The 121,896-nt window shown below is 40.1% G+C and overlaps 1 protein-coding gene and 1 pseudogene across 1 annotated transcript; one reads left to right on the top strand and one right to left on the bottom strand.

Annotated features, from left to right (window-relative positions):
• Window positions 1-1,421: 1,421 nt before the first annotated feature.
• Window positions 1,422-4,767, bottom strand: LOC117416589 (transcription factor Jun-like). The gene has a single exon (XM_034027811.3). It carries the CDS (start codon window positions 4,232-4,234, stop codon window positions 3,269-3,271), a length of 966 nt encoding a protein of 321 aa, XP_033883702.3. The 5' UTR covers window positions 4,235-4,767; the 3' UTR covers window positions 1,422-3,268.
• A 55,255-nt stretch (window positions 4,768-60,022) lies between these two features.
• Window positions 60,023-121,449, top strand: LOC117417191 (FGGY carbohydrate kinase domain-containing protein-like; annotated as a pseudogene).
• The last annotated feature ends 447 nt before the right edge of the window (window positions 121,450-121,896 follow it).

Genomic DNA, 121,896 nt, shown 5'->3' on the forward strand with positions numbered 1-121,896 from the left:
TCAGCGCTTGGGTCACTGAGAGTGCAAAAACAGGATTTAACTTATTTTTTAATTAAATTAAGTGGGTAACAGGAAGGTCGGATTATCGGTATTACACATACAGTTTGAGTGCCACACAAAGAAAAATAACACATTGCAATATTGTGTTGCATTTCTTTTTATTTGACTACTCTACACGCGCGTCAGCTCAGCTGCAATGTCAGGTTTATTTGGGTTAACTATACAACCCGGCGTCATTCCAATTATTTAACTTCAAAAGGCGTTTCTGTGGTTACCTATTTATCTGTACACTGCATTTTCTAGTTTTCTGAGCCATTAGTATTTGTTCAATGCACACACGCATAAAAAAAAAAAAAAAAAAACCTCTAAACCATTTCCTGACCCGGCTGACTGCCTTCTCTGTATAGCAGAGATGTTTTGCGAGGCTCGATTCTCGTAATACACGCCCACTTTCTCTCCTGATGACGTTTCTCTTCCGACTGTGCTGTTACCCGTATATGGTCAAGAAGGTGTTTACTTTCCGGCATTATGTCACCGCCTCTCTTTATATACACATACACACGTGTGTGTGTGTGTGTGTGTATTACCAAAAACCGAAGAATCAGAATTCTAATTTAAAAAAAAAAAAAAATGTATTTTTCATATTGATTTTGTTATACAATCCCTGATATGAAGCATACCTGTGAATGAAATATACTGTGAATGCATGGAATTATAATGCAGTTGAGACATAGCCTTCTAGAACTATTTTATTGATACATAGAATGGAAAACACTGTGTAAAGATATTTTTCACAAGGATGTACAGAATACAGTGGAAAACAGGACAGTATTGTATAGTACTCACAGTGTCCCTAGTAAGTTTATAACAGGACAGTATTGTATAGTACTCACAGTGTCCCTAGTAAGTTTATAACAGGACAGTATTGTATAGTACTCACTGTGTCCCTAGTAAGTTTATAACAGGACAGTATTGTATAGTACTCACTGTGTCCCTAGTAAGTTTATAACAGGACAGTATTGTATGGTACTCACTGTGTCCCTAGTAAGTTTATAACAGGACAGTATTGTATGGTACTCACTGTGTCCCTAGTAAGTTTATAACAGGACAGTATTGTATAGTACTCACTGTGTCCCTAGTAAGTTTATAACAGGACAGTATTGTATAGTACTCACTGTGTCCCTAGTAAGTTTATAACAGGACAGTATTGTATGGTACTCACTGTGTCCCTAGTAAGTTTATAACAGGACAGTATTGTATGGTACTCACTGTGTCCCTAGTAAGTTTATAACAGGACAGTGTTGTATAGTACTCACTGTGTCCCTAGTAAGTTTATAAGCAGGAGAGTATATAAATAGTGTGTTGTTTTAAGAGGAAGCACTTCTTTTTACTGTTTGTACAGGACAAAAGAACAATACTAGTTAAATTTATTCAGTTTATTCAGTGTGTGCCCGCAGGCAGGGCCAGCACAGGCACATCTCAATAGTGCAGCACTAACACAAAGAGAGACCTACATAGACCGTACTCAATACAATAACAATACAGCGCTAACAATACAAACAATTACTATACAGCCACAATAATACATGTACTGTACAAATGGTACATCCTGTATACACATACATACACAAACACAAACACATACATTGGGGCAACCTATATCACCTTAAATATCTAATAAGCTACCCAGTGATAGTTAGCCGAGATTAAATAGTTGCTATGCAGCATTATCTTCATAAGGGACCATGGAGAGAAGAAACTGCAAGGCACAGCTTTGATCAAGAGCAGTGGTTTAGTAGTTAGTAATGACTCCCCCTTGTGGTGGAAATGCGTCACTGCCACTAGCTGCTCTTGTGTGAGAAATGTTTTGTTGTCGTTTACAAACCCTTGAGAGTATACACATGGTCATTAGAAACAACCTGAAACAAATGCGGTGTTGTGTTTGTGTTATTAGGCGTGAAGAGAAATGTCACCATCATTATGGTATGCTTCCATTTAAGTTTGAAAAGTAAAAAACAAACAAACAAACAAAACGTGTTTTGATGTTTATGCTAGACTCAACACTGGTGTTAAGTTTTCAAGGGCTGTTTACCTGCACCTTGCAGTGAAAGGAAAATACTTCAGCAATGTTACAAAACTCGTGAGAGATAACTACAGGGTGGACTTGGTTTTGAGCACAGCTAAGGTACACTAAGCAGTTTGGAAGACACGTGGCTTCTGGAATCCTAAATAGAACAGCAATCTCAGGGTATTCCTTACAGAGCTCCTAAACCGTTAATGTCGTTAATGTACATGTGATACTGTTGACAACAAATTAACCTTAAGATACATGTTTATAAACCTCTATTTTTGAAATCCCAAAACGGAATGTACTGTACTCCAGTGTGATTTTTAATGAAATGTGATCGGTTTACAGGTGTGTCAGTGTGCCTTCAATATGTCTTTAATATACCAATAAAGGCACCAGAATTGTGAAGTCGCCCAGATAATGGTTCATCTATTAAAACACACCAGAACACCAGAGCATTCGTTTTAGGTGCTTTATTTATACATGTCTTAAATAGAATCTTCAGAAAACGAACATAAAAAATTATATATTTTATTACAAATGGCAAACTTATGAGTCGTCCAAATTCCTCTTATTTACAAATAATATTGGGCTTAATCGCCAAAGAGCAACATACAATAACATAACTTTCAAAGGCTTGCTGCATTGACATGACATCAGCTTATATATATATATATATAAAATGAACAGTATTTACACATACAATCAAGCCAGGCAGCTTTTTCAACCTGCCTTTTTTTATTTTCTACGCCTTCCCATGACGTCGCTACAACAGAAGCAAACTAAAGTATCTATAGCAGTTTTTAATAAACAAAACAAAACTGTGTTTGAATACTGAATGATCTTCGAATGTCACAGGGTCCATGCACAACTTGGTCAACGTTAACGCAATGATAGTGCCTCTCTCTAAAAAAAAAAAAAACAGCAGAAAACAGCACTTGATTAAGAAAGTGCTTGTGTCTTTTTGCTTTCATTGTTATTGTCAATAACCCAGCTTGAGACAGCTCTCTCATCATTCTCAAGACAAGTCTCTCTCTCGCTCTCTCTATACTCCTGCGTGTAGCCAAGGAGCTCGCCTCTGTAGTCTCACAGCTGTGACACTTAGTTTCATTGTCTTCATTCATTCGTTACTTTGTAAACTTCGTCCCGTTTTCGGACAGTCTCTTTTTTCGGAGGAGCAGCGGTCGCGGGGTTGTGCTCTCAGAACGTTTGCAGCTGCTGGGTCAGCATGAGTTGGCAGCCGCTGTTGACGTGGTTCATGACTTTCTGCTTCAGCTGCGCCACCTGCTCCCGCAGTAAGTTGGCGGAGGATGCCAGCTCGGAGTTCTGCGACTTCAGGATTTTCACTTTGTCTTCCAGCCTGGAGATCCTCTCCAGTTTCCTCTTCCGGCACTTGGAAGCTGCGACTCTGTTTCTCATGCGCTTCCTCTCGGCTTTGATCCTCTCCTGGTTCTCCATGTCGATCGGGGAGAGCGGCGGGGTCTCGCCGGACATCTCGGGCACCGTCTGGGGCTCCTCTTTCAACGCCTGCAGCCGCGGGTGCTGAATCTGCACCTGGGTGTTCATGTGATGCTGAGGCTGGTAGTTCATGTTGTTTGCATTGCTGAAGCTGGGTGCTGGCGCCGTCGCCGATGAGGTGCTGATATTAGTTGGATTGAATGTGTTCAGGCTGGTATACACCGGTGGTTCCGGCTGCATGTTTGCGCTGAAAACACTGTTGACAATCATAGAAGAGATGGGTGTCATGCCGGTGGACGAAGAAGTCTCCGTCGCAGAAGTTACGCTGGTGGAGCCGTTGTGCTGGTAGTGCAGCTCCGCCAGTGCCCGCACGAACCCATCAGCAAAACCCTCCTGCTCGTCGGTAACGTTTCTCGGGCAGAGGAACTGGGTCGGGGTCGGTGTCGTCGTGATCATGCCGTTGCTGGACTGGATGATAAGCCGCTCCAGTTCGGGGGAGGCCAGTTTGAGAAGCCCGACATCGGGGGATGTGAGGAGGTCGCTTGCCCTGGCCCGCAGGTGCGGTTTCAAGTTCAGCGAGGGGTCCAACAGGTTTAAAGTCAAGTTCTGCTTCAGGGCTTTGGGGTTGTATCCATAGCCGGAGGACTCTGGCTGTGAGAAGGCATTGAGTGTATCGTCGTAGAAAGTAGTTTCCATCTTGGTAGACATAGAACAGAACTCCTGTCTGTGTGTGTGTGTGTGTGAGAGAGAGAGAGTTTTTAATTCAGCAGTTATAACGAAAGAGAAGTTATACTTGTAAGAAGTGCAGTTCCGAGAAGTGCGATAAACACAGATTAGTTTAACTGTGCAGACAGACCGGCTTACGACTGAAACAAAGTGTCCGATATAGATATGTAAAAGGAAAATACAAATCCTTTACAAACTCTTACTTGACGAGACGTCAGACAGTTTCTGTACAAGTTGCCTCTGCAACTCCTCAGTCCCTCCCGAGTCGAAAGACTTTGTATTCTTCTACAGCACTTGTTTCAAATGACTGTGACAGCTCTGAAGTGAGGTCCTTTTAGGCTTTTTCAAATGTAAACGCGTAGTCTTTTTCTTCTTCTTTTTTCAGGAAACGTGCGAGTTTCACGTTTCAATGAGTAGTGAGCAACTTTCAAAGAGTAGTGAGCGCCTTTCAATCTAAGGTATTCCTCACTCTACCATAAGCAGTTATACTCTGAGCTTCCACAGCGTGCAGGCAAAGCTTATCTGCTGGTGCTGCCACACTAAACATAGCAATGATGTCATGCCTGGGCTCTCCCATTGGCTGGAGGCGATTCGATGGGCGTTTCATTATTTTCAGATAAGGTGCGTTGCCTAGACGACCACCCAGAAGATTTTTGCTCGCGCTCTGGCTGATGGGATGAGGTAATGCAGTTAGCTGGATGAGCAGTGCATTGTGGGATTACGTATTGTTTTTGAATATCTGGTTACGCGCTTAGCGAGGCAGACTGTGGCAGTTTATTTCAATTACAAAAAAAAGGGCCAACACAACTATAGAGAATATATATATATATATATATATATATATATATATATATATATATATATATATATATATAATTTAGTATACATGTATGCGCTAAATAATCTAATTTTCTAAACGTTTTGCTATATCATATTCACTTATTCTTTAGTTTTATTAACTAAGCATCCACGTTTTCAATGTTTGAGCTGTTTATTATTTGCAGTGTCTGTATTGCTAGTGTGTCTGCAGAGTTATGAAGTGGTATTACTGTAGGTACCTAAATGTTTTTAAAGTTACAGGCACCACCAAGTTGAATTACTTTTGATTTTTTTTTTTAAGGAATAAAATGTTGTATTTCTTGTCTTAACTTAAACTCGTTATGTTATGAATACAGGGTGATTTTAAATAACACACAAAACGGTCACAATTAATTATATGTTCTTAACATGTAGGGGCTTCAGTCTTTGGTTAACTCTCTGCACTTCTCAAACGGGGCGAATCGATGCATCTCGCGGTCTGCAGTTCCGAGATTGATATGGCAAACTCCCAGTTACCAGAAAGCTACAATTGGTCTTTACGTTTTTCAACCAATCAGAGGTGGAAGTGGAGGGATTCTCATAATGTTACAGCCACCCTGAGAACCGACTGTGTGATGGAGCAGTATGTAAGGGATCGTCACAAAAGTGTACAATCTGTTCTTTCAAGAAAAACAACCGATAATCAGCAATGGTTAGGGCTTCTAGTTGGATCCATGATTTAAAACGAAATCTTAAAAGAAACTTTGTTAACACGGTCTTTTTGTTATGACATGTCTGTTTATCTTACTGTTAGAATTAGAAATGATAAATGCATAATAATAATAATAATAATAATAATAATAATAATAATAATAATAATACTGTTGGTTTATCAATCCTAAAATGAAGAATATTTTGGTTATCTTCTGTTAGCTTACACTCAGTTAAGGGAAACTTTGTCTACGTTGTACTAATTGTCTTTCTTCTTGTATATCATGTGTTAACTGTCAGTTAATACATGGAAAACCTCTGCACAATATCACCGATTCCGAGGGAACAGACACACCCTGGTGATTGTACAAACCTTTTAGGAGCTTTTAAAAGACGCTGTTTTACTATGTTTTTCTATTCAGTAAGCCCGGTAAGTAGAAACAGCAATACAGAATGAAAAGTATGAAATTCAATTATAATACTGTTCAGAAGATTATATAAGTATGCCTTTTATTAATGTTCTAGAAAGTTTTTCAATACATGGATGAAATAAAGCGAAAGTGAAACTGCCGTCCCCCTGTGTCCATACACTTATACAACTGCTGCCCATTCGACAGCAGGAATAACCAGACCGTTAACAGCGGTGGGATCCGGATGGGCATTGAGTTGGTTCAGTTAAACAGTTAGGAACACGACTGGAGCAGATAGCTGGTCAGGAAAGCTAAAGAATTGCCCGTCCCTGCTCCAGATCAGAGGTCCTCACTTGTGACTCTTTCAACCAATTACAAACCAGGATCTGGTTCCCAGCAGGTCTTTAATTAGTTACTCTACTGAACATCTTGGCTCAATGAAATACTGAACTGATCAGGACAAGGGATTTCAACCCTGTTCCTGAAGGACCCCCATTATTATTATTATTATTATTATTATTATTATTATTATTATTATTATTATTATTATTTGTTTATTTTGCAGACGTCTTTATCCAAGGCGGCTTATAGAGACTACTACTGAAAATGTAATTAAAACGTCCACTCTTTTCCAGTGCACATGAAACGGCTCTTACTGACAGACAATCTCTAAGACTTTGAACAGTGAGCAGCAGTAGTGCTTGCTGTAAGAGTGACATTAATCAACAAACTGGAATCGTTTAAAAAAAGGAGGAACTTTAAAATGCTTCGGCACTTTTCTACAAATTGAACGTTTTCATCAGTTAATGGACTTTTCAGTAAACCCCTTATAAGTTGCAAATTGTTGCACCAGCCCCCTGGTCCGATAAAATGACATTGCATTTGGTCTGAAGCGGAGGTCTGTTTTCTGGGAATGGTAATGGCATCTATTTACTGCTGTATACATAATTGAGTAATTGCAAAAGTAATTCAATACTTTAAAAAAAAAAAAAAAACTTCAATAGAGATGTCATTGGATTTAAACTGATGCATTCTTTTCGAAAACGTATTCTATTTATTTATTTTTCATACCGGTAGCAATAAGCTATATTAAAACAGTAAAGATATATATATATATATATATATATATATATATATATTACAAAACCGAAAGAGTATAAGCCTGAGCACAGTATGTCTGTAGGTATCTTTCTGTGTGTGCACGGAGTACTGTTCCAGTAACTAGAAGACGCACACGGGTTGAAAACGATAGTGGTTATTTAGTATAATCATCATCGGAGAATAATACTAACCGGTACAAGAAAACTGAAAAAGTGCTTTGAAGAGGAACACAACCCCAAACACACAGTGTGATCATGAACGAAAGAACCCCCCCCCCCCCAATAGTGATACAAAAAAGTATATATATATATACAGGTGTAAAAAGCACCATTTATTAGGTAGATTTATTGCTTATAATTCTTTCCATTAAAAATAAAATATCAGGAATTATTTACTGTGTGCTCATCAAGGCTCTGTGCCTGGTCCATGCGCTATTCTTTATTTACCATTTCCATGAACGCTTCCGGTAACGACCCTTGTTTTAAATTTCCATGGACGCTTCCGGTAACGACCCTTGTTTTAAATTTCCATGGACGCTTCCGGTAACGACCCTTGTTTTAAATTTCCATGGACGCTTCCGGTAACGACCCTTGTTTTAAATTTCCATGGACGCTTCCGGTAACGACCCTTGTTTTAAGTTTCCTCCCCCTTTCAAAATACCATCAGTTTCAGTTTTTTATGAAAAAGAACAAAAAAAAAAACATTTGAAAAAGTATTAGTTTCTTTTAATGAAATATTTTACACTATTTACAAATAATAAACTCACACATTTATTTACATTAATTGAATACAATTTGATATTGGTGAAATTAGTTTTTAAATACCTCTTGTGTTACAGGGATGAACATAAGTCTCCTATTGCATAGCAGTTTCCCCCATTCCATTTTTTAATATGAGCCTGATTAGCCACAATGTGTAGGTAACAAGCTCAGGTGTGTCTTATTACATGCACAGTAAAATGAGGAATGGAACAAATTGCTATGCAATTGGAGTCTTATTTTCAACCTTGAGTAAAATCTTCATTGTAAAAATGAGTCTGTTTTCTTGCAGACATGACAGTAAAATGTTTTATAGCTTGCATGTAGAATGGCCTCATGTTTTCCTTTGACAAGCTTTATCATAAACAGTAAAACATAAGAACTCCTTGAATAGGAGATTCTGTAGCTTCTCTTTATACTTTATCCTAATCCAGAACTCCACGGATCTCAAGGCTATAAATCCTTCTTTGTAAAGCGAATTACCGCAAGTGCATTCCCTGTCCATTCACTGGTGAAATTTATCAAACTAAGAGCCAGACTAAGTAAGCTATTACATGAATAATATATAAGCTATTTCACGCACCTTTTAGCCTACCAGACAACATAACAAATAACATTCACTTAGCTGGATGCAGAAGAGGAATGCAGTAAATGTGCACTTGTTTTTCATGGGATCGTTTTTTTTTTTTTTTTTTTTTACTTTTTATGATTGTATTTTGTTTTATGTGTCAGGTCTTCTATTAGGTTAATGCAGAAATCCGCTTACAACAGCCCCTTTACTGTATAAACACATTCGATTAAAGGCTTTAACCTGTAAAAACAATTCAGCCTGAACACGCATTGTTACTTTGAAATGTCCACATGCTGTGAGAACAGTTAAGCTCGGGGAGGGGAGCTGTTCGGTGTCACCTTGAGAAAGCTGGACAGACAGCAAGACGTATGCATTCTGAGAGTGACAAGGGGCTTTCTGAGAGACTGCAGACTCCCCTCCCTGTCTGAAACACACACTGACACTGAATAGCCCGAGGCACACCTGTGAGATATCAAGCTCTCGGTTCAGTGTAAGGTCATAGCACCAGGGCGGGGGTCATTCACTTCAGCTGCTGTGGGGTAAAATCAGGGGCACACAACTCCATTCCATTCCACATCAGTTTTTTTTTTTTTTTTTTTTTTTAACAATTTGACAAAGGATTAATACCTGAATACAGGTTTAATTGGTTTGTAAGTATCTGAGCTAGAATGGTCCTTGCTGTGTATCCACCAGGTTAACTACACTGCTTGTAGACTCCATGTCAGGGAAGCATGGAACTCCACTCCGTGTTTTAGGACAGCCTCATTCTAGGTGTGGCTAACAAGCTCTATTTAGACTGTAATTATTTTCATCAGCTACACCTGGTATGTGACTGTTTAAAAACCCGAAGTGAAGAGCTCTGCTTCCCTGACATGGAGTTGACAGAAGTGGCAGTTTTAAAAAATAGCCTGTGTGAGATATTTTTCTGTTGGACATTGTGTAAAGGCTTATCAAAACAAGTTCTTTCAAAGCACTCTAGCACTAGAGTACCTCATATAGTGCCAGTAACATTCAATTCTGGTGCCAGTAGACACGCCTTGAAGTCTGCTTTCTCAGTAAGACAAGGGCAAGGAGACTCATTGACTTTAGCCATGGGCCCAGTTTATTACTGCCATTCCTACAGAGAGAAGGCTGATGTTCTTTATTTAGATGGCAGTTAACCTTTGCTCAGCTGTTTTGACTGCATTTAATTATAGATCATCAGTTAATTATATATTTCTAAAGCTGCGGACCTGCAAACTCTTTCAAAATAGCAAGTAATAGGCATCTTGTTCTGTGTAATGATACATACCCTTTGTTCTTAGAGGGAAAACAGCCCGTATTTTTCTTGTGGGCATCTATACGAGATCACCCACGGTATACCTTTATGTTTGTTTGTGACTATTTTAGTAGATAAGCACATTGAGTATCAGGCATTTGTTGACCTCAACCATCCCCTCCTTGTGCAGAAATTGTGCTGTTACTGGAGAGCTCCTGGTTTGCCATGGTTATTAATATGCTTTGCCTATACCTCTCTGTGCTTCAACTCCATTGCATGTGCTTTGATATGCCGTTGAGGTGGTTTACTTCAATTTGTTATACTTTTACATGGGTAATCAAAAGAGTGCCTCCATACACTTATTATACAATAGGATGTGTAAAATTCCTCCCCAGTGCCAGTTGTTCATACACCATTGTACCCTTACACTGGCTGACAACAGCTTGATTAATTCACTGACTATTACAAATGCACTGTCAACCAGCTGTCATTTTAATTTATTTTGCTAATGTGCACAGTATACCATACCAGGAATCTAACTGAATTGTGCATGCATGTTTGTTAAGAGAACAGTCAAAATAAAATCAGCAATACAGAACTTATATAACCTCTGTGTGTGTGTGTAAACTCTGCAGAAAAATATGAACAATGAATTGATCATCGGTGAACGAGGAGGGATCGGTCATCAATGTTGATTTCACCCAACGGGTCCCGTTACAGAGCAACACAATGAAGTCTTAGCGTAATAAATGATTCCTTATTTGCTTGCGGTTCTTGGCAGGTGAACAGCACCAATCTGTACCTGAAATTCATGGAAAATTACCCTACATACATACATACATAAATACATACATGCACGCACGCACGCACGCACGCACGCACGCACGCACACACACACATACACACACACACACACACACATACATACACAAAGGTGATTCTTAGAACTGGATTCACATTAAGTGAAAGTTTTGTGTAAAATATGCTTGTGTTTTAATGTATTCAACTAAATGAATTCCAATTTAGTTTTAATTCATTCATTTAAACATAGATGAATTATGCATTCATGCATTCAATACATGTTGAATATTTGCTCTATGACTCATAAAGAACACTGCTTCTCATCATTGTACTGTATCCTTAGGTAAACAAACATTTTGACACAAAGTTTTCGTCATGCATTTACCTACAGTATAAAACTTACTGTGTGCCTGATCCAATAGACTAGAATACATTTTGCATTGTCCAGAACCTCACTGATACCAAACTGTTTCTTTAATTTAGAGCAGTCCTCTCTTCCTTGTTTGGTTTAGAGCAGTCCTCTCTTCCATGTCTAGTTTAGAGCAGTCCTCTCTTCCTTGTTTGGTTTAGAGCAGCTCTCTCTTCCATGTCTAGTTTAGAGCAGTCCTCTCTTCCATGTCTAGTTTAGAGCAGTCCTCTCTTCCATGTCTAGTTTAGAGCAGTCCTCTCTTCCATGTCTAGTTTAGAGCAGTCCTCTCTTCCTTGTTTGGTTTAGAGCAGTCCTCTCTTCCATGTCTAGTTTAGAGCAGTCCTCTCTTCCTTGTTTGGTTTAGAGCAGCTCTCTCTTCCATGTCTAGTTTAGAGCAGTCCTCTCTTCCATGTCTAGTTTAGAGCAGTCCTCTCTTCCTTGTTTGGTTTAGAGCAGCTCTCTCTTCCATGTCTAGTTTAGAGCAGTCCTGTCTTCCATGTCTAGTTTAGAGCAGTCCTCTCTTCTATGTCTAGTTTAGAGCAGTCCTCTCTTCCTTGTTTGGTTTAGAGCAGCTCTCTCTTCCATGTCTAGTTTAGAGCAGTCCTCTCTTCCATGTCTAGTTTAGAGCAGTCCTCTCTTCCTTGTTTGGTTTAGAGCAGTCCTCTCTTCCATGTCTAGTTTAGAGCAGTCCTCTCTTCCTTGTTTGGTTTAGAGCAGCTCTCTCTTCCATGTCTAGTTTAGAGCAGTCCTGTCTTCCATGTCTAGTTTAGAACAGTCCTCTCTTCTATGTTTAGTTTAGAGCAGCCCTCTCTTCCATGTCTAGTTTGTTTAGACTCCCCAGGGCTTTTATTCCAAAATGTGACATTTTTATTAGGCACATTTTGTACTGGAACAAAATGTTTTATATATATAAACCACACCTTGATCGGTACTTGTAATTGATATTTTGATACATATACAATTGTTTAACTATATTTGGTCTTGTCTTGGATATGAAGTGGAAGTGAATGGGGTACAGTTCATTTGACAGAACTTGCTGAATTTCTCAGGTGTGTCTAATAAGGCAGAGACACCCCATTGAGGGATCAGGGTCCGGTATCCCCTGCCTGGGTTTGGTTACCGAAGGAAACCTTATTATTTGCTTGTTGTTTTCCTGTTTACTAGGACCAGTAGATGACTCACCTTGCTACCTTGCTTCTAAGTGTTTCGATGTCTCCATCGCTGTCAGGAAGATCGAGCAGTGGGATACACTGACATTCTCCTCCCTTGCAAAGCTTTGATGTATACATGTCTCAGAATATAATCAGGCTAATGAAGTGGGATCATTGCTGCCTCTGGAATAGAACCTGAGCTTTAAGTTTAAAGCCTGGGGCTTGTTCTGGAGGCTGTATAGAGAGAGAGAGAGAAAGGAAAACTGCTGTGTACCAAAATGATCAATAAGAAAAAAGAGAAAAGGATATTTCAGGTACTTAAAAAGGTAGAATAATTGATTACAAATCAATTATCAGGACGTTTCGGACTACAAGTCCTTCATCGGCTGAATACAAAAAAAGTTATATATATATATTTCTACAACCATCATTGGCATGATTCAGGATTGTTTACATTACTGTTGTCCATGGTAGCCAATACTCATATGCATGGTATCTTCAATTGCGTCACGCATGCCCCCCCGCAAACAGCAGCCTCTGTATGCCATTGTTTAATTTTTCACAACTCATTTTCCACATATTATGCCTTTGAAATGCAAAGCATGTGCGTGAAGTTGAAGATGCCTAGGCTGGAATGAGCCTGGTATCTGTGAAGCAGGTAAAACAACAGCATTAAGAAACTGCTCAGTAATATCTTTCAGGGATTTGAAACTAGACTTCAATATTTATTGCTTTCAAGTCGAACAACATATATGGTAGCCAACACTGAGAAAAATGTTCGCTTGCGGTCTGTATGAATTTCTTTTATGGAATTTTTAGATTCCAAGAGATTATATTTAGGGAACCTCCAGCAGGACATGCATCCTGGTTTTAATCTAAGCTCATTTTAGGGTTTTATCCTAAAATCTAATAAGCAGAGCACACATTTATTAACACATTTAGTCATTTTTAAGTTTACTTGTTATACTTATTATAACCAGTACTACTGTAGCTACTGGCATGTTAACAAATGCTTTTCATTTTGGGTTAATAGTTAGTTAATATATGAATTCATTTATTTATACCTATTTATAAACTAATAAAAAGAAGGTATAATAAAATAAATCCTGAGCTAATTTGCTAAAAAGAACTAAAGTCGCATCTTTAAAAGGGCCTTGTCTATTTACCAGTCTGTTTGGTGAACATGTTACATTATACATACATTATCCTCACATTATCAGCATTTAATCTTGAGAAAGCAATGATGCTATGACAACAAACCTACAATGTTGAATGCACATGAGTATTCCTGTGCCTTCTTTTCGTGCCCCTCTTTATAGAGCTCATTAAACGCACAATATCATCCAGTATGTGTTCCCATTATCTGAATGAAGGCACTGTACAGGTGGGGGTTCCCAGTACTGCTTCAGAACTCAAAGGAAACACTCTGGACAGAGTTTTCATAAACAATGGAAATGTGAAGTCATAAAGGGTCAACTTTAGGACAAAAAACAAAAGAAAGGCAACAGCTGTAATTGTTTTTTTTCAGGTTGACTGAAGTTTCTTATCATGTCTACCTTTTAACCTCTTTCTGTACAGGAAACATTATCGCAGCTGCCTGTATCACTGTTCTGGAGTCCAGCATGTTCTCCATATGTTTTTTTTTTTAATTTTATAATATGATTGGGATTATGCAGATTATTAAAGGACAGTGATACCTAGACCTAATTTTAATGCCATGGTTTTCAGATTCCTGTATTTTAAGTGCTTGTTTTTCCCCCTTGCTATCAGGGTTTTAGTTGATAATCAGTAACACCATACCCCAATCCCAAATGCCTCTCTGTGCTGTAGGGGTGCTGCAGTGTGGGTTGTGCACTTCAGGCATGACTCACAGTCGCTGGGCTCTCTGAAATGCCAGTTGGTGATGCACAGGCTCATTCAAGTTCAAGTACCAGAGAGATGTTTTTCTCAGCAGATTCTTAGTCATGAGGAACGGTGCTTTCAAGTTACTTATATGGAGCTGTATAGAGAAGGCTGTGTGGTCCAGCAGTTAAAGAAACAGGCTTGTAACCAGGGGGACCCCGGTTCAAATTCCGGCTCACTCACTGACTCACTGTGTGACTCTGAGCAAGTCACTTAACCTCCTTGTGCTCTGTTTTTCAGGTGAGATGTTGTTGTTAGTGACTCTGCAGCTGATGCATAGTTCACACACCCTAGTCTCTGTAAGCCACCTCGGATAAATGTGTCTGCTAAATAAACAAATAATAATAGACTCCTGCAAAATTGCATTTCTTAAAAATAAATATTAAATTTTTGTGAAATTTTCGGGAATCAGGAAATAACAATACAGTACAAACATCTATTTTTTTTTTTCTGATAGGACATTTGCTAATTTAACCCAAACAAGTGATACTGTGAAAGGACTAGTGCTGAAGTCCAATTCTCAAAATTGTCTCCAAATTGTCATTAGCAAATTTTCTTTTTCAGATGGTAAAATCACACCTAATAAAGTTACCAAACCAGATATAAAAATGAATGACGATTTGCAGTAAACAGCTTTTAGAATCCAGCCCAATGTCTTCATAGCGGTTCTGTTTCAAAACAACTTAACAACAATATTGCACAGCAAATGAGTAATATAAATTCTGTAATTTACAAGAGGTTCGTATTATAAAAGAGTTATTATTATTTATCAGACACCTTTATCCAAGGTGCTTTACAGACTAGGGTGTGTGAACTATGCATCAGCTACAGAGTCACTTACAACTACGTCTCACCCGAAAGACAGAGCACAAGGAGGTGAAGTGACTTGCTCAGGGTCACACAGAGAGTCAATAACTGAGCAGGGATTTGAGCCGGGGACCTCCTGATTACAAGCTGTTTTCTTTAACCACTGGACCACACAGCATCCTTGCAGTTGCTCGTTATATAAGGGGAGAACACTATTTGAATGTATTATTTACCTCAGACTGCACTCAGTTCTTAACTCTGCCTATGCTCAGTAATGCCATAATACAGCATTGGACATCAGTCCTTATTCATGTAATAATAAACTAGCACCCATTACAGCTGTAAAATAACAGTAAAATCTAAATCATATTTTAACATCATTCTGTGTAAAGCAGCTTTACATTATCAACAGCAGCAGTAAAACACATTGAAGTCTGATAGGATTTAGAAAGCATAGCCTGAAGTGAATGGATAGAACTATCCCTCTATCGTTAACTGTTTTTTTGGTTTTGCTTTGTTTTGTTTTGTTCATAGCTTTGCCGTATGGTGGGGTAAGCTCTGTGTATGCGTAATACTTGCCATATTGTCCCTTCCGCCCTATTGTTTAGCACAACACAGGAACACTGGACTCCTGAGTGCGGGACCTAACTTTCTCCTGTTCCCTTCCTGTGATAATTTTGTTTTGGTCCTTTATTTGGTGTCAGCTGTTTTCCTGTTCAGATGTAACATCTCACATATCCTGCACGCATACACGACTCCCCCTGATCTGCTGGAACAATCCACAGCAGCCAGCCACACACAATGTGATGTCAAACCTATCACCGCCACCACAACAGACAGGAAATCTTCTTCTAGAAAAACAGCTCTCTGCAGCTTTCTATTGTTTTCATTTTTTATTCCAGAAATCCTCGGCACATGTGAGTGGCACTTCCTCCTCAAGGTAATCTCTGGTTTGACCCGTGAGTCCATTTATTTCATAGGTCAGTTTGACAAAACAGACCCATGCTCACTTAAAGGACAACACAGACCCATGCTCACTTAAAGGACAAAACAGACCCATGCTCACTTAAAGGACAAAACAGACCCATGCTCACTTGTAACAGCTTGAGTACTTCTGTAACCCAGGCTTCATGCCGTGCTGAATTTATACATTTGTTTTTGTGTGTTCGGTGCTGGAAGCCTGATTGAATTGTACTATGGAACAAAGAACAGAAAGCTGTTGATAAAGTGGAACTGTATATGTTGTTTCAGTGGTAACACTTTAAATGAAGTGTCTCTAAATACTGTGTATTTACATAGTAGTTACTTAGTAAATACATGTGTACTTACAATGTTATTATGCACAGTTACAATGTAGTTAATGTGTCAATCTTTTTGCATGATGTAAGCCTATCTCTAAACCCTAAACCTAACCCCAACCCCCTAACCCAAACTCTATCCCTTTTCTGATGCAATTGTGTACTTACATATATCGTGCAAAAAGATTGACACATTAAGTACATTGTAACTATGCATAATAACATTGCAATTATGTGTTAGTACATCTTTATTTACAAGTATCTACTATTTAAATACACAGTGATGAGAGACACTTAATGAACCATTTGAATTAACCCCTTAGTATAGTTAGCAATGACCATGCATACAGTTGTGATTTTTACATGGTAAGCATGGGTTCATTTAAAAAATGATATACAAAAAATACAATCTTAATAAAAAAAACAAATGAATAGAATCTATTAAAAAAAACAACTGCATTAAAAAATGCATTTTTTTATCTGGAGTTCATTAAATGTAGTCATGTTTAATTTGGAGTTAACTAATTGTTCCTCTTCCCAATGATAGGACCCTCCATTAAGTGAACAATGATTTGAAAAGTAAATCTGATTGTGTGCTTGGAAGAGGCTGTCAGCTGAGCGCAGAGTTTCTTTATGTTGGCTGAATGTCAAATGTAATAGTGATTCAATTATACAAAGGCCTTCCCCCACGTACAGATGTTGCTTCAGCTGTTGGGAGGGGAAAAAGAGGATCTTTTGTAAACTGTTTGTTGAAATGGCTTTGTTTCGTTAGATGTTGTTTTGCGATGCCATATCCCTGTTTGCCAGCTCCTCAGTATTGATAAAAATCATCAGCCATGCGCATTAGGACAGAGTACATCTTTATAGCGTGTCAGTTCCTTTGCATTGAGTACAGAAGTATCAGAAGAGATGTGCAATCCTCTAATGTGTTTCCCACAAAGCCAGGGGTCTTGACCCTTGTTGATCTAGTTAATTACCCGTCTTGTGTCTCTTTTTTTACTTTGTGTGTGAACACATTAAAGATACCTAATGGATTCATATACATGTAACAATAATATATTAGAAACTACTGTGCCTTTTACTGTGGGGGCCCTGAGTCCCATAACCCCCCACTTAAAGTGCCCCTCTTTATTAAAACTGGCCAGGAGGCCATTATACAAGTTTCACTGCTGCATGCAAACCCCAGATAAAACAAAGAAGGATGAACATAGTTGCCATCGCCTTCAACTTTATTTGTGCAGCTGTGTAACTATGAAACCTGAGACCATCGACCCAGTGACTGTCCTTTGGAACAGGAACGAGAGAGGAGTGTTGCTGTGCCCAAATACTGCAGGATTGCTGAATGTTTCATCTCATTATTAAGCCGGGGTTATCTCTCTCCTACTATCAGGGAGGATAAATAGATCTCTCTTTGTTTCTGGCTGTGTGTACAGAATGCATATTCCTCTATTCATTAATTGACCAAGGTGTGCCAAGTGATTCACAAACTGTTTTACATAAGTTGTGTTCAGATGCTATCCCATGTGTCATGGGCAGTGCTGTGTGATGCCCTGTTGTCACAGATTATGTCCCCTGTCGGTAAGATGAGGTTAAAAGCTCTAAAACCACGAATGCAGACGAGCCCGGCTCTTTTGCATAGTGGTTTAGATGCTCGCTCGTGGTGCGTGGGGTCGCCGGTTCTTGCCCAGCCTCTGCCCTGTTACACAAGCATTGTCTGGACTGTGGCACAAAGATGTATAATTATACATGGTAGGAGCATGGTAAAGGATGATAAATCTCACAAAAGTGCAGTCAAGCCCCTTTAATGTCACTGTTAATATCAACCTCCGCTTACTATCATCACACTGAAAGGTCCAAGCTAGAACTGAATAGCAGCATTCTACTGATAATATCACTTTGATTATTGTCATACTTGATTAACATGAATCACCTTCATTTATCAATCAGATTTCTCTCCCTCTTATTACATGGGATTCGTATTTTTTATTTTCAAGAATTCACTTAAAATACTGCTGGTGGACAGAGTTCCTTTGCAATTCTGAGAAAATAAGACTTCTTGTTTGTGGAATGTGTAACAGAGTGAACGCTAGGTTCAAACCGGCGACCCCACAGTCTGCAAGCGAGTGTCTTAAATACTGTACAAAAGAGCTGTCTGCATTTGTGGTTACAGAGTTTTCAACCCCATCTCATCTCACCGACAGGGGACAGACTCCAGTGCATCACATAACTGCCTGGATTAACTGTGTCTTCAACACCCAAGTGTCTAGATGACAACAAGAAGACGCACTGCTTCATGAACATGCTTCCGGAAACTGGCGGAGGACATTCTGCTATCTTTGATGCAACCCTATCTTTTTTTTTTGGAGTGTTTTCATGATGATTGATGAACAGTTACATAAAAATAAAAATGAAAAAAAAAAAAAAAACCCTGGGGTTGGAAAATGTGGTCATCTGTACCTAGCAACACAAAATACAACTTGGAAAATGTGGCATGTGGTTTTCACAGTACCGGTAGGTGTAAAAAGTGGAACATTTGTACCCACAGACAAACACGCACGGATTTGTGAAGCCCTCCATCAGATAACAACGGAACATTTTAATACATCCTCTGTATGCTGAGGTAGGTTTGGTAAGCTGGTTTAGAGATGGTAAGCACTTCTTCCAACAGGCATAGCAGTGCCAAGTTCATAGACACTTTCAGTTCTGAATACAGCAGAGAACTGTTATTCCAACCTTCCTGGCTTCATCTGTGTTGGCACTGCACATTCTCAGCAGCACTGTGGCATGAATCACTGTGTCTGACGATTTGTTCCACTTCGTGTAGCTGGAAAACAAGATCACTTCATGACAAGATTGAGAAGAAATGGTAGAAACAGAACTGATAGAGAAGAACCAGAGAAAGTATGACCCTGACAGAGAAGTGGGATCGGAGTGATAGTGTAATACCAGAGTATGACCTTGTAGAACCTTAAACAGAGCAGACCACAACCATGGCAGTACAGCAGACTTGTAACATCTAATGACAGTGGTCCTGATACGGTAGCACACTGTCTGGTATTGATGTGGTACCATGGCACTGCAATGGGTTCATACCATTGTGATTGGTATGTCATTCATACTGCAATTACCACAATGCCTTTACTTCCTCCAGACCCAGAAAGGAGACAGCCCTTTAGACTTGACTGTGCTCCAACATCTGACACACATGTACAATGTCTTCAAATATATAAAATACTGTACACTGTTTGAATGTATTTTAGCTGACTGCCAAGGTGAGTTTACCTATCCCGCAGTCATTCTGCACTTGCTATTTTGTTACAGTTGGTTGTTAATAAATGTGGCTAGCATTGCAAGTGCTCCTTTATTGTCGCTAACTGAGTCACGAGTATCGAGGATAGTGAATTATACAGTGGGTTAGTGAAAGGCAGACAAGAGCACATGTACAATAGCAATGGCAATGCATTTGTGAAAGATTAAATCGGGAAGCATTGAGGCTAATTGATCATACATTAGCAGTGTAACTAAGAAACGAAACAGAGCTACAACAGTAACTTCAGTTTTGAATATTATTATTTATTTATTTAGCAGAAGTCTTTATCCAAGGCGACTTACAGAGACTAGACAAGGTCACACAGTGAGTGACTACACTACAAGGTCACACAGTGAGTGAGCTGGGATTTGAACTGGAGACCTCCTGGTTACAAGCCCTTTTCTTTGACCACCAGACCACACAGCCATAAACCAGAAAGGTTTATATTGCAGGATAACATGAAGATATCACCAAAGAAATTGTGTTAGGCTATTCAAAGAGCATTGGAGTATCTAGAACAGGGGTGCACAATTCCGGTCCTGGAGGGCCGGTGTCCCTCCTGGCTTTTGTTCCAACCTTGCCCTAAATTACTTAATTGGACCAATTATTACCAATTATTGGTCTAATTAAGTAATTTAGAACACAGTTGGAACAAAAGCCAGGAGGGACACCGGCCCTCCAGGACCAGAATTGTGCACCCCTGATCTAGAACCTTGAAATGTAACAGTAACCAGTTCCTAATACATAGCCAGCATTGTATTTAACTATAATTAAAATGTCTTTGGAAGGGGGAAAGAACGCCTGCCACTCTAAATGTATCTCGTAAACAAAGTCTTTATTGGCTCTTGAAATAAGGTGGCATGATGTCATAGTGTAATGTGACAGGGCTCCACCAAAGCTGTTTCTTTCAAATCCACAACAACGAGTCAAGTGTGCCTTGGAAAATGATCGATAGCTATTTACTGTGGTTTGCCACTGGGCACAGATGTGGCTCTTGTTTGCACAGGTGCACAATAATTCTGCGAGCCGTGTGAACTTGTTCCAGTTCAGCTACCACTTCCCCTGATCCCTTCAGAAAGCGCCTCTCTGCGGTTAGTTTCAGTGGTTACGACCAGGGAGTTTTTCAGAGGCAATTAAAACAACAACAACAATAATAATAATAATAATAATAATAATAATAATAATAATAATAATAATAATAATAATCATGCCATTTTTTAAAAATGAAACAAAAAGCAAACAAAACAAGCTGCATTTTCACTTTGGTTTCCAGTGTTTGGAGGAACGCAACAGGATGTGAATGCCCTGGAAAGGCCTCCTCGTTGCAGTGTGACAGATTAACACATCACACTTGTCAGGAAAATATGACTGGCAGTGTGAGGCTCGAAACAAGTGGGAATTTCACCTCTTATAAAGTTTAAACAGATACAAGTCGAACGTTTCATAATCTATGTATTTATCCACAGTCTGCCCCTAGCAGCTCAGAGGAACTCGACAATAATGAGTCTGGCTTTTTTGATTTATATTAGAAATGCTGGGGACGAGTAGATCTGCATTGGACTTTACAAGCTCATCATTGTTTCAATGGAATATAAATTAATAGAGCAGTTACTGGACTTTGTTAGCTGTATGCTCTGTCGTGCCCCAGAAATATAAGAAACTAATTCAATTAGATTGTGTGATTTGCACTGACCAGGGCTTTACATTTCTGAATGCAGATTCCACATATCTGGGCTCTCAAGTGCTATAAAGAGGTCCCTGCAGCCTACACATTTCAGGCATTTCGGTTCTGATCCAAGGGCTTCCATTGGATTTGTGTTTCTCAAGTGGGGGTTAGTCTCCTGAATCAAATCACGTGAAAGACCGAAAGATTAAAGGGCCATCAAACTCAGCCAGTGCCATTGCCATGGCCATTTCTGTAACCCCACATTGAAACCCTTTATTCAAATTGTCCGGCAGCGTTTCACGCTGAAGCATACGGTTGTTTTCTCCTAGTTTTGTAACATCGCAGTTTCACATTTTCAGAACAGTTGAACAAAAGCAGCTGTGCACTTCCAGATACATTGCAGACTTGCTTTGCTGTTGTGCAGTTGTAAATAACCATTGTTTTGGAGAGGCAGTTTAGCTCATGAGTTACCACGGCCACACCCAGATAACTGTTTAATCCTGTTTTGAATTGACAATGTAGTATAAACATTACCATGATCCAGCCAGTCACAATGGGCCTTTTTGTCACAGGAGACATTATTTTATATAGATTTATACAGATTCCTTCAGAATCTTCTATACACTTCTATAATCTGTACCTTTACGGTTCCTTTATTTTACATAACACATCACTGATATAGCACATCATTGATTAAGTGAAGTTGAAAGCTGACCAGGTTTTATTTTCACAGTCCATTTCCAAACAAAAGGACAGAACAATGCACATAAACCCGGAGTCCAGCCAATCCTATTGCAGAGAGTTATCCAGCTTTTAGTATCGACGTTGGCTTTCATTATTGAACTGTTTGGCTGAGGTTACCTAGGTAACAAAACAACAAATATTTGGAGCTATGTAACACCTTCCACCAAAATTCCAGACAAGAATGTTTTGGAAAGTTCCCCTCCTCCTTGTTCAATGCTGGCTTTGTCTCATGTGAGTGCAACCACAGCAGAGTCTAGGAGGGAAACGACTGCCTCTCTCTCTCTGGCTTGATATATGGCGCCCTGTGCATGATTTTTGACTCCTTATTTAAAGACTTTTTTTAAGAGGGTTAATAAACTTTCCGTAAGTGTCTTGTAACACACAAATAAATGCCAGAGCCTCTTTAGAAAAGTTGCAGGGATAACAAATTCATTAGTTGAAGCAGACGTTACCGTGAGAAAGAAACTTGCAGGTCGTTAAAGCCTGTTTTGGTGGATTAAAAAAAGTCTGATATTCACATACATTTTCCAAACTTTACTTACCTGTGATGCATACAGGTGCAGCCATTTACTGTAGTTCATAAACCACAAGCACTAAAAACATGAGAAATAAAAGTACTCCAGTTTGTGTTTTCATTGTCAATCTATCTGTCAAGTCCTGAATATTTCTTTACACTTTAGTCTAACTTTCAACATGTCAGACACTCCATATTTCTGTCTGTCTCTTTGCCTGCATGTCTGTCTATGTTTATTTTTTTATTTTATTTTTAATCACTGCACTCATTGAATAGAAGCACAATACAAATATATACTGTAGCTGGGTGCATATTAGCAGATTGTCCAATGCTGCATGCTGTGTATTGTAATATTGTATCCCAGTTCTGTGTTCTCTGTGCAATTCTATTATGCAGACAATGCACAATCACTGAATAGAATCTGATGGAATTTTGTCATTTTACATCCTCTTAAGTGTTCCTTCCTCTTAGCTACCCAAATGAAGTTCCCCTTACTGAACAGTATGTTTGTATCTATACTAAGATCTCCAGGAGCCGGCTGGCACAGTGCTTAACATCAACCTGTACCAAGGTTGTCAGGCACAGCTCTCACACACAGCCCACTGGTATGTGGTGGGTGTGAATGGATGTGTTGCTTTTCAATAAACAGCAGTGGGGACTTTCCATGTGTGTGTGTGTGTGTGTGTGTGTGTGTGTGTGTGTGTTTGAGAGGAGGGTGCTTATGTTCACTTACAATGTCTGTTTCATGATTGGACTCATTATTCCTTTGCTCTGTTTTCAGTTCTCTTTGCTGTGCTGTTCTGTCTCCTTTGTGATGTACGAAGACGCGGTATGACTAGTAGACAGTCCCTGAGGAATATCATTGTTAACCTATACAGTCACTCCCATGATCAGAGAATTGTCAAGGGGGCGTCTGCAATTCTCAAGAACTACTAACAGGTGTAAGGGAGTGTCTTCAAACAACCATTTATGGGCCATATGTAATAACATTGTACAATAGCAATATTATCCATTTACATTACAACACTAAAAGGAAAAAAATGGAAAATAAGGTTGCAAACATTGGAAATTACAGTAGGAATCAGAATGGTCAGCGGACTGCAAGCTGCGAGAGGTGGAATGTAACGTTACTGCTCGAAAGATTACCAATAAATCTGCATTCTGTTGTTGGCTGGGACAATAACTAAATTCCACAGATTCAGTGCTGCATTCTTTTCTTTACCTTCTAAATGTACACAACTGTGGTTTACATAAAGTGCTCTTTAGTGTTGGGGATACTCTTTGAAATATTTCAGCTTATCTAATAATAACTATGAGACGTATATATTTAGTTCCATCTGGTGCACACAAAGCTCCAGGCCTGTGTGTACGGTACTAGCTGTAGTCAGGATATCTGTTTCAGGCTGGTCCAGTTCCAGCAGGGAATAATATGCCCATTAACAGGCCTTGTGCTGGCCATCACTCAATCTCCCTCTCCTGCTACATAAACACAGGTTCAGGGGAAGAATAGGGATTGGAAGAGGAGAGAGAGAGAGAGAGAGAGAGAGAGAGAGAGAGAGAGAGAGAGAGAGAGAGAGAGAGAGAGAGAGAGAGAGAGAGAACAATCCTTTACATTTCCATAAATTTGCAGAGCTAGCTGACACCTGGGACAAGCCTTCACTTTCAGTCTTTTTTATTTTTTTATTTTTTTCAAACAGAATGGCAGAGCTTGTTATGTTACAGAAAGAAAGAAAGAAAGAAAATTGGGTAACACTACATTGTGTCTCTAAATATTGTGCATTTACATAGTAGTTACTTAGTAAATACATGTGTACTTACACATAATTACAATGTTATTATGCATAGTAACAATATACTTAATTTATACATTATTTTACATGATATAACCGTATTGCTAAACCTAACTCTAAACTTAACCCTAACTCTAAACCTAACCCTTTTTGTGTACTTACATACAGTATATCATGCAAAAAAGATGTACACGTTAACATTTCATAATAACACTGCATAATAACTATGCATAATAGCATTCTAATTATGTGTAAGTACACATGCATTTACTCAGTAACTACGATGTAATTAGAGACAAGTAATGTAAAATTGCAGTCTTCTGTGGTCCTCAGTGTCTCCCTTATTGGAAAGTGCTGCCGTTTGGAGTGCAGGGGGAGTCAAGTGTACACGGTTCAAATCCTGGTCACACCAAGTTGCCAATCTTGACTGGGAAACCGCAATGGGATATCACACAAAAGTTAAATATATTCTGTGTAAGCTTATATCTTTATACTACACTTTGCAATGGCAAAAGCACAGAAAACTGTGGTAAAGAATAGTGAAAGCACGGTGAAGACTGGAGAATTATAGTAAAGTCTGGTAAAGCATATATAGAACAATGAACTGTAAAGTAGAAGAGAAGTGTTGAAAGTGTAAAATGACTGTGAAAATGTACCAAGTTTAACTTTTATAAGGGCAGTGGAACATTGTGTTTACTGTTCAAAGGTTTGCTCAATATTTGTGTGACTAGACCTTCCTAGGCAGTAAACCATCACTGTGATTTTTTTTCCCCATCCTGTCAATCCCCTTTGGGTGGAGCAACACAGCTGTTTTTCAAAAGAACAGATCCTGAAGGAAAATGTTAGGCAGGCGCATCCCAGTGGAAGAGGAACACAGAAATCACAGCATGGCTGAATTCAGAGTATATCAGTGAAACTTCATTCTCTAACCATGAGGTCCCTGGTTCAAATCCTACCTCAGCTACTGACTCATTGTGTGACCCCGAGCAAGTCATTTAACCTCCTTGTGCTCCGTCTTTCAGGTGAGACATAGTTGTAAGTGACTCTGCAGCTGATGCATAGTTCACACACCCTAGTCTCTGTAAGTCACCTTGGATAAAGGCATCTGCTAAATAAACAAATAAATCATGGTTGTTGTTTTAGACAATGTTGTGTCTATCCAGTCTGATGCTGTCATGTCAAACCACGCTGATATATCTTTCTCTGTGAAGAGTGTCAGTTTTTGGATAGGAAAAGTTTTTTTTTCTTGTTTCCTGTGGTTTCCGTGATTATTAATACTGCTTCTCACAGCATGCAGTCCGCTGACCCTGAGAAAGAGCATGCAATTGGCAAAAAAATTAGGAACATGTTTCATAGGTCCAGTACTAGATGTACTAGGAGAATTAACTTTGAATAAATTGTATCCAAATTTGAATGATACTGCACATACAATGGAACCAAAAAAATACTGTCCTAACTGCCGAGTCGTCAGTGCGTTAAAAATAGAGGTAAAAGTCACATGGAGCTCTACTGGCTGAAATTAGGAATCAGAAAGCAAATGCAGAAAAAGAGACAAATGACAATTGTCCCGTGACTTTTTCCTGACCCTGTATATATATATATATATATATATATATATATATATATATATATATATATATATATATATATATATATAAACAAAAGTTATAATAAAAAGGGTTTGAGACTCCTTTCTGTTATGTTAACGATTCTAATCTGTCAAGATTTGTGATAAATGACAGAAATGTGTGTGTGGTCTTGGAAGAGAAGTGAAATGATAGTTCATTCAGGAGCTCCATTCATCACAAATATGCAGAGACGGCCTGAGGGAGTCAACGTTCCCTGTTTCATGACAGAAAACATATAGAAATACCGTAGCCAATACATAGAAATCCAGGCAGGTTCACAAGCCACTTTGCCTTTCTCTGAGGGCTTGTTCTGGTGTATATATAGTAACTAATGTGGGATCCACCCACTGGGGTCTATTTAAATGGTCTAAAAGGTGGCAAATCTAAATAAACAGCATCCAAACCTGATTTTAACACAGACCTCATTTCACTGGGTTTTAATTGGAGGCAGTAATACAGTAACCAGAGGGATTCATTTGGTGGAGTGGAGATAGTAAGATCTGTTGCTGTTTAGATCATTAAAATAGACCCCGCTGTATCACTCACAACACTGATGATGGCTTAAGTTGATATGCTTACCTACGTGACTTGATCACATTTGTCTTCTTGAAGTTATGGGTTATATAAGATACACAAAGGCTTGCCACATGCAGAATTGCTGTTTTAGCATTCCTGAAAACGGTTTAACTTGCCTATCAGCGTCATTTTACATTCATCCCTAGCCCTCAACAGCTAAACAGCTATGTCCTTCTTTCCAGCATCTCCTTGTCTGATTTTCATACAGCAAATCCTGGCCGACCTAAATTTGAGATTCACCTGTCACCCATGGTCTTGAATCTTGGGTCCAGTAAAGCATTAAAAAAATTCAGCAGTCTCTAAACTCTCGAAATCCAATATAATTACCATTTTGGGACCCACAGTGCAGTAGGATGGGAGACCCTTAACATGCATTTGATTCAGGGAGGTTTGGGAATGTGAGAGGCTCCTAGTGCAGGAGAGAGCAGCCGGTGGAGGAGATGAAGATGGTTGATTGAGTGTGCGGTTTCTGTAGCCTGAGGCACAGTTAGTTTGGTGTTATGGGTGCATTCCATTTTTCTCCCAGTCTTCAGAAAGTCTTTATTACCTTTCATGTCCCTATGTACATTCCAGCTTTGATCAGCGAGGCCTGAGCACTTAACTTCATTACTGATTGACCAAATGACCAGATGTTTGTGGGTGTTGCTCACACCCAGTATTTAGAGGGTGGCAAAGCCACCACCCCATAGCTCAGTGATGTGCCTCATTATCAAATTATTAAACGAGAAGCAGAGTAAGAGTGGATGTTTTTTGTGGGGAAGAGAGGGTCAGCCAATGGCAAAGGCCAGGGCCACAAAGGTAGAAGACTTGTAAAAGATTCCCGCATTTAGCCTTTATGACAGCCTTACATACTCTGTTCTACCATTTTCCCAGGCAACTTTTTGGCAATGGAATGAAAAATGTAATGGTTTCATCATAGCATTTGCCTGAATATACTACACTTCTTTTTAAAGTTTTCACTAACATTTATTAAAAAAAAATATTTCCTAAAGAACAGCTGTTTAACAAAGCTTGACGTGAAGGGATCAAAACACCATTCAAGGTTTATATATAAAAAACCTGACATACATCATAGACTACTGAATGGCTGATAATATCTGATCTGAAGTAAGAAATGAAATATACTGTATAAAGGCAGGGTTTTTATTTGAACCTCTGCTGTATACAATGTGTTGCGCTGCTGTGGAACTCTAAGCATGATTAAGGTCAATGTGGAGGGAATGAATTCCACACTGACGTCAATGACTTCCCACCCTCTTTTCCACCCCCCACATGCATGCTTAATAAAATGATATCTTTCCTTGTGTGTGCGTTTCAGAAAGACACACAATTATAGAAGTCTATGGAAGACTTCTTTTTAAACGTCCTATTCTATTATCCTGGTTCGTTGAGTCTTTTCCAGCAGCGTCTCGTTGCTTGCCATTAAAAAAAGTATCGCGCTTTATACGCTATCCGTACTAAATTGACATCAACAGCATGCAGCTTTGAGTTAATCAGAACTGTGTAGCAGATGCATTAGAGTTCATCATGGGTTCACACAGAGAAGTGTGTTAGAATAAAATGGAAAATTGAAAACCACATATTTAGCATACAAATGTATCAACAACAAAGAGGCTTAGTCAACTAATCAACTTAGCAGATTCAGCTGCTGTTATAATGCGATGCAGTATTTATATATACTGTATATTTATATATTTTATGTTTTCGTGAAGGGGTTTCAATACTGACACCCAAACACCTTCTGGTAATTGAGCATGTTAGAAAAGTCCATGAAGGAACAGAAACTTACTGTAAATCAAAGGTAAGGGAAGCCCCTTCTCTCTTCTTTACAGTATGTCCCCAGTCTGTGTGAAAGTACTGGGGTTCCTGCACCTAAACTCTGTGTCACAGCTGTTGCAGGAGCAGCATGTTGAACACAGCTGGACTCTAGTTTTGTAACTTGCCTATATGGCTGCATAGACTTGCATTAATATGGCTTGAACAGCTGACCAATTAAAAAAACTCAGATCTCTTCAGTTGATTGAAACAGTGCTGGCTCTAAATGTAGCCATTGTTAACTTTGAAAACTTTGATCTATTACAGTGTTTGTGAGCCTGTACTTAAAGTTCTAAGTAAGTATTCTTTATTTAATATTTAAACACGGGTGTTATTTAGATCCATTAGAGATAAATAGTTTTGACTTTTGTGAGTGCTGGTTTGACACTATTGTGACTTCATAATGTCCAATGGATCCTCAGTTTTATGGATGCAGCTATATGTTGGAAGATATCTGCAAAGATCACTTCATACTCTGCTCAGTGTTTAGAACTGTTTAGAAATAAAATGGCAGCTGATTTCTGAGAAAATCAAACTTCCTCTAATGTGTTTATGTTGTTATGAATGCAAACTAAAAGCACTTCCCTGTTTGTTCCAGGTATGATGATAGTGAAATAATAAAAAGCACTCCTTCGTCAGTTTGCCTCATCTTCCCTCAATCAAGTATTACACAGAAAGGCTGTAGTGACTCCTTGCCACTTCCATTGAATGGACGCTTTATAAAAATCACTCTTCAGTAAAAGAGGTTTTGTAAATCTAAGCTTAAACTCATTTTATTATGCAAATATTAAAAAAAAGAATACAAAATATTTATTGAAATGAAAAAAGAATAAAGTGCCACAAAAGATTGACATTGGAAGTTAAGGTCGAAGGACTGGACTGTCGTGGGTTTCGTAAGTGTGGAGGCTTACGAAGGAGAGTGAAAAGGCAAGCTAAATGTCAGTGAGCGAGGGCTGGAGTCTGGGGGGGCTTGCTATGCAGGTAGACCTATTAAATGAGATATCTGAGTTCACACCAGGGAAGCTGTGACATCAGCAGTGTAGGTTCCTCTCTGCCTCGCCTGTGATGTCAGAGCTCCTCCCACACTTTGATGTGGGAGTGCCTGTGTGGTTGAGTTTGCCAGATGTGACAGAAAATGTCTCAGTAATAAACAGAGGGCTCACTCCTCTTCATCCACCTTTGCAGATCGCAGTTCACGTCATTCTTATGGTACCATAGCATTGGAATGGATAACCAGAGAGTTCTGGCTCATACAGTTGTGAGACAATTGGTTTGTTGAAATGTGAAAATGTTACATACTGCTGTGGTACCATTCCATCAGTGACTCAAACCGAAGATTACCCTGCCTAGGGGTGTTTTAGTGACTGTAACAGGAGTGTTCCATTACAGTGTGGGTATCCGCTGAGAGAACGAGAGAGACACAGAGGGTTTGACGTTGAAACGCCGCTAGGGCGCCCAGGTTTTATTAATAATACAGGCAGTTGTAGTGTTTGGTTGCCGCCACTAGGGTACCAGCAATGGCAGCCCTAGTGCTGGAGAAACAGTACATGAATATCTACAAAAAGGCAAAAACAAACACTGTACAAAACAAAGTTAATAAGTAAAAGGTGACCAAACACGGACCGACACTACAAGGGAGGTCCCACTCCAGGAAGCTTCTCCCTGCATAAACTAAATAAACTAAATAATTCCCTACCCTAAAGTTGTAGGAATCCCAGTCTACACACGGTGATCACTCTTAGCTCACCCTGGTTATCCACACTGCCATGAGGGTTCTTTACCTCCACCTCCAGGCTTGTTGAACAAAGCACAGCACAAACAAAGAAGAACCAAGAACCAAGAACCAAGAACCAATAATCAAGAGCCAAGAACCAAGAACCAAGAACCAAGAACCAAGAACCAAGAACCAAGAACCAAGAACCAAGAACCAAGAACCATGGACCAAGGACCAAGAACCAAGAACCAAAAACCTAGATCCAAGATCCAAGATCCAAGATCCAAGATCCAAGATCCAAGAACCATGAACCATGAACCACGAAACATGAAACATGAACCAAGGGTGGGCTCTCCAGCCCACTTTTAAAGGCAGGTGACCAGTGTTAATGGATTATCAATTCTTCAATTGACACCTGGCCACCTGCTGCACATGCCTTTCAATTAGACAGGGAAGGAAGTCTCATCTCCCAGCCCTTTCATATCACCTTTAAATTATACAAACTAGACAATTTTTTTTTTGTTACAAACCCCACCAATGTTATTTCTAATCAAACAAAACACATATTTTGTGATTTTAATTTGACACAGGTTGCAATTGATATTGATATTGCAATTATTTTAGGTATAGAACAAGAAAGTATTTTTTAATGTACATAAAAGGTTTAAATGATTTATTTCAGGACATTTCAGACAAAATCATATTTATCTTAGGTACTTTTTTGCCAAAAAAATTCTGTAAAAAACAAAACAAAAAAAACCCACCAAAAACAAGTGTAGTGGATTTTATTTTTCTGGTTTGTTTTGCACTTGGTATTCAGCACTGTGAGTGGGTGGGAGAGTGTGAGTGAGAGGCAGGCAGCGGTAAATGTCAGGCAGGCTGTGTATCTTCACTATGTGAAGGCATCTCTGTCACATACCAGGGCCACAGGGACGCCCAGCTGCGTTTGTGACATCATCAGCTCAGGGATTCCCACTCTAAGTGTGATGTCAAAGCACTGCCCCCTCTCTCCAGTGGGAGGGACTGTGGCTAGCTCGATAGGTTAGACACTGTAGGCAGCAAAGAACTGATGAAGAGTAAAACCATGGTCTGTCGTCAAAGTGTGCTGAAATGTGTCGGTCGGGCTGATCCCTCAAGAATACTAAGTCACATCATCTAAGTCACCATACAAAACATGAAACTAGGAAATAGTAATAACTAGATCATACTTTTATTTACTGTCAAAACAGCTGTAATATATCCCAGGACCAGAGATATTTTTCAATGTGAAAATATTATTATTATTATTATTATTATTATTATTATTATTATTATTATTATTATTGCTTTGTAATTTAGATGGCTCATACACAAAGCAACAGTTAACCATTCTTTTATTTTGGCATATTTCCATCTGAAGTTCAGATTTTCCCACTAATAGTACAGCATGAAATGTGAATCCTACACTGGTTTGACTCATTCTTTGTTAGAGCCCTCCCTCGCTTAGCTTTAATCACTGGGATGGGGGGGATGTTTTTTGGAAAATTGTAATTGAATGTGCTTAACTACGTGAAGCCAACATTTCTCTGTGATTCACCTTCACAAGAGCCCTGAACCTCCGATTATTGCATCCTTCTTTACAAAAAGCCTTAAGCTTTTCAACACAGTTATCTGTTCAGAATCAAGCGACAAATAATGAAAGTATACCAATCTACAGCATTAAAGCACAAAGGATTAAAAAAAAAATGTCAAAAGGGATGAAAAACGCATCTTCTTTGGTTAAATAACCTTTAGGCAGGGGGTACCTGTAGGCAGGCAAAATAATAACCAGCATCAAACGCAAGTTTACAGCCCCCCACCCCGAATGTGGGCTGGCTTTTCAAAAGGCTCTTCTAACAAATGACGCACTCTGCATTCTGTGACTCATACTCTACAGACTGTGGAATTCTTTGTGCCCACAGGACTGTTAACCCCTACAGAGAAGCTCACCCACACCGCTAATTACCACAGCACAGACACCAGAGGGAGGGCTTAATGGGATCAAACCATACAAGCATACTATACGAATTAATCAGACAGGGGCTGTTCATCTTCAAGTTCTAAGCACTGCCTTACTCTGTCTGTTAAACTCCTCTGCAGTGGAGATGAAGCTTAATACTTTTTAGTTAATAAAGTCCCAATATATTGCTGACCTTCCCGATAACCCGATAAAATAACATTTCTTTTTTTTTTTTCTTGACCTTCCCATACATCACAGTACCCTCACCAAATTATCTTTAATGGCTGTACAATAAGATGGCAATTCAATGGTCCGATCCTAAAGGACAGTGGAAAGGCTTGACCCACATGTGAGGTGGGGCAGCAAGGCTGAGCTTGGGGGCATGTCCCTTTCTTTGAGCCAATGCAGATTTAGTCTCCTTAGCAACACACGCTCAACTGCAGCTAAACATGCAATTCTGCCTATTATATCCAAACCATCTGTCCAAATCAGCAGCAAGGCAGTTAAGTCATTGACCAGTCGAACATATGCACAAATAATATTGACACAGGAAGAAAGGCATACCAAATGATGGTTCATTCTTGCAGTGTACTACAGATACCAATGCAATTTCAATATCAGCTTCATCATCCTCCACAATGTACTTTTTCCTTAATGCATAGAAATAGGTGAATGGGATTTATCTTCAACAGATAATGGGATTTATTTTTTTAATGATTGCTGTTTCTAATACCACGTTCCCAAAAGTAATGACCCTGCTCTTTTTTAACCTTATTCCACTGTGGCCCAAGATGTTATTAGCAGGATGGAGACTCAGAGTCAAGAAGCTGCAGGTCAAGCGCTAAGCTAAAGCACACATTTATTAAACAAACAGAAACCAAATAAACAGGCATGAGGGCCAAAATAACAGGTTTAAACAAAACACTAATCAATAGGCTGGGCATTCACCTTTACAAAACCGTTCACAGAACCGTTCACAAAACCGTTCAAAGAATCCCTCTCAGAATCACTAAACTCTTCACCACACAAAGGATTTATCCTCCCTTATATACAGGTGGCCTTTCTCCAATTAGCACTCAATTGCCTAATTGGGGAATGGCCATGCCTGTGATTGCTGGCAGGGACAGATTTAACCCCATCCCTGCCAACCTTACACGCCCCCACACACTGTTTACACCAGCAAGGCTTCCATCCTGCCACAGTGATGTTAACAGGGGGGTCCCACAGGGTTAATACAGAGTTAACCAGTGTGCCACTGGCTCTAGTGTCACCACCATTCAAATGGGAAATGGTAGAAAAAAACAGCATTTCCTGATACAATCCTCTCCTCACTTCCTTTCCGGCAGCTATTGAGTTATCTTTAGACTCCCACCCCACCCCCTCCCCTCCCCCATCTGTTTCCTTTGACTTTTTTTCATCTGTATTAAACATTCAGCAACTTCTCTTCTTCTACTTAAATAGATGCTAAATGTGTGTATTTCTGTTTAAACGTCTCAGCACAAGTCTTGTACAATTACCATTTTTGGAGAAAAGTACAGTAAGGACATTCTTCCTCCGCAGGTGCCACTGTATAATTGTTTGATACTGCCCATTTAGTAAACACAACAATATAATACATATGCAAGTTGCTTTCATTCTTGCCATTGAGCAGAGTACACTGTGCTGCTGAGCTTGTGACCAGTAAGGTTGGGAACTGGCACACACATGTACTGGTTTCTTGCAGGACAAAGCCAGCTGGTACAGTGTATAACACCCCAGCAGTTGAATTAATTTGCAGACTGCAATTACTATAACTATCCATATACAGTGTGTTTATGAAATTGTTATTCCAGTAATAGTAATATGTTATCACACCATTAATGACATGTTTGTAGATGCTTTTGAATGGATCTTTAACTCACAGTGGGTCATAATGGCAGCAGAATGGCAGGAGCCATTGGCCGAATGAGATCAAAATTATATTTCTTTCCATATAATAATCAATTTGCGGTAACACTTTACGTGTCTCTGATTACTATGTATTTATATAGTAGAAAACACATGTGTACTTACACATAATTACAGTGTTATTATGCATAGTTACGACGTACTTAATGTGTAAATCGTTCAAAAAGATTTACACATTAAGTACATTGTAATGATGCATACTAACATTGTAATTATGTGCATTTACTAAGGAACTACTACTACTACTACAGACACTTAATGTAAAGTGTTCTCCAATTTGCTCCCATGGCAGCAGCACTGTGCTATATTAATGCCCTATCCATGGTGTTGCCTCTGCTGGTAATGTTCTGATCTAGTAATAGTTCCTCCCAGGTTTCTTGCAATCTTTTCTCTCCATCTAAATCATTTTCTTCTTTTTTTATTGTTTATTTTCTTACATTACTGACTGGCGTAAAACAGCTTTGATTCACCGGGAGCTTTGTGTTAATGGGAAATGCATATAGAGGGTACTTCGAAGGTACCGCTAGGGATACAGAAACACAGTTTGAGAATCCTCCTAGGGGTTCCTGCTAGAGAGGCTTACCTGCACTTCTCATTATGGCACAGCTGTGGAATCAAAGGGCTGTTGCAATGAATTGAACCCTGCGGTGACTCAGTGGTCTTCCTGGACTATATATTATACCGTGTTGGAATAAAATGTGTGTCTGCAATGTCTTTAGTTTCATTTTAGTAATCTATGGTAAATGCATAGTATAACCATGGGAAAAGCATGGGAAAATTGCAAAACTACCATGCAAAAATACAGTGGCAAACTTTTATAAGGGAAGTTACATCGAAATAGACACAAGAAAGCAACATCATTTTTTTTTCTTTTCTTTAAATTGAAGATTTTATTATTATTATTTTTATAACTCCTTGAGTAGAATGAGCACATTGATTTTCATGTGGTGTACATTGAACTTTGAACTGCGCAAAGGCAGTTTTTCAGACATAGGTTCTGGTTTTGGTTTGCAAACATTAAAATGGTGCACCATTTTATAAAGCAAACAAAAAAATAGTTAATTAATGAGTTAGAACGCTCCTCTTCTGCTTCTAAAGATTATAAACCACAGCTGAGGATGGAGTGTGGTCTGTAACTTCCTTCCTTATAATAGACAGCGACTGTGTCAACATCTCAGGGGCTATGCAATAACAGCCAATCAGATCTCTTGTTTCTAGCTTGCATATCAGTGTCCATGTTGAGTTAGTGGTGTCAAAATATTGGTGCTGTACCAAACTATATCAGAGATTAGGGATACAGTATCGATATCCATGAAGAGCTTTCTTTTCTTTATTCTCATTCAGTCCTTTCTGAAGCACCCATTTATTTGCAAAACACCTATTCTTTTACAAAGCACCCATGCATGCTGTCCTCTCTCATTGACATGTTTAAAAGTTAAACAAACTTATTAAAAAGTTCAGAATGTTGAATTCAAAATGAAGGAATTGGGAAGCTAATTCCCTGTAGGGGAAACATGGGCCCAACATTCCCAGCTTTGTTGAGAAACATAACCCTGCTGTACAGTACCCGGTATCTGCAGTTGTCTGCAGTTGCTTTCCTGCTTTCTTGGGAGCTGTGTATTTCCGTGTGTGTATCAGGAACATCTGCTGGTTATTGGAGCCCTGCTTCCACAAGTGTGTCTCCTGAGTGCAGCTGGATGAGAAACATGAGCTGGATGAGAGTTACAGTAACTCCACATGCTGCTTATTTCTGACTACATTTCTTAAAGGTGCAACAAGCACTTTTAAAAGGGTAGGTTAAGGACTCCATAGCTCAGTACAATGCTCTATACACATAGGTCCCAAGTTTCATCAACTGGAATGCCTGTCCTGATATGCTGATCATGACAAACTTCAGTTTTTTGCTTCACCCAAACAGTGCTCTTAAACATGCATTATGAGTGTTGTGGGTTTGCAAGTTTTAATGTCAATTTGTGGGTCTGACTCTTTTCTATGTTCTTATAGTTAAAGCAAAGCCAAGATCTTCGTCTTTCAGTAAATCTTAAAATTGAGTTTTCCCCAGACAGGGGCGGAACCCCACACACTTAAAACATAAAAAGGTTATTTCTACCAAATGAATTGTAGATATGCAAACACAGTAAATGCTCAGTTTACCAAAAACAGTCGCCCACAGTACCTGATAATGGAAGGTTTGACCAGAAATAAATGACAGCCAGTCTGAACAAATCAAGCATCGGTTCTCTTCCTAATTACAGAGACACAGTGAGTCGGAGGCGGAGCTCATGCTTCCAAAAATAGATTGATTTCCGTGTGGTGAAGCCTCAAAATTAGGGTTATATACCGTGAAATTCACTGATGGAAGACTGAAGATTTCTGGCATGGGGGAATTTCTCAAAAGCACTCCTATGCTTGTTACATCATTAATGGTTTTTAACTGCCCCCTTCCTCTTTTAAGATGTTTGCAATCAGCCTGCATGCAGTTACTGCACTTTTAATTTTTTTTTTTTATATTTTCTGTGTTTAGATGACCTAAATTCAAGAGCTGCCATAGAGATGTGTGACCCAGGCTAGATCAGCCATGGTGTCTATATAGCGGTAAGCTTCATCTTCTAATGCACAGCTGTGTATTGTCAGCAATACAAAGACACTAACATATGTCAGCAGCAGGCAACTACAACAAAAGTACTAAACAAAAAACTAAACAATATTTGAGTAATCGGAACGAGAGCCGCTCAGAATGATTCCAAAACCAAAAAGAGGCAAGGGGACACTAACAAAAACAAACCTTTGCCTTGTCTTCGATGTACAGACTGCAGGTGTTACTCATTTGTAAATCAGGAACACACAAAGAGAACAAAAAAAACCCTTTTCTTTAAAGGAATTTTTGGTGATTCAAATTTTTTTTTTTTGTATGTATTGTAAACAACACTTGTCTTTTGAGACTCGTAATTCAGTCTTAATCAAGAAATTTGCAAAAAGGCAGGGGTTCTGAGAATAAAGTCCCTTTGAAATCTGGAGGGGGCTGCATCGAAACTTTCTCTTTGGCCCTGACCCGGGTTTTACAAAGGGGAAGCTGCTAGATTAACTGCCTGGAAATGTATCGCTTCTAAACTGTTCCTGTTTAGACCACAGTGGATTGCCCGACATCTGTAAAACTCAACCAAACCTAACACTGAACATTGCATTTATAATGTGGGGTTAATCACAATACAAAGTTTTGTTGATTTCACTGATTGTGTCCGTCTGTCAAGGTAACTGCCTTGAACTCTCATGGAGCTTCTGCACACTTTGTTTCACAAACTCCTAGCCTCCTATGTACAGATGTAACTGTAGTTGTTGATTGATTTCATTCAAATTGTTAATCCATAACCTCCAAACACTCAACATGATAAGAAGGTATAATGATGGCTGCTTTGTACACATCCTAACTGATGGGATAATATCGACACCTACAGTTATTTCTCAATACTCTGAAGAAGTCCATTGCATTTGTCTCCTTGATTTACATTCACATTTTCAGCCTGAACCTATAGATCAGGAGGGGCCAAACGTTCTGACCCTACAAGCCACATACCAAAACTTTCATATGACCTAGAGCCGCAAGAGACGTACCGTAAAGCATGAAATGTTTGCAAGCAGGACATTTTAAATAGCATTGTTTTAAACATGTTTTAATTCTCTCAAACATGAAAACTGAATCTTGCACTTACTCTGTGCAGCACAGTAGTTGTCATCTCTTGATGGGAGCAAAATACACAAGAACAATGAGAACATTGCAGAGCCTTGCAGTTTCTGTGTCATTTTTATTGTACTGTAGATCTACAGTGTATTAAACTTTAAATGTAACTGTGATGTTTTTGCATTATTTCTGTTTCACTGTATATATTATGCACTTTAAATAAAATATATTCAATTATTATGAAGCAAAATAAGATAACTGCCCTGATTTCACCAAAAACACCACATAAAAAGACAAGGTCTTCCCTTGAAGATCTGAATTATTATTATTATTATTATTATTATTTGTATCTTAGCAGACGCCCTTATTCAGGGCGACTTACAATTGTTACAAGATAGCACATTATGTTTACATACAATTACATTATTTTTTACACACAATTACCCATTTATACAGTTGGGTTTTTACTGGAGCAATCTAGGTAAAGTACCTTGCTCAAGGGTACAGCAGCAGTGTTCCCCACTGGGGATTGAACCCACAACCCTCCTACTCCACACTGAATGCTCAGTATAAAAAAAAAGAAGCGTTTTTTTTTTTTGTATGACTGCTGCATGTTAAATACCTCAGCTTCTTTACTGAACGCCTCACTTGAATCGTTACCTCAGCTTTTTAATGAATGCTGAAAGTTTGTTTCTCCTCAAGTCGGATCCAGGAGGATATTCAGATGAAAATTTGTTGTGATTTGTTTCATAGAGACATTTGAGGTTGCTCGCCTTGTACAGACTAAAGTGTGTAAGGGATTTGTTGCAGATGAGACACAGAGGTTTACCACTGTTTTCAGTGAAAGCAAACTCTTCCTGCCATTCTGGCTTAAAGCCTCATACTTTTATTTATTACTCTTGGAGGGTTTGCTCAATGCCATTGTCTCCACGAAACAAACAAGCACTTCTTTCAAAATTATGAAATTCACTTTCAACTGCATAATCTGGCTTTCACTCGCCGAAATACGCATGCAGCAGTGAGCGGTATCAAAAGTCACCAAGTAACCATTTTAAAGCCATGAGAAGTAAGGTCAAGCATATTCAAAGCATGACAAACCATGGTAAACTATAGTAAGTGCCTGTCGTAACCATGATAAAAACATGGGAAAACTGTAAATGTACAGTTCCAAACTTTGAAAAGGGTTATCAGATCTCACTGTGTTTCTGCCATGGTTTACTACAATACATTCTTACTGTGTTCAGTGTCCTCAAGTTACATCCTAGATCTCAGGTGACGATACATCAACTTGTAGCTAAAAATCCATCCTGTGATTAATATTAAGCCCTGCAGCGACAGGTATCTTTATTGTACCCAACGTGACATTCTGGAACCTGTTTGTGTGTGAGATTACTATACAAAGACAACAGAGATATAATTGCCTGCTGGTATAATTTGCCTATATATCGAGAGAAAAACAAAAATAAATACTTAAGCCAGCAGTTAACATATGCCGTGTACAGCCAACCAGGAACGAGCTTGTGCTGAGTCTCTGTCTGGCTTGACTCTCTTACAGCAGGTTAGTGATTGGTTTCCTGGGGAGTCAGGTCACCTGTCAGACTGGTAAGGGCTTGGAACAACTACAAGAAAACACCTGCCATAACACTGTCAATAGAGGGTGTTTCATTTAGGGCCCATGGTTGTTCATCAATGATTAAAAGCCTCTACGAGCTTACAACAAACTTAGGTTTAGAGTTAGGGGTAGTGGGGTTAGAGATAGTGCTAGGGTTAGGGTTATAGGGTGCAAAAAGATGTACGCATTAAGTACATTGTAAATATGAGTAATAACCTTGTAATTATGTGTAAGTACACATATATTTACTATGTAACTACTATGTAAATACACAGTAATTGTAAGTTGGTACCATCAACTACTGCAATCTTTCTAACAGTATTCTTACCAGAACTTCCCATTCTTCTGATCTGTAATGAATTCGCACCCTCTGTTTCCAGTAAGCATAAACACCCCTTGCCATGAAATAAATTAAACCAACAATTCACTAATCTAGTGTACAGACTAATAATGGAAAAAAGCTATTGGAAAAAAGAACAAAATCTCTGTGCAGTAACTGTGTGTATCTGATAAAAGTGATTTGGCCATTGAGCTGTTTGATTGATTGCACAACATGATACTTTGCTGTCATTCCCGTAGGGGATAGTTGACTGAAATTAATTTACTGAAATGCACCGAAATGTATCAATAAAGAACGCATTGGGCACTTGCCTTCCAAACAATCTGGCCTTCAACTAATGCATTACAAAGGCCTAATGGCATTTTATTCCCGTTTGGTTTAGGGCAAATTAACAGCATGAATTCTGTCAGTTAAATGCCCATCTGAACAAGGCTTTGAACATCATTAGTGCATTAAATATTTAATTGTTTGTGTTTCTTCTTTTTTTACATTACATTTTTATTCAAAGAATGTTTAACCTAAAAAGTAATGGTTACACTTTACATTAAGTCTCTAATTACTGTGTATTTACATAGTAGTTGGTACTTGGTATTCTGCATAGTTACAATGTACTTACTGTGTAAATCCCTTTGCACAAGATAGGTAAGTACACAGTTGTATCAGAAAAGGGTTAGGAGGGTTAGGGTTAGGGTTAGGGTTAGCGTGCTTTCGCTGGTGCCATTGGAGACCTCGACAGCACATTTAAACAGTTTGCTAGTACTGTGTATTTAAATTTTCATTTTGAGGGCTCAATATGATGCAATCTCTACTCTGTAACTGCATGTGTTTTTAATATATTATATTGCAATTGCACAACTAAATGTGGAAATGATTACAAAAGACACTAGCAACTGACAGCATTTTTCATTTTTCATTTTGTAATTAAACATGTTGTTGCATTTTAACTACATGACCTGTGTAAGTGGATTCAACTGTTCAAAGGCAGGTCTCTTGGTGTACGCCCACACCAAGAGACCAGCTTGCTAATTACCCAGATCCTATCACAACATCACGTGCAGACACTCTCCAAAGAGTCTTATGCCACTGATAAGGTGGTTTTGGCTGTAGCAGCTTGGAGAAGGTCCTGGTTAAAATCTGCCCTTGAGTATGTATTTAAGTGTACTGTGAGTATACTATCAGTACTATACCTATTAATAGTATTATTTATTAAGTGTAATTCAGAGCACCACATTTCTATAAGGGAGGACACAGAACCTTATTTTGCATTTCATCAAGGAGGAGTGGCTCATGTTGGAATATTGAAGTACAGGTACAGTTTCTTGTGGTTCTAGGCTAGGGTACAATGAAAGCAGAATTTTAGTTTATTTACAGTAAATTGGTCTTAAAATCTCTTAACTTCATAAGACCACCTAGCAGCCAGGTCTGACCAACACTTTCTGTTCACGATTGGCCAGCATGGTGCCCCGCGGTCATGCACTGTACACGGGTGACATTTCACATGACAATCCATAAAGTAGCTTTCCCTTTAATATAGCTTTGGATTATATTCACCAAACTAGTCCAGTGGCTAGTCCAGTGGTACGTTGCGTGAACTTCATCTATGCATTTGGCATGTGCATTCACATTTGTTTCACAAATCTCTTCCAGCATTCAATGACTTGAATTCCTATGCTTTGGAAGTGACAATTCATATTTGTGATATTAAACAACTAATGCTGCTATAAATACATTCTGTGGTTTGAATGAATAACCACTACCCAAACTAGATCATCTTGCCGTAATTAGATAAATGCAATACCTATTATATGTGTTACTAGAAGTTCAGTTTACAAAATAAATTTGTATAATAATTTTTGTTTGAGAAAATCAATATTTTAGTGGCATTCCAAACATGTCTTGCCTGTGCTTACCTTACAATTAAGAGATCAACAGAACCAAAACACCATTTATCTCTTAGCATAGAGACCTGAATGAGATGACAGGTTTGAACACATTTAAACAGCTTATTACTGGTATAGACCTCATACAATGCTCAAGGGCATTGTACAATGTTTGGTGTGGGATATATATACTCTCTCTATATATATATAATCAATTATGCGACACAAATACATAGCGATCATGTTTTAGCAGTATCCTGATAGCTGCTGTGACTAAACAAGAATCCTTTGAAAGTGACAAAGTGTTCCCTGTTTGAAATGAATCGTATTTTATGGTCCCTAAAATCTGTCAAGATTGTGACTGCAGATTCACAGCAGTGTCATTTTTGCTAGCATGCTGGGTGAACCTGTAATTATGATTCGTGGGGAGTTAACTTAACAACTTAAGTTTTAAAATATTTTTTTTTTTTGGAGAGGTGGGGCTTGTATCCCGTCTGTCTGAGAGCCCAATCCTTGGGCTCTCAGACAGGAGACGTGCTTCAGGTTCCCTTTCTGATAAAAGGGGTGATGGGTATTGGGTGGTCTCATGACAAACTCATGTGACGAAGATAACATATCACCTTTGTGGAAACATGAGAGGGGCTGCAGTGCTTCCTTGGTTGCTTGTGCTTTGAGAACACGTTATCTGATTATCTGACTCATATATGGTTCAAATATAATTAAAGAGGTTGCTTTTTGTTCATGTTGACTTTTTAAATGTTTACACTGAGCCTTGGCCCAATTTTTGGTGCTTCACTATACAGTGTGAAAACTGAATCGCCCAAAACTGCTTTACAAAAAGTAATACGTCCTCTAGACTTTATGATTTATAATACTCTCTATTTGCCAAAAAATAATCAAAGCGTCCTTTACTAAATTAGAAGATCTGGGTAGGGTTAAGTGCAGGGTGTTGCTGTGCAGTCTGGGTTTATCATTGTCAGCCCGGTCCAGTGCTTTTCATACATCCAGGTGACCTTTTTAACAAGTTCTTCTTACTAAGCAGACCACAAAGGCAGTTTCTGGTGGCTCTTTACTGTCAAGTAAATGATTTGTATTTCTTAGAGGGGGCTCCTGCTGTATTTTACCAGTGTGTCTGACACATTTCACTCACGACAGCAAGGCTGCTGACAAAAGTTTCATGTATCTGGCTCTGGGTTCACTCAGAATAGAAGAATACTGAGTAATAAGCTAAAAAGCTGTCTGTCTGTCTGAAAGGGAAGATAAATACTGCTGGGTAAGACAACATTTTATATGCAGAGAGAGATATTTTTTCAAGAAACACACAAAAACATAAACCTAAAGTTCTATGAAGTTTTTGTCAAATGTATTGCTGTTTTTTTTTTTTCTAATGACATTTAACCAAAATAGTTGCAGGAAAAAAGCCAAATTTTTACTGAATTTTCTAATTGCCTGCACTGTAAACTGCACATGTCATTCATTCTGTAAAACAAGCACTGTAAACTGCACATGTCATTCATTCTGTAAAACAAGCACTGTAAACTGCACATGTCATTCATTCTGTAAAACAAGCACTGTAAACTGCACATGTCATTCATTCTGTAAAACAAGCACTGTAAACTGCACATGTCATTCATTCTGTAAAACAAGCACTGTAAACTGCACATGTCATTCATTCTGTAAAACAAGCACTGTAAACTGCACATGTCATTCATTCTGTGAAACAAGCACTGTAAACTGCACATGTCATTCATTCTGTAAAACAACCACTGTTAACTGCACGTCATTCATTCTGTAAAAAGCAGCTTAGTGCCAGCTGTTGGAAAACTGTGCCAAACAAACTCGTTGAACTCTGGAAGTGTATCCACCCCCCCCCCATCCCGCCCGCCAGTCCAAGAAAGATCTTCCAATCCAACAAACCAACCGGTCCTTTTGGCTCAGGGCCTCCAAGCAGCTGGGAAACTGGAAAACACAGAAATAATAATAATAATAATAATAATAATAATAATAATAATAATAATAATAATAATAATAATAATAATAATAATAATATAAAAAGATTGAACAGCTGCAATAAATTAAAAAAACCTAAATTAAACATTGCAGGGCTTTAAGAAGCAATACAAAGTATTCTATTACTGCTGCACGTGTCTTTTTTGTGAAATAGAATCTCGCAGCTTGTAATGCAGCTCTGGCTTTCAAAAATCTAAACCAGATGTGTCAAAAAGAGCAATCCATATTACAAAGCATTGTGAAATAACCATGGGGGGCGGGGATAAGCAAAAACAGCCCTGTTGCTTAGCAACCCACACAACACAACAAGTTCAGGCCTAATTGACATGTGACTGGACAGGTTTGTGCTTTATAGAGTGGAAAAGAGAAAAAGATGCCTTCAGACAGTTCGGAGAATTCCAAATTGGTATATATATATATATATATATATATATATATATATATATATATATATATATATATATATTAATTAAAGTCAAAAAAGAAAGGAAGCCAAGCACAATTTCCTCATGTTTTGAAAAGCTGCAGAGACTCGGCTACCAGAACAAACGATGGAATAGCCTTTCCCAAGAGTGCGCTCTGGGACACAACATTGTTACGACCTTCTGTGGTTGAGTTTGTGAAAACAGTACATAGAATAGTTTCACAAGTTCTGCTGCTATAAATAACTTAAAATGGGCTTTTAAAAAAAGCGGTCTGGTTTTTGTGTGTATTTTGTGCTGTTAAAAAAAAGTAAACATCTCCATTGCTGGTTTAAATGAATAATGTGCCCACCAACAACAACTTGATGCCCCCTCCCGTGCACACTGACACCGGGCCTGTTCAAATATCACATATAATCAGGTCTATTTTTTGGGGTGACATTAAAACAGTAATTTTACTCATTCTGCAAGTTTGTTATTTCTAAAAGTTGCAAATTTGTCAAAAAAATTTAAGACATGTTTTGACCTTTCTTGTTTAGGTCCTGGGAGTTTTTTATCCTGTTTCCTATCTGGCTTTTCAAAGTTCACGAGCGACTGTTTAAGTGACTGGGTTGTGATGTTTTTATCTTTTGTGATTGATTGCGCTTCAAATGTTTCAGGCAGATCAAAGCTCTCAATGCCTGCGTTGGTTCTTTGAATGGCTCTCTTGAACTGAGTAATTGATGATTGATTTACGTTCACCTATCATTATGGAGTTCTCAGAGGAGATTAACACTTGGTTTACCAGGCTTGTGATATTAATCCCTTTCTCTGTAAGGCTTGCCCTTTGAAATTGTCCCTAGCAAGCATTAAATTAGCTGTGCAATTGCTGTGGTCGTGATGATGCATGCTGTCTTGTGTTCTTTTCTCTGAAGGCATAAAGAAGAACAGTGAAAGCATTTGACACTTTTTCTATTGCCTTGCAAAAATGTATTGCACTACACTGTGGAAAAAGCATAGGAAAGTGTAGTAAAGCATGGTGAAATCATGTCACAGAACTGGCAAGTGTAGTAAAGAAGAGATTTATGGTTAATAAGCCAGATACATCATGATAAAGTGCAAAAATAAACAAACAACATGGCAAAATGTGAGATTGGACATTCGCATTTACCAAGTATTTATTATTGTGGCACTGGAACACAAGTGTTCCTGGCAATCACATGAATGTACTGCTAGTTAGCTTCACACTTTAATATTTAACCAAGAAATGTTAAGCATAACAAGAGCTTCCTGGAAGACAGTGGACGTTTGCACACCATCAAGTCATCTACACTTGCAGGATGAAACAAAAAGAAAAAGTACGACTCAGTCCTCAGTCATGATATATCTCAGGAGTGTAGTCGAGGGCAAATGACATTTACCTACTTCTCATATGGGGAATATGGAATTTACCCACTTCTCATTCAAGGAATAAAGAGTTTATTCACTCCTACTCTAAGCAAATCCTGGCTATACCAAGGGTTAAAGCCAAGGCATATTCCAATGTATTATATAAAGAAACTTGGGTGTATTTAATAATGGGCTGGGTCTCTTTTGATTAACCTTTAACCCCAAATTCTGCACGACCGTCACAACTGACATGCGCCTAATCTAAGGGCACCTCTGCACACATTTAGTGCCTACCACGAACATCAAAACGGTTAGTTTACCCACTTCTTTTTTTACTACAACACCACTGATGATATGGTTGCTTAAGCCAGCGAATGGAGCTTCTAATGCCCCTCTTTACTGTTTCTCCCACAGTGTACTTGCACTTTTTAGGTGCAGCTTATTCTCAGAAGAAATAGTTCATATGTACATACAAAATCATGCTCAAAAAGTTAGCACATCTAAAATGAGTGCTAGTTTAAATAGCACTTTGCGAAACATTGAGTTGTAATAAAGAAACGAAGAATCTGATGAGTTAGATCCTGAGTGCAGAAAGTTTCTTTGATGTTTTATTTAGAAAACTTTGTCTTTCACTGGGGAATCAGTGGGATGTGCTGAACATTGAGTTTTTACAAGCCTGTGATCCACACTCCCAATGGCCACAGGATTCAACCCATGCATGCAGAATACTTGGACATACTCCAGTAACACCCTGTGCACAATCTTGGAGGAGTACCACACTGCTGTGGGGCCCCCACGTTCATGTCCTAAGGCATGTGTTGAAGAAGATCAAGGAATGCCATTTTCAAAGCTAGTATGTCGTAAATAACAAATAAAGAAAAAGGTGGCCATTATCCTGCTTCAAAAAAAAACAAACTTTTACCAGAACCTATTCCAAACTTTCTGACATGCATGCCTGGGCACTTTGAAGTTAATAATTGCTCCCTCTAGCTCTCAGCTCTTCTGCGCTGATTGTGCCATTGCTCTTCAGAAGAAGAGGAGCGTGCTCATTGCAACACTGACTCATAATTATGTGGTTTAACCTTCCGATGGATGCAATCAGCACAAGGATGTCTCACTAATGAGGTCTATAACCTCTTCTTTTTTTCTCGCTCTGAAGCGGCTCATCTAAATTAAAATCCAAACACTGGGAGTTAATAACAAGTGCCGCAATAAAGCACTCGCCCATGCTAGCTCTGGCCTGTTCGTTACCTTGAGTGTGGGTCACAACCGCTTCACTCCCACAGAAAAGGCAGCTCTTAAATACCAGGCTGTCACTACCAGCTTCTTCTTGGAGTGATTGTTTCTGATAAAATGTGGGGGAGCCCCCCATGATGTGATGGCACTGATCATTATCCCGTCGTCTGTGACGAATGTGATGCCTGGTTTGTTCTTCTGCACCCAAACCACCTATAAATACGATTAGAAATGAGTGTCCCGCGCTCACCTTCTTTAGACAGCTTGTGCCAACAGTGACACCATGCAGCTTACGTTGGACACCTTCCTCTAGGAACTGCTAGAATGTAAAATGCTTGACCGTCCGTCGCCAGTCAGTTGATCTGCCCTCTCTTGCTATTTTCCACACGATGCAGTGGTGAGAGCACTAGCGTTTCTCCTCTGGGTTTTGATTTCCAACCTGTTCTGGTAATCAGATCCTACCTCCTGGCACAATATAGCCTACCATCTTCAACCCTGGGTGTCCCCCCTTCAGTGGTTTATCGTTAAGTTATTTGTAAAGCTTATTGGTATCCTGAATGTGTGTATTGTATTTGTGTGTGGATAAATACAGTAAGGCGAATCATAAACTAATTCAAATTCAATTTCTTCTGTGGTTGGGATTATAGCCCTGTCTATAGAAACTTCACAACGTCTTCCAGAAGCTGGTTTAAGGGATCAGGTCCCAATGCAAAGCAAAATTTGCCATCATTCATATTAGTTTCCAGTAACTGCAAAGCATCCTGGTATTCAACATGGCAACACTGCCCACCTGCTCTGTGTGAAGCTGTGACTCAGTGGCATGGTTAGAACATGATATTGTCGTGTCTGAATGCAGAAGACCGTTGAGTGTAATTCAAGTCGTCTGCTAAACCCAACCTTGTCACTTGTAACCATTCCCAGCTTTGCACCACCTGTCAGCTGTTTTCACCCAGTGTTTGGGAGATATACAGTACAGTATATCAGCTCTTTCTGCACTCAGGGACAACATAGATAGCAGTAGGGGGCTTATAAGCAGCATAACCCAAGACAACAATGTCGGAATAAACACCAGTAACTAGTCGGCTTCAGTTTCTGTGCAGATTATATCAGAGCTTTCTAGGTTTCTACTTCTTGATGGTTTTCCTTAAACAGTAACAGAGTCAGAAAAACTGATAAACAAGCAAACAAACGAATAAGCGCTTGACTCCAGCGATCAAGGAGGGCAGCATGCTTTATACTTTACAGTCAAGAGTGCAACTCAGATCCACAGTGCCACTTTCTCACTTTAAGAGCTTGTTGACTGATCATTTGAACCAGCCTTGTGATGAATACAGTAATACCTGGATTGTAAAACTGTGTGCTTCCTGTGTGCTCGCTGCATGCTTGGAAGTAACTGTAACATGCTCCTGCCTTCCTCCTGGGTGGCTTATGTAAACAAGCTGTTTGTAGCGCACATGGCTTGTCCAGCCAATCCAAATCTTAAATAAATAAATACAGTGAGATACACAGTCAGGAATATTTGACTTGATACTAATCTGGAAAAGCATTGAGCTTGGCCAAAGCCTTAGTCTTATCTACCTAAGCGATGTATCCCCACTGCTGGGAGCCTGCTGGTATAATTTAGCCCTGGCCTACCTCTTCTCTGCCAGCCTGTCAGACCCCTGGACTTCCCTTTGTGTCTGAGACTGCTCCGAAAGTGCTGACCAAGGCAATGTGAGTGCGAGGGAAAGGTCAGGAATGGAATTGCGTATGACAGGGACAGGGAAGTTCAAGCAATCTTCCTCAGCACCACTGAATGGCTCATTGTGAGGAAATGTTTTGCTCAGTTGAGCAACTGTCAAACATGCCCCCGGGGTCCCCAAGTACAAATAAGCCCTGCCAGTCTGACATCTCCTTCAGGACAAGAAACCAAAAAAATGACATTTCAGATCAATGAAAATACAAAAAAAAAACACAAAAAACAGCAACGAGTCCATGCATGTTGGTATGCCTGTTCAGCTTTGAAAACCCCAAACACCTCTCCACTCGCTTTGAGCCCCTTAATAGAAGCTGTAAGAAAATGCATGCTATGATAAAAGCACCCTTTTCTCACAGGTGCATCTAAGCTGTGTTTGCAGTTTACCGGTGTCATCGTAGGTTTGTGAGAGATATCATACTCCCATCTGACAATATCAAAGGGTTCATTTGTTAATTGCAAATGGGAAAAAAGCAGGAGAAATAGGAAGAGGGACTGGAATGGGAAAAGAATTTGCATCAGAACAGGGGTAGGCGTTGCATATAGACCTTTGATCAGGTTAGATACAATAGCATGAAAAAATTTAAAGATAAATAAAACATACATTTTACTAAGAAAATGTTGCTTTTCCGCTGCTTTTTTTTTTTTACCACACTTGACTGCGTATTTCCATACTTTCATTATTTTCTGCACTCTTCTGTGCTTTTACTATAGTAATACTGAAACAATTTTGTATGGGAGCCCTTCCATGCCATACTTATAGATTCTTAGTCTACATGCAATGTGTCTTCTGGTCCAGATAGAATGAACAATGCAGCCAGGCTCTCAGCTTCTGAACAGCACCAGCTCCTGTTACAGGAAGTGATTTACACAGCAACAATTCTGATGTGTCATGCCAGAGGAGTCGGACTGGGGTAATAAGACAGAAGGAATTATCTGCCTGTCTGTGGTTTCCGGACCTGGTTTAAATTGGGACTCCTGGCTGTCTGGGGCCTCACGGGAAAAAAAAAAAACCTTTCTATTTGAGAAAGGAAGGTCAGCTCTGATTATTGTTTCCCCTCCAGGCCTCTTCACTTTCAAAGAGCGAGCGTGTCTGTCTGGGATCTCCTTGTACTGTCTCTTTCTTAAGGGTTGGTAGTTGATCGCAAGGGCTTGTTCCTTGGCATGTTTCACGTGGCCCGTAACGTTATCTATAACATGTCATAATATATAGAAAAACAACATTCCTTTATATAGCATTTGCCTTGTCCCAAGGAAGGTTACGGACTGTAAGTATTCATTTCACTGTGCTAGCCCCTTGTGTATTGAGGGGAATTCCTGAACTGCAGTAGAGTGTGGCTGGTCCCAGTTACAGCAGGGTTACTGGGTGTAGGACATGACAAGCAAATAAGCAGAACAGCATGCTTTAAGCTCTATTTGAATTATAACAAACTTTGGATCTTAAAACCACTGTCTGATAACTCCTAGCCCTTCTCAATCCCAAACCTCTTTCCCCTGTATTGATGATATCAGTGATGTAAATAAGGGCGCACTCTAGAAAATAACTACAAAACACAAAGCATCCAGCTGCTGGTGAAAAACATATGCATTTAGTGTTACTAAAAAAAATTGGTAACCATTCAAATATTCATCTGCATTCGCCTCCTCTATTGATTTTGCAATGCACTGTGAATTATTGAAAGTATCCTACATTCCAAATCACCATGACTGACATTTCTGTATGACTATGGGCTCAGATGGCAATCCTAAATGAGGGTAAACAGACAGTAGAACAGGGTTATCCAACCAATCACGGCTCTGGAGGGCCATTCCACACTTTAACCTAAAAGTAATTGGCTATTCTAAATTGGGAGAAAATAAAAAAAAATAAAAAATAAAAATTGGCGACTACTAAATTAAAAAAAAAAAAAAGTAATAGTTATTACTGATTTTTAATTAAATATAACAAAAAAAAGACTAGACTATCAGTAATTAAATAGTGAGTTTAAATGTTGGGCCAGTAAATGCAGAATCAATAAGGGTTGACTTGATCTTATAGCAGAACAATAGCTCCCACACATATGCTGTTGTGCAGAAGTAGTAAAATCGAATTTGCTGCCCTACAGTCTGTAACAAGCTCTGAATTATTCACTTGACAAAAATTGAAACTTTTTTTTTTTTTTCAGGGGCGAGAGGTAAAGGAAGGAGGGAAACTTTTGTGAACATTTTGACAGGCATGGAGGGTTGCTGGTGGTCTGTGTCACTGCCCCCCCCCCCCCCTCCCCCCGCTACACCCCTGATCTGTGCAGCATGAATCAGCATGAAATTGTCACATGACTGCAGGAAGATCCCGGTGCTGCTGGCTGAGTCACCCAAGTAACTGGAAACACTCATTCCTTCAGAGAGCTGATTCCCAGAACCTCAGCTGTCGAGTATACCGGCAGCCACTTGCTTTAACACAAAGCCTTGCTCTGCACAGATCACTGGTTTAAAAAATGTGATCCAGCTCGGCTGAGCATGGGAAGTAGAAACAAAATAAAATGAATGGGTCTTTATCAAGTTTACTGTGGTATACCATAGTAAAGGTATAATCATTGTAAAGCACAGTATAAGCATATTAAAGGTCTTGTAAATAGGATTGGGATGACTACAGCATGCATTGTACAACTCATGACTGCACATGGTAAAGCACATTATGTGACTCAAAACTGTAAAAAGAAAAGCATGGTAAACCCCATATTTTAAGCTGTCACATCAAGTTACCACGTTAAGAAGTTTCATGTTAAATACACTGCTAGTATTTATGCAGTCACTGACTTTTAAGGTCTAGTAAAAAAAAATCATACCATTATTTTCAAAAGTCTCAAGATTACTCCAATTTTCTAAATATTCCGTTGCATTGTAATGCTTGATCTTAAAAGTTTTTTACACATTTGAAATCAAATCCAGACAAGGCAATAAGCAATATTGTAGTCACATTGAGAAATGTCTTCAGGGAAGCACCACCACCACAGGTCAGGGAAGACGCTTTGGAGCAGGGAGAGCCTGGTTTCCATTCGTACTTCCAATTTCATATTCCTGCAGTGGGCAAGAGCACTCATCCCTATGATTATTTATTTCTTAGCAGATGCCCTTATCCAGGGCGACTTACAATTGTTACAAGATATCACATTATTTTAAAATACAATTACCCATTTATACAGTTGGGTTTTTACTGGAGCAATCTAGGTAAAGTACCTTGCTCAAGGGTATAGCAGCAGTGTCCCTCACCTGGGATTGAACCCACGACCCTCCGGTCAAGAGTCCAGAGCCCTAGCCACTACTCCACACTGCTGCCCTACAGTGAGGCTTCCACGCTGGAGAGAGAGGGGCCTCACAGCTGGGTGAACGTGCCCCATTCATTACCTCTGGGTCAACTGGGTTTTGATTCACTCTCTGCTTACTGGAAGATCTACCAAAATGGATCCAAATGGAGCTTCTGAAGATTCCAGACCTGGCTGGGTTAACCCTTTCATGCACGTGTCCTCATATGATGCTGTAAAGAAAGTGAAAGGGTTAAATGCACACTATAAGCATGTAAAATACAGTGAATAAGTATAAGGTTGAGCAATTTGAGTCAGTGTTTGAGCTGGGATATAAACCCAGGCCCTGTTTTCCCCCACACATCTTGTTTAATATTAAGTTTACATTTGAATGATGACTCTGCTTGCCTTGTTGCAGCTTAAAAGTAACAAATAACAAAAACTACAGCGTGATAACTGTCTACAATTATTTAATGGTGCAGAAAACATATATCACAGTTGGTGTTGTTTTTTTTATGGTAGAATTCCCCTTTAAAGCACTACCTTATCTGTACATTTGCAGATTTAGAAAATGTTACACTCATAATTCCCTGTAAACTTTCTCTGTTCTCTGTAAATGCGAGTTTGTTGATTTACTTTGAATAAAGAGTTTCATTACGACACATGGAAGGGTCTGTATTACTGTATCGAGGTTTTGTTTCACCATGAAAAGAGACATGAAGTTCACATTCTAGAAGTCTTTACTGTAATAAATAACAGTTTTTTGTCTTGTCTAGTTCTGAAGCATCAGTTTAAACGATAAGGGTGCTAGTCTACCAGTTCGATGGGTTTTTCAAATATAAGCACAAACCCAGCCTTAAAATTCTGTTGGAATGTTATTCTCGCTGCTTTTAATGATCTCTTAACAGGTTTGAAGCTTTCTAGCTGAACTTCACCATGCAATGTATTGTGAATTACAGTCAGTTTACTGTCATTTATTTGTTAAGACCCTGCAGTCTGTTTAAATCCGGAGCTACTGAGTAGACATTTCTAGCCGGTTTCTTTGTTGCAAGTGAGTCTGGTTCTGGAGCAGAGGGACCCTTTAATGTAGGCTTGCGAGGGACTGGATCTTATGGACCATTACCTTTAAACCTGCTGCCAGTGAAGTTGTGCCAATAGGATTATGTGTCTTATTTATTTTTGTATTTGTTTGCTTGTTTTAGAAAATCACATTAAGCTGTTTGTTTTCAAGTGAGTACACATTCCTATATTCATTTACACATACAGAAACAATCCCTCAATATCACTGTCCTGCCTGTCAAGAACGTATTAACATTAATGAAGTGGGTGAAATGAACCATGCAATGCCAAAGTATTTTACTAGACACCATTCCTTCTACCAAACACAACATTGCAGTCAGCAACACATAATATACTGGAAAACAGGAAATATCTGCGGCAACTTCCTTTTGCGGATGTCTCCCTGTGGACATATTTACAGCAGCACATGTTTACGCGTGTAAACTGTACATATACTGTATATAAACTGAATTGAGTAATTATGCACATTTTGCAGCATGTATATTTTGCAGATTTTTTTTTTTTTATAAAAGTGATATTAGTAAATATTTCTTGCCAGCAAACATTTAATGTTTTACAGTATTTGTACAGGCCTTCTGGACTGCAGAAATACAGTGAAGTGACTGTGAACCGTCACAGTGTGAGAAATGTACTGACATGTGCAGTGCAGAGTGAAACAGGCCCATCTGTTCCACTTAGCTAGGGCTCACATCCACTGCTGGCTCAAGGCCAGAGTGTCTCTTTTGGTGTCAGGTCACTCATTTATTGTTACTCAGACTGGTAGCAGCCAGCAATGTCATGATTTTCTAATGAGCACATTGCAAAATAATAATTAGAAATGAAAACAACATGCATGGGCTGCAGGATGTATAATAACGAAACACAGCAAGCAAGTGTTGGACTGAAATTGCTGGTAAATCGAATTGGCAAATAAAAATAAAAAATCTCTCTGCGTTTATGTCACTAGAACCACCACAACGGAATTGCATCTTATGCTCAGTTGGGTTCACATATTTTCTTATTTGTTTGTTTTTTGAGTCACTATTTGCTTATCCATCACTCTGCTTTGACCTCTCTATTGCTGACCAAAATAACGTTTCTTTGCATTCTTGATCTCTTGACAATTCAGCGTTGAAAGAGAATTGACAGAGAACTCAAAAAGAACATATAACAAATGTAAAACCAGGCTTGTCCCTTGGTTGAGAGATCTGACAGTACACACAGCATAGGCATATTTGTACGCTGTTCGTTTTTATAATTGATACATTTGAAATGGGATCCTTCTGTTGCGCACAATGTGTAAGGGCCAGTGTTGTGTGATACACTGTCGTTACGGATTGTGTCCACCTGTCGGTGAGATGAGATGAGGTTAAAAGCTCTAAAAGGAGGTGGCACTGGCCACTGAATAGTGGAGCATGCAAATAGTGGCAAACTATTGTGTTGTTACTGGTATTGTTAGGTTATATTTATTTATTTATTTTCCCTGTGATTTTAAAAACATCTTCTTTTAAGCTCACCTCCAAGAAATGTAGCACTGGGACCAGTTCTCAGAACACTCGAATAAAGCCCATTTTATCAGAAGAGCTTTGTCTGTCCGGGTGCCCATTCTTACACACTTCAGTAAAAACAGCTGTCTATAAATAGTCTTTAGCTCTGAATATCACTTTGTGTACAATGAACTCTTCTTACTGCTGCGTGAGCACTCACTGCGGTTACAGTTTCTCAGCTAGAAATGTGTTTGTGGTTTTCTCTTGTTGATCGAACTTACCTATTCCTATAAAGGCTAAGCTACAATTAGAACTGAATGCAGGGGCAATTTGTGTAAATACTATTTTGAGGTAGGCCTGCAGCTATTTTTGCTAAATACAACGTTTGCCTGTACACAGTTAAATTGTGAAAGACACTTTCTTCTTCAACTAGTCAGCTACATTTTTATAAACACAGTATTTCTCACTATTAGATATACCCAGCCTTGCAATATATTGATTACTGTAGGTAATGTATATGCTTTCTTGAACTTGAATACATTTATGTTAATAACAACTTTTTTAGACTAATTTCTGAGTATATTGATTATACTGTGCTATACGATCCCCTGGCTTTTATGCTTTGCTAACACAACCAACCAGTGTCATAGAAATTCAGTACTAACTCACCACTGAGACGTCTACAATGTATCTAAATACCTACACTGTTTAGATCATTAGTACAGGGCTCTTTTCTGCACCAAGGTAATGACAATCAAACATATAGCAGTTCATGTGAGTCTCTTTATTTCTGTCTGATCAAATACGTTGGGGCAGTTCTATTTTATACAATATAAATGCCGGCAGTACACAGATCAATGGCATAGACCCTGCTATCTTAAAGAACACACTTATCCACAGCACACTCTGATTTGATGAAAAATCACTTTGAGTACTTTTCATTAAAGAGTGTCAGTCAGCTTGATTTCATGGCCGCAACATAAATGATATTTAAAAAACATTTATTTTGATAACAATGGCACGGTAATACTTTTATTAAAGCCTTATTACTGAGAATTATTACTTTCTTTTGGGATTATCATTGTGATGATTCCCTCTTCCATGGCTAATACCTCAGTGGAAAATGAATGGGCTAGATCAGTTTTTAAAGAAAGTGTAACAGAATATTAGCATGCAGAACTGCTCCTTCCAGAAACGTTTTCTTGCTAGTTTGATACCATTAAGCTATTGTTTTTCTCCTGCTTTGAAAATGCACCTTGGTCTGTAGCACTGCCTTCAAAATGGAGCCCATAGCATACAAAGGAGGGCAGGGGGAGGGGGGGCGGGGGGCAGGACTGTAGCACCTTTGCAGCCCAGCACTAATTTCCTAATTAGCTCAAACATCCAAGCCTGGTATAATCACACCACAGTCCCCGAGCTGCCATTCCCAGGCTTCAGACAGGCTCCTGTTTGTCACATCACCCCTCGGGTTCACCTCTGAGCTACACTTAAGAAGCAATTGAGTTTTTACAGCTGAGAATATTTTATAGGGCTGAAGTATTCTGGTTTTTATTGATGTCTTTGGGAATTGGAAGCGTGTCAAGGCCACATTAGCTAAGTGTTGTTCATTACTCTGAGCAGGTCTCAAGGACGAGGCAGAGAAAAGGCTGGGATCTCTTCATTACCATGTCTACTGTACAGGAATTATACTTTGAACCAAGTTACAGTTAACGCAAACTCAAAACCATCTGAACTGACATACTGTAGTTTTAAACAAAATTCACAAAGATTTGCAATATTAAGTATTTCAATATAACAATGCATAACACACCCATAAACACCCGTTTTTTAAACCAATATCACATAATGTATATTCATAATACTTATGTTGTACATAAATTGCATACACTATTAAGGCATATCACAATTTCAGGGTCACTTACTCTAAAAAGTCATTTTATTTTATTATTACTATTTTTTAATTAGTTTTTAATTTCTGCTTAAATTCTGATGCACTTCACCAAAAAGTGAATTCTCATGACATGTGTGATGCGGGACATTTCATCAGCCTATATACAGTACATGCAGTCCTTAGATGGGAGCAATGCCCTGTTGTACTGTAGGTGACTACTTGTTACTCTTGGTTCATATTGAATGTGGTTCCAGTAAGACAATGACTACACGTCCTTCCTATCTCTCTTGATAGTTGGGTGGCAGATGCATGGCATTGCTCGGGCTGCAGGATTTAACCTGCAATCGGAGCTGTTCAATCCACAGCGCTGTACTGTTGTGTTGACTCATCATTGGCATGCCAGATGTAGTCATCTTTAATACCATTACTGTAGGGTTGCATCAGATATTGATCATGTGGATGCAATCAAGTGTTAACATGAGACACTTTTACACAGCAATAGAAATAATACAAATATAGTCAAACATCTATTATCCTAACTGTTTGGGAAATCGAATACCATGTGAATGCAAATAATAATACAATACCGTGACATCACTACAATACCGTGACATCACTACAATACCGTGACATCACTACTTTGGACATATGACCAGAATAAAAAAGATTTAAAAATAAATACATGTATTGCTCATGTGGTGAGCGAGTCTTATAGATAATTCACAGGACAGGAGCGAGGGCTGTGAGGAGTAAGCCCTGGGACTTGAAATAGGAATAATGTGCTTGTGACTTTAGGAAGATGGCATGCTTTCCCCAAGGCTGAGAAGCAAGCGTTACTTCCCCCAAGGGGAAAATGAAGAGAAATATAGCGGATACATTTAAGAAGACTAGAAGTCGCCCTGAATAACAAGGAACGTCTACGCTTCGGGAGATCGGCACGGCCAGACCTCCGAGACAGAGCCATGCGGGTGTCAGGAATTCTAAAAGAGGAAAGGAAATGAACATGCAAAGAAGGGGCCAGTGTGGAACACTGGCATAGATGAAAGCCAGTGGTTAGTAAAGAATACAGGGTTTCCCCCTGGCTCAGGGAGAGCCGCCCTCTCAGAGGAGAGACCGAACCGATCTGCCTCCAAGGCTGGGGCATGTATGCTGCCCCCAGGGGGAATCTGCAATGACAGAGAGATTGTTAAGATAAATTTGGCCAGGGGGTCCCTTCTGGCTCTCAGAGACCCTTCCTTTCTGAGGTTGACGCCAGCTTGCCTGGGCCTAAGGTTTGGAAGAGAGGAGGAGGAAGGTGGAAAACTCAGAAAGCAAGACAGAGAATGAGTGTTCGACCCAGGGCTTAAATAGAGAGGTTAATTGATAGATTGGCTGGATGAATTAGGAAGGAGCCCCTGCCCCTCCCAAACCATACTCAATGGTTAAAAATAAAAGGATGAGGGAAGACAATCCTATCTTCAGACACAGCTCGTGCTTAATCAGTGACAATCCATTTCTCAGGGGAAGACCAGAAAAATAAATCAACCACAAGAGCTGCCTTCAAACTGGCAGCACCTTCTGACTGCACAGCGGAGACAGTGCGTGTGTGTCTGGAGCGGTGCACACAAGCTGTCTGCTCTCCAAGGCAGGGTAATTAAAACCTGGCTCATTTAAATGGCTTGCCAGAGCAGGTCAAGCGAATTCACTTTTTAATTTTACCTTCAGGAGGCATTTTCTGAAAGCATCAAATAAGTAAATCTATTAAAAGATCAAGGTTATCCAGATATTGTCCTTACGTAAACCGACTGGTATAGGTGGATACTGTGAGAGCAAAAGTGTTGCTTGTAATGAGCATCCCCTCAACCTTTTGACAAATACTGCTGGCAAAACTTTCTACTGTATACAGCAGTGTGCACATGTATTAGAACACCCCATTGCTTCTGTAGTTCAGCAGTGTGTACATGTATTAGAACACCCCATTGCTTCTGTAGTTCAGCAGTGTGCACATGTATTAGAACACCCCATTGCTTCTGTAGTTCAGCAGGGTGCACATGTATTAGAACACCCCATTGCTTCTGTAGTTCAGCAGTGTGTACATGTATTAGAACACCCCATTGCTTCTGTAGTTCAGCAGTGTGTACATGTATTAGAACACCCCATTGCTTCTGTAGTTCAGCAGTGTGTACATGTATTAGAACATCCCATTGCTTCTGTAGTTCAGCTGGGTGCACATGTATTAGAACACCCCATTGCTTCTGTAGTTCAGCAGTGTGCACATGTATTAGAACACCCCATTGCTTCTGTAGTTCAGCAGGGTGCACATGTATTAGAGCACCCCATTGCTTCTGTAGTTCAGCAGTGTGTACATGTATTAGAACATCCCATTGCTTCTTTTGTTTTGATTTGTTTTGTTTTGCATATGAAATCAAACCACTGGAAGTGAAAATCTTGGAAAATTGTCAAAATAGGCATATTTGTGCTTGTCTAATTTAATTGACGACTTTAATAGGTCACACATGCAATTATTTAAAATAGTAAGAGAAAAGAAACACACAGCCACATATGGTAAAATGCATGGGATTTTTTAGAAGTTGTTTAAGATGCCTAATTAACGCTCAAAGTGGTCTAACATTTTCACATGAGTGCCTATTGTTTCTATATCACTGATTACTGACCGACAATTGAATCTCTCACACCTTGAGGTTTTCATGCAAGTAGGCATATAAAGGGTATCAATGACAAATCTTGAGGTGTTCTAATAAAGCTGCACACTGTTGTATGTGTGATCGTGCACGATGCACAACTCACTGGTACAAGGTGTCAATCCATGCTGCTGTACATCAAAATGAAAATTGGATTCAATAAATATATGAAAATAGAAATTTGTGGCTGGGAATTTTATTTTTAATTAGCTTGCAGACAGGCAGCTGGGATCTGAAATCCAATTATCCTGACAGCCGTTTAATGTTGCCCTTTGCAACCCACTTCCCAAGGACACTGACATGGCACCGCTGTAGGAATTCTTTGCTAATTTGTTAAAGTGGTTACAGCTAGCAAAACAGTTCCATAAACCGGCGCTTGCATTCGCTTTGTAGGTCTCAAGTGTGCAGTTTTGAAAGAGACACATGTATTTTCATTTCTAAACATGATATCTGGTACTACAGTACATTGAAGAGCCTTGTTTTCCATTATTCTTTCACTTCTATGACCATTTCATATCTATCTATCTATCTATCTATCTATCTATCTATCTATCTATCTATCTATTTCAGAGATGAGTTAAAGAGAGGTCAGGTACAATCTTTTTATGGAAAAATGTAAAACCGTTATAACCCATAACACAACATTGTTACTTCCCATTTCTGCAGTACTCCTTGATGTATGTTTGCTTCAGCTCCGGGCTCCAGGCTCTGGGTCATGAACTAAAACGCTCCACATTTAAAAACCCTATTTGCATTCTTTGCACTAACATACAAATCAGTTGCCTTTCAAGTCAGCATTAACCTCATGTCACAGCTTGTCTTTATAGCTTTTAAGTAGTTTGAAGTAGTCTAATTGCTGAGGTGGTTATGCTGTGGTTTCACATTTAACATATAATGAAGACTAATAGGAGGCCGGTTGGGTGCATACTCCATACCAACATGCTTAGTGGTTATTACAATAGACAGACAAGGGTATATCACATAAAGAGGTACACTGTCACAGTGATACCTGAGGAGTTTGTGAAAGTGTAAAGAATATTCTCCTAGCAGCTTATCAGTTAATAATAGTGACAGATAAGACCTGTGCTTACCTCTCGACTACAGCGCTTGCTCTTACGTTGACGTTTGCCTTTGAACCCATTTTTCAGCCTTTCCATTCAGTTCAATGGGCTGAGATGTCAATTCATTACAAAGGGAATCTGTTATCAGCTACTTGAGCTGCACCAACAAGGAGAAGCAGCAGTACTTGTGTACCGCCCCTTCATGGCTCATGATTCAATGGCACGCCCTGCCTTGTCTTCTATATATATATATATATATATATATATATATATATATATATATATATATATATATATATATATATATAAGGAAGATGCAACTATATAATATATATAGTTGCATCTTCCTGTTGCAAGTCACTTTAGTCAAGATGGGCAAGATGGCAAAGGTTAATAATTGCTTCTATATCGATGACTTGTGCAAATTACTGATGGAACACTATCAAAGTGATGCCTTTCATGAAGGGTTCCTCCTCCCCTAACTTCCCTGAAGGCACATAGATACCTCCAGAGTCATTTATCAAAAACAGTGACCAAAACCCTCACCCAGTCTGTGGCAACATCAAAAAGTCAGCTTTCAAAGACTCTTTTAAAGACATCCAGCTCTTCCTTTTTCTTTAGTTTTTGGAATAAAAGCCAGTAGCAGTTGAAACCTCCTCCAGCCTTGTTTTCCTAGACAGAGAGCCTTACTTGCATAACCAGGCATCTAGCCAAATATAACAATAAATTTGCTTACCCTAAAAATATTGGAACTTGCAAAAGTGCTTACTGATGAAAAAATAAAAGCAAACCCAAAAATAAAACACACACACACGATTTCCCACCACAAAGAAGAAGGAAAAAAAGAACCTTACCGCCACAGTGATTGGAAACATTCAGAAAGGGGGAAGATAAGATTTTTTTATTATTTTAAAATTTCAAACGAAGGATGCGTTTTGGTACCAGCAGCAACCAGGCAATTGAATATGATGTTAGTAGTAGGACATCTGTGTTGAATACTTGGCTTCAAATCCCAGAAAAGCCCCTCGTCTGCTTTAAGGGATGTGCGTCAGGGTGGATGGACGGGACGTCCAAACTGTTCCCTTGCGGTTGACGAGTTGGAAGCAGTAGAATCAATGAAATACGTGATGCAGACAGGCTGTTTCTGGCTCTGTGAGTCGTGCTGGATGTATAGGGGGCAGGAAAACGAGTTCACAGTGAGCTGCCAGATATCTGCAGATTTGATTAGAAACCGTAAATGCGCACTTACGGTACTGTATGACTTTTCAAGCAAACGCATGCGTATTAACCACCGCAACACAGCAAGCGCAACAGCGGATTTAGTAACACGAACGATTCTTAGGCAAACGTTTCGGCTGCAAGTCTTTCTCAACGTCTTCTTGAGAAATTGTAATTGTGTTTTATTATAATAAAGATGAGCTTTTGACCTATGATTCATATGATTTTAACCTCCCATTATTGATATGGTGGCTAAGCATGGAGGGATATTTGAACTGCATCGTTCTCTGGCTGATCTAATTGTCAGGTCACAGAATTAGGTTACATGTATTTCGTAATTAGTTCAAAGCTGCGCATTTACTTACATAAATAATCAGAGGTTTGAAACCACGCCATACACCGGTGTCAAGGTGTCAACATAACATTACAGTGTTGGTATAGGCTGGCTCCAGTTTTACATAAAATGTGATTATGCCATTTACATTGTACTGATTTCAACCAAGAAAAACACACCCTTTATTAAACAAAACAAGAGACTCATTTAGTTTTCAGTCCTTTGAGGGTTTAAATCTAAAGAAGGTAAAAGGTGTCTGCATATGGACCAAGTGTACTCCACGCCTTATATAGAAATTGCTAGAACGAGGATCAAGATGTTTTATTTTTTATTGCTTAATTATTTTAAATTAAAAACGTAATGTCTTTACATATAGAGGTAAAAAAAAGAAGATTTCGCTTTTAAAAAAGTAAGTATAGCTACACAGTGTTTCACTGCGCACAATCGTACAGACTGGCACGTTGCGGAGTCCTCGGTGCTGGTGTTAATTCTGACCCTCTGAGCGTTCCGTATTGTGACAAAGTGCTCCCTTGTTGGTAGCATTGTTTAGCTTTTAGATTGCTGGACCCGGTTTCTATTACCATAGTGTATTATTAAGTTCACCTGGTACGGCATATTTTAAAAGAAATGCATTATTGCCCACGCTTGTCAAGACTGCATACACTGAATTATAAATATCAGTCAACAAATATACAGTGCGGTAAGAAGACGTTTCTGCAGGCCAGAAAGTACTGTAAAAAAGTACACTAAACATATTTTTAGTTTGTGTGACTATTCCTTTTTTTAATCTTAGAAAACCACAATTCTTTGTCGCCTTTCACCACTAGCAATGTACAGTTTTATTTTCACATGCACGGTTGAATTGAAGCTACAGCAGCTGCTATACATTGTTACATGCAGGGGCGCAGCGCAGGTGATGCCGGGATATGTAGTTTATTGCTTTTGGATCCGATTGCCTCTCCCACTGTGAGGGGAGAACACACGTTCATTCTCAAAACCAAAGTAAACTATCAGTATTTCATGAAGCTCGTTTAATAAATAAATGTGTAAGATGCTTGTGTTTAGTCAGAAATGAAGTAAAACACCTATATGTCTGTACAGATCTAATTTTTCAAAGTTTTGAAATGCTTTTGTTCTTTTTCTTTTGTGATCATTTACAGTATTCCTAAATATCTATCGATTAATCTATTTTATTTTGTGCGGCCCGACTAGGATTGAATGAATTTAATTGTACTTTTGCCTGTCTTTCCATCTATCTATCTGTCATTTTAATAAACCTCTATTAGTGAATATATATATATATATATATATATATATATATATATATATATATATATATATATATATATATATATTATATATTAGAATTTGACAGTGTCCAATAGCTAAGGGGGAAAGAAAGTTGAATTACAAAACACGAACAGAAGGAAAGCGAAACTTTGAAACATTTGAAAATGCAATTGAAAACAGCAAAGCCACTGTTTATTGGTTTATAACCGCGATACAGCTCAGGCATTACATTCTTGGTAGTTGGCCTTGTCTGTAAGGTACTGTAGCACCTTGCTCTGACCTTCTTGTCAAGGTCGACTGCCCGACAAGAAATGCCCCAGATTTCCAAATTGTCGTACGTTAAGCACCTGCTGTGCTTGTTTAGTCTAGTTTTGTAACTTTAACATTGCGTCTTCTTTTTGTATGGAACAGTATGCCAATGGTGAACCCCATACCACTGTCCTGGAGTCCCCTTTACTTGCTGACCTCATCACCTGAGGAGACACCCCAGCAGGATTAATATAGAGTTAAAGGACGGCACTATTTGAGTCTGGCTGTGTTTATTGTAGATCGTATAAATAGACCCCAGTGTTTATCATAGACAGTAACACAGTATCACTGTTCAAACTGATCTTTTCAAATCAGTTCCTTTAACGTTTATTTTATGTACACCGGTTTCCATTGAAGGGTCATTGTTTTTTAAATTAAATAACTTTTTCAACAGTTGGACCTTTAAGCACTTGACCTTGGTGCATTTAAAGATAAATTGTGGTAAAAAACAAACAAACAAGAAAAAAACCCTCCTGTCTGCACATAATGTTGATCATATTGCAGTCAGGATAACTAACCAGTCAGGGATAAACAATCCTTAACCACACTGAAACTGTATTTGATGAAAAAGAGGCATAGCTGTTGAAGAGAGACAATTCAGACTGTTTTGAACTGCTTCCACTTGTGTTGTTTATAGCTACTTCCCCAGAGAATATGCAAACTCTGCAGAATGGTTATCAAACAGCCTTTAAAAACTTTTCTTGTTTTATTCATCACAGAGTTAAACATGTATCTTTCAAAGGCTTTTTAATTACGGCACCACTGTCTGTATAGTGGTGCTAAGGAAGTACCCGATGAAAAAAATAATTTGAACTGTATTCCTGTTTATGTGTAGTAATCCAGTGTATTCTGTTCAATCCCACTGAATTCAACAGCCTTAATCAAACACATGTGCATGTAAAATGTTTTACCAATAACTCCACGGGAAGCGCTGTCCTGTCTGATATCTGAGACTGCATTTCATAGTGCTGTGCCTGTGTCTTGCAGAGGGTGACACAAGGAGTAGACCCCAGCCGGATTCGAGGGATTGGTTTTGATGCCACTTGTTCCCTCGTGGTTCTCGATAAGAGTTTCCAGCCGCTGCCAGTGAACAGCAATGGTATGTGGAGATTGAGATTGAGATTTGAGACTTCACCGTACAAAGATATAGTCCCTGATAAGGTTCCTATGAGAATTTAAGGAGCCCTAAAGAGCAGCTTGGTTTGGGTATTAATACCCCAGTAATCTTCACTAATGTATTCTCCTTCTCATTTAAATGTATGTAAGAAATACCACATTGAACAACATCTGGTATCTCTTATATCTGTTGGGGGAAGAGCATGGCTTGATAATGGTTACACTCTGGTGTACCAGCTGTACTTACAGATAAGCCACGTTAGAGAGCTCTTAGAGGCCATAGAGGTGCATTCATTTCCAGCTTTAACCCATTAAGTGCCACTGTCCTCATTTCAGGACAGGCTGCTTTGTAAAAAATTTTGGAGCATTGTTAAATGGCATCTACCTGTTATTTAAATGTTCTCTTTAACTATATTGTTATGATAACTTGCTCTAATTTTGTTCACCGCAAAAGTTAAGTATAAATGTAACTGTTAATTCTGCAAATACAGCTCTTCGGATGCTTTTAGAACACCTTAAAGTAAAACAAGAAACTGAAGCCTAAAACTGACACATTTCTTGTTGTTTTCCTCCCCACAGTGATTATAAAGCTCACTTTTCTATGTGTTGAGGTTTACAAATGTGTTGGTTATGACAGTAAGGGTTACACAGTGGAGCTGGGATGTTTTGGTGTTGGTTATGACAGGTGGGTATTTGGTATTTGAAACTGGGGACACCCCCCAATTTTTCATGGGGGACCCCCACCCGGTCCTCTTAGTTTTAACATAAAAACAGGCAAACACTTGTGGAGTTTTGATGAATAATGTGCAGGATAAAGAAGAATGGTTTGCAGTGTTGATAAGAATGATGACTGTCCAGTTTTTTTTATTAAACTCAAGTGCTTTAATCGTGGGCAGGGACCCCTTGTAAACGAGAAGCTTTGACTCAGCAGCTACATCCTGCTCCAATATTGTCAATTGAACACATTCTTCTATAGTATAATTAAAGGTTGTTTCATTTAGAAAGTGCTGTAAAGTTCCAGGTGTTGCTCACTTTACTGAAAGTGATTTGGATACAGTAAACTCTAATGGGAAAGCGGTCTAATTTATTAGAAGAATGATAAGTTCACCTTTGCTAGTTTGCTCTTCCTTTTGCAACGTAACAAACACACAAAGCATAGTAAGTTTCTGTTTATCTGCACTGCTGTGGGAAACCCTTGAGTGATTCAGTATCTGTTGTGGTTGAGCCTTTCACAGGGTCCTGGGCTCAGTGAGTGTGTTGTGAGTCAGAGGGACACAAGCAGAGGTCAATAATGTTAAGCAAAAATACAAACAAAATGCTAAGGAAAATGGTAATCAAAAATATGGTTGTGAATAATAAATAATAAGGATTTCTAGAAATGAAAATACGTTATAATTCAATAAAATAACTGAACTCTTATTGTGGGATCATTAACTAATCAGCTATTCGTTCATCTTCACTGTATTTAAAAATAAAAATAAAAAAAACACACTTTTGCCAGTTCAAATCCACAGCCTCCACACCACTTGGTCAGTGCCAAGCAGAGTTGCTCTGACTCAGGACTGGAAAATGGGCGTAATCTGGCAGTGGGTATAGTAGGAAAATTGAAAAGCTTTCTGAAGGGAAAGCAGGTATTCTCCTTCTTCTGACTCACAGAGAGCAGATTGCAACAAGCCAGTGTTGGCGATTTTCCAGGGTTTTATTAGTTTTGTGTTTGCATTGATTTTTTTGATGGGTGCTTAACAGCGGCACCCCGTCGCAGTGGGTTTGGAAGGAGAGGGGCGCAGCTGGCTTGGCCTGTGCTGTGTTTGAAAGGCTATGGGGTAGTGCACTCCCTTGAAGGGCTCTAGGGTAGTGCACTCCCTTGAAGGGCTATGCAGGGTGTAGTTAGCAGAGCTGCCCTAACCTGAAACACAACCTGGGGCAAAACCATTAAAAAAAAGCAGGTGCATTTTTTCTGTAGTCCCAGGCACATCTTATCAGTGCATACAGATTATTATTATTATTATTTATTTCTTAGCAGATGCCCTTATCCAGGGTGACTTACAGTTGTTACAAGATATTACATTATTTCACATTATACAGATATCACATTATTATTTATTTATTTTTTTTTACATACAATTACCCATTATACAGTTGGGTTTTTACTGGAGCAATTTAGGTAAAGCACCTTGCTCAAGGGTACTGCAGCAGTGTCCTCTATCTGGGATTGAACCCACGACCCTCCAGTCAACAGTCCAGAGCCCTAACCACTACTCCACACTTATCCGGAGTGAAAACTTTTAAGAAAAGTTATGATCAGGTGAGGGGTACAATGCACTCATGTTGTATAGTATTATACTCTTATCTACTCTTATATAATATTATACTCTGGTGTTTCCATTAGGGTAGAATTCCAGAGATGCATGTTATACAATGCATGTAACTGCAGACTGCTCAGTCATTGCGTTATACACACGGAGCAGTGTTGTATTCTGGGTGTTTCTGATGTTATTGCACTGCTTAAAGGTGTAGTAACCAACCTTTCATTTCTTGCCTCTCGTTAGCATAACCACATTTTCACAAGTGTAAAAAAAAAATAAAGTGTGTTAAACCGAAAGAGAAATAATAGTGGTGGACTACCGTCTAGTTTGGGAGAAGGGGTTTCTGCTGTGAATCTGATGGTTTCCTAACCCAGTCGGTCATGTGTCCTTTCAGGTGAGAAGGACAGGAACGTTATCCTGTGGATGGATCACCTGGCGTTTGGTCAGGCGGAGCGGATCAACCGGACGAGGCACAGGGTCCTGCAGTATGTAGGTGGGGTGATGTCTCCCGAAATGCAGCCACCCAAGTTAATGTGGTTAAAAGAAGTATGTCCCTATTTTGAAAAACCTTCCTTGTGACAGTACAGTGAGGCCGGCACTCACTGTGGGCAGCAGTGTGGAGTAGTGGTTAGGGCTCTGGACTCTTGACAGGAGGGTTGTCGGTTCAATCCCAGGTGGCAGACACTGCTGCTGTACCCTTGAGCAAGGTACTTTCCCTAGATTGCTCCAGTAAAAACCCAACTGTATAAATGGGTAATTGTATGTAAAAATAATGTGATATCTTGTAACAAGTCGCCCTGGATAAGGGCGTCTGCTAAGAAATAAATAATAATAACACAATCACAAACACACAGTACAGTGAGGCCGGCACTCACACAATCACAAACAGACTGCCTGTGTCCATCTTTTCCCTTATAAATCTTTACCATAGTAAAAGCATAGGAAAGGTAATAAAGCAGGGTAAAAAATAGGTGAGCATTGTAAAGCCCAGAGAGGTATGGTAAAGAATATTAATAAACATGGCAGACCAGGGTAAACTATGGTAAATGCAGAGTATAACCATGGAAAAGCATGGTCAAAACTGCAAATATACTTTTACTGTATAAGGGCCTTTGTCACAAAGCCAGAGTGATTTCACAGCTGCCCGGCCCGTATCTATTTAAATACTGATGAGACCAGATTCGTACAGCCAGCATGTCTGTCAGGTGCAGTTCTAGTTTCACACTCACGAAACATTTGCAATCTCAAGAGCTTTGTGTTTTCTTATGTGTTGTCTTCACTCTGAAGCCGTTATGAAAATGATTATGTGGCAGCTCATCTAGTTCATGTAGGAGACTTTCAACATTACAGGTGTGAAGTTTGCAAAAAAATGTGTGGTACACATACTGCTGCTAGGAATTTCTGTGATGTGGAGTTTTGTTAAGATTGTCAGATAAAATGTGTGCTTTACTGGCATTTAAGATTAAACTCTGACTTAAAACTTCACTTCCGTTCCCTCCCCTTGACGTTGCGTGGTGTGGTATTGAGGGAACGTAAGGGAGTGGTTTTAGGACCAATTGGGAAATGTTATACAAGTAAGCTTATTCTTATTACATGTCTGTGCCGTGTAAGACGAGGAATAGTAATAAATAAAACATGAATGTGTCATTATGGTGGGAGTTCTGATTGAGGGTCAGGACCCTGTAAGCTTCTTGCCTTATTATTAGTATTTTCTTTATCAACTGTTTATCAATTTCCCTTGATAATCAGGTCGTCTGAAGATTAACAGACAGCCTCTGTTTCCTCTGTCAAACAGACGCCTCTTTTCAGCCATTGGATCTAAGCGACGGATTTTACTAATTTGAAATTGAAATTTACTTGGTAACAAGTCAAGAAACATTCCGTATTTCACTATGATAGTTCTGTCAAGAAACATTCCGTATTTCACTATGATAGTTCTGTCAAGAAACATTCCGTATTTCACTATGATAGTTCTGTCAAGAAACATTCCGTTTTTCACTATGATAGCTCTGTCAAGAAACATTCCGTATTTCACTATGATAGTTCTGTCAAGAAACATTCTGTATTTCACTATGATAGCTCTGTTGTTTTTTTTAAAGACGCCACAGGACGTATTAAGGCTCATTCTTTTCCCCCTCTTGATCCCAGACTATCACAGTGATGAAAAGCTCTTGTAATGTTTTACAAAAAAAATGAAGTAAGGGGGCTGTGATGAGAGGCAACCCCTGCAAGGCCAAGGCGGCACAGAAGCGCACATAAAGTTCAGACTCAAATACTGCTTGTGTGTATTTGTCTAGTGAGGCCCCCTTCTTTCACTACACCCCCCCTTGGTGAGTTTTGTTTGGCCATGTGCTATTGCGGGGCTACATTTTAAAGCATTAAAATAAATACTGTTTTTATTTATTGCCTTTTTATGCAATAGAAGTGAACAGAATACATTTTAAAACAATTAGAGGGAGTATGGAATCTGCATGGTTTTCTGGACACTTGAACATAAAATGCCCTAAACAGGGATGAGGAGAATGCTGGCTGCAATATACCTGCTGCAGGTAACAAAGACGATGAAGAACACAAACAAGCCAATTAAGAGGCATACCCAGAATCCCTTTTCTTAGGGTGTGTTGACCTACTTTGCAAATAAAAGCTAGTGCACAAATAGCCTATGAGGAATGCTAGGCACTTGAGACCACATTCAGATATTTAGTGCCTATGTAGTGTGTTTTCTTCGTCAGCAGTCTTTATGCAGCATAAACACAGAAATTATATTTAAGTCATTCTAAATATAGATATTATATCAATCATACTGCATGCCGAGTCTTTTGCCTTATAGCTTTGTGTGCTGTGAAGAAACAAATCCACACACACCAGTACTTTCAGGCACACTGCTATCAGTCAAGGGACCAATACAGTGTGCTCTTAATGTTGGGGTGGCCTTCATATTGAAAGTCTATTAACATTGAAGTCAGTAGAATTGGGACTGTTAAAATATGGCCTTAATGCAGGATGACCTCTTTACTGAGGTGGCTTTTTAAGCACGGTTTCACTGCATATTAAAATGTCATGGTGGCGTCTGTGCAATACAATACAGTACAGATTTAAAGCCTTCAGTGCAGGTCATCATAAGGCACTGTCTGCTAACCCTGCCCCTGTTAGAAATTCTATTCTAACAATGAGCAATGAAGAGTTGCATGTGTTGGTTCAATTTTTTTTTTTTTAAAACCTGACCAAACTGTGTTCCAATCCAGCTCAACAGCAAGTTTCTGGAATTTTCACCACGGATTACTGACAAAAATAGTATGACCTTATTTGACTCTATAATCAGACCATGCCCACAGTAAATGACCCCTTCACCAACTGAGAAAGCCTCTTCCCATATCAAGCCCTAGTTTTGTCAGTCAGATTTCAGCAACGTCCTGTGTCTGGTCGCTCAGTCTTGCTCTCTTCCTTCCTGTGTTTGCTCCTGTCTCCTGCTCGTCTTTTCTGTGATGCGATGTCTAACCCCCTTCCATTTACAGAACGGCCCGACAGGACCCCCTTGCAGCACGGCTGTTTGGTTAAGCTGAGCTCTGTTAATAAATCAAGGCTTTTAATAACACTGCAGTTTATTTGCGGTGTCCACTCTGGCTGTTAACATATAGTAAATCTTTTTACAAAACCTTTGCCATTTTGCACCTTGAAAAAAAAAAAATCCAGTTTCAGGATGCATTTATAAAGTGTTTTATAAACGTGTTATTAACATTTTTGAAGATAATAACATTACAAGTATAAAGCAATGTCTAATACAGTGTGTATGTGTGTGTATATATATATATATATATATATCTCTCCATCATGGGAAATGTCAATCATTTCTTTCCAATTACCTGATACTGAAATCCTGTCAATGCTTCTCCCCAGAACCTGCACGAGTCCTGCTGGGAAAAAGCCGGCCACTTCTTAGATCTCCCTGACTTCCTGTCCTGGAAAGCTACAGGTTCCCTTACAAGGTAGGGGCTTGGGACTTTCGTCCTGTGCTTGTGTAATGTTTTGTGTTGGTTCTGTTACAATCAGCTAGCTGTGACCCTCTCTTCTATTGAGTGGGACCTACTTTATTATTTTATTTCTTAGCAGACGCTCTTATCCAGGGCGACTTACAATTGTTACAAGATATCACATTATTTTTACATACAATTACATTGTTTTTTACAAATTATTTTTACATACAATTACCCATTTATACAGTTGGGTTTTTACTGGAGCAATCTAGGTAAAGTACCTTGCTCAAGGGTACAGCAGCAGTGTCGCCCACCTGGGATTGAACCCACAACCCTCCGGTCAAGAGTCCAGAGCCCTAACCACTACACCACACTGCTGCTCCTTCCAGCTACATGAAACACTGGTCTGCAGGATCTCTTGGGAGCAGAATCCAAGCTACGTGCATGGCTGTAGGAATCTACTGTATAGGACGTGATATACATGGCTTATTTACTTTGAGACAGCCCAGAGCATTTCTTCAGGACATCAAAACATTCAAGTAAAGGTTCTGCCCTCGAAATCTGAATTCGTTGGGGCTACAGACAAGTGAACATGCTGATGTCTATGAAACAGATGCTGGGCAGCGCCACAAGGGGAGGTTGGCTTTGACTGGGGTACCCTGGGAATTGCAGTGTGTCTTTTCCCAGCTAATGCATTTCAAATAAATTAGCAAATGAAATCAAATTGTTATACCAAATCCATTGGTGTGCTTATGTCTTTAATGGCAGTGCTCTGTTCGGCCCCGATAGAGTTAACGCTTTCTGGTGTGTGTGCTGTTTGTAGCTGTTCCGATGCTATAGTACGCTGTGGGACACAGCCGGATCACGTCTGCAAAGTGCATGAGGGGATGAGTGGGAGAGCGGGAGGGAGGGAGGGAGGGTGAGGGAGACGCTGCAAATGTAGTATTGGCAGCCTGCCACTAAAAGCCCTGGATGGTGAGCCAAGTATGAAGTCATCTATAACTTAAGGAGACGCATTAATCCTTGACAATATGTCTTAATTTGACAAAGCAAAGACCCCTTGATAAGAAGGGATGAAACCGCTGTCAGGCAGGGGTGCCTGCGGGTTCAAGTTGGGAGCTGGGTGCCGGCTGATATGAAAGAGGCCCTGTGTGTTGGCCTGTCAGTGAGGCTCGATAAGCCTCATTGTTTTAAGCCAGTTGTTGTTCATCCAAACACGGCTCCATGGATTCAGATAGGCTGGTTCCCACAGAAGAGGAGTTCAGATGATATCCTATTGGTCGTTGAATAGAGCACAGCAAACCGGAGTGAGCGCGATATGGGAAAAATAGCTCATTCTGAATGTCTGCATAACCAGACTTGTGTGTTTCCATGTAACATGCAGGTTTCAAAAAACAGGAGCCAGTATCAAAGGGCAGAGCATATTTGAGAAAATGTCCCCACAAAGATAATAACTCCTGAAAAAATGACGTTGTGGGGACATCCCTGCTTTGTAAAACACCTTTTTAAATCGGCCCTGTGTGGAGTTTTGTCTGAATGAAGTTATAAATAGTAAATAAAAATATAGTGAGTGTTAATTAAAAGTCCCCACAAATATAGGAATGCAAACGTGTGTGTGTGTGTGTGTGTTTGTTTGTGTGTGTGTGTGTCTCAGTGTCAGTGTGTGTGTGTGTGTGTGTGTCTCAGTGTCAGTGTGTGTGTGTGTGTCTCAGTGTCAGTGTGGGTGTGGGTGTCTCAGTGTCAGTGTGGGTGTGTCTCAGTGTGTGTGTGTGTTTCTCAGTGTCAGTGTGTGTATCTCAGTGTCAGTGTGTGTGTGTGTGTGTCTCAGTGTCAGTGTGTGTGTGTGTGTCTCAGTGTCAGTGTGGGTGTGTCTCAGTATCAGTGTGTGTGTGTGTGTGTCTCAGTGTCAGTGTGTGTGTGTGTGTCTCAGTGTCAGTGTGGGTGTGTCTCAGTATCAGTGTGTGTGTGTGTGTCTCAGTGTGTGTGTGTGTCTCAGTGTGTGTGTGTGTCTCAGTGTCAGTGTCAGTGTGTGTGTGTGTGTGTGTGTGTGTGTGTGTGTCTCAGTGTGTGTGTGTGTGTGTGTGTGTGTGTTGCAGATGTGGGGTGCTGAGATGCAGAGTGTCAGAATCGATGCCTGGGAAGCATGCTGCTTGTGATGGAGGATAGAGACCATCTGCTCTCCTTCTCATCGTTACAGTCTGAAGGCATTTCGAAGAGGTTGACTTGAGCAGTTTTCAAAGAGCTCATTGAGAAACAGCAGTCTTCCTGAATTAGAGCTGGTGCTTGAGCAGTCCTGGTCCGAGCTTTCAAATCTCTAAGCAGATAGGGCTTTGGTATTCAATTCCAGGCATCTCTGTGTTGCCAAAGGCGTATCATATGAGTTAACACAATATTTAACACTTTCTGTTTTGTGAATAGTGTCGTAGAACAGGGAAATTGCATTGATCATACAGGTGTTGTATATTTTGGTTAAAGTGACCTACAGTATTCTATATAAGTTTATTTACTGTTGGTTTGTTTTGTTTTGGATTATATCTAACAATAGTATGATTTAGTGCCTAACCTTGAACTCACCAAATTCTTGAAATTCCCTATACATTCCCTAGACTTTAAGTCAGTCCTCCCATGCACTTCACTTCATCAGGCGCTAAAAGAAATGTTTGCCTCTTTGGGGGCAGTGAGGTGGATTATGTTATGCCTAATAGGCATTCTGAAGAATCACCTCATTTTTCTTGTTGAAATGTCGACAGAGGTGGTATGGCTGTGTTATATGTGTGGACCTCCTTAACAGACCCCTCCCCTTCCTCTGTCAGTCCTGGCTGGGGGAGCGGGGCAGCTTGCTGTGTAATATGAGAAGCAGACACTGTTTTCTATTTCAGGAGAGTGAGCTCAGGGAGAGGCTGTGTTTCTCTTGGCTGCTCTGGACTCTCTCCCAGGGATTCTGCTTTGTTTAAATTATTAATGATGAGAATCAGCAGCAGTGTGGAGTAGTGGTTAGGGCTCTGGAATCGTGACCAGAGTGTTGTGGGTTCAATCCCAGGTGGGGGACAGTGCTGCTGTACCCTTGAGCAAGGTGCTTTACCTAGATTGCTCCAGTAAAAACCCAACTTTATAAATGGGTAATTGTATGTAAAAAATAATGTAATTGTATGTAAAAATAATGTGATATCTTGTAACAATTGTAAGTGGCCCTGGATAAGGGCGTCTGCTAAAATAATAATAATCAGCGAATAATATCCGGTCACTAGTTTTCATAATAAAGCTGAAATATAGGTGAGATAAAGCATTGCTATAGTTTCAGAGGCCAACTTGTTTAAATTACGAGTCATTATTAATCAGCAGAGCCAGTGTGTTGTTGCCTGTTTTAGTTATTCTTTTAGTAGTAGCTGTTGCTTATGGTTAACTAGCGTCATTTCCAAGCCAACCCTAGCTGCTTTTATACCCTGCCTCACCTCCCCATTCCGTGTTGGTATCAGTATTGGTATCTCAGCGCGCTGTGTCCTACCAGTCAGTTTTCTTAATCAGTGTGCTTGTGTTCGGCACTAACCGACTGGCACACAACCTTCCCTTTTCTTACCGCAAGCCTCGTCTGGAGGGAGGACGGAAAGCTTTAGAAATTGCAGGGTTACAGCAGAAACCGAGCCATGAAGTTAATATAATGCTTTAAAGAGTTGAACGCTGGCTGTCTGTTCAGTGTTGTTTGCAGTGGAGCGTGTATCTCAAGGGTACCATCCTGTTTTGCACACTGGGTATTTTTAAGTCTACCACAAAATTGATAATTTTCTTTCAACCTATTTTTGAGTGTTCGCTAAGGCTCTGTAGGTAATGCACACGCACAAACGCACACACCCACCCACCCACACACACACACACACACACACACACACACACACCCACACACACGCACAAACGCACCCACCCACACACACACGCACACACACACGCACAAACGCACCCACCCACACACACACGCACACACGCACAAACACACACACACACACACACATGCACAAACGCACCCTCCCACACACACACACACACACACACACACACACACACACACACACACACACACACACACACACAGACAAACAGGGCTATGGTCCCAGTTGTTAAGTGAGAGTAATATCAGAGGTGTCTGCTGGTAACTCACAGGAGTACATGCCCAGTAGGTCCAGTTAAATTCCTACTAGAAACTTCAGCACCACCACCTCATACAGATAGAGGGGCAATGTGTTTATGAGGCGGGGCCTGATTGAAGTCTTGAAAGGGCAGCACTTCTTTACACAAGGAGTGGTGAGGGTCTGGAATGGCTTAACTAGCTATGTTGTTGTTGCTGAATCATTGAGATCCTTTAAGACCCGATTCTGAAGTTTTGAGATCAACCAGCTAACTGTAATGGCTCCATGGGTGGTATGTAGGTATGTAATATAACTAGCAGCTGGATAATGGCTATAGTTATGTTTTGTGATAGCCTGTTCCAGAACTCTGTTTTTAAACTTTTAATAGTAGTTAAGTAGACATTTTCTAGCATTTTTTGGCATAAATATCACATACATCTTTGTTTATAGGAAACTAAAGTTCAACATCTGCTGACTGTTACGGCGTTAGCCCTAAAACTAAGCAGAATACTGATTCGCCTGGAAATATTTTAATCTAATAAGCTTCTTAGAAGAAGGGATTCCAAAACAGCATTGCTGACAGCACTGGCACACAACATACCAATTAATCAGGACAGTATGTTCTGTGGCGTGGGTGGTGCAGGCGGTTTGCTCTCCGAGAAAGGCATGTACTGTATGCTGTACCTCTAGGGCCTGGATCTGAATCTAGCCCAGACCAAAGACTGCACAGAGTTCTTTCAATTTATAATATATACCTTATTTGAATCATTCGTTTTTGATTTTAATCAGAGGTGCTACAGTAGTTTGGAGATGGCCGCACAGGCTTGGGCATTGGCCAGATACCGTGTCAGCCACTCTGATCAAGCGGCTTCAATCCAAAAGTTCAAGTCGTAACTTTTCATTTCTTAAATATGTTATTGGTCACTGGGGCTCTGCACTAAGCTCTTTAGGTTAACCTTCATTCCCATTAACGAGTGGATTCTATTGCAAATCTCTTGTTCTCAGGTTTGTCTTCATTTTTTTTTTTAATCTTGAAATTGCAACATTAAGACGGCATCTCATTTTTAAGAGCGTCCTGGCAAGACTGCAACAGCAAGTTTCAGCATGAAAAATCTTAAAAGCGCAAACAATCCAGCCCACATCATAAAACATAGTCATGAACTAAAATATCATTGCATATCATTTTTGACAGCTCTGTTATTATTGCGTATACTTTAGTACCTTTTAACCTGAATTTATTAGGGTTCGAACTGCAACAATGTGAAACATCTCTTTGCATCAACATTGTTAAAACAAATTATCCCAGCAGCTCCAAAAACATAAGCACACCTGCCTTTTGTTAATATATTTGTCTTTAATTACTGCAATCATCAAGACTTTGCATTGATGCATGGCCGGTTCTTGAAACTAAAGAAGAAATCTATTTTCCACTTCTTTTGACCCTGCTTTTGGAACTTACTAATTGACTTAAAGAGTGGAAAAAAATGGCAATAAAATGTCGAAACCTCAAACAAGCTGAATAAAATATCAAAGGTTATCCTTTTTTGCAGCTTTATTAAATTACATCCCCATAATCAAGCACCTCTGCAGGCACGAAGCATGTAACATTAGGAATGCTTCATGTTTTATAGTTGAGTTACCTGTGAGGGCATAGAAGCAACGGAGGATAAAGGAGAGAACTAGATGTGTTTGTGAAACAAGGGTGGAGGGATATGGAACTGACCCAAAATGGGAGAGTCTTGTTGGGCCGAAGAGATTTGTCTTTTGGCCCTACATTTGTAGTCTTACATCACAGGCTTAATATATTTACACATTTCAGTATGTTTAACATGCCTTTGTCAAGGGAAAGTGTGTTTGAAAACAAACAGTGTGCCCCATTTTATTATTATTTATCATCTTATTGTTTGCTGCGCAGATGCAAAGCCGCCGCTATTATTTGTTATTTTGTATTTTTGATTTATTAAAACCTCGTGAGGATGTGTGACTGATCAGCTACTGTTTATTTAACTAGCTGACAGTCACACATCCTTATTAAACTCATGCAGACTATGGCCGAGGGGTAATAGGATAATTAATTAATAGCTAGTTAACCCCTCGGCCAGAATATAAAAGCCTGCAGCTGTCTGCGCTCAAGGGGAGGGTGTTCGAGAGTGGAGAACGAGTGAGGAGTTAGGAGGTAAAAATAAGTAAAATATAAACAACTGTTAAGCGTGCTGGTTTTTACACCAGCGCGATACTTATTTGTTTATTTCTGCGTCTTTTTGTTTTGTAGTATTTTGTTTTGTTTTGTTTAAACTGTTTGTTTTATTATTTAATAAAACACTAAGCGCCGTTGCGCTCCAGTTTTGCACCGCCATTCCTTGTTTTGGTTTTGTGTTCCTGGTCCGTTATGTCACCACACCTGCGCACGACAACCCCCCCCAAAACACTTCACTGCATTAGAAGAAAGGTCAAAAAGGCTTCTGAGAAATATGCAGAGATGTTCCCTGTCTTGTAGACTGAGCCGTTTCTTTCGTTTCTTTGAGCTACCCCTGTAGAAACACACAATGCTTTCAGTTACCTAAACAAGTAGAGGTAAGCATGTGAAATGAGGCAAGCTTGCTTTTCACAGCACAGAATGCCACGCTGCAAAAAAAAACGGTTGCAGTATTTGTTTCCAAGCCTCGGTGGCGTCACATGTTTTTTTGTTGCATTTTGTAGAAACTCTCTATTTCTCTGGTTGTACAAGTTTTCATGTGTCAGATGTGGGTTTGAGTGATACAGACTGTCACTTCTGGGCTCTCTTCCAATACAGCAAGACAGGAACGATCCCATGCCAGAAGAATCAGATGGAGATCGAACATAGTTGATTTGATTGAAATAAGGGTGACCTAACCACCAGGTTCAAACAAGATTGTATACTGTGCAATCAATACAGTTTGAAGGACCATACTGTATAGAACTAATAGCTCATGGTACCTATCTGAATATTTTTTGGTGCCACAGCATACACTACCCAAGTGTTTGGACACATCATGTCCCATTACTCACTGGATATTTTGGCTGCCTTGTTTCAGTATAGACAGAGTAATGTTGGGACAGGCAAAGTACAGAAACAAGTTCAAAGCTGTTTATTTTTTTATCAAGGGAATCAAGCCTCACCCAGTTGCTGTTTTTTGTTTAAATAGTCGGGAGTTGCGTGGGGTGCAGGAACCTGACTAAAAGTGTTCTCTATTTTTGTTACTGTCTGGGTTCTCCTTGCACTGACGTCTGTCAAAACTGTGTCTCTCCTCATTCCAGACTGTAGCCCGTTAGAAGCAGATAATTGGAAACATTTGACTGTGGATTTCTGTTTGGAATAATTCAGATTCCCCTGTATAGGAATGAATGGAGAAGGAGGGGCAACCCGCGAGTCAGAGGGAAGCATTTAAACCCCAAAAGTCCCACCCTCCACCACTGACTGATTTTAAACAGACCATTGCATACTTTTTAAATGTTCAGACAAAAATGTGTATGTATTTATTTATTTTATTTATTTCCTTCAATCGAAATGATGCAGGTGACGGTGGGAGAGCTGCTGGGCTTTCGTGACACTCTGATCAGCGTTAGGGTTAAAGCAGTGCTTGAATTCCCCAGTCCCATGCATGATCAGCGTTAGGGTTAAAGCAGTGCTTGAATTCCCCAGTCCCATGCATGATCAGCGTTAGGGTTAAAGCAGAGCTTGAATTCCCCAGCTCCATGCAGACTACACTCTCTCATCTACTGTGCCTGTGCAGTGGGGAGTGCAGTGGGGGGAGCAGCTCCTAGTATCTGGAAGGAGTGAGCTTCACACAACACTCACACTCTGCTCCACTATCTGGTCTGGGAGCTGTGGATGCTGAATCACAGAGGCTGGGATACGTGCCTGCTAGCCTGCACCGGCACACGTTACTCGTGACCTTTTCCATCGATCGGGCTGAATTTCACTCCCGGCTGGATCCATAGCCTCCTCCCACAGGACCCATATCGTGGTATTCAGCCCTAATGCACCACAGAGAAAACAAGTACTTAACTGTCACTGGCACAGCTGAAAGCAGAGAGGGAAAATTCCTAAACTGAACAGGGAGAAAGAAAAAAATAGATTTGGGTTAGGCCGTAAAAAACAAGATTTCTAAGGTTCTTTTAAACCTGTTTTGTTATGGCGTGTAACAAAACAACACCTAAACTAAACACTAAACCCTTCCTTGACTATTTGTGACATTTCCAATCGTTCTCTCTCAGTTCTTAAGCTCCAGTACTGAGTTCACACAGCGGCTGAATGCACATACAGTGCTTGCTGCCTGCATGCTGTGTTAGATCTCCTTTTTCCCAAAAGTCTTGTGATGCTGTGATCTTTCAACTCATCAGCTCTATGACATACTGGATTGTTTGTGTTGTTTTCATTCTTCTACGTTCCAGGCGGTCATAGCATAAATAAGTGTTCCCTAGCCTGGCTGTTGAACTGTGGTTTCATTTTAGTTGGCCAGCTTTGGACGGGAATCCCTGTTATAAATATCTAAACTGCAGCCAGTATATGATGACCAGTGAGCTAATTATAAGCCTTCACGATGAAGGCACCAGCCGAAAGATTTGTCTGCTTGACTTAAGTTTCTTGTAAGTTTAAGTTTAGTGGGATATGCCTTCAGCCTTCACCTGAGGGTTATGTTAGTAGGCAGCCATTGCTTATTGCCAGTGTTGTCATATTGACCTGGGAATGTCTGTGAGGGACTGTGGGAGTCGAGTGTCTGAGACGCGGGCCGATCCAGTAGCATACCCCGTCCTGTAAACAAGGTCCGACCGCAGAACTGCGGCTGACTGATGGAAACAAATCAGAGCCTCCACAAGACTTCAACGCTCTGTGATTTCTCCCTCCTGAAATGTTTAACTTAAAAAAGAAAAAAAAAAATAGAAAGTCTGAGAGAGAGGGGAAAAAAAAAGAAAATCACCCAGAACTATAAACATTCAATCCCAGTTCTGAAACTGCAGAAACGCCCCTCAAATACACAGATGCTGCGGTGTAATCAGAAGAAGCATTAGCTAAAGCGTTTAAACTACAAATGATTATATACAAACTCTACAGCATAGGCACACCTCACACAAAAGTCAGCTTGCTTATTACTTTGTTTATTTATTGGGTCCTCAAAAAAAAAAAAAAAACCCTTCCTAACTTATTACGTGATACATTTCAATGTTATGTAATCTACACTTTCTTAAAAATATTTAAATATGTAATGAAATATTACTATAGGTTTATATTCTAGTTATATATGGTCACTTTTTTAAATGACAGTTATTTTGTTGGGCCTCTGAGATGGTTCTTGTGACATGAATGTGACTAAGCTCAACTATTTTTTAACATGCTAATTTAACCAGGACCTTGTGAAAACAATCTGATGTACGCTATGTATGTAAGGGTTTTTACTGTAAAGACTCTATTCATAAAAACAGGCAAACATACTCATCTGCAGTGGCTGATTATTAATATTTACTAACAACACGTTATTTGTTCTGGTGGTTAAGGGCTGAACAATAGACTGGGTTTTTATGTGAAGCAGCACTTGCTAGTGGGTTGTAATATTTATTCAGGTGTACAGATGTCTAAACATTGCAATGTGATCTGCAGTATTCCATAGACACATTCCGTCATTTCGTTAATAATATTAATAATAACAAGAAAAACAACCAATGGCTAGCCTATGGAGGGAAAGCTGGTTGAGTTGAACTATTTTTTTTTACTAGCCTGTTGAAGCTGTGTGTTGTTTGCTGCATAAAATGTCATGCTGGGGTCCCCGAGGAAGGATTATGCTTTTTTTTTTTTTATTGTATAGCATGTATTATGCATTTCTCTGTATTTAAATTATTATGGATTTTCTTGTTGTTACTGCATCTTGTAAAGCGCTTTGTGATGGTGGTCCACTATGAAAGGCGCTATATAAAATAAAGATTGATTGATTGATTGATTGATTATCACTTGAAATAAATTCAGAGACAAAGAGGAGATTCTGGAGGGATTTGTCGATGTCCTCTTACCCCTTGTGTCTCCCTTGCTCTTTCCTGGAGGCTGGGTGACAGCCCCAGTGCAGAATCTGAATAAAACCCTAACCTGCTGTGTACCCAGATCATTGCCAGCAGGAACATTTAAGAGAGCAGGCTGGAATTATGTGATTCATAGGTAAAGAATCTGGAGTTTAAAACAGGAGCTGCAGATTGGTTAGTATTTGGGATCTTTTGTGAAGGATTGTCAAGTTCCAGACAAGAAACAATGACTCAGCAAGCGACGAGGAGGCCAAATCATGTAAGCGTTTTTAGAGTGGCAGCTGACTCAGATTCTTCAGCATTGTTCACCTACAGCGGTTGCGTTTTCACAAGCATAGCCAGGAAAAAAATATAATGCAAACTATCTAGACAGGCCACCCAGTACATATTTTACAGTACTTGCTTTCAATGTGTACTAAACATAGCCAGTTCCTGCATATGTACGCTGCTCTTTCCAAATGAGTTTGTGTTGAACAGCTTTTTTTCTTATTGGGTATTTTTTTCGCACAGCTTGTGCTAATGTGAAGACTGAGTACACCTGCAGAATGGGGCACCCCTGACACAGTCATGGTAAAGAATATACAAGCATTGTAATGCCCAGAGAGGTACGGAAATGCCTATTCATAATAATAAACAAATACATTTTAAAAAAATGACAAACCCTGGTAAACTATGGTAAATACTTGGTAGAACTACTGTATGGAGAGGAAAAATGAGAACACTGAGGTAACCTTTTATAAGGGACAGTCTGGCAGTGAATATACTGCTCTTCATGGGCATGGGCCTGGCAAGAATGTGTAGTTTCACAACCTCTGACTAAGATGGAGCGCACCGTCTGCACAGGTCAGAGAGAAGCAGACACCATCAATAAAACAGATAAAGGTTGTTTATTAAAGTAACACTGCACTGTAGCAAGATAGCATTGATTTCAACAAGGCTGGCGGCTGTAAGGAGACGGTTAAAACAAAGGAGAAGGGTCATGAAAAAGAGGAACTTCACATATTGTGTGATCCAAAGTACTCTCTGAAGAGACAAGCGTGCCAAATCTTTCTTTGTATTTATGTTGATCTCTACGGCCCCTTCAGTTACTGGGTGCAGAATTGTACCACATTAAGTTGCCTATCTATGTAACTATTTTATAATGCAGGTATGTTTTTTGGCAGGGCAACTTCTCAAAGTCTGTAGAGTTCACACAAACTATTTTAAAAATTCTAAAAAATAAAATAAAAAATTGTGACTGAAGGTGATATATACAGGAACACAGAAAATCATACAGTGTATATTGAGGTGGCCACATGAGTGTGGTTAAAAGGTGCATACATATATATATATATATATATATATATATATATATATATATATATATATATATATATATATATATACACACACATACCACATAGATAGATAGATAGCTAGATAGATAGATATATATGCACATTTCAACCACACTAATGTGGCCACCTCAATATACACTATGATTTTTTTTTTATTTAATTTTTTTTATTCGTCATTAAAAATAACTTGTAATTTTTTTTTTTTTTGTTAAATTCCAGTAACTGTTTAGGTTAAAAAACAAAACTAAACTGTAGAAGCCAAACTGATTTTTTTTTTTTTTTTTTTTTTTTTTAATTCGCAACACACCCACAGTTTGGCCGACTGCCAGTAAACACAGTCACAATTGAACTGTGGTCGCTGCTGCTGCCCTGTGTTGAGATCTTACTCTAATATATGTTAAGGCTGGTGGATGGTAAGTTTTCCTCCTGCATTCCTGAGAGGCCTGTATACCAAGGGCAGGCACAGACCTGTATGTGGAAACACTAGCCCTAGTCCAGACCATGCTGGTGCCCACACAGTGCTGTACATTGTAATGCCATGTACTGTAACAGCTGCTTATGTTCTTTACCTTTGTGCACACTTAGCTGAGCTTGGCAGCGCTACCCATTGTAATCGTGGTCCCCTGCATTTCACTGCTTGAGAAATTACCTCTGTCAACTGATTCCATAGAGCATGGACTAATACTAAATAAATACAAAACTAGCAGAGCAGCCAACCCGTTTAATTATGTGTTATATTTGCCAGAGACCTAACACCCATCAAATACCAATTATTTAGTATGTTCAAACTAAATGCTGTTCAAGGCAGTTCCACAATGCTGCACACTGTTACATTTCAGTGCACTCTCACCCCCCCAGTACATACATAGCATCCTCCATTCTTACCCCAGATATCGGTAACTGCAGTAGAACCGATCGACTTTGTAATATAATCCAGGGACTTTCAAGTTGTTTGCTTCTCATTTAAAAGGTAAAGCATGTATGACATTAAGGATTGAGCAGTCTTGCAGCTGGTATAAGGTATATAGGTGTATAACGTCATCTCATCTCACCGACAGGGGATAGAATCCGTAACAGCAGTGTATCACACAGCACAGCCCGTTATACTCGGTTTCTCGTAGTGCATCACACAGCACAGCCCGTTACACTCGGTTTCTCATAGTGCATCACACAGCACTGCCCGTTACACTTGGTTTCTCGTAGTGCATCACACAGCAGTGCCCGTTACACTGGGTTTCTCGTAGTGCATCACAGAGCACTGACCGTTACACTCAGTTTCTCATAGTGCATCACACAGCACAGCCCGTTACACTTGGTTTCAGTTTTACTTGAGGGTTTATGATCGAATGTTTGAAGTTATGGATGTTTTTTCTACAGGTCTCTTTGTACTTTGATTTGCAAATGGACCTACTCTTCAGAGACAGGCTGGGACGACAGTTTCTGGATGACCATCGGCCTGGAGGATTTGGTGTCTGACTATTCCAAAATAGGTAAAGTATGTGCAGCATACGTCCTACCAAGCAGCCCCTGGGCAGAGACAGAGCTTCCACAGACCAGCTCTGCAATATGGAAACTTCTTTTAACCCATGGAAATCTTTCAATTTTAAGCCATTAGTGCAATTAAGTAGTTGGTACTGCAAACAGACCTGCTCAGAGTGGTTTTATACCTTGACATGTGAAACTTGGTGTCTATTATTAAACCACTTAATGGTGCGATAACTCAAGGAGACGTACTTCAATTACTCTGTTACTTTTTATCGGATCAAAAGACTTGTTTTTTTTATTCGTATGGGCCTTAAACTTTGCTGAACTTTTGAACTTCCAGAAACATTTTTGTTGCTATTCACTGAATTTTTTCTGCCTGCTTTCTGTCTATATTTACAGTTTTTTACATGACAAAACACAACTGAACTGCCTAAGTGTCAACCACCCTGTGGGCAATAGCTGAGGTTTTCTAATGCTCACTTTGGGGTTCCCAACCCTTTATGTTTCAGTTAAAATATAGAAGCTTTTAAAACTTTCAAATACTTTGGCTTTTTGATGGGCTTCCCTCAGTGTAAGAAATAGTTGTGGTTCTTGCAATGGAGGGAAATTTCATTTTCGGGTCGCCGAGCAGGATTGTATGGGCTTCTGATAATAGTTCTAGTGTGGGTTCACCCCTCCAAGACACTATGACCTTTATGAGGGCTGGGAGTGACATTTGAATCTCCAGAGGAGGACCACCAAACCGAACGCCTGAGAAGGGCACAAAACCTTTCGGGTTTCCCAGATACGCTTCGCAGACCCCTGCACACTCACGGCACCTGTGGCAACACCTTTCTTGTGGTTCTCTGCAGCTTTCTTGCATCGCTGTGAGTTTACCCGACCCCAATACATCAGAGCGCTTTAGGATCCACTCATCTGCTGATCTGTGACCTTTTCGGGACACCCGTGTGAGTAGAGACGGTACGGCAAGCCCACACACACGCACCACAGCCCCAGAGTGTGGTTAGATACTGGGCCTGATTGCAGTGCGCCACACACAAACCTAGAAAGCCCTTCTGCTCTGCAGGCATCATGTCGTATTGCATGCATTTCCCTGTTGCTCTTCTATAATTTCTTGCTGAGCTGGAACATTTAGTATTGCTTTACTACCCTTAAAGGGATACTGTATGTAATCTGCAATATTTTATTTCCTACCTGTCTTCTCTGTCATTCTTTGTTGTTGTTTCTGCTTAGATCGGCTGACAAACTAATGTCCTGCTTCAACCCCCAGGGGGTCAGCTTCTGAAAAACGACCTTTGTAAAATGCTGTGTCGTTGTTTGCGTTTGTGGGGGGCTCTGGTGAGATTGCCAGGCTTAATAAATTACTACTCGGGCAGATCCCTTCAATAACATATTGAAAACATTTAAAATGAATTATAACAACACAGGCCTGATTCCAACCAGATATTCTCCTGTTTGGCATATTTTTAAATATAAACCACAATTGTTATTTTTTTTTTTTTTAAGTCTGTGTTGCTTTTTCAACCCAGGGAAAGATAACCAGAAAAGGAGATGACCTAGTTACAAAACAGACTATGCACTCCATTTACACTCAGCGCTCAGAAAAACACTGTAAACATTAAAAAAAAACATGTGCTGCTGAAATACAAGTTGCTATAGTCAATTCAGGAGGAGAGCTGGATGATGAACTTTCCACAGTTTAAGCAAAATTCCTAAAAAAAAATAAAATAAAAGGGGCCGGTGATTTGGTTTATGACTTAACTCTTTCTCCAAAGGCATGTTCTACTCAAACTAGTATTTTTTTTTTTTTTTTTTTTTTATGAATTCAAAGGTACCTCTCTGGTTCTGACACCGCTAGCCTGTCACGATTTGGTGGCAGTTGACATTATGCTGAGGGCGTCTGAAACTTTCCAGCTTACAATGAACAGGCCTCATTGAAGCATGCATGTGTTGTTTTTGAAAGTACTGCTGGTAATGCTGTCCGTGCTGCATCTCGTTCTGTATTGTCGGTTGCACCACACAGTTACCAACATAAGGCAGCTGGATATTCCGCTGTCTCACTTGTTTGTTTACTTGAAGTGCCTCCTGTTACAGTATGTCCTGCTCTTTCCTAGCAGCTTTAGCATAAACATTTTCAGAAAAAAAAAGTAGTGTTTTCTTTTACTATACCAGCCTGGAGAAAGCAGAAGTTACGTGCCTTCAAACATATTCTTTAGCGAAAGTGCCACTCTTTTTCAGTTTATATATTGCTGCATGTTAATCCATAACAAATACATTTTCTGTAAATTTTCAATTTATATAAATAAACAAAAAGCACTTTTCTGTGATTTTACAGAATATTATTATTATTATTTTTTTAACGTATGCTTCCCATCATGTTAGATTTAGATTTTCAAGTTGCCAATGGGAATGTCCCTGAATTAGATCGCCCTACTGTATTGAAAACACTTTATAAATAAGTTATACATATTGAGCTTTTAAATGTAGCTGGCTGATTCACTTCACTTTGTTTAAAGCACTATACATGCACAGCTATTTAATGCAAAGGTCAAACCATAATGTATGTGAGTAGTGTTTTGGATAATTAATGTATTGGGTTTAGGACAAGGTCACTGTTTATCTTTGGGGTAAATAACTGATCTAGAAACAGATCCTAATGAAGCCTTTCTTATTTACAGTTTGACACGTATACAGAGAACAGCTTATCATATTGTTATGAAACCTGGTTTGGGCATTCTTTGGCAAGGGTTAGCGGGAGCAGAAGAATGTGGGTGTGTAAGGGGTCTGTCTCTACATACGTACATACAGTATGTCACATTGTGCTGGTTTCTGAGGATCTGGTTAGCAGGGTTGGGGTCGATTCCAGTTCTATTTGCAATTCCTTCAAAGGAATTGGAATTGAAATTGATATTTTAGAGACATAATAATTGTTGTGATTGTTCAACTGCTTTCATTTGAAGCCAATTTAATTGACTATCAGTAAGGTGTTGCCACTGAGAGAAGCTCACTGAGAGAAGCTAATTGCAGTTGATTAATGATGTGTTGGAATGGGAATTGGATTTGGAATTGAAAAGCAGGGATTGACCCCATCCCTGACTGCTAGCTCTACTTTTGAACTTCCAGAAGTGAGAGGGTTGTATGTTACTTTACTACCTAAGTTAACTATATACTTGATATTGATGTCTGAGATGTCTGAGTTGGATTAAGTTCGCAATTTACACTTTAGTAACAGGCATTAATATATATTAATAAGCCATTGTAATGCAAGTTATAGAATAACAGCAAGGACATTTACAATTAGAGTTCACCCTGATTTCACCGAATATACTGTGGGGTTTGAGGTCCTGCGGGACGAGAAAACCTCTTAATAGAGGCATATGCTTTCTCTTTAGGAGGGAGCTGGTTATCAATCATTGTCTTTTCCTGTGGCATTGAAACCCAGCGCAAGTGATGAAATCTAAGAGTAAGAAAACGTGAAGGCATTTGTTATCAGTTCTCGTGGTTGAGAAATCTGTTTCTGATTTTACACTCAAGAGAGTAACCTTTTCAGTTTCGTGTACCATTAAGTGTCCTTGCAACTTGATTTTTGAATGTACAGTATTTAAAAATGGGTTTGAGTTTTAACATGGTAATGCTTCCTTCTTGCCATTACTACCACTAATAATTCTTTATTTTGTTAGGCTTACTTCCCATAAAGACGAAACCCTTTAAACAAAACTAACCGGTTTACTTGTTGTAGGGGTGAAACATCAAGGTTTTATCATCTAAATACTCAGTTCTGTTTCTGCAAAGATTCATTTACGTGGCATGAGTCTCCACCACATATAAACATAACCTGCTATCTTCCTTCAACCCCACCATTTCAGTGGTGTAGCCCTAAAATATAAATTTCCTTAAACAAGAATTACTATATTAATTCACATTTTATTTGTATACTAAACTTCTAGTAACACGTATAAAAGGTAATGCATTTGTCTCATTTCATCTCAAGTGTCTTTCTCCATCTTGTCAGAATGCTTTACTGTCCTTGTCTGTGTGTGTCAGTGGCCTCGTTTGTGTTTGTGTCCACTGTTGCAGTCGATGCTCTGTTCTGTTGCTGTCGACTTCCTCAGCATTTTTAACCTTCTTGAAGAAATAGTCCATAATAGATCAAAAGTTATGATGTAATTGAGTGACACATCATTGGAGGTGTTATGTAAATGTTTAGGTAGGGGAACTGAAATCAATGCAAATAGAAGATATTTACAGTAAAATCCAGGTGGGTTTGTCACATTGCCAGGAAACAAGTTGACATAACTGCAATAATCGTGAAGTTACTTCAAGAAGATTACCGTGCTGTAGAGTATTTTAGACTTGATATGCAGTAGATTACACGAAGGCCGTTCAGGGACCTTTTCATGTATATTTTCTGACATTTCAGTTCTGTACTGTAATGTGATTTAAAAAGATGCAGATGTCAAGTGTTTGATATTTAAAGGCCATGTCATTGTTTGCAGTTAAACTTGGACTTTGCATTTCTTTAATTCTGCCTCCCCAGTGTGGGAGTTCCTCACTGAGTAGCCGAGTTTCTAGCAGCAGTGGTTTCCACATGATTCACATGTCTTGCTTTTTCATAGACATTAGAAAGGTCTGTACAACACAGCAGGCTTACAAGATAGCCCTGCCCCCCTCCTCTTTATAGCTATACAGTACATAAACGATACACCCAAACTGTAAACAAGAAAAACCATTACTTCAAAAAGTTTCCCAACATTTGTTTTCCAGTAATACAAGGTGGCTGGTTTGGTACAGGAGCACGGCTATATTGATTGGAGGTATTTTTAGTTTTTTGTTATACCTCCCATGTTTCAAGTACATTGAAGAACTGGTGTTTCCCACAGAGGGTGCACACTATTATTAGAAAATGGAAATGGACACCATTGCTTTGGTGGTTCTGATATTTATAATGTTCAAACCCTAACCCTTCACATAACCTTCATTTCAAAGTATTACAGTACCGGGAAATCAAGAGAAATTCCGGTTCTGATCACAATACTGCAATTTGGTGCACTCAGCTTCGGGGGTGCTTAATTGGCTGTTGTCCCTTCTTCATGCTTAGATAATTACAATAGTTATTAGTTGTAAATAATACAACCTAGCCCTACCTACCCTGGGCATTCCCAGGAAATGGCGGGTAAAACAGGCTATTACCGCAATGCTGTAATTAACCCAAATGTCTGCTTGTTACTGCCCAGATAATATAAAGCATGAGCCCGCGCCCTCATCTTCAGATTCCAGGAAAATCCGAAGTCTCCCCAGCCCCAGCATCTGGGGAGTTAGGCAGTCAGGCTCACTCCTGCTATTAAATCCCATGAGTTTGTTTCCTGAGTGCATAATAAAACATGGATTTCTGTTCCTTGTCAGCTCTATAAACTGCTGGGAGCCGAGGTATTCTGGAATGTTGGTGTTTTAGTTTTCTAGTTTATTTTGAAGTTCTCAAAGCTATTTTCTCTGAACTGTCATTACCAAAGTTACCAAGCCTGAAATAAACAACTCCAAGACTTTAAATTTAGGGGCTTGTGAGTAGTATTACGTTCTTTCTTATTGGTTTTAGAATCGCTGTTACAGAAAGAAATGGCACAAATGAGGATTTGGACTAAATAGCTTTGAGAATCTAGCCCAGATGTTTCTTAACAAGCCGATAATTAGCAAAGTGAGGTCTGGGTATTTCCTTTTTAATGGCAACCAGAATTTGTTCTTGCTTTTTATTGTAGCATATGTAGAATGTGTACCATATAAACAAACTAACAACACAGATCATCACATTTTCAGTACATGCATTTACTCCTACAAATAAATATAAATGTAAAACACAAAAACAAAGTACTAAAATGTACTGAAACAGTGGGACAGGTGGACTTTTTCTTTTTACTGTTAAATCCTTATTGCAAGACCAAATGCAACTGATTTTAGATTTAATTTTTTTATACTTTTACTATCTCAAAAGTAAGGTACATGTAACGGTTGAAAATGTTAACTTTACACAGTGCGTAACCGGCAGGCTCCTGCAGTTGCAGTAATTTACAGCTGGAGTCTGACAGCAGGTGCTGTGTGCAGTCTCTGTCATGTCTGTAGTGTAGCAGCAGAAGGGGATTGTTAATCAGTGCATCATTAACCCCCTGCTCTGGCTGCAGCGTGGGTTTCTGCTCTGGCACTGCTGAAGCATTACTGCTCTGTGTGTAATTACCAGCCCAGGGAGCTGGCCCCTGGAGGTGACAGCTCTCTAACTTGTTAGTGCTCCAGTCTGGCACCAGGAAGGCGCGGCTGCTCTGTGCCCTGTGGTCTGGTGGTAGCAGTGAGGGATTGCTGTTCTGGTAATTCTTAATCATGGGCCTCTTCACAGGCACAGACTGTGAAGCAGTCATAGTGGTTAGTTGTCTTTGGTCAGGATCAGAACCTTTTTGGTTTAAAAGAGACTTACAAGTAACCAGGGAGTTCTTAAGAGCCATACACAACACACATACAAAAAATACACATACAAAAAATGTACACACACATATACAGCACTGCTTTTTCCATCCAGCTGAAGAAGGACTTGTAGTCTGAAACGTCCTGTTATAATAGTTTTTTTAATCAATTATTCAAATTTTTGTGTACCTATATTGCCTATTTCTTTTATATAGATGTGTTCAAATGTAAGGACCACCCGCCAAACCAGCAAAGTCCCTATTCTGGATAATATTGCAAGGGTGTGGCAATGGGCTTTCTGAAACCAAGCCCAAACTGCAGTTTCGAGTTAACTGGGATCGAATTGCACGTCCCGATTGGCAGTAATGTCCCAGCTAGCCCGGTGGTGGTGGTAGTTGAGATTGTGGTTTCTATTCTGCTTACTGAGTCAGCCCCTCTATCCCATCCAGGATAGCCCCTCGGCTTGCCCCCTCACCTCCTCCGCAGCAATGAATCACGGGCGCTGGCAGTGCGAGGGGCTCCCCCAGCACAGGAGCCCACCGCACACAGCCGTGCCAGAGCGGCCCCACACAGGAAGCAGGCACAGCTCTGCGCGACCGCATACAACTCTGGACCACTTTTACTGCCTAATCCCTGGGGGTTTCAGAGAAGAGAGAGAGAGACGCTGTTTACCAGAATTAGTTACTGGACAAGCTAATATTAACCTTACAAAGCAAACCTAAAACAATTTAGGAGCTGATTAGACAGGAAGTTTTAAAAAGGTATGTATTATATATATATATATATATAGAGAGAGAGAGAGAGAGAGAGAGAGAGAGAGAGAGAGATGGAACACTTTGGGTTAGAATCTCAAGAGTGAAATTATCTTTAATTAGCACCTTTTTTCAGAAATGTAAAATTGGCAGACCAGAATTGCTAACTAACTGACACATTACATTCAGGGTCTTGTAAGTAGTCTCAAGTTGTTTCTTATAGGTTTGGGAATTGTAATTGGTGTTTTTTTTGTTTGTTTTTTTTACTTTCTATAATAACAATTTGAGAGAAAAATAAAGCTGTGAGACTCTCATCCTTAGTGTCTAACTGTATGTACAGCTGGTGTTCCAGCCCAGCACAGGCTCTTCCATTGCAGTGCTGTGGTTAGCTGACTGGAAATCCAGGCAGTTGCTGTTCACATTGACTTCCAGTTTGTTCAGTGTTACTGCAGGTTAGATGATGTTTCACGATGTAAAAGTACATCCACACTGTTCCCTGAATTTGTTTATTTGAAACAAATGTTCGTAAAATGTGTTGGGTGCAAAGGTACTGCCATGCGGGATATGCATTCACTCCAACCATAGATACTGCTACCAAAGGAAACACAAATTAAGAAACAGCACTTAGTGGACTATAGAGTCCCGCATGGTGTCAATTGCATGCTTGTCAGGAGATTGTGAGCAGGCTAAGCTTTCATTTGTGTACTGGTGCAGAATATAGAGTCAGTCCCAGATGGAATAAATAAATAAAAAACACTCGTTTTTTGCATTTCTCCTTTTCATTGCACACACTGAGGTTCTCAGGGTAGGAGAGTTCCAAGGGAATTTCCTCTTAGAGATCTGCATACCAATTTAAACCACGAGAGTGTGGTGGAAGATATTTGAATATTAGTCAGATTGTTGGGCAGCAGAGCTGTGGAGTGTCCTGGAATAGCCAGTGTTTTCATTATTGAAGTGGTTAGCACAGGAGACCAGGCACATATTCTTATTCTATTTCTTCCTATCTTGATGTGACTTTCCAACTAGTAGACGTTTTGTTATCCTAAAAGTACAGCAGCATCCTCAAAAACATGTTTGGATTACTCATGGTTTGAATTGATTGATGCAATTTTACATGCTCATTTTTTACTGTCTATAATAAATAATTCTTAGTCATTAGAATATTCCATTAACATAGAAATACATTGAAAAAACAACATGCTATTTTAGCTTAGAGAATCATACAAAATACTTGATCAGAGTGTGTATTCGCCAGTCAGGTATCTCCATTAGTGGACATGCAGTAGCTGACTGGAACTGTCAGCTACAGTAGAATATCAAAAAATAAATAAAATGCATTGAAAAAATAAGTGTTAACGGTGGGGTAAAGTCCGAAATCCATATTGTGCACTGGCAAACTTAGCTCACCCAGCACTGTTCCTGCAGGCACTGCTGTTATCAACTAGAGGTTAGCCTGTGTGATCTTCTAGTCATTGTTTCCACATAGCATGCAGCGCATTTTTATTTGGGATCAGTTTGATGTAGCCGGTAAACACTCTTGTAATGAAACGCCCACGCTGTCCTTGTTTCGGTCGGCGCTTTGCAGTGCAAGCCATTCTTCTCTATAAAGTTCCATCTGGGTTAGTATAGAATAGAATCATTATATGTCGGGACTTTCAAGAAGATTGACCGATGCATTATTTGCATACCACTTAAAAGAAAGAGCAGTTCAAGCCCTTAGCGTCTGTGGAACCGCATTGGATGAGTGTGGAGGGGGGATATGAATGAGAAACAGTTTAACCGCACAGGGGGAAAAAAGTTAAAATGCTTGATAATGCGAGCTGTATGATGAAGAGGAATTTATTTATAGAAACAAAAGCTTTTTTTGTGGTGCAGTCGGGATCAAGGCCGAGGTTCATTTTGGGGGAACCGAAAGAATTCTTGCAAATATGTGTTTGAATAGGACAAGGCAGGGAGTTATTGGGTTAGATGAAAAATGAGACTGCTTGACCCTTTTAGCCCTAGAGTCTGCACAAACAAAAGACCCCCCCACCCCCAGTAATAATCCACTTTTACAGTCCCATAAGAGCCCTGAGCTGCCACAAGACCTTTTTGTTCTGAGATTCAGCTGTCAGGAATCCTTAAGAGCCAACATTATCAGTTAAATACATTATTGCATGAAAAACAGGACTGGAGATAAGCTTGGACATGCACTGTAGCCATTTCTCTGTGCAGCCCCATCCTCAGGGTGTAGAGCAGTATAAACCCCTTATAAAATGTACCGTATACTGTAATACATTTGCATGGTAGTTCAACTTTACTGTGCAGACTCGAGGTTCAGTCTCATTAAACCTGTGCTGTCATCCTGAATTCCGCTCAGCTCTCTGATTGGGTGTGGCTTGGTATCAGTCGCCTGTGTCTCTGTCCCCAGCCAGATGGCAGCAGTAATAGAAACTGCTCTGTGATAAGGTGTAGCTGTTTCTAAAATAAAATCAAAACCCAAAGTTAATTAGCGGTCCTGGAAGTTATTCCATTGCTGCAAACAGCTTCCAGAAAGCATTGGTTTGACTTTGAGACCCATTGTTCTCTTGTGACGCTATTGCGTTCACTCTCGCTCTTGCTGGGTTTGGTCATCTAGAATGTCTGTACAGTCCTTTGACTCTGATGTAGTTCTAATCCCAGACTAACCTAAGTTAACATTGAGTAGTCCAAGATTACTGCAAATCAGGGGTCTATGAAACCAGCCGTTTATCGTTAAAACTATAAGGAAGTCAGGTGGGTAAATGCTTTGACTAATGCATGCACCAACTCCTTCTTGTGCTAATTCTGTATACTAGAAGTGTGCATGAGCTCGTTACTCGTATTGATTATTGTCTTTAAGAAGTATTTATGGGCAGGCAGCGCTCCAGATAAGCTGCGTACCTGCCATTTTTACGGATTAAAAAATCCAACATACGGACTCAATTTAAATTGAATGCGTAATAATACTCGTAACAATTTTGCTGCACAGCTTGTCTGTCTCCCCTAAAACTTCTACTAAGAACTACATCTCCCAGAATACAATGTCTTCAGTTACTAGGAAACTGTACACAAGATAAAACAACCAAACAAACATTATCCAATCATTGGCTAGCCCTGTTGTCTTTGCAGCCAATCACAGTAAGAATAAGAAAATTTCGAAACTACACAGGTTGAAATATGAACACCCCAGTCCAGCTACGAATCCAATTGGAACCATCGTCAGAGGCAACTGCTATAGAAAGGTGGCTATAATATTAAACACACTGTTTTATAACTTATTATGAACTTGTCAGAGTAATAGAACGAGAATGCTGTCTTCTGATTGGTTGCTGTAGAGGGTATTAATGGCCAGGAAATGCCATCAGAATGTCTACACAACTATCAATGATAAAGTACAGTAAGGTATCAATCCACCAAAAAGAACATCCAGTATAACTCAACTGTCAGAACCACAACAAACCCATGAAATAATGGCTAGAACAGGTCACAGAAACGAGCCCTCTATACAAAATTACTGGATCCATCTCTATTCAACAAGCGAGAGTGGTCTTCACATCTTTCCAATCTCTTAAAACTCCTGCAATTATTGATGTCCACCAGCCCTCAATACTTGAAAATCAGCAGCAAACCTGCCAACGAACTGCAAACCTGCAAAAGCACATTCAAAAACCGAAGCCCAATGCTTTGCTCCACCTCAGAAATCTCAGCCACAAACATACCCGCTATGTTTCAAAACTGCGCTTTCACAGGAAACCTGCAATTCAACTTAAAATAAATAAACTTAAAAAACTAAAAATAAATCACTTTACAAAATAAATAACTCAAATATTTAAATTACTAATTAAATTCCTTTCTTTTAAGATAAATTCATTTGTTTAATAATACTGTTAGTTACAGAATCAGTTTGTTATGTTTATTAAAAACTGTAACTTTTCTTTTCGAAAAAGCAGACAAAACACAACGGTCTTAAATGTTTTCCCTGTCTTAACTGTATTTTGATTGTTTTAATGTTTGGTTTGTTTGTTAAGAAAAAATAGTTCTGTTCGCTGTTCACAGGTGGAAGTATACCATCGAGGAACTGCTGCAGCAATATGGGACATGCACCACAGGACATATAGAAAAAAATATATAAAAGGTTATAAATCTTAATGTTATTGCTTTTAAAACCATAAAGACGGTTTATAATAGCAATAATGACCCACAGGTAGGGTATTTCCTGGCTGCTAATTTCCGGGGCATTAACGGCCAGGAAATGTCCTGCCTGTCGGTCATTATTGCTTAGTTGATGCATTTCCTTATTCTATTGATCTGTATGGCTTAATATTGAAGTTTTAACATGTTCACTGAGTTTAAGAATTTAATGTTACAATAGAAGAAAACACATCCAGGAAAGAGATTTCTTCCCTGATCCACAGCCGGGTTTGCAGGTAATTTACAACATCCTGCTGCTCCAAGATGTTGCAGGCTAAGGCTTGAGACACCTGCTTTATGATGACGTTGATGTCACTGTAGAATTAATGGATAACAGAACATTCATATTAATAAAACAAGGGCTAGGCTCTCACGGCAATGTATGCCAAATTGTTTTTAGCACAATTTTTTTTTCTGTTACGAAAAAAAAAAAAAACATTTAAAAAAACTGCTTATTTTGTGTATTATTTTTCCTTTGGAGTAAATAGCTTGAAGAATCCAGCCCCAGTGTTAAACCACTACTATTTAAGCATATGTGGTTAATTATAATATTACCATGCCTACCTCACTCAATTACAATGACTTCCCCTTGCTTGGGAGCATGCTTTAGTACTTTAGTTAAATCCTAAAGGGACTGTGCATTATTGTATTTCCTGCTCTTTTATATCCACAGTCTATATATCAGTGTTTTGGGGGCAATTTCTTTCAAATACAAATCTGCATACTGCAGGAGTGTACCCACCCAATAGGAATAATGCTGAGTAAAATCTGGATTAGTGCACTCATAGCGGGGGAAGTGAAGTTTTGGAATCAGCTCAGACCACTGGATATTAGCTTGCCTGTTATTACAGATTGAACCACCAGTTCCTGAATTCTGCCCATTGACCCTCTACAGCATGCCAAACACAAAATTTCACCCAAAACTGACCTCATTAGGGGTCAATTAATAAACTTAATTGATCACCTGGCAGGTTCACAGCAGGGCTAAACTGCTGAACTGCTTAATGCTGCAGCACTGAGTCTGTACGCATCCACTACAGAATAATAATAACTTTCTGGAAAATGTGTTTAATTTCATAACAGCTTTACCATTCCTATAACAGCGATGCTCAGATGAACAGGAATGTCACAGAACATGCTGAGGTTGGGGGAACGGGGGAGAATAATGTACCAATTGTAACTAAAGCAACAGGTGTAGCTCAGTAATTATACCAGAAAGCTTCATTACGAGCAGGGTCTGGGGAGCCTCTGGGAAAACAGGCAATTATAGCAACTGCAGCCTGGTCAGAAAGGCTTTTCCAGGGCTTGGGAAAGTTCCATCCAGACTAGACCATGCCTACTGGAAAAACAAACAAACAGATCAAAAAGCATCTTGGCCATTGGGAGTAATTTCACATTATCCCATGGAAATGGACTGGAACCGTGATACAGGCGGTGTCCTGAAACTACTGTTGCACGGGTTTATTAACCCCTTAAGGTACACAAGCAATTGAGCGGTTGTTCAAACAATGGTAAATTCCAAGACTGGAAATGCTTTTTTTTCAATGTTCACACAGCTAAATGGGCTTTGAGGCTCACATAAACCAAAGGCAGGTGCAGATGTGTTTCTGTTACTGATACGAGTTGGGAGGCACAAAAGGATCAGAGCGGGAACAATGCCTGCCTAAATATCTGTATTCCACAAGAATGTACAGTATATCAAACATATCAGGGTACTTAAGTGACAGTTATTACAAAATCAATTAAAGCTAATGTTATTCAAACGAAAGGCATCTGGTAACATGAAATCTGATATACCGATGTATCAGTGAGTACCACCACAACTATGCACTCTTTAATGTATCAGTGGAAGGTGAGATAGGAGCTGATTTTCTGTGGCTTTTATCTGCAAGCATCTTAACCACAGATTGTCAAAGTCATCCCTGCTGTGTCCAAAAGGCATCTTTTGTCTTAAAACTTTTTTTCTTTTCTGTTTCTGTTTTATAATGTTGCCAAGGTAGCAGATCTTTTGTTCACGTAAATAAATTCAAAATAAATCTGCAGTAGTAGAACTATTATAGGCTGTTAAACTTGGACCAGGAGATGTGCAAAAAACAAAAACTGGACTAGTCAATCCAAAGAGACTGAGGTAGGTGAAGCTCCAGTGGAAGTCTTCTCATACAGACAAGTACAGCAGAACACAGCGTCCCTGTATGATTTGTTTGTATCCCTTTAAAATGCCAGATTTTGCTTGCTGCTAATCTTCACAGGTGTTTCAATGAATGTTTATTATTATTATTATTATTATTATTATTATTATTATTATTATTATTATTATTATTATTAATAAAACAAGACAAACAACACTCTCCCATAAAACCCACCCGCTCCACAGGGAACCTTACTACAGAGAACCTTACTCATATTATTATTATTATTATGTGAAAAAATTATAGTAAGGGAATACCAACCAACAATCTACACAAAATACACACAAATACACACCTGATGTGTGCTCTGTTCAACAGATCGCAAACTTTGTAAAGACTAGCTGAGTTTAGATTTAATAAAATGTGGTTCTTTGTGTATAAGTAGGGTGTCTGATTTTCGGGTGAAATGTTTTTCTAAATTCGGGTGAATGCTTTTTTAAAAATCGAGTATAATTATTTAATGAAAACATTGGGTGAAATGGGGTGGATTTTTTATATATATAATCAAGACAGAATAAATATTCGGGTAGAAATTGGGTTTTATTTAGAAAGAAATAAACAAATGCTTAAGCACAAAGTGTTAACAACAAAGTTTAAATCCGTATGCAAACTTTTGACTTCTCTCTTTCTCTCTCTCACACGCACACACACACATACTGTATATGGAGGCATTCCTCCATTCCAATCAAGTTTCATTTTGTAGTGGAGTTGCAAGTATAATTGCACACAGAACATACGGGAAAACTAAACAACTTTACTCCATGCTGTTTTACAAAGAAAAACGATCGACTGTTACATCTAAGTGCTCTTGGCATAAACACACACTCATAAAACAAATAACTGGGAAGAAAAGTGTCCAAAAAAAGCAAAAATCTTAAAGCTATATTACACCATCATCGGCGCCAGTTCTGCTCTGTTTCATTTGAATCACAGAGAACTGCGAATGCATTTTTTCATAGACAGTTTGTGCCTTTTTGGGGAGTTTTCGGGTTTAACCCAAATACAGAAAAAAGCATTCGGGGGGGGGGGGGGGGGGGGAGGAAATCGGGTTAAATCGGGAAAAACTCAAAAATCAGACGCCCTACGTATAAGCCCTAGAGCAGCCAGAGCTCAGATCAACGACTGAATAGAGCCTGTTTACAGCAAGCAAAGTGTGTTGCTTAAAAAAAGCAAAAAAATGACAGAAGTATCAAAGCAATGTGAAGCTTTGCAGGGATTCCGGGCTGTGAGTTCTGACCTTAAGCCTGTGCCATTGAAAAGAGTAATAACCAGGGGTTAGCAGTGGGGAAGGTTAGATGTGGATTACACACAGCAGCTGAGAGTGACAGAAAGATTGCAGGGTTTATGTAGGACTGAAACATCTGCCTTGATGCACCTGAGGAGATAACAAGGGTGTCTTACAGGATAAGAAAGGTGACATTGGGTTTAAACCCCTTTTGTAAAATATGGACATACTTCTACCATTCAGGACATGCCTAGGGTACAGCTTGAAACATCTGGTGCAGACAAGTTCTCAGTTATGTACAGTGATGGACGATCAGTGAGATTAGAGATCTGTAATTCATCATGTGTTGATTAAATCTGCAATGAAACCACACCTCCGGGGAAGTAGCATTGTACATAGACTACCGCCGAACACAAGCGACTACGAGGGGCTACAAATGCAGCAGTGCTAGCAGTGCAGCTTTTTATTGATATTTCAACTCCCTCCCCTAAAGCTGAGGGAGCAAAAAGTCACTTTGTGGCTTGGGACTTGACTTGGGATTTGATACAGAAAAGCTGCCTCAAACTAGGTCTTCTGAAACCAGGTTTCAAGCCACTTCCTGAAAAAAGTGGTTTAGTGTTCCCTCAGCTTTAGATAACATACTTACTAGCATTCACAAACACAAAATGTCATGTATATATATATATATATATCTCAACGTGTTCTAATTCTAGTCTGGTTCCTTGGCTCATCAACTCAGATCTGTACTCACAAATTCAGAGGTCCGCTCCGTCATCTTTTTAGAAGTAATGATGACTCCACAGTTTTGGGCTAATCAGATAACCGTGTTTAACTATTACACCCTGTGCACTGCACTGGCATCTTACAGAAAGATGCAATGTTGTGTACTGTATAAGACCTACGAAACATATTAGATAAGACTTACTGATGTTTGTTATCTTGTGAGCTTAATGCCCTTTAATCCATGGAGCTGGTGCAAGCTAGGCAACCACAGTGGTACCTTCCCTGCATTGCCAATGGATATCAACCTTGCCCTGGAAGGACCTCAACAGTCCGAGAGAGGGCAGTTCAGCTCCCACCCCCTCTCACTCCTGGCCTCTGTGGGAGCTAGCGAGCCCAGCACAAAGGTGGCTTTGTCAAGCAGACGCTTGTCCACTGGTCAGTGATCGAAGACCATTAAAATATAGTTCACTGAAGTGCCCAACAGCAATCAAATTGCAATTGCACCTCATTTTAACTGTCAGATTGTCATTGTGGGGGATTATTGTCAGTGGACTAGACCTTCTGTATGCAAGCAGGTTAGCTCAGGTCACCCAGAGGATACAGCTATAAGAAACAAGGTCAGTTAGACAAACGCTTGGGGTAATGCATTAATCGTGGTAACGCCATGAGCATTTGAAATGACTGGCTCTTTGTTGGGATGTCTGTGTCAGTGAAGACATTCTTCACTATCATGCCACATCTTGCCCTATTTTGACCCTGAATGAACCTGTGGAAATCAAATAAACACAGAAGAGCTGAAGTTTTAATGACCTCTTTCTGAAATGACATCACTATCTGAATTCGCCAAAAGCAATTTGCTCGTTCATAGGTCATTTTGGAAAATAGCATCCTTCTTCTAGGAATTGATTCCTGTAAATTGTAGGATGTTTGAGAAAAGTAATAAATGAGAAGTGTCTGGCTCCTCTCTTTAACAGCAATCATTAAGTGGTAATAAATTTGCAAAGGTAACTATTTTGTCTGCTTGGGAGTGCTACCAGACTGACATGATAAAACGCACATAGCCATTTACTGTACTGGTGTTCTGTTTTCATTAGATTTATCTGTGTTTTTGTACTGTTGAAATTCTACAGTTAAAACGTTAATTACAAGAACTCAAATAAAAGGTGAAATATCTATCTCTCTCTCTCTCTGTATATCTAGGGCTTCTAGTTTTTGGTTTTTATTTTCCATCTCTCTCCCTTCCTTTAAACCTTAATTAATAGTTGTTAAGCCTTAACTGAATACCAGATTGTTTAAATTAGCGATGCACCACTAGAAGCTAATGCAGTGGAAATTAATAAACTGAATTCGAAGATTGGAGCCGGAACAAAATGCAGGTTCAGATAGAATCAGGTGAGATCAATGCACGTCGTTTGTTAACTCAATCAAGCTATGAGGGTAAAAAGAAACAACTTCCTTTGGTAATTAGTGTTTGATCAAGAAAGCGAAACGGCTCAAAATATGTTTAAAGGGACATCATGGGATCAAAAATAAAGCCAGAAAGCTAGAAGCCCTGTATATATATATACAGAAAAATAGCTAATTATAAAACAATTTTCAGTTCAGCAATTACTTAGTTCTTCATTTCAGTTAGCATTTAAGTCAGAAGATGCCATATGAAGATACCATATGAAGATGCCATACAGGCGTGCAAACAGATAACCCAAGAATAATGCATAGAAACTGATGGCTTCATTTAACCTAAAGTAGTACCAGAAAGCATGAGTAACATGTGTTTATTATAAAACTGCTCATTTGAGATCTATGTAGCTGAGATGCATGCATTACTTTGTTAGTTTATCCCGTGCAGCTATATGTTGTTCTGATGATCTGGGAATCAGAAATTCCAATGCTTGTCCATGTTCTGTTCCTCCAGGTGTGGTTGGAGCAGACATGACAGGACACAACCTTCCGTGCGAAACCCAGCCAATCACATCTCGCCTGGCTCTGATCTGTGGAACCTCTTCTTGTCACATGGTCGTGAGTAGTCTTGTCTGTTGTCTTTTGATCTTCAGCTGCTCCTACCGTAGCCTATCTGCCTACAATGACACATTTGAAAGCCAATCTGCTCTGCGCTGATAAATATATTTCTCAAGAGAACTGAAGGACTACCTTTGTTGTGGTTTTGGCACACACCGCTGTCAACTGTATAGAGAGGGCTAAAAAAAGGAATAAAAAGAAGTTACCAGTCTTAGAGGCTGAACAAGGTTTCCAGAGGAGTACCAGCGGGTCTCTCTTTTTAAAAAACACTTTCTTTTTTTGTTTTGATTACATGACTCACTGGCGCAGGACTGCGTTAGATCTCTGCAATGTGTCGGAAACTGCAGAGAATGCTGACCTTCGCTGTCATTCTCAGAGCAATTTGCTTCTTAATGCATCAATAGGCGTTGCTCGTTTGAGGATTACTAATCCAGCTTTTGATAAATCATCTTCCTGAATCAGACGTGCCACTTTAGGACGCCAGTGCACAATCGGACTTATTCTGTCTGCTGTTTTTATATGTAGAAAAATAGATAAACTGATTATTATTATTAGTAGTAGTAGTAGTAGTAGCAGTAGTAGCAGTAGTAGTAGTAGTAGTAGTAGTAGTAGTAGTAGTATGCTGTTTCTTTTGCACTGTGCCTTTAAATTACAACTCCTTCTATAATATTGCTTGGTTGAAGTTAGCTCTATGATGTAGTGTAATCAGACATGTCAAATATATCACCACTTTTGCCCGAGATTTCTTAATCCTCTGATCCCAGTTCTGAATGACATATAATCAAATGATAGCCCAGTAACAGTAGAGTAACGCTGCCTGATGCTGATATACAGCTTTTGAGCTGGGAAGGGAAGCCAAGGCAATTGAAACAGTTTGCCCATGTTTCCTGTTCAAAACCATGTTAAGGAAACAGTCGGCTCTTAAATTGCAGGAAGAACAAGGAACGCATTGTACCGCAGAGCCGGTTACTTCTTTCAAATACACAGCAGGTTGCACTGTAGGGATTGCATTGTCCTGCTTATCTTTACATCTTGGCATGCGATTTTTAAAGGGAGGGCTGAATCTACTGAACTCAAATACCTTGTGTCCCCCAGCTTTTATCTTGTAATTTACATTCACCTTGAAGTAGTTTGCACTGCAGTTGTGCAGGCTCAAGACCAAGAAGAATGCTTTTAAAGGCTGGGAGATCAATCAGGGTCATCCCCTTAACAGACTCTGTGACTTTTACAGCGCCTGGGTCTGGCTTTGCTTGTTCAACCGTTCAGAACTGGAGTAGCAATACATTTTTTGTGCTATCCCCTTATCTTTTGCAAGGGCCTTTTCTTTCTTTTTTTCAAATATTGGTAGCTTTGTTTGTATAAGTCTGTGTTAGGGGGCTTCAGCCTGAGTTCGAGAGCTGCTCTTCAGTTCTAGTGGCCTGTCATAGACATGTATAATGTAAGGGTTTGTTTAGTTAATAGGATTAGTAGATGCTGCTGTCTCTTATAGACACCTTGGCTGGTCTAGCCTATGTTAAATATATCAGGCAAGCAACTTAAACGTAAGAGCAGCCCTTGAATTTATATTCAAAGCACTTAGACTATTAAAAAAAATTTAATATACAGAAGGAGGGGAGGTGGGGAGGGGGTAAATAAAATAGAGAAAATGACATTTAAAGCTAAATCATCTTTAAATTTTGTAGGAGTTTCTCTGCACGGCTTGCAGTTCACCGTGATTTTGTTTGTTACCATTTCATCGATTGCGTGCTTTGAGGCCTGTCGATCCTGCTCGGTACCCTGACAGCCCAGCCCTGCGTGTGGGAGCGTTGGCCTGTCGAAGCTGCCAGTTGGACGAGCTCTCAAATTCACGCCCTATCTGCCTTGCACACATTAGCGTTTCCTCCTTAGAAACCAGAAAGCAACAAAAGGTCTCTGTGCCATTAATAACAGCTGGTTACAGATGCACTAACACTGGAGCCTTCAAAGGGCTCATGCGCAAGAGATCTTTCATGGTTTTCTAATTCATTTTCTCGTTGTTTCATGCCAGTTGGCGACCAAAAAAATAAGCATGTCAAAAAGAGAGAAAAGGGCGTCTTGGCCAAACCCCACCCATCCAGGCGAACGTTACTTCTCCAACCCTGTATAGGGAAAATAAAGCCTCTTTGAAAGAAGATGCTTTGTGTAAAATAGCTTACGAATTTTTAGACACTTATGACTGTTGTTCAGTCTGTTGTAACTGCACAGTTAGTGCATTTGCAATGTAACTTGCAATGTAACAGGTGGGGGAGAATCAGAAAACCAAAATAGAAAACTATCCATTCATCCTCTAAATTACTGCATGCTTTATTGAATATTCCTGATGTTAAACTTAAGAGAAACTCAGTGAAGTAGACACATCTCTTGGCTTGTGCTTTCTACAGTGTGGTAATGAATTAGCACTTGCCAAAATGTTTCCCTTAGAATTGTGATATAGCGTGTTGGAGTGGATGAATATCTATAACAACGGAAATAAAGCTGACACCTGGCAGCTTCACAGCAAGAATCTTACTGATCTTTTCTTTTGCTTGCTGTTTACTTTTGTTATTATTTCAAACAACAACAAAAAACAAGTGGTGGTGGACTTTTTCATTGACCTTGTCCAAATAGAGTACTGTAAATAAAAAGCAATCTGTGTATTTGAATTGTTTGCATTTCCAAGGCAGTTCATCTTCAAGGAGCTCTCCTAAGCCCTCCAGGCAAGCCCGAGCATTCATATGCACAGCCAGCACAGGGCTGTTTCAACAGCAGCTTTTCATCAGCAGCAGAAGGGTGGGGGTGACACAGCTGTATGTATTAAACAGGGAGTTACAATGGCTTTCAGGTCTGTGTGTTTTTTTCAATCAGTAACGTCTGCTTGTTACTTGGCCTACGCTCCTGATACATGGATCCTGGATGTAGAGATGTTGGTGATCCTTGACCTGGATGTAGTGATGTTGGTGATCCTTGACCTGGATGTAGAGATGTTGGTGATCCTTGACCTGGATGGTCCCTGTTTAACCCACATGGCCGCCCCTGTATATTAAACAAATACACAATTCCAGTTTTAGCACCAGCCTCTGCTCTCTGACTAGCACAGAAATGTTTACCAGCATTCGATGCAAGCAGTGTGGTTGCTTTGTGTGATTGTTTGTGCATCCACAGCACAAACCCTCCTAAACCCGCAGTCTGCAAGATGTTTATAGTGTAGGTTTTGTGTCAAACTCATTTCGATAAACAAATGTGCATGATTGAATGGGCTGGGTAAAATGTATATTGACTGTCTCACAAGTTTGGTGATTGTGTTTCACCATCTAGCCCATCTATCCCAGTTCATGGGTTGAAATATTTATCTTGTATATAAAGTTGACTTGTTTAATTAAGTGGTACTGAGAAACCCTTTTTATCTACAACAAACTACATACTTATTTTTGGGAGGTCTGTGTCCTATACTATCCTATCCTGCCTACAACCTGCTGGGTTCAGATCCACTGAAATGAGTGTGATGGTCTCAGGACAGCCCTCATTGAATATTAGTCTAAAAAAAGGGGTTCAATTGAAAAATAGGGGTTACCGATTCCAAAAAAGGGGCTAATTTTTTTTGGAGTAGTGGTTAGGGCTCTGGACTCTTGACCGGAGGGTCGTGGGTTCAAATCCCAGGTGGGGGACGCTGCTGCTGTACCCTTGAGCAAGGTACTTTACCTAGATTGCTCCAGTAAAAACCCAACTGTATAAATGGGTAATTCTATGTAAAAATAATGTGTAAAAAAATATGTAATTGTGTGTAAAAATAATGTGACATCTTGTAACAATTGTAAGTCGCCCTGGATAAGTGTGTCTGCTAAGAAATAAATAATAATAATAATCATAATAATAATAATAATTTCTTGAAAAGGGTCTATCGGTTCTGAAAAAGTGATAAGCTTCAGTATGTCATCCATTGTAATGCAACATATATAACTAGTTTGTGTATATGAACAGGTGACAGAGACATCCTCAGACAGATCTCTGTTTCTAAGTAGATGCAATCAGCTTTTGTCTCTGAATAGGTAAGCTTACCCAGTTGCAACAGCCTGGTGGCAGTGGAAAGGGTTAACTGCAGTGTGCTTGGTAAAGTTGCTGCACAGCGCAGAATAGAATTCAATCAGGCAGGCTTGTGGAGCTTTTATAGAGCAACATAAATAAGCCCTGCCGACCTGGGGCTGACCCCCAGGACCCGGTGTATGACTACGCCTGTCTGAAGAAGCTGCACCAGTGGCCTGTGGTGGAGAAGCAGACCTCTGGGCTGTGGGCTGTGTTCGGCACTGATCTGTGGAGGTGTGTCTGTGGGAAAGTTTTGATTGCCCTCGGTTCAGAAGTTGATATGCCCAAGAAGAATGAACCTTTTTGTTGGCTCGTAGCAGAAAATAAATCTAGGTTTACTGTTTTAATAGCTCTTACTGTCCTAATTGCAGTTCCTCCATCATGCCCCCATCATTGACAAATAGAGTTAACAGGCATTACTTTTTACCCGAGGACATGAGAAAGCTCAGGGTTCCAGGTAAAGGCCAGTTGAGGCCTACCAGAGCTGGGGTTGGTTGCAAACATTGGCGGGGTCTCTTCCAGGATATTCTGGGGTACTGCTGTGTTATTTCATTAGTAAGTGAGATTTGTGCTAGAAAACCCTGCTTTTATCATAAATCCTATCGGGGGGTAACTGGGCAGTCTTGATTGAACTGCATTGCTATGTGTCACCGCTCAGATGAGACATGGGCTCCATGTGGTCACTCAGGGGCAGGGATGTTGACCCCTGGGCCCTGCATAAGTCTTTCCATGTGAACAGTAAACCAGTCAAGGTTCATGTTCAAAAGGACACCCCGCAGAAATAAATCTTTAAAAAAACGTTCAACTTTTCCATAAAGTGTGTACAATCCATCGTGCTAACACGGGTCTCTGCTTATTTTGCCTATGTGGCCATTTGACCTTGACATGTGAAGTTGATGTTTTACACATCATTGACTTATTGAACAGATACTGTCAGCCCCTATAAAGGTGTTACACCAACTGAAATTCAGACAGCTTCATAATGGTTAAAGGGGGAGGAACAGGGCTTAGAATGGACTGAATTGTGAATACAAAGAATATTTATGTAAGTAGCACCAAATGTTATTTTGATTGCTTTCTATGTTTGCATTTTTAATTTCCCTTACTGTTTTATGACATTTGCAGTCGTTATGAGTGGTCCTTGTTTCTGTTGCTACAGTATCCTCTAAATCTGCCTTTAGAGCTTGTCCGGAGTATCTGAAGTGCCAGCACTGAACAGCCTTCCTCATTCCATTCAGACTGTGTACCTGTATTCTCCAGACAAGATCAAAGCCAGGTAAAGGCAGAGTTAGAGAATGATGATACTAACACAATATTAGATCAATGCTTTCAAACAGCATTACACATGAAAGCAATTAAAATGACATGTACTCCATCCTGCAGATGAGATGTTAAATCAATGTCCTATTGTAAGTGACTCTGCATATAATGCAGAGTTCACAGCCTACCTCTGTAAAGCGTTTTGTGATGGTGGTCCACTATGAAAGGCGCTATATAAAATAAAGATATTATTATTATTATTATTATTATTATTATTATTATTATTATTATTATTATATTATTGAATCAAGCTACTTCCTCTTTAATAATACTGCTGCTGCCAGTAATACTAGTAACGCTACTTGTTTCAGATCAGTGAAAGGCCTCTGTTTGTCCCAGGTGTGTGGGGTCCTTACTGTTCTGCTCAGGGCTGTGGCTGAATGAAGGAGGTCAGAGTGCCACTGGAAAGCTGGTGAGAATGGATCTCTTCTGCTCATAATTCATTCTACCGTCTTCACAGCCGCATTGAGCCTGTATTGCTGCAATCGAACACTCATTCCCAACTACCTGAATGACTGTATTCAGTGCAGGTCAACCCTTTCAGCCACGTTCTGCTTCTTCGTTTCTACTGCTGTACTGTACATACATCCACTAGGGCTCCATTTCCTTACATCTGTTAAACTGTGATCCAGTTCCATTGTTTGTACCTTGTTGCTTTTGCCCTCTGTTACACTTAGATCACATCATTAAAGGACACGCTGCTTTCCCTGAGCTACAGAAAAAAAGCCAAAGAAAGGTTTGTATCGACTCTCTTATTTCCACGTCTGTGCTTTTTTGCGCTTGATATTAAAAATTTACACAGAATCTCCAAGTTGCGTCCTAATTGTTTTGCTCTTTTATTGATTTGTTCTTTCTTTCTAAAGCCCGCAGGAAGCTAATGGGGAGAATCTATAAGCTCCTGCTGCGTTAGCCTGTTAATTATTTTGATTAGTTTCTGCACAATGGAGATGTGAAGGTACCAGTGGCAGGCTTGTTTTGGATTGTGAACTCAGCCACGGAAAAGTTTTGAAGTCTGACTGAAATTAATGGAAATAAATCTAAACACTAATATAGGTTTGTAGGAAGGAACAAATAAGAACACATGTCAAAAAAAAGGAAAACACAATACACAGCTAAGGGAAATGAATGCAGAGCGCTGTTTAAAAGGGTGGGTGTTTTCAGAATTGACCCTGTATGTTGTTTTGATGCACAAGCTTTCTGAGCATGACTTTCTGTCAAGGTTAGCACTGCTCTGGGTACTGCATATTCAGTATAGACCACATGGCGGGGGTGTTATTGCTAAACATGCCTTGTGGCCAGCTCAGATTTAAAGCTAAATAAACATCTGTGCAGAAGTCGGGTTAAAGTGGTAAGCATGCGTCGAATCCCCTCCGGGACCTCATTAGTGCACGACAGGGGGGAGTTTTAAAGGAGAAATGAATTATTGCGGCAAGTTGGATTTTTAAATAAACCCCAAAAAGCTGAAAGCCTGGGTGGGTCACATTGAGATGCGCCCATGGGTTCATGTTTTGTTGTTTGTTTGTTTTTTTGCTCAAATGCAAACATATTTCCAGCTGTTTCATTGAACCAGATGAGAAACCTTAGACAAGTAGTTCACATATACAGTGGGGTTGGCCAACAGATAGAGTAGCGTCAAAGTCAAGACATCAATATCGTAACAGTATCCTTCTAGCAACACCACATTGGCAGGGCTACTCGTCTAGGTCCTTGCACCACTCAATCCAACACCACATTGGCAGGGCTACTCATCTAGGTCCTTGCTTCACTCAATCCAACACCACATTGGCAGGGCTACTCGTCTAGGTACTTGCACCACTCAGTCCAACACCACATTGGCAGGGCTACTCGTCTAGGTCCTTGCTCCACTCAATCCAACACCACATTGGCAGGGCTACTCGTCTAGGTCTTTGCTCCACTCAATCCAACACCACATTGGCAGGGCTACTCGTTTAGGTCCTTGCTCCACTCAATCCAACACCACATTGGCAGGGCTACTCGTCTAGGTCCTTGCTCCACTCAATCCAACACCACATTGGCAGGGCTACTCGTCTAGGTCCTTGCTCCACTCAATCCAACACCACATTGGCATGGCTACTCGTCTAGGTCCTTGCTTCACTCAATCCAACACCACATTGGCATGGCTACTCGTCTAGGTCCTTGCTTCACTCAGTCCAACACCACATTGGCAGGGCTACTCGTCTAGGTCCTTGCACCACTCAGTTCACATGCATTTAAAAACAAAAGTCTAATTCTATTCCAATTTCCTTCATTTCTTTGATATTTTTTTGACTTGCAAGGGTCTTCCAAGGAAACTATCTTAAGGTGGCAAACTAATTATCTGTATTCCAATGTTTGTTTTTTCTAATATTGATATAATCTTCCGTTTATCAATCTGACCTTGGCCACCAGGACAATCCCACAAACCCTTAAATACTCATTGCTATAAAGAATGCAGTAAGGCCAGAGTGTCCTGTGAGAGGAGTCAACAGTTAAGCCAAAACCTGCATTGTCTCTAAAACCCTGACCAGTACTGTATGCTACAAACAACACAGAAATAAACCAGCCATAATGTATACAGTGTACTCATTCAGAGAGAGAATTACCTGGGGTATTTGCAGTAAAGAGTCTGGTTTATATAGACAAAACAAGGCAGTTCCTAATAGCATTAGCTATAGCTTGCGAGTCTTAACTGTACTGTACAGTGAAACTCCTGCCTTCCCCAGCTCTGAAATACTGTATAAAAGTCGATACAATACTTGAACATTCCCTTACAGCATAACTCTCCAGTTGCCAGTGTGTTGCCCTTTATAAATAATCCAGTAACACAAGACCATGTGTTTTTGGTTGTTGTTCCAAGCTGGACCGTTGCAAGGACCCAGCTTGGCATGGGAGTACAATGAAATAAAAGAGAAATCAGGGACGAGCATGTTCTTTCAATTAGTGCCCTCCGTTTAGTGGGCCAGCTGGCCTGACTTTGATTGGAACTTCAAGCCAAGACAGACCCTAGCAATACCCACAGCACCCCCCAGCCCCCCTTAGTAATTTATTTTCCTTGCATCTCTGCTCTGAGTGTCATTATCTTTGGGCAAATGCTTAATATCAAGGGTGTCAAAACATGTTCAAGAACGGCAAATGGATTGTTGATGTTTTTATGACCCTGGGTAGTCGTAAAAAGTCAAAAAGCTCGTACACTGAGCAGATTCTGACATTAATCCATTCTCTTGAAGAAAACACAGAGATCTAGGCTGCCATTGGTAGTGGTGCATTTGCTGTTGTCAAAAATCATGAATGTTGGTTTAAAAAAAACTTGTACTGCAGAAGTACTGGCTTTCTCCCCAGCACTCATGATTGGGGTGACCCCTGTCCTTCTAGAGTTTAGAGTCATAAATCTACAGTTCTTTATAAATCACATATAATAAATCAGCCATTCCGGATCTGTCAGACCTCCAGTACATCTTATCCTGTGTGCAGACGTTATCCATAGGGCACAATTCTAAAGTCAGAAAATCAACACTTTGTTATGTTTAATAATAGTTTGTGTGTGTGTCTGTTTGTGTACTCAGCTTTGCTTCATGGGCGCTCAAACTGCACCAGATGACACGTCTTACACAAGAAGAGGCCCGTATTAACTTCTATAAGAGGCCATTTAAGGTCTGCATAAAGATAGTTACAAGCCTATGTGTGTGTGTGGGGGGGGTGGGGTTTAAGAACATTACTCTGAAGGGATAAGCATAAGTGTATAAATAAATGCATACATGCATACATAAACTTCTCAACTTTGTTTTTCCCTTGTGTTCTCTGTAGCGGTGAGAATATCTACACATTCTTTAACCGTCACCTGGAAGCGATCAAGAGGAGTCGGCCCTGGGCCTGCTTACTGATGATTTGCACGTTTGGACTGATTTCCATGGCAACCGATCTCCTCTGGCTGACCCTGCACTGAAGGGCATGGTAAGGGAAAACATATCTTCTCCTCCTCACAAACTCAAAGTCACACACACACTCACTCACTCTCAGCTCCAGGCTCCACACACTGGAGTGAATGGTGTATTATCCTGAAGTACTGTTCTCTAATGGAAGCCGCCAGGCTGATAAGTAACGTTTTGGTATTGCTTCACGTTACCTGACTCCCATATTCTTTCTTTTGTTCCTTCATTCTTTCATTCCTACGTTCGTTCTTTTTATCGTTATTATTTATTTCTTAGCATACACCTTTATCCAGGGTGACTTACAATTGTTACAAGAAATCACATTATTTTTACATACAATTACCCATTTATACAGTTGGGTTTTTACTGGAGCAATCTAGGTAAAGTACCTTGCTCAAAGGTACAGCAGCAGTGTCCCCCTACCTGGGATTGAACCCACGACCCTCCGGTCAAGAGTCCAGAACCCTAACCACTACTCCACACTGCTGCCCTACTTCTTTCCTGTACTCATTTGCCTTTGCCTTCAACTTTCACCCATTTACCAATGTCATTGCCCAGTACTGATAGCGTTATCTTTATATGTGGGGATTGCCCTGTCATCATCCTGCTATTTTCTGCAGGTTGTACTTTATGATTGTTATAAACCAATACACACTATTGCACATGTATATAAGGAGTTGGCATTGCTTGGGTCTGGGGTTTGTGCAGGCTAATACACTGGTATATACACTAATAAACTGGGAAAATGAAAGAAAACCGCTTTGTTAATAATGAAGCATCAAACATCCCTATGTCTAGGATACATTCCATTGGTTTGGATATTCAATATGTAATTTGTTTCTGTCATTCAACTACATTGTGGTCTGGGGAAGTCTGGGGAGGAATGGAAAAGAAGCGGCTTAACTGTGCTGTGATTGTAATGAGTTGCAAGTGCTTTGTTTTTTATCACACATTTCTTCAAAAGAAAGTTGAACTGCTGTGGCGTGATGCAAAGCAAAATAAACACAGCTCAGAATCACTGCTGTATTTAACCCATGACACAGGATCCTCGTTCCAGACAGGTCGACACAAACAGACTGCAGATCCAGTCCAGCTCTCCTGCAGTGACAGCTAGGTACAGTTGAGAGAAGCACACGTCACAATGGGTCAGTAGAGACAGCAGCCGGTATCTGAGCAGTCAGTCAGCACATGACTGTCCCTGCAACACTCTGCCCCAGAGTGTGTAACCTAACACCTGTGTCCCTGCAACACTCTGCCCCAGAGTGTATAACCTAACACCTGTGTCCCTGCAACACTCTGCCCCAGAGTGTGTAAACAAACACCTGTATCCCTGCAACACTCTGCCCCTTGTGGATGTAAGAAATAGATCAGTAAGAAATGCTGAACAAATGTTGCCCTTTACAGTTTCTACAGAAGATTGTATTTGTTACTGCAAAATAGCTAAGTAATAATGCAGCATCGTGTCCAAAATCCTGTGTTATACAAGGATGTATGTTTTTGTTAGGGGCATGTTAGCTGACTGCAAATTGGAGAGTGGAGACTAGGTACAGAGGTGAAGGGGGAAAGGGGGCGCTATGGGAGGCCTGTTAGGTTCCTGCTCAGCGTGTGTGTGTGTGTGTGTGCGCGCGTGTGTGCGTGCGTGCGCATGCCCCAACTTTCAATATTGTGGTGATTCATACCTCCCTGGAATATAGTAAATCTGTTCAATATATTGGAGTCAATGCAAAGCGCTCATAAACACTAGAAACACACATGCATGTGTGTGTGTGCTTTGGTAGGGCAGAGGAGGGGAGTGGGGTGCAGAAGGAAGGCTGTATTTTAGAGGAATCTGCATTCAGGAGCTATAAATAAAGAGGCTGGTTTAAATATCAGCCAGAATCGACAGCTAATCCTGATGGTGCTCCAGTTATCCAAGCAGACGGACAAAGGGCTGTGTTAACAGCCCTGGAATTCCCCTGTGTGGGAGGCTGGGGTCGCAGAGAAGGGAAAGGTCATGGCTGAAAGTGTTTCACTCATTAGTGCCCTGCTGCAGGTCGTGATGCCACACATTCCGAGGGCAGTGCTCGGCTCTGCACTCCAGCCAGTCGGGCAGTCGCTGCAGGAAATGATGAGAAAAAGAGGCTGGGGCTCCTCTTGGATTGAAAAAAGGAATTAGGTTTGCTTTACCTGGGGATTATACTGTATAACCCCCTTCCCCTGGTATTGAGAAACTATGCCAAACACCTTTTGTAACTCAATAGATACAGGATGGGTTTATATGCACAGTATTATTCAAGGAAAGTAAAGCTACTGTTGCATACGTGGATTAAAAAAAAAAAAAGGATTTGTTCATGTGTGAATAAAATTGCTAAAAGTGCTAAAAAGATAGATTATCAATATTAATAGATACAAAAGTTTTTTTTTTTAAATGTGTATTTGCTAATTTAACTGTGTACAGTAAGTCGTTTAGAATGTCAGTATTTAGTTGATTTCGTTTTTAGTTGTTTTTCTGTTCATGTTTATATAGCGGACTGTACATACAATACAATGGCCCTTCATGCCTTACAGTGGAAAGAGGGTTGGTCAGTGAGGGGTTAATGACAACAGCACAGAGAGAGAGAGAGAGAGAGAGAGAGTGGGGGAAGTCAGTCTGGAACTGGTCACGGAGCTGTTTGTTTGAGCTGGAGTTTCGGTTTCCTCCTCTCCTATCACTCATTGACTCCAGGGGTCACAGACAGTTTCAGGTTATTGTCCAGCATACCTGACACACTGCATGGGAAATCACAAACCTTCCTGGGGACCCAATTAGGAGGGGAGGGGCCTCACAGGGCAGCTGATATGACAGCCCTTAACCATTACATGACAGCGACCCAAGACGGCCACGTTCATATTGCATCTGGGCTTGAGACTATATGTGCATAAGTCACTGCTATTTTAATAGTGTCAGTTCTTGTTGCTGTACTAACCAACTGACTACAGTAAACCAACCTACTAAGTACAGTAAAAGTACAGTCCAAATCTGTCTTTAATAAAAAAAAAGAATTGTAAGGAGAAAAATATCTTTTATTTTGTTTACAAATTTTGAACTACACAATTAGGTTATAATTCAAGGTCTCTCAAGCTTAAAGTTGTCTCTTCATTTTGTGTAGCTTTGCTGCAGTACAAACCTCACTGAGGTCCTTCTTGGTCTTCATGTTTGCCCGTGCTTGCCCTTAAAAGGTTTACCACACCAAATGTGCATGGTTTTGCAGTTTTCCCATGCTTTTCCCCTTGGTACTTTGCAATTCCCATACCCTGGTTTGCCACGTTTTTAATAAGCTGTATCATACCACTCTGGGTTTTATAATGCTGGTCTATGCTTTACTATGTTTTTGTATGGTTAGCTATGGTTTCATGCTTCATTAGGCTTTGCTATGCATTTACTATGGGACAGTTTCATAAGGGAACAGCTTAGTGAATTATTTTTATTATGTATGTATTTAGTTCTGGTCTGTAATCTGAATGGGTTTGTGCTGTGTCTTCATGAAGGCCCTGGTCTGTAATGTGAATGGGTTTGTGCTGTGTCTTCATGAAGGCCCTGGTCTGTAATGTGAATGGGTTTGTGCTGTGTCTTCATGAAGGCCCTGGTCTGTAATGTGAATGGGTTTGTGCTGTGTCTTCATGAAGGCCCTGGTCTGTAATGTGAATGGGTTTGTGCCGTGTCTTCATGAAGGCCCTGGTCTGTAATGTGAATGGGTTTGTGCTGTGTCTTCATGAAGGCCCTGGTCTGTAATGTGAATGGGTTTGTGCTGTGTCTTCATGAAGGCCCTGGTCTGTAATGTGAATGGGTTTGTGCTGTGTCTTCATGAAGGCCCTGGTCTGTAATGTGAATGGGTTTGTGCCGTGTCTTCATGAAGGCCCTGGTCTGTAATGTGAATGGGTTTGTGCTGTGTCTTCATGAAGGCCCTGGTCTGTAATGTGAATGGGTTTGTGCTGTGTCTTCATGAAGGCCCTGGTCTGTAATGTGAATGGGTTTGTGCTGTGTCTTCATGAAGGCCCTGGTCTGTAATGTGAACGGGTTTGTGCTGTGTCTTCATGAAGGCCCTGGTCTGTAATGTGAATGGGTTTGTGCTGTGTCTTCATGAAGGCCCTGGTCTGTAATGTGAATGGGTTTGTGCTGTGTCTTCATGAAGGCCCTGGTCTGTAATGTGAATGGGTTTGTGCTGTGTCTTCTCGAAGGCCCTGGTCTGTAATGTGAATGGGTTTGTGCTGTGTCTTCTCGAAGGCCCTGGTCTGTAATGTGAATGGGTTTGTGCTGTGTCTTCATGAAGGCCCTGGTCTGTAATGTGAATGGGTTTGTGCTGTGTCTTCATGAAGGCCCTGGTCTGTAATGTGAATGGGTTTGTGCTGTGTCTTCATGAAGGCCCTGGTCTGTAATGTGAACGGGTTTGTGCTGTGTCTTCATGAAGGCCCTGGTCTGTAATTTGAATGGGTTTGTGCTGTGTCTTCATGAAGGCCCTGGTCTGTAATGTGAATGGGTTTGTGCTGTGTCTTCATGAAGGCCCTGGTCTGTAATGTGAATGGGTTTGTGCTGTGTCTTCTCGAAGGCCCTGGTCTGTAATGTGAATGGGTTTGTGCTGTGTCTTCATGAAGGCCCTGGTCTGTAATGTGAATGGGTTTGTGCTGTGTCTTCATGAAGGCCCTGGTCTGTAATGTGAATGGGTTTGTGCTGTGTCTTCATGAAGGCCCTGGTCTGTAATGTGAATAGGTTTGTGCTGTATCTTCATGAAGGCCCTGGTCTGTAATGTGAATGGGTTTGTGCTGTGTCTTCATGAAGGCCCTGGTCTGTAATGTGAATGGGTTTGTGCTGTGTCTTCATGAAGGCCCTGGTCTGTAATGTGAACGGGTTTGTGCTGTGTCTTCATGAAGGCCCTGGTCTGTAATGTGAATGGGTTTGTGCTGTGTCTTCATGAAGGCCCTGGTCTGTAATGTGAACGGGTTTGTGCTGTGTCTTCATGAAGGCCCTGGTCTGTAATGTGAATGGGTTTGTGCTGTGTCTTCATGAAGGCCCTGGTCTGTAATGTGAATGGGTTTGTGCTGTGTCTTCATGAAGGCCCTGGTCTGTAATGTGAATGAGTTTGTGCTGTGTCTTCATGAAGGCCCTGGTCTGTAATGTGAATGGGTTTGTGCTGTGTCTTCATGAAGGCCCTGGTCTGTAATGTGAATGGGTTTGTGCTGTGTCTTCATGAAGGCCCTGGTCTGTAATGTGAATGGGTTTGTGCTGTGTCTTCATGAAGGCCCTGGTCTGTAATGTGAATGGGTTTGTGCTGTGTCTTCATGAAGGCCCTGGTCTGTAATGTGAATGGGTTTGTGCTGTGTCTTCATGAAGGCCCTGGTCTGTAATGTGAATGGGTTTGTGCTGTGTCTTCATGAAGGCCCTGGTCTGTAATGTGAATGGGTTTGTGCTGTGTCTTCATGAAGGCCCTGGTCTGTAATGTGAATGGGTTTGTGCTGTGTCTTCATGAAGGCCCTGGTCTGTAATGTGAATGGGTTTGTGCTGTGTCTTCATGAAGGCCCTGGTCTGTAATGTGAATGGGTTTGTGCTGTGTCTTCATGAAGGCCCTGGTCTGTAATGTGAATGGGTTTGTGCTGTGTCTTCATGAAGGCCCTGGTCTGTAATGTGAATGGGTTTGTGCTGTGTCTTCTCGAAGGCCCTGGTCTGTAATGTGAATGGGTTTGTGCTGTGTCTTCATGAAGGCCCTGGTCTGTAATGTGAATGGGTTTGTGCTGTGTCTTCTCGAAGGCCCTTGTCTGTAATGTGAATGGGTTTGTGTCGTGTCTCTCTTGTCCAGGCCTGTCTGTGGTGTTGTCTCGAGAGGTGGAGTCTGTGCTAGTTGGAGCTGCTATTCTGGGAGCCTGTGCCTCGGGGGACTTCCACTCCATTCAGGTACAGTACGGTTCAGCTCCATGTTGTGAAAATGTACTGTCTGCATACAGCGTGGGTTCCCACTGTAATTTTCTACCTAAGCAGCAGATGATATCTCAGGGGGACGGCTTTACATACTGTGTGGATACAGAGCTGACGCACCTTAAAGGTGGTGTGAGATTGAAGGGGTGAAATCGTCGCATTCAGATGTTTAATTTAAAGGTGTACTGTACTTATACACCCCTAGTTTTTAAAAATCACTTTCCCAGCCCTCTGTTAACTTCCGTGCCCTTTTCACTGCCCCCCTTATCATCGTGCGGTCAAAGTGCTCATGTCCTGCAAGTCATTTTGAAAAGTCTCTGGAGGTAAAATGCTGTTGTCATTTTTAATCGGCAGCTGTCAAGTTCCCAAGCATGTACACAGTTGTTGGATTTCCGTGATTGAGCTGGGAATTCTACCGTCTGTGACTGTACTCCGCCAGCCCCTCAGCGTGGCAGGTGAAGATAGAATATCTCCGTCTGGAAGTGAATCAGACAGCACTAGAGAGCCAAGGTTCCAGCAATGCACGTGTGGATGCAGGATTGACATGGCTGGGATTGTTGCTTATTCAAAACATCCCTGGCTCTCAACTGCAAGGGGAACAGGCCATTCCACAGTGGAGCACACACTTATAATACAGCATGTTTATAAAACATTTCATTAAAAAAAAGAAGAAGAAGAAGAAGAAGAAATTATTTTTTTACAAGTGGTTATCGGCGATTATATACTGATTATATACAGACATGCTCAAATTTGTTGGTACCCTTACAGCTCATTGAAATAATGCTTCATTCCTCCTGAAAAGTGATGAAATTAAAAGCTATTTTATCATGTATACTTGCATGCCTTTGGTATGTCATAGAATAAAGCAAAGAAGCTATGAAAAGAGATGAATTATTGCTGATTCCACAAAGATATTCTAAAATGGCCTGGACACATTTGTTGGTACCCCTTAGAAAAGATAATAAATAATTGGATTATAGTGATATTTCAAACTAATTAGTTTCTTTAATTAGTATCACACATGTCTCCAATCTTGTAATCAGTCATTCAGCCTATTTAAATGGAGAAAAGTAGTCACTGTGCTGTTTGGTATCATTGTGTGCACCACACTGAACATGGACCAGAGAAAGCAAAGGAGAGAGTTGTCTGAGGAGATCAGAAAGAAAATAATAGACAAGCATGGTAAAGGTAAAGGCTACAAGACCATCTCCAAGCAGCTTGATGTTCCTTTGACAACAGTTGCAAATATTATTAAGTAGTTTAAGGTCCATGGAACTGTAGCCAACCTCCCTGGGCGCGGCCGCAAGAGGAAAATCGACCCCAGATTGAACAGAAGGATAGTGCGAATGGTAGAAAAAGAACCAAGGATAACTGCCAAAGAGATACAAGCTGAACTCCAAGGTGAAGGTACGTCAGTTTCTGATCGCACCATCCGTCGCTTTTTGAGCGAAAGTGGGCTCCATGGAAGAAGACCCAGGAGGACCACTTTTGAAAGAAAAACATAAAAAAGCCAGACTGGAATTTGCTAAAATGCATATTGACAAGCCACAATCCTTCTGGGAGAATGCTCTTTGGACAGGTGAGTCAAAACTGGAGCTTTTTGGCAAGTCACATCAGCTCTGTGTTCACAGACGAAAAAATGAAGCTTTCAAAGAAAAGAACACCATACCTACAGTGAAACAGGGAGGAGGCTCGGTTATGTTTTGGGGCTGCTTTGCTGCGCCTGGCACAGGGTGCCTTGAATCTGTGCAGGGCACAATGAAATCTCAAGACTATCAAGGCATTCTGGAGCGAAACGTACTGCCCAGTGTCAGAAAGCTCTGTCTCAGTCGCAGGTCATGGGTCCTCCAACAGGATAATGACCCAAAACACATAGCTAAAAGCACCCAAGAATGGATAAGAACAAAACATTCGACTATTCTGAAGTGGCCTTCTATGAGTCTTGATCTGAATCCTATCGAACATCTATGGAAAGAGCTGAAACTTGCAGTCTGGAGAAGGCACCCATCAAACCTGAGACAGCTGGAGCAGTTTGCTCAGGAAGAGTGGGCCAAACTACCTGTTAACAGGTGCAGAAGTCTCATTGAGAGCTACAGAAAACATTTGATTGCAGTGATTGCCTCTAAAAGTTGTGCAACATAATATTAGGTTAGTGGTCCCATCATTTTTGTCCATGCCATTTTCATTTGTTTTCTTATTTACAATGTTATGTTGAATAAAAAATCAAAAGCAAAGTCTGATTTCTATTAAATATGGAATAAACAATGGTGGATGCCAATTACTTTAGTCAGTTTCAAGTTATTTCAGAGAAAATTGTGCATTCTTCGTTTTTTGTGGAGTGGTACCAACAAATTTGAGCACGTCTGTACACATTTTTAAGGACTTACTTTGGGATTTAATGATTTCTTCTGAAAAACAAAGGAATGCAGGTTGGTGTTAATTTAGGGTATCTGGGCACCCACAAAGTCCTGTTGAGCAGACCCCAGGATTCAGTATCCTTCATAAGGAAGGGGTTAATATAGCCATGCTGGGAGAGAGTGGCGTGATGTTTTCAGAGGCACTAAGCCTCTAGCCTCCTGCGTTTTGGATGTTGACTGATACATGATACCGGCTGACATCTGTTGCCCTTCTCACTTGGTGGGCTCACCTCGTACTTTTACATTTCCACCACGTCCTTGCCATTACAAACACGATAAAACCAAATCCCTGGGGGACTCGGAGAGCAGGCTGACAGCCACAGAGTCTGGCATCTGCTGGCAGTGGCACTGAGCACTGCAGCCTCTCTGTAAACAGGGAGAGGACTGACAGCCATCCAGACAGACACACAGACAGCCAGACAGACAGACAGACTGACAGCTTCCCACCCTCCCTCACGCAGTGTCCTTGGCTATTGGTTTTCCTTTAATAACACATCATTTGTATTCATGTTTTGTTTTGTTAAAACAACATTACAAGTACAATGTGATTGTACTCTCAAACGCCAAAAGAAGGTGCTTTCAGTTGTGTTTTTTTTTTGTTGCTGTGTTGTTTTTTGAACCCAAGATGTTATCCATGTATTACCCGTTAACCCTGCTCAGGCCCCTTGTTCGTGAGATATCTTGGTAACCCCAAACAGATGATCATCCCTCTTCAAGAACATTTTAGCTTTGATACGCATGTGAGTCTTATTCTGCAGCACCCCAAAATCAGTTTACTAATGCAGAAGGACCGGCTGTGGTATTTGTCCTTTGTTTTACCCCTCAAATTACGCAATGGTGACTGACTGCCCATTCAAAGTGATACGTAAGCCTAGTTCAAATCTCCTGGACTAATTCAGTGTACACAGAGTTTCTATCCTGTATGATCACCATGCAGAGGATCCACAGGCAGTTGGCTTCCAAGTTAAAACGCTGGCACTCACTCCAGACCCCGTTTCCCACTGTCTTTTAAGGGCAAAAATATCATGTCTCTCTCTCTCCATAAAGGGGAGTGACATTTGTACAGCGTAACCAACAAGCAGTTTGAAGTTTGTTTCCCCGTGTGTGTGTGTGTGTGTGTGTGTGTGTGTGTGTGTGTGGCAGAGCAGTTCTTGAAACTGCCACCTTGGCTCCTGGATTTCAAGCAGTAAAAGGTCTCACTCCTGCTGTGAAATGAATAGAGGAAGCATCGTGTGTGGGGTGGCTCTGCTTTCCTTACATAGCCTTGCAGTATTGTCTTGGGTTTCAGTGTAAGGGTGCTGCTGCTTATTGAGTACAGCCCTTACATATCGCAGACAGCAGGTCCTTGCTGCCTGGGTTACTGTCAATAAACTCCTTAAAAGGCCTTTTTTTAAAACTGAATCAATCTAGGTTCAGTTTAGTTCCACCGAGCCCGACTTGCTGTCCCTCAAATCCGGTGCCGTCATTTGCGAGAAGAAAATCCTCATTGTCTTTCTCTGTGCTTGTTTGCAGTAGGAATGCTTGCTAGATAGCGGGGCTTGAGCCTCTATACCATGGGTATGTCATGCTTTTAACTCTTAATGCGTTCTGTCAGATGCCTTTCTGGCTCGGTATGCGGAGAATGTGTTTGATCCGCGGGAGACCCACCATGACAAAGCCAGTGCATCTGTTAACAGGCATGCCTGATGGATATTTCTGTCGAGACTCTCGGATGGAGCCGCCGTTGCATCCAGTAACCTTGCCCCCTCTCCTCCTCTCCCCCCTCGCACTGTGGAATGCAAGGTCAGACACTGAAGTGAACCTGAATCGGAGCTGGCAGAAGCACAGGGTCCTGTAACCCTCTGCCTTGTTACGAACAGTCTCATCATCTCAAGATCAATGTGCTGTCAATCTGACGCTCTTACAAGTCCTTTGCTGACAGTGTAAGGCAGCATCTTACCTGTTGTGATGGGACCATGAGACACAGTAAAGGGCGTTAGCAGGTTATTAAAGTAAGCTTGCTAACCCCCCCCCCCCCCCCACACACACACAGTGTGTCTTGCTAGTTTTATACTATTTTTTTTTTTATTTCAATCATTTTATTCCTCTCTGAAAAAGCAGTTTTGGCTCAGCTGCCTTTTTATTCAGCTTCAGTCTGTATGTATACACAGACCCTAACAAACATCAGGCTGGTCTGGTTACTAGACCTGCAGTTTTGATCTAAGCAGTGAGACAGACCAAAAGTGACAGGAGTCTGTGTGATGGAGAATTACACTGTGTCTGTGGGTCTGGGCTGAAAGTAAAGTATACATTTTTTTGAATGACAAAACTGAACTTGAGGGAGTTTGGCATAGCAGTTTCACCCATTACAAGCTTGATTAGCCACAGTGCATAGGTAAGCTGTGCAGTGGGTCTTATTTCCATGCCTGTGTCATGTTTTAAATATGCCAGCTGTGGGCTGCCAGTAAGGTTTCCTGTAAAGGTCTGTGGATGGGGGGAGGTGGCAGTCGACTGTAGCTAATTTATGTAACTTAATAGTCCTTGACTTGGATGGGGAGAGGGGGGTGTTTCTTATGATTGAGTATAGCCGATACCAGGGGAGGTGGAACTCCTAACTGCTGCACTCTGACCTCTATCAATGGGTGTTACTGTTAGGAATCATACAGATGGTACAAGTTGGTCTCATAAGACATGTCTTATTGTCTTATTTAGCCCACCAAGCTCTTAGCCAATCAGATTTGAACAGCCACACAAAAAAACGAAGTTTGATCACCAAAAACAAGCCAAATACTAATCGTGTTATGTCAGCAGGCATTTGACGGCACAAGTCAGCAAAGTTGCTGTTTTATTCAAAAGCATCAGTTAGCTGGTAGACAGTATGACCCAGGTTTAAGGTTTCCGTAGCCTTGGTTATGTTTATTTTCAGCTTTTCTACCATGAATGCTGCTATTAACACAAAGCACATGCAGTTACTGGTCTGTGTCTGCTCAGCGCGACCAGAGGCACTTGTCTATCATCAACATCCAGTGGAAATTCAGCAAGTGCCCTTGTGTGCTAGACATGGAGCTGCGGCTGTCATGAGCCTACAGAGCTTGGTCTGTGAGTGTTTCCTAATTGAGGGCTGCTTCATAGAGTCGTCAGAACCTGTGCTTGTAGATTGACTTCTAGATTATCAATACTATTCCAGAAGTCTACTGCTTTTTAGTTTTTTCTTTCATAGTATTTTATGAACAAATTTAGGAACACATGTGCTGGTAACTGTGTATATACTGTCATATAGTAACAGTACCATTTACACTAAGGCAGGCTGTGATTATCTAAAATGCTGTAACTGAACCAGTGTGCTACTGCCATCTAGTGGAGGTGTCCGGTAATGTTGGAATGGTGGATTTGTGTGTTTAGTAAATATCACATACTTGCCAGCACTAGTTCTTATATGTTAACCCTTGCATTGTCTCTCTATATACAGGGTGATTAGAAAGTAAGTTCACCACATCAATGATATGGTGTGCTGATGTGATAAACTTA

The sequence above is a fragment of the Acipenser ruthenus genome, chromosome 12 (genome assembly GCF_902713425.1).
Source record: "Acipenser ruthenus chromosome 12, fAciRut3.2 maternal haplotype, whole genome shotgun sequence".
NCBI lineage: Eukaryota > Metazoa > Chordata > Actinopteri > Acipenseriformes > Acipenseridae > Acipenser > Acipenser ruthenus.

What these genes read in the sequence shown, in the direction of transcription:
- LOC117416589 (XM_034027811.3), bottom strand. Translation starts at nt 4,234, where the DNA reads ATGTCTACCAAGATGGAAACTACTTTCTACGACGATACACTCAATGCC.